General features: G+C 39.1%; 1 protein-coding gene across 4 annotated transcripts; it reads right to left on the reverse strand.

Annotated features, from left to right (window-relative positions):
* Positions 1-15063: 15063 nt before the first annotated feature.
* PCDH10 (protocadherin 10) lies at positions 15064-78344 on the reverse strand. Of its 4 annotated transcripts, XM_014072689.2 has the most exons (6): positions 75699-78344; positions 73476-73534; positions 72811-72917; positions 62406-62711; positions 22476-22551; positions 15064-16488 (listed from the first exon to the last, which is right to left on the reverse strand). In XM_014072689.2, exons 1-5 carry the CDS (start codon positions 78342-78344, stop codon positions 22517-22519), a joined length of 3153 nt encoding a protein of 1050 aa, XP_013928164.1. In that variant the 3' UTR covers positions 15064-16488; positions 22476-22516. The 4 variants fall into 4 exon arrangements, with proteins under 4 accessions (XP_013928164.1, XP_013928165.1, XP_087580506.1 ...); XM_014072690.2 differs by lacking the exon at positions 22476-22551; XM_087724380.1 differs by lacking the exons at positions 15064-16488; positions 22476-22551 and adding an exon at positions 55964-56499.
* Between the last annotated feature and the right edge of the window lie 65835 nt (positions 78345-144179).

The following is a 144179-nucleotide window of genomic DNA, read 5'->3' on the forward strand; positions in this document are numbered from 1 at the left end:
ATTCAATGTGTAAAATAGGTTCACTAATAATTTCATATGGAAAAAAAATACAAGTATAGAGACATGGTTGCATATAGGGGATACTGAATTGGAACAGAAACAGAAGAATATGTTTATTTATTTATGGACTGATTTTATTTTGGTCATTGTGACAGATGTACAAAAATATTCTGTGGTATATTTGTGCAAAAGGAAAACTAGAAAAAATTCTAATGAATAGATGAAAGCACTTGTTGATTAGGTATGAAAGAGTGAAGATTCCAAGGGAAATGACTTAAAAGAGGGAAGTGAACAAATGGGAAAGTTTTTCATTGAAGAGTGACAAGCAATTAGAGAAAGAGGAGCTTCCCAAAAGTGCTAACAGCCCCTTGCAGGTGGGAATGATCAAGCTGAAAGGAACCCAACTAGAAAAGAAAAAGAAACTAACACCTTTTCATTTATCTCTGCAAAGCTGGGAGAAACTGCTATGATTAACTTGAATAAAAAGTGTTAAGACTAAAAGGAGCAGTAGGAGGGAGAGAAAGAAGCACAAAGCTTTTCAAACTTATGAAAGACTTATATTTTTCCATTTCTGTAAATATCCTAATATTCAAGTTAGTTCTAGTATAATCTTTATTGTCATTGTACAAAATAAATACAATGAAATTGATTGTTTACCCTATACTCTTTTCATTCTATGTCCCAACTCCTTTTCCCATACATAAAGTAAAGGAATAATTAACTTACAATGCAGTCTTTTAGAAGCCTATGCAGTAAATCACCTCTCCCCATATTTTCAAATCAGACTGCTTTGGCAGGCAGCTACCATGTTTTTCAATAGATATGAATTCAGCTAAAAAAAATTAAATAGCATCTATCTGTGTAAGAAATGTGTATTCGTGTAACCCAATGTGTATATTTAAATGTGATTTTATTTTCATCTTTTCAGGTCAAACATCTTGCTTTGTTTATTTTTGAAGAAAGTTATTGCTTTCAGCAGATTTCCTGAATGCTTCCTAAAAGTCACAATGAGCAATTCCATTAATGATAATAGGATTATTAGCAATTATTCTTTTTGTAAGATTATTATCTTAATATAATTGAGTAAGAGCTTTCTTTTTAAAAAAGAGCTTTTGCTATTTAATATATTTAAATGATATTAGGAAGACAGAGACTGATTCACTAATAAGAAGTAGAATAATATCTTATGGAAAATTCAGAATTACTGTGGGAGGGTGGCATAAAATGTATTGGCAAGGGTGAAAACTATGCATGCAGTACTATATAACTTCACACACATAAATGCCACACAACATAAGATTTGCTGTTGAGTAAATATGAAAAACCATGCTGTAATTTTTTAAAGCAATTTTCATTTAACAAAGGACATTTGTAAGCAACAATCTATGGGATATACATTGAATTGAATTGAATTTATTGCATTTATATGCCACCCTTTTCCCCAAAGGGGACTCAGGGTGGCTCACAATCCAAGTCAGGGAAGGGGGTACAGATAAGGGATAAAAAAGACAAACAGAACAATACACAATTTAAAAGCACACAACAACCATACCATTCGAGGGGGGGGGCAGAAGCTCTTTAGCCCCAGGCCTGTCGGAACAGCCAGGTTTCAAGGGCTTTGCGGAAGGCCTGAAGGGTGGTGAGGGTTCGAATCTCCACGGGGAGTTTGTTCCAGAGGGTCGGAGCAGCCACAGAGAAGGCTCTCCTCCGGGTAGTCGCCAGTCGGCATTGGCCGGCGGATGGAATTCGGAGGAGGCCTAATCTGTGGGATCTAATCGGTCTATTGGAGGTAATTGGCAGCAGGCGGTCTCTCAAGTACCCAGGTCCAATATCATGAAGGGCTTTATAAGTGATGACTAGCGCCTTGAAGCGTATCCGAAGACCAATAGGCAGCCAGTGCAGCTCGCGGAGGATAGGTGTTACGTGGGTGAACTGAGGTGCACCCACAATCGCTCGCGCGGCTGCATTCTGGACAAGCTGAAGTCTCCGAATGCTCTTCAAGGCTGCCCCATGTAGAGCACGTTGCAGTAGTCCAGTCTAGAGGTCACAAGGGCACGAGTGACTGTTGTGAGGGCCTCCCGGTTCAGGTAGGGACGCAACTGGTGCACCAGGCGAACCTGGGCAAATGCCCCCCTGGTCACAGCCGACAAGTGGTGTTCGAAAGTCAGCTGTTGGTCCAGGAGGACTCCTAAATTGCGAACCCTGTCTGAGGGGCGTACTGTTTGACCCCCCCAGCCTGAGAGATGGAAAACTTGGCCAATTAGTAGGAGGGAAACACACCAGCCACTCGGTCTTATCCGGATTGAGTACAAGCTTGTTAACCCCCATCCAGACCCTAACAGCCTTGAGGCACTGGCACATCATGTCAACCGCTTCACTGAGTTGGCATGGGGCGGACAGATACAACTGTGTATCGTCCGCATACTGATGGTATTTTATCCCGTGCCGTCGAATGATCTCACCCAGCGGCTTCATGTAGATATTAAACAGGAGGGGGGACAGGACCGAACCCTGCGGCACCCCATAATTCAGGGGCCTAGGGGTCGATCTCTGCCCTCCGACCAACACCGACTGCGACCTGTCCGAGAAGTAAGAGAAGAACCACCGTAGAACAGTGCCTCCCACCCCCACCTCCCGCAGTCGTCACAGAAGGATACCATGGTCGATGGTATCGAAGGCCGCTGAGAGGTCAAGGAGCACTAGGACGGAGGCATGACCTCCATCCCTGGCTCTCCAGAGATCATCGGTCAGCACGCCCAAAGCGGTTTCTGTGCTGTAGCCAGGCCTAAATCCCAACTGGAAGGGATCTAGATAATCGGTTTCCTCCAAGGACCGCTGGAGCTGAAAGGCCACCACTTTCTCAACAACCTTCCCCATGAAGGGGAGGTTGGAGACAGAACAATAGTTGTTTAAAACGGCTGGATCCAAAGATGGCTTCTTCAGAAGGGGTCTCACCACCGCCGCCTTTAAAGCGGGGGGAAATAACCCCTCCCGAAGGGAGGCGGTAACAACCGCCTAGATCCAGTCCCGTGTCACCTCCCTGCTGTTAGCAACCAGCCAGGAGGGGCACGGGTCCAGCACACATGTGGAGGCACTTACGGCTCCCATGGCCTTGTCCACGTCCTCAGGGGTAACAGCTTGAAAATCAATCCGGTGATGTCCATCCAGATTCTCCCCTGGTGCCTCGGCTGGCTCTGCGCAATTGGAGTCCAGGTCCGTCCGAAACCGAGCAACTTTATCCGCGAGGAATTGGACGTAGTCCTCAGCTCTGCCTTGCAAAGGATCACTCGCATCCCTCCTGTTTAGGAGGGAACGGGTTATCCTGAACAAGGCAGCTGGGCGCGACTCAGCGGAAGCTATCAGAGAGGCAATGTGTGTTCTTTTTGTCGTCCTGATTGCCCGAAGGTAGACTCTGATGCTGGATGTTAAAAGCGCTCGGTCTGACTCAGACTTACTGGATCTCCATCGTTGCTCTAGGCGTCTCTTTCGGTGCTTCATCTCCCGGAGTTCTTTAGTAAACCAAGGAGCCCTCCTGGATCCACTGCCTCGGATCGGCCGTAAAGGCGCAATCCAGTTAAGAGCCTCTGCCGCTGCTGAATTCCAGGTAGCAACCAGAGTCTCCGCTGGACTGCGGGCGAGGGTATCAGGAACAACTCCAAGCTCCGTCTGAAAGCCCAAAGGGTCCATAAGGCGCCTGGGGTGGAACCACCTAATCGGTTCCTCCTCCCTACAGTGGGGGTTTGGTCTCCGAAAGTTAAGCCTCAGTAGGTAGTGGTCCAACCATGACAGGGGTAAGATCTCGCTACCCCTCAAACCAAGGGGTACATGTCCAGAATACTATCCAAAATGATTGAAAAAAGATAGATATTGTACCTTCATCTACAGTATTAGTAACCATCATCTATATCAGCATAACCTTATTCCATCTATAGAATAATAATTTACAATTAATATATTATAAAATAGCATTGTGTCTTTTCTCTTTTTCATTCTTTTTGGAATTGTTTGTTAATTTAGTTTAATTAGTTTTATTCTTCTTCTGTATTTCTTTTATAAGACTTTTTTGAGGATTCTTTCCTTTTCAATGACTGGACATACCATAGCATAGCAGCTCTGTATTACAACACTCACTTTCTACAACAATAGGCTGTTGCTCTCCAATTGCTACACTTTGTAAGGAGATGTTGCCATGTAAATATGTCCTTAATATTCAATATTTTAATGCTTAAAATATAGTCCAAACAAATTTCTGAAGCCTGTTAAGGGGGAAACAACTAGCATACCACCATTTCCTTCTTCCAAAAGTTCTTATGCTAGTTTGGATTATGTGTGATCACTGCTTTTCTGGTTGCTGTTAAACTCCTGGAAAAACCTCAGGCAGGAATTCCACCAGAATATGTTGCTCACCATAGCTTGTGGTCCTGGAAGTTGACTGATTATTATCTTGCCTGCCTGTAATAGCTGTCAACCTCCGGATGTCACCTCCCCCTCCCCATTTGCTTATTGTTTTCTTATTCTTTTTTTTCTATACACCTTGGTTTGTTTTTGTAAACTGAGGGCTTGGCTAGGGTGCAACTGCATCCTCATATCATCCTGTCCTTGGTCCGGGGTGTGATTCTATTATTAGAGGCAGCTGAAACATCAGTGTGAATGCCAAAAGTAAAGTTGTGAGTGAGTGAGTGGTGAGGGAGGGAAGGAGGGAGGGAGGGAGGGAGGGAGGGAGGGAGGGAGGGAAGGAAGGAAGGAAGGAAGGAAGGAAGGAAGGAAGGAAGGAAGGAAGGAAGGAAGGAAGGAAGGAAGGAAGGAAATGAAGACAGTAGAAAAGTGGGGTGGGAAGCAACTGATTATTTTCCAAATGAATACAGCAATCCCAACTTCATTCCCTCACAAACTTTTCACTCCATTTGAATTTAGTATTAAGAACCTAGTGTTAAAACCCTCAATTGAATCAAATATAATCTTGGGTCATTCTTGTAAAGAAAATATGAAAAACCTCTAAAAAATAATTGGTTTTTCTTCTTAAATTCTACCTTTTCTTTTTTGTGATACTAATTTCCTTTATTTACACTATCCTTTCAGGTCCAGTCTTAATTAAGGAGAAATGAGTATCAAAAATGTATATGCATCATAATCACAGAACTCCATCCAGAGAGAAGCATCCTCTTAGTATAAAACGTCCTTTGGATGAATTTGAGTCAGTCACTTTTCTCTCAACCCAGCTACCATACAAAGCTGTTGTGGATGAAAAAATGGGATGGAGTGCTACATATCATCTTTGAGTTCCTGAATAAAAGTCAGGATATAAGTGTAAAAAATAATAGCCAAGATACCTGCAAAGTGAAGAATGTCATAACTGTGAAAGAAAAAAAAGTGTTATAAACTTGTTAAAAAGTCATAAATGAGCAATTTTAAATAATTTTAACAATGAAGTAGGCAAAGAAGAGAAGAAAACTTTGAAAAAAGATTTGAATTTAGAAATAGCTTGAAATATTGTGAAAAGGTGAGGCTGTACTTTTTAAATTTTATTTCACTACACTGAAATAAAGTGTACTCTTTGTACTTCTCTAACTTTTATTTTTCTCTTATTTTTATTTTAATAAAAATAAAAAATAAAAATAAAATATTTAAAAAATATATGACACAAAATAGCAATAGCAATAGCAATAGCAGTAGACTTATATACCGCTTCATAGGCCTTTCAGGCCTCTCTAAGCGGTTTACAGAGAGTCAGCATATTGCCCCCAACAATCTGGGTCCTCATTTTACCCACCTCGGAAGGATGGAAGGCTGAGTCAACCCTGAGCCGGTGAGATTTGAACCGCTGACCTGCTGATCTAGCAGTAGCCTGCAGTGCTGCTTTTAACCACTGCGCCACCTTGGAAGAGAAAGAGAAAAAAGATTTGGATAACTGATTATTATTGGTCTTTTATAGGTCTTTTCTTTATCAAACTATTCCCAAACCTTTTCATGTCTGTTTTTTATTGTAGTGGTTCTTGATAAATATCTTTTTGTTTATTTATTTTGTAAATAACACATTTATTTTATATGTTTTGAACATACTCATCAAATAATCTGAAATGAAATGAACCAAATGCCAACTTTGTCCTTGATCTGCAAATTGATTCCATATTTTGCCTCAGGTTTCTAGTTAGAATCCAGACATTATCACCAAAGTAATCTTTATTTTTCACCAACCCTTAAGTGAACAAAAAAAAAACCCCTTGGCCATTAAGCCTTCCTTCAGATTCAGGAGTCTTCCAAATGCCAAGCTGAAAAGCATAAATTAATCATGTACAAGGAAAGATGATATCTTTATTTTTTCAATAATCAAGGTTGTCTGTTGGTTCTATTTTAGTCTCATTTTAAGGAAATGAAATGAATCTTAATAAAATATAAGAGTGGAAATTATGTCCTGAACTTGCACTGATTCAAATATATATATTTAAACAGCACACGGCACATGGTATGTTAAATATGCTGTCTACTCAGTGAAAAATTCATTAGCAAGTCTCATTTTTTAAAAAATAACTTAAAGATTCCTGGGGAGAAGCTTCAGAGTTCAGATAGTAAACACCTTCAGAGAAACAGACACCTTATTCTGCCCCTAGACACCTTAACAGACACTCACCCATTAACATCTGCAGTGAGAACAAACAGATCTTTGCAAAAGTTAAAATGGCACAATCAATCATGGCAAGAAATACACTAAAGATGACATGACCATTCAGCTGTATGCCATTTAAACAGCTACTATGACCTACTTTAGGAAATTTAACTGGTTTGTCAGAAGAAGTCAGTCAGAGTGCATAACACTGAATTTCAGCTGATTTGCAGTAGTATAGCACAATGCATAATAGCCATAGCAATAGCACTTAGACTTACAGTATATGCTGCTTCATAGTATTTTTACAGCCCTCTCTAAGCTGTTTACAGAGTCAGCATATTGCCCCCAACAATTTGGCTCCTCATTTTACCCACCTCAAAAGGATGGAAGGCTAAGTCAACCTTGAGCCTGGTGAGATTTGAACTGCTGAACTGCAGCTAGCAGTCAGCTGAAGTAGCCTGCAATTCTGCACTCTAACCACTGTACCACCTTGGCTCTTAATTTTATAGGTTTACATAAATTCTTGAGTAATAACCATAAGCATTGGTCCTAAGATCACTAAAAACAATTAACATGGAAAAATAAATATTATGGAGAAAATATTTATTTAGAAACATTAACATGGACAATCTCTGCAGTCATTCCTATCTTTAATCAATGTAGTATGTTACAACTCAGATAGTATTTATTAACTGGAATTGCAGGATTGCTCAAAAAAATAAAACCCCAACCCAAGCTTCTTGCACAACTGTTTTGATTATTTTGGTTGAAAAAACTGCTAATCTTGATATTCTGCTGAGATACAGTTATCTGATTTATATTCCACAAAACAAACACAATAGAATAGATATCAACTTCAAAATATGATGTTATAAATAGTACAGTTCAATATTACTGTTTTATCCATTATGACATGTGATCTTTATAAACTTTCCCCAACCTGTTTCATTCCAGATGTTTTGGAATTGCATTTCCCAGAACTCCCAGCCAGCAGAGACCAAAGGTTTTAGCCAAATGTCTAGAAATTCTTAAAACTGAAGTTTGTAAGGTATCAAGCTGGGAAAGGATGATTTACATGGTTATTATTCATGAATTTAAAGCAAACCCTGAGATTATTAAAAGAGACAGGGGGAAGGTGGTTATCTGTCTGAATCAAAATACATGAAAGGTGGGCTCAAAACATGCATTGGGTTATCTAAAGTCATTTTTCAATTATAGTTTTTCAGAGAAATATTTAGAAGGGTTAAAGACTTCTGCAAATGTGTTTTATGAAACAGTGGCACCCAAACCCTGAACCACAGAGCGCTTTCAGTCTGTGGTCTATTAGGAACCAAGCTGCACAGCTGGAGGTGAGCAAGTGAGTGAAGCTTCATCTGAATTTGCAGCCACTCCCCAACACTTGTATCCTTGCCTCAGCCCCACCTCAGATCATCAGAGATTAGATTCTCATAGGAGCGCAAACTCTACTGTAAATGGCACATGTGAGGGATGTGCAGTCCATGGAAAAATTGTCTTTCACAAAACCAATCTTGCGTGACAAAAAGATTGGGGAGCCATTATTACAAAGGGTCAAGAACTCCAATCAAAAACAAACATTGCTTACTTACAGGGCTCAATGGGTCTCCTATTTGAACTCATTCCATAGAATTCCTGTAAATAAACTTATATTTTGCCACCATTAAGAAAATATGTATTGTGTATAATATACCATAGGGATGCAAGGCTCAGTGGCTAAGGTGCTAAGGTTGTCAATCAGAAGGTTGGCAGTTCAGCAGTTTGAATTCTAGCACCACATAACAGGGTGAGCTCCCGTTACTTGTTCCAGCTTCTGCCAACCTAGCAGTTCGAAAGCACGTAAAAATGCAAATAGAAAAATAGGGACCACTTCGATGGGAAGGTAACAGCACTCCTTGTACCTTTGGCATTTAGTCATGCCAGCCACATGACCACAGAGACGTCTTTGGACAGTGCTGGTTCTTTGGCTTAGAAACAGAGATGAACTCCACCCCTAAAGCCGGAAACTACAAGCACGCATGTGCGGGGAAACCTTTACCTATACCTATAATATACCATAATCTACATCATGGCATTATCGTGGGGGACTGAAATGAAAGAAGATTCTCACATAACTCACCTTGAACTTTTGGAAATATAAACTAATAAAATAATAACATAGAAAAATAAAATGTCTAATGCCTTGAGATTTGTTTTCTCTGCTTCAGAATGCTTAAGACAAAATCTTGCTTAAACTAAACCCATGAGCATTCTGTTCATAATGTAGGTAGGTGGATTTTTAAAATACTAATTTGTTTTAAATGATCCTTTATTTTTCTGATTAACTTGAGAAATCAAAAACAAGTAAAGACAGTGGGGTTGGAAATGATGAATAACATAATAAATGATGAATTATTTTATATATAAAATAATTGTCCTTAATTTAAATTTCTCTCAGTTGCCATGTTTTGGATTTTTTTCCCTACTACACTTTGTGTACACTTTGCACCTTAAGAGCCAAGGTGGCGCAGTGGTTAAATGCAGCACTGCAGGCTACTGCTAGATCAGCAGTTCAGCGGTTCAAATCTCACCGGCTCAGGGTTGACTCAGCCTTCCATCCTTCCGAGGTGGGTAAAATGAGGACCCAGATTGTTGGGGGCAATATGCTGACTCTCTGTAAACCGCTTAGAGAGGGCTGAAAGCCCTATGAAGCGGTATATAAGTCCACTGCTATTGTATCTATATATTTTTTTGAACAACAGAATCCATATAATTTTATTTGGATGGATTCCCCACACTCACACACACACACACACACACACACACACACACACACACGCACGCACGCATGCATACATTTTGTATCAAGACTTATAAAATTAGAAAAGAAATGGAAGATGGAAGTGATGCTGCCATCCCTATTTCCTAACATTTCCAAGCAGCAGTATACCACACAGTAACACCCTGTGATAATCACATAAGTTTATCAGATGCCTAGAACTATGAATATGGTCAGCTGATCCTGCAGAAGCCTGTTAGACAGAGGGGAAAGTGCTGCCCATCAATTTGGAGAGGCTGTCCTCTTTTACCATGAAGTTACACAATCCATAGACAATCTCATGCAGGACTTAATTGATAAGTATGAAAAGTATTTTGCTTTATCAGGCAGCTCCCACAGCTCCATAATAAATACCACAGGCAACTAATCTGTTGGGGTAGGGATGTGGGCTACTGGGCTAAGTGTTATTGAGTAAAATTTACTGACCACACTTACTTTTGATGAACTATCCTGTCCAGCAGAAGCAAAAAGCATTAGCTCCATCCCTACAGCACTGTTCATTTCTTTTTTGAAAGTGTGTTCAGTGCCCACTCACAACAAGCCATCAGTCAGCTAAGCAATGATTGCAGGGAGGGGGGGGGGAAGCTGCTAAGTAAGATGAAAGAACCATTTCTCCCAAGAGCTATTGAAAGAGTCAGTTCTCTCCTTTAATGTGCAGTTTCCTCCTCCCACTGATCAACTGTTCAATGGCTTCATGGTGTTCTTGGTATCCTAGCAGCAGAAGTTACCATCAATTTTGTTTTGTCTTCTCTGGTGGGGATTGGGGGTAAGAGGACGGGATAAGAAAATTGTCTTAGACCTCAGAAGGTACACAGAACTAACCCAAAGAAACAAATTGTGATCTGTACTGCTATCAGCATTGCTGGAGAAGCGTGGTACATTCGCTTTCCTTATAAAGTTGTCATTTTAAGAGAAAAACACTATATTTCACATAAATTTAAAAACTGCTTTCTCGTGCATAAACTGAGGGCAAGAATAAATATGTCATAGAGAGTGTTTGTAATATGATCCGGCAAAATCTAAAGCACATCAATTTTAATAAAAACCCATTCAACTAGAATAGAGCAAAACTGATGTGATTCTCATTTGTTTTAGTGCTTTTGCACAGAAAATCTGCTGCATAATCTAGATTTTTTTTTTTTTTAAAAAAAATCTGCCTTCATTTAAAAAGACCTATTCGATGTGGTGGTTCCCTTGTTTATATTAATCACTACAATGTATGTGGCCACCTGATTGTTTTTCAAAATTAAATTGCAAATGAATAAATCCATGAGTGTAGTAAATGACACAGTGAAAAAAAATACCTTAATCAGGTAATAGAAGCATGAGCCAAACTTTTAAAATATGCCAGATGGAGTCTATAAAAAGAAACAAAGCTGCTCCGCTTTGCAATCCTATTTTGTTAGTTGAAACCACTTTCTACCAGCTGTTTCTGAAGATTGCCAATGTGACACAAATATATCATCAGAATGAGCAGAAAGGAGATTGGGCATTAATTACATCCAAACTCAAAGCACAATAAGGAAATAACCATAATACCAGCACAAAGTAGGTACATTCAAATTCTTATACTGTATGTAAACTGCTTGGAGTTATTCTTATAGAAGAAAAGAGGAAGAGGAAGAAGAGGTGAAGGAGGAAGAGGAAGAGGAAGAGGAGGAAGAAGAGGAAGAGGAGGAGGAGGAGGAAGAAGAAGAAGAAGAAGAAGAAGAAGAAGAAGAAGAAGAAGAAGAAGAAGAAGAAGAAGAAGAATAATAATAATAATCCTGGTTTGTAAGCTGGTTTATAGAAACCATAGGTCATAGATAATATTAATGGCAAGATACTGTCACTGTTTTAGAGTTCATTGGAAGCTAACTACTAATGAGTCAATTTGTTCAGTTGAATTATGAAAAAAAATGTCAGTTCAGAATACTATAGAAAAATTTCTATAAAGAGCTGTAATAATATCCCAGAGATGGATATCCCAAAATGGGTAAAGGGTCACTAACAATATATTGGAACTTCAAAATTTATTTTTAGGATAAGCATACCTCCAACCTTAATTTTAAAAAAAACCTATTAATAGATTATGTAAAAACCTGGTTTCTACATTGAAACTATATTTCTATTGCAGTTCTGTTTTTCCATGTAGTAATTAAATGTACCTTTCAAAAGACTTGCTTATGGAGATTCTCCGTCATTAAAGTCATGGTTGTCCCAAAGGTGCTTTTTCAAGAGTCAATTGAATTTTCTGGATTTTCTTTGAAGATGCTTCACTTCCCAGCTCTGGCTGGATGGTGAGGAAGGAAATGATGTATACCTCCTGGTGGCCTCAATGACTCTCTAAAAGAATGCAAATGACCAGCTGTCTGCGGGGAATATACATCCTTCCATTCTCCACTATCCAGGTAGAGCTGAAGAAGCTTCTTGGATGAGAAGCAAAATGTCTTCAAAGAAAAAAAAACCAGAAAGTCCACTTGCCTCTTGAAAAAGCACCTTTGGGACTTTCAAAAGATTGTTAAATACATATAATTTGGATGATTTAGTAAACTTCTTTATGTTTTTAGTATAGATATATTGATTTATTTTAAAGGTTGTAAGCTGCTCAGAGTTACCCTGTGATAAGATGGGCAGCCAATAAAATTTATAAATAAATACATAAATAAACTTTAACTCTAGCTTGCCAATAAACTAGTATCAATTATCTCCGTGGGTAAATAATACAATTATTTACAAATATACAAATATATGTTGACCAGATTTAAGAGAGTTTAGGATTTGGTTTATGATTTGAACTTGGGTCTCTTTTTTATAATTATTTAAAATTATAATTTTGTAAAATAATTTATAATTATTTTTATAATAGTAAAAACAGTGACTCCTTATATGATAGGAAATAATGTTGTGCAAATCTCTTTTAAAAATGTAAAAAACACTTGCCAATTTAATAACAAATAGGATTAAAGACAGGAAGGAGAGAGAATAGCCACGCTATGTTCAGAACTCCAGAATACAGATATAGAACTGGATCTCTAAGATTTGTTATTTTGTGTATACATGTGATACTGAGAAACAATTTCATATTTGTAGACATGGCTCAGGAAAGCAAGACATTACTCATATTTTTCCTTATCTTCTAAGGAAACAACCATTCATTAGCTTTAAAAATACAGAACATTTTCTTATAGATGATAGTGAGGTAGATTGTATGTGTGTGTTTGTATTCACAAATATAATTCTAATATATTATCTGTGGATGGAAGTCATTTTAAAGCATATAATAGCATATTCTTCACTTAAATCTTGAGTACAGTGAAACGTATCCCACAGAAACTGGGTATAAGACTTCAAATTAAGATGTTCATTCTTTTTCATGCTGCTGGATCACATATAGTATCTGGAAAAAATATATTTATGCTTCCTTCAAGAATCCAAAGTGGTTTCCACCGATTTTTCAGGCAACTAAAAATATTGTTTTAATAATAGGACTGCATTCACACAATCTGGGATCTATTTAGACCTGTGCAAACATTCAGCTGCTAGATAAATTCTCCTTAAGTAGATAATTATTACAGCGGACAAAATAAGTTCTTTAATTTCATCTTGAACATTTATATACTATACCATATCTACGTCTTCACGCCGCATCTAAAAGATCTAAAGCTGGGAAATTTCTCTTAAGTTTCACATGATGAGTATAAAAATGTGGAACAAATTGATTACCATCCTACTCTGCTCATGCAAGGAAATTAGATAAAAATCCCATTCCCTTTTATAAAAAAGCACCAATCCATCAGGACAACTTGATACAACATTCAAACCACATTAAGTTTTTGACAGTTATATAATTGTTGCTTGATTTTACCAAATTGGTTCTATGTACTTTCATTTAAATCATGTGCTAGTGGAGCAAACTCCAGTTTGCATTCTTTGCTTGTTCTTAATTTCATTTTTTTCCTGGGTCAGGAATCAAGTTCAGCTATTGATAAGCATAAAAATATTTAAATGAAGTATTTAGCATACAAATACCATGCCACTTTTTCATAATGTTATGTTAGCAAAGGAAAATGGTCATGATTTTATTCAACTTGTGAAAACAGAGCATCATAAGAAATTTTCTTTGAATTTTTTTTTTTAAAACTGATAACCAACCCTGGAAAACCCTTTGTGTGTGTGTGAATCTCTTTGGCTTTCAGTAGTTGTTATATCTGGATGCGAGAGTAGGAAAACCTAAAGCATGAAATGAAATGATGCATAAACATATCCATTGCAGACAGTTAATCACAAAGAGAGATGGAATTACTGCAAGTGATGTAAACATTTTCCCCAAAAAAGTTGCATGCAAAATGTGAGGGAGATTTTTGGTAAATAAAAAATACTTTAATAGTCTATTTAAAAAAAGAAAATGTGATTATTAGTCTCCACAAGACTGGAAAGAATTCTAATTAACAGAAAAACATCTCTACACTGAGAGGCTGTAAAAATAAAGCAAACCAGTTCCAAGAGGGGTTTCAATTTCTTGCCTTAAAATCAGCAACAAGTTGACAGACTGTTCAATTCTTCACACATTTCATTACTAAAATAGCCCATTTCCCCATAAAACTAACAAGGCATAAAGGTGACCAAACTTCTATTACCTAAAGCTAAAGATTTTACGACTATGTTTCTTCAAATTAAATAATTGTTTTCTGTGTGTTCTCCCATCCCCATGGTTTAAATATACTTATACATTGTTAAAAGAATTGCAATAAATTCCTGTCAATATGCAAATATTTTAGAAAGAGGCATTCAAATTTTTCAGCAGAAATATTTCTGTGAACAATTTGGAAACTGACATTAGTTATCATTCCATTGTTGAAGTGTTTTATGCACATACTTTCCATTCGTACTATAGGAATATTGCAAGAAAAAATATTGATGAACTAAAAGTTCATTCTATAGTTAATGTGGGCTTGAATGTCTTACAGATGTAGGATGCACTCATACCTGGAAGTATAGAATTTTCCATGTGAAATACTCCCCCCCCCTATTGTCATGAATGAGAACATTGACATTTAAAGAAATTCCTTTTGTGCACTGCTTCAAACACAGGATCCAGAATCAAAAGCTACCCATGGATAAGTGTCTTTTGTTTTTAATAGTTTTATTTTCCACCCTTTTTCCACCCTTACTTTTACTAAGTCATAATTTGGATAATTTTCAGATATGAATAACAAAGCAAATAGTTGCTCATAGGTGTGATCTCAAATTTCCCAAATAATAGAGGATGCTGTTCACTAATTCAGAAGCATGTTGCTTCCACTTTCAACCAAACCAGGAGTGCATTTTTTAATATGAACCAAGGGCCACACTTGGGATAAAATAAAATATAGCTAATATGATTTCTGTTCAGTCATGTTTTAATTGACTTCCTATTACATTAAAAATGTGGTAAAAAAATTCTGAGGGCTACACCAAAGCTTTCAGAGGCTGCACATAACCCTATGACCTCAAGTTCTACAATAAAACAATTGTCCATATCACAGATACTATTTTAAAATTTCCTTTGTGCATTAGTCAAGGAAGGAAGGAAGGAAGATAGGCAGGTTTTTTTTAGTTTTCAACTTAAAAATTATAAAATAAAGGTAAGCTTTGCTTTCCAAAGTTCTGAATGTTTGACAATTTATTCTTTTTCTAATTAAAATACCCTTTCTGACATATGTCAAACCATGAAACTCTTATAAAAATAACATTGATGGGATTAAACTGGTTAACAGTGAAATTAGCATCAACTAAAATTAAGTTCAAGTTGCATTAGTATTAAAAGGACCAATTCAAATTAATGTCTGATTATGACTCTGTCCTTTGCTGTTCTTTAAAAATCATTTCACGCCTTCATGAAAAGATATATTAGCACAAAATTATGACAAATGATTATGTAGGTAAGCTATGCTTCTTGGAGAATGGGAAGAGGATTTCCTTAAATTAGTTACCTTCGTTTATATCATATATTACATTTCAAAATGTACAGACACCCAATGTACTTTTTTTAACAACATATACATGTGAGTTTATAGAGCCATTATAAAAAGTTTTTGATTCTAAATTAAAAGCCATAGAAATAGAATCAAAATAATGGAGGTTGATAGTACAGTCAGTGCTTATTTTCATAATTATTGACAGCTGTATCTTTGGCATTGGAAATTCAGTACAATTTTCAGGAAAAAATGGTGTTGCTTACAGCTTTTAAAACAAGGACAAACAGGATTGACCAAAGTACAAAATTTGGGGGATTATTATTAAAGATTTATTTTTTCTATTTTTCTAGGCAAAGTTAATTTAAGGACCCTGAATTACCTTCTCATTTTAGGGTATGATGCAGACTGTATGGACTCATTTAAAAATCAACTAAATGGTACCACATTTCCCGGAAAATTATATGTAATATAATATATATTTTTATATTTATTTAGAAGCTTTGAAATAGTACAGTAAACACTTTGCAACACGGTGTATAAACTACAGAATGTCTCTGATATTTTGTGGGCTTGCAGATTAACAACATTTTCAAGACCCACAGGTGAAAAGAACATGATTCACAATTTCTTTTGTAAAGTTGGAATAGTCTGGGGAACACTTGATCACACAAAAATAATATAAAACAGTCAAGTTTAAAACAGTGATATTGCATTTATAATGCACGTTTCCTTTGTTTAAAATCTGTACGATTGGCTTCTTGTGGCGAATATAAACATCTAGAGGGCTCAGTGACATTTTGGAGAGAGAAGAGAAAGAAGGAGCTATATAGTGCTGTAAACAGGCACACACTGATCAGAGAGGCAAAATCAGTTGCCTCTTTAAGTTTCTATAGTTCCATACATTTCAACTCATTTCTCAGGCCTGCTGAGAGCAAGTAGGTCCTACTATTGGCCATAATGTCTCCAACAGCACAAAATTTCTTCAGTTAACACAGAACTGGATGGCCAAGATAATGAAGTTGAAAAGTTGATGCTTTTGTTGGTCGAATTTTGTGCAAATCATGCTGCTTCAGGTAAGTCCCGTAGAATTGACTAGCATATCCTTTTCCGTGCTGTGGGGAAAAAAGGGGGAAATCATATGTAAGTAAAGATTGACATGTTAACATACAGAAGTATTTATTAACAAAAACAACAAATGATGAGATAATTTAACATTGACAATAGTAACTTCAGACTTCTTTATTTCAGAAATAATGTAATTACCAAATTATGCCCTTCCCTCAAAAAGTATAAATTGCTTATTACAATATTTATTTCAAAATCTTTTAGATTTTTATTTAACTGGATTATAGTATTATATCCAGAAGCATACTTTGGCAGTACTCACTCTTCCCTTTCCCTTTTCCAAACTTCAATTGTCTAATTTGGTGGGATGCTGATAGGACTAACAAGGACTAGTAAGTGGAATTTTTCAATTGTGATTGTTGGATCTTACAAAATAAGGATAATTACTAACTTTGAAATAATAATATTTGTTATGATTGTTTCTGCTATTTAGCATAGAATCATAGCTATGAATTAGGTGTGGCTAATTAGATGTGCCTCAAGGATCTGATCTCCCTTATACTACTTGGAAGACCTGGAATAGGTTCAGAGCTGGAGTGCCTAAATGTAAAAATAATATGCTCAATTGGAGACTCTTTACAGATAACAATATGCTATGTGAATTTGGAGAAATGCAGAGCCCAACCCATCTGCTGGTATGTCAGCTGCTACCAGAAACAGATAATTACTCTTTTTGGCAGAGCCAAAGTGGCTTCATTCTGGCTGTTTAAAGTTTAATCTAGACATAGGAGGAGAAGAAAAAGCAATAACAATATATTTTCTATTTAAATTCATTATTATGCATATCAATAAAAATAAATTTAAGGTATACCAACTTTATAACCAAATCCTAGAAATCACTGCAAGACAAATCATACTCTAAGATCAAAATTACATGAAAAATAACAGTCAGAAGAATATTAGATCTGAAATGACTGGCTTGTCTTAATGTAATTCTCTTTAAAGAGAATAAACTGCATTGCAGTTTTAAGAACTATCTCTGTGAATGTTAAAGATTTAACACTTAACATTTAAAGATATAGCTCAATAAGTTTTACTGTATGTATCATTAAAAAAACAGACAATTTATATTCCAAGCACTATCAGTTTCCCAACGTATCTCAAAACACATCTCATTTTTGTTACTTTCTAGTATAATTAATTCCTGTTAAAAATCTTATTCCCCCTTCCAAAACATTTGTTTTCATGTAAAGTAAATAAATGAAAAGGTGATCAGCCAAATTTCCTCAAAATATCTAGAACTTATCTACTACTATAAAAAATTATAAAGCTAAAATGATCTATGCAAATCTTACAATTATTCCAATACTGATTCAATTATGAATAGCCTATCGATAGAGATGATATGGAGAGATATCAATGGTATGATATAGCTCCACTGAAGCCTCTCCAAACTCCATCTGAAAATTATTTCCAAATGGTTTAAGTGAGGATGCATTGCAAAAATACTATTGCATTGGCAGTGGCAACACAGCTATACATTCCTTATAAGGAAAAAACCCACAGTTATTTCAGTAGAATTTATTTAAGGCTGCAATTCTTCCTACATTTAGCTTCACTTAAATTCCAATTAAATAAGTAAGGTAATGTAGCTGAGACTTATGATGTAATGATTTGTGATTTTAAATAAATAGTTCTAAAGAGAATAATAAGCATTATTAGACACAATGGTAAAGTCTGTAATGCTTTGGGAAGGACAGTATCAGTATACATCAATTAACATCTATAATGAAAAGAAACAAATCTGTAATTTCAAGAATCATGATCCTCATCCTGAAAACCTGTGGTGATGGAGTTTAAAAGTTCTTTTATCTAATAACGTTGCTGAAATCAAAAGATAGCTTGTGATCCTTTTAGAACTAGTTATTCAAAGGGAAAAATATTCTGAACATTCTGATGTTTGATGTAAATGTTCAGTTTAATAGACTTCAGATCCAACTGACAGAATGTGTATATATGCATTAAAATCCCTTTCACCATTTTATATATGTTAAACTACATAAAACCCAATATAAGTTTAGTGAACATTCTCTTTTAACAAATATTCCTTCTTCCCATTAATTTCTTAAATTGAGGTTCATAGTACAGCAAATAAAGCAAGTTGATTAATCAAGAAAACTGTAGGCCGAGAGGGATGGTTCCCTTAAAAATAGAGTATTTTTCTCATCCATTGGAACAAAGACTACAAAGTTATTGAGATAAATTTTTGTCTTTAATGCAGTTTATTTAAAGATAAAAAAGGAAGAAGACTTGCTTTCTACTTGTATTTATTACAATGATCTGTTAGTCATTGACTAGATGGCAGGCCTTTTCATTAGTAGCCGTTTTTCCCTCAGGGGTACATTAAGCATCACCGTCTGTGTGTTCTGCAAAGCCTTAAAGAACAAAATGTTCTAATATGTTTTTGACCTTAGTTGACCTTTAATATGCAGTACTATATTTAGTATATTGTTATTTTTTGTTGTATTGGCATTGCCGTATGAACTGTTTACTTTTTGTTTACAAAAAGTTAACAGTAAATATTTATTAGTGATGCAAAGCTGTTTAGAGTATTTACAAAGAACCCATCTGAATGTACTGCTTTTGGTATCAAAGACCTAATCCATTAAAAATCCAGCGTAGCCTGTAGTAAAGGACCTTCTTCTGTTGTCTGAGAAAATACATTTTCTCCCAATGACAATGTCATTTTTGTATGCATTTGCATGTTCAGATCACTTTGGAAGATCACAACACTTCAACAGTTCCAACACTAGTTACGCACAGTCCTACTAGTGACCACTTTATCAGATATATCCTTTGTTGGCATGTTTATATGCACACTTTTATATGTTCTTCATGAATAGTGTAGTTAAAAGAAAAAGAAATGCAATAAGTATAGACTGTGTCAATTCCATTAAAGCTTCAAGGTAGGTGAAAATTCAGTGATTTATATTCATTATCAATGCAACAACAGTATAAAATACCTCTATTTTATTACTTATTATCACTTAGAAACTATTAAACTCTCATTACAGTTATTGCAGAATTATCCAAAGATCTGTTTACACATCTTAGGATAACAAGTTTGAACTCAGAACAAATGTCTAATGTTTGCACATGCTTATCCTTGCAGGAATAGCACTAAAACAGGGATATCATCCTTAGTTGTTGTTCCTAGTTCATATTTTAGAATTAATGTTGCATGCAAACAATAGCAGCATTATTAATACTAGGAAAGACATTACTGTAGTCAATAATGGAAGCAATTGTGAATTACTCAAATAGCCACTAATTAATTAGCTTTAACTTTGTAACAAGCATTATTTCATTACTATACAACTTTTTCTCCCTATGGGCAAGGATATAAAAACAGTATCATCCAATGTATCTAACTGTGTATCTTTTTAATGATATCAATTTCTTGCCAAAGAGGATCTTGATTCTACGCAAATAATATCAATATATAGCTGAATTCTATCCAGATAATTAGGACAGTTATTGTGCAATTCTATACTTAACTATATACTGTAGTATGAGAGTTGTTGCTCTCATGCAATTGGTGCACCATTGAAATCAATATTTCTCATGGCCACAGGTTGAGCTACTTTATTTAATGCGTGAGTTCACTCATAATGCACAAAAAGTGCTTAAAACAAGAGTTCATAATACTTATACAATTTATTATATTTACATATTCCTTATTAGTGAAAGTAATATCATTTACTACAAATACTATTATGTAGTATTTCAGCCATTTGTACTTTTATGTGTATTAAATCACATTCCAGGTCACTTTATTTTTCTGTTATGTATTTTCGGTCAGCATTCCAGAATGCATAGATTTAGATTCATTAAGTCACAAAAACAGAAATGTCATGAAGGTCCCCACAGAAATTCCACTGAAACTGATACATATTCTATTCATGTAAGTCACTTTTCCCAATCTGCAGACTCCAGAACATGCTCTAAGTCAATCTCCTCAAACAAAAATAACTAAAATCTGCAATTTGAGTCATGGTCACAATAGACTTTGCCCTATTCCCTTCCATTCCCTTCCTTTCTCTTTCTCTTTTTCCTTTCCTTTTCCCTTTCTAAGCTTAACCTGAAATTAACCTGAAAAGTAGTAAGTACAATTATATCTATATTTAGCCCTACAGCTAAAATATAGCTATACAACTCCTTCAGCTAAAAGACACATAGGAGGTCTACCCCCGTGATGGAATCAAATTAGTCTTCCATTGTTCTTGCTAGTCCTATCATTATCCCACCAAACTTCAGATAAGTTTGGAAAAGGGAAGGGGAAAAGTAAATACTGGCGAAGAATTACTCTGGATATAGTTAAATATACATTGTAAAGATTTATAAAGAAATATTATTATAAGTGATCTATAGCTTTTAGGGGAGGGGATAATTTGATAACTATATTATTTCCTAAAGCTGAAATAAATGTGAAATCCAAAATGACTATTGTTGATGTTAAATTATCTTATAATTGATTACTTTTGTTAGTAAACATTTCTGCTTTTTATTTATGTGGTACTTAATGTGGACTGTAGTATCAACACTGAATAGTAAATCTGCTTTCCCCATCTGAAAAACAAATAGAATCCTACTCATAATTATGGCATATAACAGATTTATCAGTTCTTTCTATCTGAGCTGAATTGGCTAGACTTAAGTCAACTTAATGGGAAGAAATGTGTTTAAATTAAGGACGGTTTTAATTGGATCTATATTACCTTATTTATGTAAATAAAAATACCTCTAATCACACAAGCCTCCCAAACAATAACCAATACCTCTACAGTTTCTTGGGGATGCTGGAGAAGTGAATTGTAGACTTAAGCATTTAGTCTTTGATTTCCAGCTTCAGGCACAAAAGTGTCATAATCAATCTGTGACTTTGTATGGGGATAATATTCTTCTGAATCCTCATTAAACAGTATGTGTGTACATACATACATTATCTGTATGTACATCTGTGTACACACACACACACACACACACACACACACACACACACTATCTGTATCTTTACCTACGTACTATTTAATTTGCTTTGCCATTAACAAGACTCACTGGAACATTTACCGCATATATATGTAAAACCTGTATTTAAAGACTACTATGTTACAGGTCATCCTAGACTGACAACAACTCATGTAGTGACCATTCAAAATTACAAGCACACTAAAAAAAGTGGCTTATGGCTTTTTTCACACTTATTACTATCCTGCATCCCCAAAGTCATGTGGTCAAAATTCAGATGCTTGGCAACGGACTCATATTTATGACGGTTGCAGTGACCTTGTCATATGATTATCTTTTGTGATCTTCCAACAAGCAAAGTCAATGGGGAAACCGGATTCACTAAACAACTGTGGCAAGAAAGGTTATATGTAACATGGAATAAAACTCACTTAACAACTGTCTTGCTTAGCAACAGGACTCAATTGTGGTTTTAAGTTAAGGACCACTTGAATTTCTTTCTCAGTGTTTCTATTTTTTTTTTCAAAAGCTGATTCTCTGAAACTCATTTAATTTGTTTTTATGTAACATGAAAGAATCTTTTCCTTTACTCCAAGCTCCTAAATGAATATGATTGGTCTCTATAGTAGGAGCATAATTAATCTTGCAGTTTTCTGCAAGCACTAAAATGTGCCAATATAGAAAATTTGTCTCAATCTGTATTATTATCCTTGCTTTACAGTTGGGGAAATAGTCAGAGAGGTTATGTGGAAAGAAGAATTGTTCTATAGTTAAAGGAGATAATGTGAACATATCTGAGCTACATCTGGCTTTGCCTTTTGCAAGGGGGAAAAGGAAAAAGGAAATAAAATAAAAAAGTCTAAACCACAATCCTATATTCACTTATCTGGGAGCAAATCCCATTGAACTCAATGGGGCTCACTTCTGGTAGGAATATATAGGATTGCACCTCACACCTCTCTGTCCATAATTCCCCCATCTGTAAAAGGAGAATAATAATGCTTACCTATCTCACAGAGGATCTGCAGTTCTTTAATCACTATTCTTTTATAATCCACTTTGTGATCCACAAATGGCAAGGCCTAGAGAGGTGGAAAGCATTACAATCAGTGCAAGAAAACAGAAGAACCAAGAATTCTAAGGTTTCAAGTTGTCTCTTACAAAGAGCTTTATAATCTCTTAAGTATGTAAATGAATTTTGAAAATTATAATTAGAAAATCTAAGCAAAATTGACATATTTATACATATGTGATTTGGTAATAATATTTAGTAATAAGAAACACAATTATCACACAGACAGCAAAAAATGCAAAAAATATAGGCTTAAAAACAAAGAAAAATGTGAAGGTTAGCACAAATTTTAAATGACATACTAAACTTTATACCAATCAGTCTAAAAATTCTTATATATATATAAGTGACATACATACATACATACATACACATATACATATACATACATATTATAATGCAATTTTAAATTGAATGTCGATATATAGTGTAATATACAATAAAATCTTTATTTTCATTAAGAATATGTTTATTAAATACATTTGCTGTGTTTCATCATCCTGAAACCAAGAGCAAGTGGACTAATTTCCTAGCAATACAGCCCTTATTATCTGTCTCCTTTATTTCTCTCTTTTTTCACATAGAAAGTTTTATTTTCCATTTTCATAGCATATAATCACATGTATACTATTACATAGTCAATATTATGTTGTATTATTAAGTAATTACATCAATTCATCTTACCATCAACTACCAAAGAAAAGAAAGAAAAACCCAGTTATTGGCTCTTCTGCTCTCCATACACCATATTTATACCTTATCCGACACTTTCTTCCCCCTCTTTCCTCCCGCTTTCTACATCCTGTCTTCCCTCCATCATTTTCTACTCTACTTCCCCTTCCTTTCTGCTTCTCCTCTCTCCCCTTACCACTCCTCCTTATACACTTCATCTTCCCCCTTCACCCTCTCTCCTATTCCTCTCTTCCTATCTTTCTTCTCTCCTCTGCTTTCCACTCTAATTCACTTGGTGTATTTCAGCTCCTGAGCAAACTCCCTTTTGTGTTGATGGTATTTATAATTCCATTTCAATATACACAAAAAATAAAAAATAGCAGTATACATGTACAATCATAATACCTTAAAATCCAACACCCCTCCTCCAACTTAGTAAACTCCACGCCCTCCCACCCTCCCCCCAACCCCCCCAACCTTCCCCCACCCTGACTTCCCAGAACCAATACAAGGTATAAATCTTTAACAAAAACAGTTTAAAATATACTTAAAGAGAAAGTAGAAAGTTAATAACGTCTTTGAATTGAGCTTAGCTCCTCCTTGCTAGGCTAATTATAAACAATTTGTATCATTTCTGATCTTAATCATAAGCTATCTGAAATTTCCTAGACCCATATTTATTTTGAATATAGTCAATCCATTTTTCCCAGTCTCGTTTATATCTCTCGTTTGAATTATCCTTGAGATATGCAAATATTTAGCCATCTCTGCTAAGTTTGTGATTTTCAATGTCCATTCTTGGATAGTAGACAAATCTTCCTTCTTCCAGTATTGCACCACCAACAATCTAGCTGCAGTTATCAAGTGCAAAATCAAGTTAATCTCTACTGCTGTACAATAAGTAATTATACATAACAAAAAATAGGTGGGGGGTAAACTTTATCCCCCCCTTTTTTAGAACATTTTGCATAATCCATCATATTTTTGTCCAGAATACCTTAACCTTTTTGTAAGTCTACCATGTCATTTAATTTTTATTGATGTTTTTTCCCAATCCGCAGTAAAGCACTCCTTAGAATATGACTTTTAAAATTCTTATCCACCTTTTTATCATATAGCAAATAAGTAACCATATACCAAATCATACCCTTCAATATTGAGTATTCTATCCTCTGTTAAATTGATCCAATCACTTAACATTCCAGATTAGAGACTTAGTTACCATCATTAGCCCCATGAAACTTTTTAAGAGCCATCTGAACATCTTGGAATTTAACCTTTGGCCTAGCTCCTCCCACTGCTTCTGATGTAACGCCTGTATGCTCCTGAACGGTGGCTTGTGTACGTTGCTTTTTAAATTCCTGTTCCATTCGTCTAGTAACCAGGCGGTCTTGTCTTTGTTCTTTAGCTTCTTGTACCTCTGAGAGAACAAGTTGATCCCCCCTTGTTAATACTGGGGATTGTCTGATAGTATGGTTGGGTATGTCTGAGAAGGCTGGGACCACAGCCGGGTATCTCCTGCACTGAGTGCTTTGCAGAAGTGTCAGGGGGGGCTAGGCCTAATCCCATCCTTAGGATGTCTGATTCGAAGGGCCTGCCGGGGAATGCGGTGGCCATGGGGGAGGGTGGAGGGACCATGGGCACGGGAGTGGGCCGGAACATTACGGTCATAACAGGAAGGGGCAGATATGGCGGGGACTTTAGGGCTAGCCATTACCGGGGAAGGAGGGTTCGCTACGTCACAGAGTTCCCTCCTTCTGGCCCTATTAGTTCCACTCCAAGGCCAGATGGCGTGAGTAGTCAGGGCCCTGGTCTCAGGCTGCTGCTGCTAAATGCCAGGTCTGTGGTTCACAAAGCTCCCCTTGTCTGGGACCTAATTTTAGACGAGAGGGCAGACCTGGCATGTATTACTGAAACCTGGCTGGGCCTGGAGGGAGGAGTCCCCCTCACTGAGATGTGCCCAGAGGGTTTTCAGGTGCTTCATCAGCCGCAACCTCAGAGAAGGGGTGGGGGAGTGGCCATTGTTATCCGAGAGTCTCTAGTTCCTCGTAGGATCCCTGCTCCGGAGCTTGTCGGGTGTGAGTCCTTACTGGTGAAGTTGGACCTTGTGGGTCAAGTGGGATTGTTGTTAATGTACCTGCCTCCCAACAGCGTTACAACAGCTCTCCCCTCACTCCTCGAGTCAGTAGCCGAGCTGGCAGTTGAGTTCCCCAGGCTTATGGTGCTGGGGGATTTCAATTTGCCTTCGCTCGGCGAGCACTCTGATGGAGCGCAGGAGTTAATGGCTTCCATGATGGCCATGGGCTTCACCCAAGTAATTCGGGGCCTGACTCACTCAGCGGGTCACACACTCGACCTCGTATTTCTCTCGGAGCAGTGGAGTTGTGATCTTGGTTTGAGGGGTATTGAGATTTTGCCCCTGTCATGGTCAGACCACTTCCTATTGAGGCTTGACTTTTGGGAGCCAATCCCCCACTGTAGGGAGGAGGAACCGATTAGGTGGTTCCACACCAGGTGCCTTATGGACCCACCGAGCTTTCAGACGGTGCTTGGTGTTATACCTGATACGTTCGTCTGCAGTCCGGTGGAGGACTTGGTCGCTGCTTGAAACTCAGCGGCAGCTGAGGCCCTTAACCGGATTGCGCCTTTACGGCCTCTCCGAGGTAGTGGATCCAAGAGGGCTCCTTGGTTCACTGAGGAACTCCAGGAGATGAAACACCAAAAGAGACACCTAGAGCGCTGCTGGAGATCCAGTAAGTCTGAGTCAGACCGAGCACTGTTGAAAACCTGCATTAGAGCCTATCTCCAGGCAATTTGGACATCAAAAAAACGCTTATTTTGCCACTCTGATTGTGTCCGCTGAGTTGCGCCCAGCCGCCTTGTTAAGGATAGCCCGCTCCCTCTTGAAAGGGATGCGGGTAACCCTTTACAAGCTAGAGCTGAGGAATTTGTCCAATTTCTCGCGGATAAAGTTGCCCGGCTTCGGACAGACCTGGACTCCAATTGCTCAGAGCCAGCTGAGGTACCGGGGGAGGGTCTTGAGCGGAATTTATGGATTGATTTTCAACTTGTCACACCTGAGGAAGTGGACAAGGCCATGGGAGCAGTGAGTGCCTCCACTTGTGTGCTGGACCTGTGCCTCTCCTGGTTGGTCGCGAACAGCAGGGAGGTGACACGGGGCTGGATCCAGATGATAGTTGCCGCCTCTCTTCAGGAGGGGTCCTTCCCGTCCCTTCTAAAGGAGGCGGTGGTGAGACCCCTCCTGAAGAAGTCATCTTTGGATCCAGCCATTTTAAGTAACTACCGTCCAGTCTCCAACCTCCCCTTCGTTGGGAAGGTTGTTGAGAAAGTGGTGGCCTCTCAGCTCTGGCGGTCCTTGGATGAACCGATTATCTAGACTCCTTTCAGTCTGGTTTCAGGCCTGGCTACAGCACAGAAACTGCTTTGGTCGTACTGATCAATGATCTCTGGCGAGCCAGGTACGGGGGTCGCGCCTCCATCCTAGTGCTCCTTGACCTCTCAGTGGCCTTCGATACCATCGACCATGGTATCCTTCTGCGACGGTTGCGAGAGGTGGGAGTGGGAGGCACCGTTCTTTGGTGGTTCTCCTCCTACCTCTCGGACAGGTCGCAGTCAGTGTTGGTTGGAGGGCAGAGGTCGACCCCTAGGCCCCTTAAGTATGGGGTGCCGCAGGGTTCGGTCCTGTCCCCCCTCCTGTTTAACATCTACATGAAGCCACTGGGTGAGATCATTCGGCGGCACGGGATAAAATACCATCAATATGCGGACGATACACAGTTGTATCTGTCCACCCCGTGCCAACTCAGTGAAGCGGTTGACGTGATGTGTCAGTGCTTGGAAGCTGTTAGGGTCTGGATGGGTGTAAACAAGCTTGCACTCAATCCCGACAAGACCGAGTGGCTTGTGTTTTTCCCTCCCAAAAATTGGCCTTGTATTCCATCTCTCAGGCTGGGGGGTGAAATTATACACCCCTCAAACAGGGTTCGCAATTTGGGAGTCCTCCTGGACCCACAGCTGACTTTAGAACACCATCTGTCGGCTGTGACCGGGGCACATTTGCCCAGGTCCGCCTGGTGCACCAATTGTGTCCCTACCTGAACTGGGAGGCCCTCAGAACAGTCATTCATGCCCTTGTGACCTCAAGACTGGACTACTGTAACGCGCTCTACATGGGGCAGCCCTTGAAGAGCATTCGGAGACTTCAGCTTATCCAGAATGCAGCCGCACGAGCGATTGTGGGTGAACCCAGGTACACCCACGTTACACCTATCCTCCGCGAGCTGCACTGGTTGCCTATTGGACTCCGGATGCGCTTCAAGGTGCTAGTCATTACTTTTAAAGCCCTACATGGTATCAGACCTGGGTACTTGAGAGACCGCCTCCTGCCAATTACCTCCCTGCGACCAATTAGATCCCACAGATTAGGTCTCCTCCGGGTTCCATCAGCTAGCCAATGTCGACTGTCGACCACCTGTGGCTGCTCCGGCCCTCTGGAACGATCTCCCTGTGGAGATTCGGACCCTTACCACCCTTCAGGCTTTCTGCAAAGCCGTCAAGACCTGGCTGTTCCGGCAGGCCTGGGGCTGATGAGTTCCCAACCCCACTCAAATTGTTGCGGCTGTTGTGGTGTTTTTTAATCTGTTTTGTATTTTGCTTTTTGTCCTGTTTGTCTTCTTTGTATTACCCCTATTCCCTTATAGTTTGTTAGCCGCCCTGAGTCCCCCTGGGAATAGGGTGGCATACAAGTTTAATAAACTAGAACTAGAACTAGAACGTGAGTGGTTTGCTTTCCATCATATCCTTCTTATTCTCTTTGTCTAGATCTAGAGGAAGGGGGTTGACCACCCTTCAGTACGTTGGTGTAAAAATCTTGTGCCTTCCATACTGTATTGAGGCGATGTCTTTTTCCAAGGTAGCTAAATGTGATGCCGGCTGGTGCGTCCCATCTAAACTGTATCTGGTGATTTTTAAGCTCTTCAACTAAAAAGGCATAGTCTTTCCTAGATCTCAGCATTTTAGGTGGTATCTCCTTCAGGACAGTAACCTCCCGACCCCCGATTTGAAGCTTATTTTTGTAGGATTCCTGTAATATCGTGTTTCTCCCATCTCTAGTGGCAAAATAGACCACTATATCTCTTGGTAATTGTTTTTGTTTTGCCAGCCAAGAATTAACGTGGTAAACCTTTTAGATTTACCAATCGAGATTCCCTCCTGACCTTCCAGCCATCAGGTCGAAGGCTTCAGAGAGAATCTGTTTCAGGTTCTCTTGTGTATTTTCAGGGAGGCCCCTTATCCTTAAAGCAAATTCCATTTGCCTATACTGTAGCATTATGATTTCATTTTCTGCATTGCTGACCTTTTGCTGGACCGCCTCCATCTTCATTACCAAGTTCGTATTAGAGTCACTAAGATCTTCTAACTTTTCTTCAAGTCCATATGCATAACCAGCTAGCGAGTTTAGAGCCATCAGAAAGTCCCCTCTAATCATTTGGTTACATGTCATAAGTTCTTCAGACATCTGTTTGTTAGAAGTGACTATCTCTTCCTTAAGTTTTGCTTCCATCGTATCAGCATGATTTTTTAACACATCGATTAATTCCTTCTGCAGAATTTCCCTTGTCAGGGGGTCCCCTGCAGAAGTAGAAGGGAGTAATGATTGTAATTTAGCAGAAGGCACTTGTGAATTTCCGGCACTATTCGATGCGTGGGGAGGAGGGGAAAATTTTTGCTTAGAAGCCATCTCAAATTTAATCTTCTTTAGTCAGTTAAAAAGTCCAGGCAGTCCAATTATACAGCAATTGCTATTTGGTTTGATAATAAATCACTTCTTGGTAATAAATCACTTTTAGGCTTCGCAAAAGTTGTATCCAAGTCACGGCCCTCCTACACAGCTCGGCGCCATTTTGTATAGAACTTTCAACAAGTAATCAGCAGAAGGAATTCTTTGCAAATGGAGCTAAGGATTTATACATACAATTAGATGTTCACCGATATTGATTCAGCTCGGCTTGAAGTCCATAGTAAATCATTGTGCTGAGGATGAGTGAAAAATCTTCTTTCTGCAGCAAAAGGCAGAATGAGCCTCGGCTCGGAGCAGCCATGCTACAGCTGGTGCCCTCTCCCTTCCTCCCAGCATTTAGGTTGAGAGGGTTAGATAGAGAGCTTCTGATGCATACCTTCTCACCTCTCTCTTCTAGGCCCGAAGAGAGGGTAAATAAACTGCTAGACAGCTTGATGAATTGCTGCTTAGGCAGTTTAACAACGCCAAGATTCCAGAGCTGTTAAGAATAACAACCCCCTGTCAGGCTCCGCCCACCAGAAGTCCTTTACTTCTCTTACATGTTGATTTTTACAAAGAAATTCTGCTGTGCATTGCACCAAAGTCCCCAATCATATCTGAATAATAGAATTCTGTTTTCCTGTCAGTTGAAAGCAGTGGTGGGTTTGGATCCCGTTCCAAACAGTATGCATGCATTGTACCTGCCTGCAATGCCTCCACAAGCCTCCGTGATACTTCAGCTGCTCGGCGGAGCGTCGTGCAGGCACCGTACACACCATGCGCGTGTGCGGAAGCACCAAAGGCTTAAAGAACAGGTAAGCAGCTCAAGCGGGCAGGTGGGCCCTCCGAAACACTGTACCGGAATGGTAGCCAGTGCTCCAGGCAGGCTCCAGTATGCCTGTACCGGGGCATACCGCCTGCAACCCACCACTGGTTAAAAGCCAGGGAATAAGCCATGTTCAGAACTTCAACATGCTTATTTCACAGCCTATGTTCCAAGGGGCAAATGAGCCAAACATTTACATATGTACAAAACATATCCATGACAAAAAAAACCACCAGCTTTATTTTATCAATCAGTTTATACTGTTTGATCAGCTTATCACTGATAACAATTTTGCAAATGTTGAAAAAGTAGAGATCCTAGGTAGAGCTGATAAGCATGTTGAAGAGGTGATGGTGTGGCCATTACAAGCATCTCCAGAAGAAATGGATCATTTGGAACTGTAGTAGTCAGGATTCAGATGGAGGCACTGAGCAGAAACTGCATTGGTTATTCTTATTGATGAGTTTGAGTGAAATAAGGATGGTAATCACCCTTATCCTGCTTGAATCTCATAAGGACCTTTGTTGACATCTTCTACATTATCCACATATCTTGGGACATGTTTTATTGTATTGGGTGAGTCCAGATATTGGTTGGGAGTGGAAAAATTGAGCCAGCAAGCACTTCAATATGGAGATCCCCCCAGGATTGCTTTATTTTCTCTCATATTTCATATACGCACAAAAAGGTAGGAAAAGGCCATCCATCAGTATGGGTTGAGATAGCAATTTGCTACTGATACCAATTACACATGATAAATTGGTAATTACAATGGCCAGATTTCTATTACATGGCTATGGGTTTTTCTTATGTTCCTCAAGGTTATATTCACATTAGAAAAGCCCATTAGAAAAGCTGATTTGGGGTGATGCCAAGTTTGGTTCCTAATGGGGCTCTGTTCTATTTGAAAGTACACATTCATAGTATGAAAGTATGGGTCCATGAACTCACAGTTCAGAATATGGATCTCAGAGCACATAGCTTCTGCTTGGGATCATGGCCAGAAAGGTTGTATGAAAACTGTCATCTTTCTTAGAAGAAAATTTGCTGATGACAGTCCCTCATGACCTTGTTACCTTATCTATGAATGACCACAATGTGCTGTATGTGGGGCTTCCCTTGAAGTCCAACCAGAAACTTCAGATGGTACACAATATGGCCACATGTACTTAGTGTGATACTATCATATAATATCACTGCTATCAAGCTTCACTGCTTATTCCTTTTATGAGCATAGTTCAAGATGCTGATATTACCTATAAACTCCTATATTCCTTTTATGAGCATAGTTCAAGATGCTGATATTACCTATAAACTCCTATATTGTTAATAGCTTGTTAGAGGTATTTATCTCATGTAAATTCTCATGGAGAAAAACATTCCCAATGTTCTCCTTTGGAACAGCTTATCTCCTATTCCAAGTCAAGAAAGAACCTATTCTCCTAGCCCTTAGAGAGCTACTTAAGGACTGCTTTTTGTCTCCAGAAAGTCTTTCAAGATTAAATAGCCAAAGTTAAATTTGAGCCAAACATTGCTATTGGTACTATATTATCATTATAGAACTCCACTATATTGTGACATTATTGTATTGTTATACATTTTGAATTAAATCAATTTATGAATACAGTAAATAAAAAAATAAAATGTTTTAAAAATGTATATAAAGAAAAAGATAGTTTTTATATTTGTTTACAGTCAAAATATCAGCATCAGCATCAATTGTTATTGACACAGGGATTTTGAAATCAATAGCAAGAAACTCCAAAGTCAAATACCATAAGATTTGTATTATCTTTCAGCTGACTTTACAACTATGTGTTGAAGATTGAAGTTTTATCAATGTGAAGGCAGGGAACCTTTTAGACTCATCTAAGAATATGAAGGGAAAATTAATGGGATGAGCTGATTTCTTTAGAAGGAAAAATAAACCTGGCTGAATAAGTTTAGACCAGATCTAAACTTACATATTTCTCTCCCAGCAAAAACATTCACCTTTTCCATATTATATTTGTATTATTTATTTGTATTTATTAGTTTGTCAAACCTGTACAAGATAGCAGGTATAAATATAAATATGGACAGGAACGAAAGAAATGAATACAAATTAATGGGGGCAGTAGGTCAGGGATGATAGGCACGTTGATGTGATTATGCACGCCCCCTTTTCGGACCTCTTAGGAATGGGATAAGGTCCATGGTAGAGAGTTTAAGGTTGAAATCGTGGGGGTTTGAGGATGTAACAATGGAGTCCAATAGAGCATTCCAGGCATTGACCACTCTGTTGCTGAAGTCGTATTTTCTGCAATTGAGTTTGGAACGGTTTACTTTGAGTTTGTATCGATTGTTTGCCCGTGTATTATTGGGCAACATTGTTATTATACCACTTAAACAAAGCAGCACAAGTAGCATGTCTTATTATTTTGATGCAGGAAAATGTTACAAAAAAATAGTGTAATTACAAAAAAAATCATTTGTATTACCACCAACCTAGATGAAAATGCAAACAAAACCAAGAAATAATGGAAACAATTCCATGTGATCAACCCTTGGTACTGAATACTTAAGTATAGTTTTGAGTTATTATAAAAAGTGGCTTTTCTTGAAAAGTAGAACTATAACTTCAGGCCATGCTTTTAAAAAACCCTTTTTTTAAAAAAAAATCCTTAGTTCCTCTCTGTCATCAAATATCTCCCCATATGTCTAGAGCAAATTACAATTTTTATTTCTGTAAATCTAAGTCCTACCAACTCTTCCTCAAGACAATTTGCTCCAAAATCTTCATTACAAACTGTTACTCTCTTTCAACATTAAAATTCTTGTCTTAACTCCCAACAAGAGACTAGTGCCTATCTTGAGTGATGTTTGCGGGCTACTAAATATTATCGCTATTCTGTGGTTCATTAATTGGCTGTCCCAGTGAGACTTTTCTTACAGAAGAAAAGTGTGTGGGTGTTTGTGTGTGTCCAAAAGAAAAGAAAAGAAAAGAATAGGAAAAAAGATAGGGTTGAAAATTTTGGCACATTTTTTTAAAAACTGATCAGTAATTGAACAATAAATTGAATAATGTAGAAACCAGGGAAGAACCTGGTTTAATTTCCTAGATGTGCATGATGCATGCATTAGTCATCAAAACTACATAGTAATTAGAATGCCCTATATAGGCTGGAGAATTTCAAATTCAAAAATGCACTAGAATGACTTTGACCGCAATCTACCTGCCCTTTTAGAGCCTGTTGTGAAGATTAAGTCCATCCCCTCCACTCTGCAGAGTGGACATTATGGATAATATACAAAGCTCCCTCTTCAAAAACTGATTCACTATAAAAGCAGTATAGAAAGAATATATTGGGCAGAGCTAGTGTACGTCTGCATTCTATTCCTTTAAGTGTCTGCACAGCTGACTATGTCTTAGGTTTTTTTTTAATAATACTGTACCCAGAGTTCTATGTTTCTGTCCCCAGCTACTTTTCATCTCACTTGAATACACATTGTCTGTGCAGTAGAATTAATAACTGAACAGAATATCTGGGTTAGTAGCAACATTTCTAAACTATTTCATGTTTTTCTCCCAGCCAAAACATTATCCTCTTTCACATTGGGCTGCATGCCCCCCCCCCAATCACAAAACGTATAACAAATATCTCAGTATCTGCCATAACATTTTTGCTGTTATAGAACATTTGTATCCTCCACAATATACTGTTCTACTTTTAAATCCATGAAAGACATACTGCAGCAGAAAAAAAAATCAACAAGTAAATTCATTTTGTAATGGGATGAAATGGAGAGAACTCAAGAACATTTCTCATGACATTTTTGTTTGTTTGATTGTAGGCAGAAAAGAAGAAAAATTGTCTGGTGGAATGATTGAGACTGAAATTGCATAAGAAAATCAATGCCCTTATCTGATTTCATTTTTATACAAGAAAGTGAAATATCTTTACATTTCTATGCACATTTCTATACAAGAACGTATAATATATTTATCTTTTAGTCACTGGTAGATTGATATAAACCTCTATAGATAAATAGTTCACTTAGAAAAAAGATGGCACTCTAGTAATCAAGAACATGCATTTTGTATGGAAGATCCCAGATTCACATTTCTAAATAGAGTTGGATAAGAATATTGCCTGATATTTTGGACAACCACTGCCTGTCAATGTAGACAAAACTATGTAGAATGGACCAGGAATAAAACTCAGTACAAAACAGCTTTCTAGATTTTTTTGTTCCAAGCAAACAGAAAGTGAATTCCTACACCAAACTTCAGAAATAAAGAAAATTGGGAGTACCACAATGTGGTATATGGGATAATTATTTGACTGGTTTTGTGCTAGGCAATGATCTGTGATTTTAAAAAATCATTTTTGTATTGCCTCATAAGCTTAACAGCATTAACATATGAACATCATGATATTCAAACTGGCAGCTTTAATTCAGAGAAAAAAACCCACATCAGCTCTCTCAAAAATGCAACTATTACATATTTAATTTTGTTCCTTTTTGTGATCTTTTTACTGATGCATTTGAAGGGAAGCATATACTTTTGCTAGCTCACATTTTAAAACATGCTCCATAATTTTAATTAAAAATATTAGTAAATAGCTTTGTTTTTCTGAATTCTAATGTTGCTTTTAATCCCGCCCCCCTAAACAGGCTCTCATGTTTTTGTTCTTACATGTATGGATTTTTATTGTGAATTACATTATTAGCTTTTGAGGGCATTTGAAATGTAAAGATGGGGGGAATGAAAGAAATAATATGCAATAAAGCTAACTGAATATAAATGTTCATTTGAAAATGCTTTCATATGCACATTTTATGTGTGCTTTATCATTTTAATTTTGTTATCCAAGTGTTGTTAAGTTACTTGTTTGGTTAATATCATTTATTCTATAAAGGTTAAGGTGTTAAACATGTTACTTTCTCTTCCAAATTTTCTTTGCAACACTTTATAACCCCAGCATATTAATATTATCATATTAACAAGCAATCTTTGTTCAATTATTTAGAGTTGCTAAAAAACATTTGAAATGTTCACATAATACCATTTGTAAAAGAAACATGATGCTAACATGATCATTGCACTCTATCCAACTGGCATTTCTGAAACTCCTTTAATCCAGTTATTTACAATGAAAAAAACACTTAGATTTTTGCAATATGTAATTAAATTGTATTTGTTCGTATGTACTCTCATCCAAGAACATTGAAATATTGCAGCTGACTTCAACTTGGAGAACAAAAACAATCAAATGCTTTTCTTAATTACCATACATAGCTATGCTTTATTATTGCTAATGTCCTCTTAATAACTGTCAGTAATATTATACTTAGCACTAGGTTTGGCCCATTATATTTAAACACATTCCCATAAAGTTGCTTCAAATTAAATAATTTACTTTTTGTTTATGTAAAGAAAATACATTGTTTCCACTTCCTGTAGCTCATTTATTCATACTCATTCACACCACCCATAATGATTTAGTAGTGAACATATGGATTTTCTAGCAAAATGTCTCAAATTTAAATGTGGTATACTGAACAATGCACTCCCTCCCCACCCTGCCATCTGAGGATCATAGCATGATCAGTATGATAGGAAACATTCTTCATTGAATAAGTAGAAGTTAACATTAAAAAAAATTTCCACTTATTTTATTTAAATGTAATAAAATCAGTGAAATGTGTAGTCTTAGTATAAGATACAGTTTGACAACTACAGGTAAATATCTGGAAGATATGGCCATCAGGCTTAAAATTATGCACTTCTAATGTACAGCCAGGAAATAGTCCCTGTTGAGACCTCCTACAGCCTTTACAGGACAACCCTGACATCAATGCCTAATGTGTTGTGTTCCAAATACAGTGGTATCTTGGTACTCATCGCTAATAGGTTCCATGAGGCACAATAAGTACCAAAAATGATGAGTACCAAACAAAATTTTCTCATAAGGAATAATATAGAGAGTCACAAGGCAGCCAACACTAACAAGTTCTATCTTCTGCATTGAGCACCAAACAAACGATAAGTACTGGAACAAACTTTTTCCATCAAAATGTATTGTGTGCAAATTCAATGAGTTTCAAAGCAGTTGAGCAGCAAGGTATCACTTTATAAGAACTCAATTTTTTAAAATACTCTTGCTCATTTTCCAAATTTTCCTTTTTCAGGAAGGTTGTTGACATGGTGATGGTAGATCAACCACGCATCACCTTAAATGACATGGCTTATCTGGATCCCTTTTAGGTCCAGCATCAGTTGTTTTCATTGAAGATCTCAGTGTGGACCTGGATAAAAAGTCTTTTTATATCTCCCATTGCTTTGATATGACCAGGGTATCTTATTCAGTTACCTTACACAGTTTACCACTGAAGGTAGTTCTTCTTCCTCATTGAAAAGATTTAGGCCACTGGAATGAGGAGGAGAGGTCAGCTCAATAGCCCTTCCTTTGCAGTTTCACAGGGATCAGTTCTTTCTCTATTCATCTGTAATAGCTATACAAAGCTGCTGGACAAGATCATCTGACAATTTGTATATAGTCCCATCATTATGCAGATAATACTCAACTATATAACACTATCCTAACCTGTAGGGGAAAAGCAATTGATGTTCCTTCTAGGAGCTGAGATGTCCTTAGACTCTAGATGAAAAAAAAACAGCTGAGGTTTAACCTAACGAAGACAAAAAATAAACCTCTGGTGACCGACGCAGATTCAATCTTGCATAAGGTGACCAGATTTTCAGATTGGAAAAGAGGGACGCCTTTGACCGGGGGGGGGGGGGGGGGCGGCTTGATTAAAAAAAAAATTTTTTGTCAAAAGGTCACCCCAGGACACTGAAACCAGCATAAATACGAATCTGTTGCCAAACAAAATTTTGATCACGTGACCATGAGGATGCTGCAACGGTCGCTAAGTGTGAAAAATGGTCGCAACGGTCGCTAAGTGTGAAAAATGGTCATCAGTCACTTTTTTCAATGCCATTGTAACTTTGGTCACTAAATGTTTTCCCCCTCCTCGAGACTCCTCACTTCTTCCTTCATTCCTCTTGCTTATCTACCGTCACCTTATCTGTCTTCTGCTCTTTCCCTCTCTTCCTTCCTTTCTCCTTCCATCCTCTCTTCTTTCCTCACTCACTCCGTTCCTCCTTTTCCTACCTCCTTCCATTCTTTCAGCTTCATTTCTTTTGCCTATCTACCTTCTCTGTCTTTCTGCTCTTTCCATTTCTCTCTTCCTCTTCGCTTCTGTTTCTTCCTCCTTCCCTCCTTTCCTATTTCTTCCTTCTTCCTTCCTTCTGCCTATCTACCTTCACCTTCTCTGTCTTTCTGCTCTTTCCCTGTCTTCCCCTTTCCTCCCTCCCTCCCTTCTTTCCTTTCTAGTTCGATCTTTTCTTCTTTCCTCTCTCCCTCCTTTTCTTTTTTCCTTCCTTCCTCTTTCCTCTTGCCTATCAACTTCATCCTCTTTGTCTTTCTGCTCTTTCCCTCTCTTCCCCTTTTCTTCCTACCTCCTTCCCTCTTTTCTCCCTCCCTTCTTCTTTTTCTTCTTTTTTTCTTCCATCTTCCTCCTTCTCCTCCCATTCTTTCTCCTTCCATCCATCTTTTCTCCTTCCATCTTCTCCCCCCTCCCTTCTTCTTTTCCTTCCCCCCTCCCTCCTTCCTTCCTCTCCTTCCCTTTCTCGCACACAGGAAGGGAAGGGGAGGCTTTCTAGTCGCTTTCACAGCATAATTTCTTTATCTAACTTTTAAAAAACAGTGTGCAAATCAAACTTGAGATTTTCGTAACCTGCGAAGCACCAAGTTATTATCTTCTGTTGTTGTTACAAATTCGCAGCTACTCCATTCTTTCCAATAGGGAACTGCATTTCCCAAGATGCCTCAGGTCCTCAAAGCGCTGAACGCGGTTTTGCAATTGACTCCAGCGAGGCCCGGTAGCCGCCGGCTGGGGTGGCTGTCAAGGCGCTGACAGCGGAGCAGACGCGCCGTTTGTTACTGCTTCCAGCAATCGAGACGGACGAGGGAAGCGGCAGTGGCAGACGTCAGCAGCGACTGTAACGACCGTGCGGGCGAGGTGCGGAGGAAGAACAGAAGGTCCCTCCCGCCCGCGACGACGGCTCCAGCCATGGGCGAGCAGGCTGGCCCCAGCGTCTTCTTCAACAACAACAACAACGCACTGCTCTTGCCGCCACCTCCGGGTGGGAAGCAACCACGCCTTGCAGACTCGCTTCCCACCGCAGCACAGGGGCCGCACAGGCATGGTTGCTTCCCATCCGGAGGTGGCGGCAAGAGCAGTGCGTTGTTGTTGTTGGGGCCAGCCTGCTCGTCCATGGCTGGAGCCGTCGTCGCGGGTGGGAGGGACCTTCCGTTCTTCCTCCGCACCTCGCCCGAGCAGTTGTTACAGTCGCTGCCGACGTCCACAACCGCCGCTTCTAATTAATATAATTCTCCCTCTCTTTTTCACTCTCTCTCCAGCACACAAACACAAATGCATAGGGCAGCCCACCTCACACACAGGTAACTCCGGGCAGCTTACAACATTATGATGCACGTCTCCCCATAGGAGAGGAGATGGGGAAGCCGGGGGCCCAGAGATCACCCGGGGGATGCCGAGGATGCCTTAACCAATCGAAAGCCGGCGTACCTCGTCATAATGGGGGATGGATTTCTTGCCAGGAAACGCGAGGGTTGGACAACGGCGGAGGCTCGGGTTTGTTTTTTTTCCCGGGAATAAAAGTGAACATAAGAACGGACTCCGTGGCAGGAGGAGAGGGTGGGGGGGCAGCGGCAGCCGCCCGCAGAGAACCTCCACGCGGTTCAGGGGCTTCTGCCGGGCGGTGGGAGCCCCGGAAGCGAGAGGAACTTCTCTGCGGGCGGCTGCCCCCTCCCTCTCCTGCCGCGGCGATCCCAAATTTAATTCATTCACTCAGCTGGGGCGGGCGGAAAATTCTCTGCACGAACGGACTCCGCGGCAGGAGGAGAGGGAGGGGGCAGCCGCCCGCGGTTCAGGGGCTTCTGCCAGGCGGCGGGAGCCCCGGAAGCGAGAGGAAGTTCTCTGCGGGCGGCTGCCCCCTCCCTCTCCTGCCGCGGCGATCCAAAATTTAATTCACTCAGCTGGGGCGGGCGGAAAATTCTCTGCACGAACGGACTCCGCGGCAGGAGGAGAGGGAGGGGGCAGCCGCCCGCAGAGAACTTCCACGCGCTTCAGGGGCTTCTGCCGGGCGGCGGGAGCCTCGGACGTTCTCTGCGGCCGGCTGCCGCTGCGCCCACGCTCTCGGAGGCAGCGATCCCATTCATGAAGAGGCAGGAGGAGAGGTGGGCGCAGCGGCAGCCGCCCGCAGAGAACTTCCACGCGCTTCAGGGGCTTCTGCCGGGCGGCGGGAGCCCCGGAAGCGAGAGGAACTTCTCTGCGGGCAGCTGCAGCTGCCCCCACCCTCTCCTGCCGCGGCGAGCGGAAAATTATCTGATTATTAGATAGAATAGATTAGATTACTCACCAGTGAGTAAGCGCAGCTGCAACCCCAAAAGACGAAAGGAAATGGAGACTTGCGCAGGCATGCTCAGCTAAGCGGAGTCCAGCCAATCAGTGAGCTGGTTGGGATGAAAAATTTTCAGCACGTGGCGTGCTGAAAATTTCCCATCCCAGCCAGCTCACTGATTGGCTGGAGTCCAGGCCAATCCAATCAGTGAGCGGCAGGCTGGGCTGGCTTAAATTTGTAGGTAGGTAGGATAGAGAACAGAACGATGAGCCAGCCCAGGAAGCTAGCAGCTGATGGGCGGGAGCTGCGAGCGCCAAAAAAAGTGTGCTTTTTAAAAAAGCGTGCGGGACGTGGGAAAATGCATTAAAAAGCGGGGGTGTCCCGCCAAAAGCGGGACGTCTGGTCACCTTAATCTTGCAAGACAGAAATAGTTATTCATTGAAGCTTTTCATCAATCCTAATGTATATTTGGATAGGCAGGCATTATCCTCAAACATCAGGTTTGTGATTTTGAGAGCCATTTAATATATGCTCCAGATAGTTCAACAGGTGAAAGTTATCATTAGAAGGGTCTTTCCTTTAGTTGCTGCACCCACTTGGGCTTAAGTCTGGCATAAGAATATCTCACCATGGTAACTCACAACCTTATTACCATGCAGACACCTGCATTTCCTGCTGTATGCAGAATTCATTTTAAAGACTATTTGTAAGCTACAGTTATTCCAGAATGCAATAGTCCATAGACTAATTGACACACATCATTACATGTATATTATTCTTTGCTAGCATTCTGCATTGGCCATCAGTTAGCTTCCAGGTACAATTTAAAGTGCTGGTTTTTACTTATAAATCTATTAATAGCTTAGCACTTGGGCACCTTGGAATATTAGACCAATTCTGGTTGAAGTAAATGATGTAGGAATCAAATTGCATTCTGAAATATGCTGAACAACTTTTTTTTGGAGGGCAATCTAATTACACTAATCTATCTCTCTTTTAATATTATTAGTTGTTTTATTCTTATTTTAGTATGATGCTATGCTGATTTTATAGAGAAGAGGAGTAGAATAGAGTAGGATAGGATAGGATAGGATAAAGTAGGGTAGAATAGAACAGAATTGAATAGAATATAATTCTTTATTGGCCAAGTATGATTAGACACACAAGAAATTTGTCTCCACTGCATAAGTTCTCAGTGTACATCCTATCAAGGATGTTATAAACTTTCCCCCTTATATAACATTAACTGCCAAGAGCTGACTGCAGTGGGGCATAAATGTAACAAACAAACAAACAAGAAAGGTGGGAGTATAGGTGGTCCTCACTTAGCATCAGGATGGGGAATTCCATTGCTAGAATCTGCAATTACTAAGCAGAAAATCATTTTCCTCACTTCCCATTTGGTCATTAAGTGAAGCATTGTGTGACCAAACATTAGGATTTTATTGCTGCCTTTTCTATTTGAACTGTTTGTAGCAAGCCAGTTGCAAAGTACACAAATGCTGATGCTGTGACTGCAGGACACTGCCACCATCATAAATGACAATTGTCTTACTGTGAGATATTGTGATGGTTGTCAATGCAAAGATTGATCATAAAGCTAATTGTTTTACAATATCATAACTGAATGGTCACCAAATGAGGCAGTCAGCAAGTGAAGACTACCTTTGTAGGAATCCCATTTTTGCCTATTATTACATTGGAAAAGTGTATAAAAAATCTTCATTATCAACCATTGCAACAGCATAGCTTCCAATATGGTTAAAAATAAGGCATGTATTAAATTCTGTGAAACCAGTTTCCAAGTATGACAGAGCAGAAGGCCTCCTCCTATGAGACAAGTCTAAATTTGATCCAGTTTCTGAATACAAAGGGAGTGATGCTTGTTCATTCTAGATTTTATAATATATTAAATTCACACCTCTAAATAAAAAAAAGAAAATGTATACCCAAGTGTGTAGATTTATTTAAAAGTTTGCAAAATTAAATGAGGGATGTGAGATCATATATCTAGGGAGTAAATAAAATAAGGAATATAATAATTGCTCTGTTTTCATCTTTTCTGACAACCAAATAATTAAATTTCTTTTTATTCCAATGATGGTTTTATTCCTATTTTGAGGCTGCATGAAAAATGAGCATACCTAAAGTATAAAATATGCAGTGGGCGACACACAAGCAGCCTTTCACAGAATTGCATTTAAGTGCATGTTATATAACTACTTAAATAAATTCAAATATTATTTGGTGATACTGACTCTAAGGCAACTATAGGCAGAAAAGAGCTGATGGATGTAGCAATAACTATTCTCTGTTTTCTACATTCATAATCATTCTGACACTGAAACTGTCACCATGACCATTAAAAGGGAATAGATGGCTCATCTAAATGCACATTCTCTACAAAAGCATATTTAGGATACCAGACTAACAATCAAGAAAATTCCCTTCAAAGGTTTATGAACCAAATAGCATAGACATACATACATAATGCTTCATTAGTTTTAGCACCAAACAGGAATTATGTGCCAAGCAACTCAACCTTTTCATTTTCAGAAGATCAGTATAAGATACATAGGCAATGGTTTTCTTCATGCCATTTTTTTAAAAAAAATTCTTCAACTGCAATCATGTATTCTAGATTAAGAGTATGTCTAAAGACATACAGTGAGAACAGGCAATCAATAAATTTGCATATAACTGAAATGTTCACATTTGTTTAACATGTACGATACCACTATTTGGGCTATTGTAAACTAACTGAAGAAGTTTCATGGATGAGAAGTGATACATCTCCAAGAAAAAACAAACTCCAGTTGCCTTTTGAAAAAGCACCTTTGTAACAACCATGGCTTGGATGACTGAGAATCTCTATGGACATATTCTAAACTAAATTTAATTTTTTAATATTAGGCTCTTCATATTCCAAAATCAAGAAAAGCCTAGGTGTATTTGTCACGGAGGAAAAAAAATGGATTTATTTGATATTGTATTACATAATCAAAAGCCAATGTAATGGAAAGTGCTATTTAGGACACTGAGTCAACTTGACTGCTGAATGCATGAATCCAAATTAAAATTAAAAATTCTATGACATCAGGCCAGCCATTCTTTAATGTATCTAATAAAATGGAGCTCATCATCTGCCTTGATAATGGGTTCCAATGCTTTGCTGTTTTTACTTGTTGTTATATTATAAAGTCAACTGTTCAAATATATAACATTTCCAAATATTCCTTCTTGTCATTTATTATCCTTGTTCCATGCAATCAGCATGGAGGGAGGAGAAGGATTAGACAGATGAAAGCAGCATTCCTATTTTAGTCAACACATTGCATCCATGTTCAAAAGAGACAGCTTATAGCAAAAGGGACAGAACTTGTCAAATTACTATTTTTGACATTTTGATGAGAGCAATAAGATCATATAGATGTCACTGCCCCATATTCTTGCACTATGACCAAGATATTGCTATTCTTCTGCAACATCTCTTCAAATATCTGAAAATAACTGTCACAGTCCTTCCACAATCATATTTTTTTCATGGCTAAAAATATTTATTCCCTCAGTCTATTCTCCAAACAGTTGTTTTTCTGTCTCCTGTTCATGCTTGCTACCTTTACTTGTATCTGTTCATATTCTCTGAATTTTCCTTAAATAATAGTGCCAGGAACTATTCAATGTGTCAACACATCATGGAAGACCTAGCAACTGTACTTCTATGATACAATATAAAATTATATTTCCCCTTTTAACCACCTTATAATGCTGCTGGCTAATATTCAGATGAACATCTAAAGTTCCAAGATTCTTTTCACATGTACATTTGTCAAAATTATTTATCATTTATCCTTTGTGTATTTTTTTCTCTGAAAGGAAGACAAAAGGATATGAAGTATGTTGAATTCAAAAAAAGTGCTTTGGGATACATAGGGATTCAAACATAGTACCAGTATGTAACTCTTTAAATAAGTTTATTTATTTAATTAAATTTATATGCTGTCCATCTTGCAGTCAAGCTACATATGCAGTCCTGAAAAGACACATTTTTTTTGAAATTTTCAGAAAGATACTACATGAGAAGACCTATGGACCTGCTTCAAACTATTATGCATTTGAAGATGAAGCAATCATCACCTTAATGAGTAATCTATCTCTACTAATTTACCTGTACCCTTTCAATGTCATTTTGAAATTTTATTTTATCTTCTGGGATATCAAGTTCTTTAATATCCACAAACCTGGTGAGCATTTCCTCCAGCTATTTATTCAAGTCATTCCGAATAAAGTCATTCCCAAAACTGGATTCTTGCCCAGGGTGCTGAAGTCCAATTGAACACACCGAGGTAGAGATTCACCACACAACTTTATTCCATGCAGAAGAAGGACATGGGAAGGTTTCTCTCAAATCCTGTGTAACATCTTTGTTTACAGCAAAACGTTTATAATTACAAACTACAAAACCCATCAAGTTGTTTCCCTTTTTCCTTACATGTGTTTTACTCTTTTCTCTTAAATGGCTAAAACTAGCACTTACAAATATAGATATTTGTGTTCATAGATTAACCACAGGTTTTCATAATACAACTATCACTTCAGCAGTTTTATGTTCTATATGCTTACTTTCATAATATTTTAGCAATACTTGCAAGCCTGTGGTTTCATTTCCCACTACACAACTTGTCCCAAAGTACCTCTAGGAGTTACTCAAAGCAAGCTAGGTTTCTGGCCTTGGATAGTTTGGGGGGTCACTCTTCTGCTTAGCTAGGCTATTTGTTACTTTTTTCCTATGAGAGTACTTCTATAGAGCTATCTTATTGATTATATGTGTCAGCAAAACGTATTGATTAATATCATACATTCTAGGTTGTGAATTGTTTGTCATTTCTCCTTATCAGTTCATTAAAATGTTTACTGGCAAAGAACTGAGCCCTCTGGGACTACAATTGTAACTTGAATTTTAGAGAAAGGAATTTTAAAACATATTTTATCAATTCAAGATGCACACTCAACTGTATATTAGAAGAAGATTAGAAGCTATTTTTTCTTTCAAAGTACTAAACCATTTCATAGCCTTTCCCTCCGCCCTCCCCCCCCAACTTTTGATATTAATATGTGAGCTGGTTTTTTAAGCATATCTTGTTATCTTTTCAGGAACTGACCTTTTAAAAATAGAATTGTAATTTCATAACAATAACTATTCATTTACAAGAAAGATTTCTAAAAGAATAGTCTAACTTACATTAATTAATACAAAAAACCCACTTTACTTGCTTAAAGTCCTCTAGTATCAGACCACTCTGAAATATATAATGCCTTGTTAATTACCATACCCATATCTATAAGGTGTAGGAATGAAATTATAGTACTCAGTTTGAATATCTCAATTTTCATTATGATCAGTGTATGACGCTGCAGTGTAATTTTTCCGAGCAAGGTAGGTGTTCCATCCAGAATGTACTCTTCAGGAATCTTCTGAAGTCAACATTTCAAACTCATAGAGAGAACCAAGTAAGTCTATAATTCCAGTTGCTGCCCCACCACTGAATTCTATACTATACTATATCATCACAATCTTCCAGTCCTACCTTACATCATTCTCTCACTACTGTCAAACTATTCACTAAGGCTGAATTACTGTTACTATTAGTCTTCTCATCATTCCTATCATCCATATCCTCCCACTTATGATTGCAGGACTGTACCTTTGTTGCTTGTATCCTTACAATTTATATTGTTATTGATTATTTCCTGATTGCTTATTTGTACCCTATAACTATCATTAAGTGTTGTACCTTATGATTCTTGATGAATGTATCTTGTCTTTTTATGTACACTGAGAGCATATGCCCAAAGACAAATTCCTTATGTGTTCAATCACACTTGGCCAATAAAGAATTCTATTCTATTCTATTCTATTCTATTCTATTCTATTCTATTCTATTCTATTGTTTTGCCAGCAACATGGTGGAACGGGAATCCATTTAGCCTTCACAATTATTACACTTATTGCCAACAGTATAACTCAAATTATGTATATTATGTATATTTATCACTCATTAGTCTGAAAAGCATTCATATTTATCATGGAGATAAAAAGAAAATGAAAAAAATGAATACAGGTGAAACTTGAAAAATTAGAAAATTGTGCAAAAGTTCATTTATTACAGTAATGCAACTTAAAAGGTGAAACTAATATATGAGGAAAAACTCATTACATGCAAAGCAAGATAGTTCAAGCCGTGATTTGTCATAATTGTGATGATTATGGCATACAGCTCATGAAAACCCCAAATCCACCATCTCAGAAAATTAGAATATTACATGCAATCAATAAAACAAGGAGCAGTCAGCATCCCCATAAATCTCATCTGCAAAAGGAAGCATGAAGTGATCCAAAGTCCTGTTGCTCAGTGGTCCAAAGTCCTCTTTTCTGATGAGAGCAACTTTTGCCAAAAGCACCAAAACCTGGTTCAATGACCGTGGGATTACTGTGCTTGATTGGCCTCTTCATTCTTCCTCCATACTCTGGGTCTTTGGTTTCCAAATGAGATGCAAAAGTTGCTCTCATCAGAACAGAGGACTTTGGACCACTGAGCAACAGGACTTTGGACCACTGTGCTTCATTAAGACCAAGGACAACACAGCTGTCTACCAGGAGATTTTGGAGCACTTCATGTTTCCTTCCACAGACGAGCTTTATGGGGATGCTGACTTCATTTTCCAGCTGCCCACACTGCCAAAAACTGGTTCAATGACTGTGGGATTACTGTGCTTGATCAGCCAGCAAACTCGCCTGACCTGAACTCCATAGAGAATCTATGGGGCATTGCAAAGAGAAAGATGAGAGACATGAGACCGAACAATGCAGAAGAGCTGAAGGCCGCTATTGAAGCATCCTGGTCTTCCATTACACCTCAGCAGTGCCACAGGCTTATAGTTTCCATGCCACGCTGCATTGAGGCAGCAATTGCTGCAAAAGGGGCCAAAACCAAGTACTGAGTACATATACATGCTTACTTTTCAGAGGTCCGATTTTGTTCTATGTACAATCCTTGTTTTATTGATTGCATGTAATATTCTAATTTTCTGAGATGGTGGATTTGGGATTTTCATGAGCTGTACGCCATAATCAGCACAATTATGACAAATCACAGCTCGAACTATCTTGCTTTGCATCTAATGAGTCTTATCTCATATATTAGTTTCACCTTTTAAATTGCATTACTGAAATAAATAAACTTTTGCACAATATTCTAATTTTTTGAGTTTCACCTGTAGTGATAGAGCAGATGGGGGTGGGAGGAAGGAAGAGCAGAAGGATTTAAGTCATAAAAATGCAATGATAACCAGTCTATATGTTTTTGTGTAAACATTCATTCATAAGTAGATGTGTATTTTTATATGTGAGTAATTTGCCTGATATTCCATTTCTTCCTCAGTCGTGAGTATTAATTTTCTTCTAAATGAGAACAACCATTCATACCAAAGAGATTTCAGATGATTACTTCCCTACAGTTGCTTTATTGTTTTACAGGAACCTCTAATATTCAAGATCAGTAGACAAGTGATTCCAAGATATTGATGGTATATCCACAGCTTTATCCACTAAAAGCAGGTTTTTTTAAATCAAATATTTTAACATTATTATGAATCAGGTTTTTTTTAATGTCAAATCTACATTTTAGGATGACCTGATTACAATTACAGCAATACAGCAAATGTAAATAACAAAAAGCTTTAACAAAAGATTCAGCGCAATTATAACTATTCTTGCTTATTAAAAGCTAGTATCTCAAGGGAAGAACATCCTGGTTTCCTACATATTGTAAAGATGATTCTTTTCCCCTTTTTAATGTGAAGGAAACATTACAATATGCAATGCTCTGCTGCATTTCTAAAATGCTAGATGTATGCTTTACGAAATGTAAACAATGCATGATTGCTTCAAAATACAAACATACAAAATGAAAGAAAAAAACTGCATTCTAGCTACAACTATATTTTTAATTAAGTTTTCTAGTCCATTTTGCTTCATTTATTGTAACAGAAATTATTAGATACTATGCCTTTTTAATGAAGTTTATTCATCCTCATTGTCAACAATATCCCATATTTACTTGCTTTAGTCTTTTATTTAGCATTCAAGAGCAAAGCAATTATGTCTTGATTTGAAGTGCTATCTTATCACATTTCAGCCCATCCTTCAAATTTATCAAGATTATAGAGTACTTAATTGCATTTGGCATAAAGATCTGCAATCCTTTCCAAGCTTGTATTGTTTAAATACATGATTAGCATATTCTTCACAGCAATGTCTAAAACACCGATGAGTCATGTTATATAATAAATAGGCCACTTGTTATCTTCTCCATCTCAGACACTAGGGTTTCAACAACAATTAACTTGCCTTGTTATCATAATGTTTCATCTTGGCTTTTGTTACATTTCTCCATAAAAAGAGACTGACATAATAGCTTTCATTGTGAATTGGAGACACTTGATGTTTCTCTAGTGTAGAATTGTAGGAAATGTGCCCTTAGCTTAAAATAGCAGTGTTCCATGTGGAAGTGGGAACCAGTGCCAGACTTGCCCAGATGTGAGGGGAGTTGATGGAAGAATGCCTGGATGACCCAACCTCCCACAAATACTGGTAGTCAGCTGACACAAAGCTAGTCTGCACCCTGTGGGGTACTGTGGATATGCACACACATGAACAAAATGAACTAGCAGTCTTAAGATACCAGAACTGCAGTATTTTTCGGAGTGTAAGACGCTCTGAAGTATAAGACACACCTAGCTTTGGGGGAGGAAAACAAGGGAAAAATATCTGCCTCTGCCTCCCAGCAATTTGCCTCCTTGCAACAAACATCAAACAGTACAGATGATATACATTGTTATACATTATTTATTTAAACTGAACAGCAGGGACAGAGAATTAATTGATACACAACATTTCTGTCCCCAGCAATCTAAAACTCATGGGGTTATCAGTGCATGTAACATAGATGTTTGTGTGTGTAAGATTATCACTCTTGCTGTCAAGCAAAACCAAGCATTTAATAGTGAGTGCCATACCATGTGCATGAATCATACAAGTGGCAAGAAAATAGGGGCAGTCAGGCATAACACAGGTTAAGTAGACCGTAAACACAGGGTCAATCAAAATGTACTCAAATGTCTATATACCAATGCACAGAGTATGAGGAATAAACAGGGGGAATTAGAAATTCAAGACGGCAGATACAATACAGAAACTTGGTGGGATGAAACCCAGAAATGGAACATACAGCTAGAAGGATTTAAATTATTTAAAAGAAATAGACCAAATAAAAGAGGAGGTGGAGTTACACTATATACAAGAAATAACTACATCTCTACAGAAACAGAGCACAACAATGATGAGAACTATCTTGAATGCATTTGGGTTAATATTAAAGGTTGGGGAGGAAATGACATTGCCATAGGTCTATACTACAGGCCACCCAACCAAGCAGAGGAAGTAGATGAACTTTTTGCTAGTCAGCTAACTAAGGTATGTAGGAAGCACACCACAATAGTAATGGGGGATTTTAACTACCCTGACATCAACTGGGAAACAAACTCTGCATCAAGTGGATGATCTAACAGATTCCTAACGAACCTAGCAGACAACTTTGTTTCCCAAAAGGTAGAGAAGGGAACAAGGGGATCGGCCATATTAGACTTAATTCTCACTAACAGAGAGGAAATGATAGAAGGTGTTGAAGCCATAGGAACCCTGGGGGCAAGTGACCATGCAATATTGGAATTCAACATTATGCAAACACAAGTAGTAGAACAAAGTCAAACTAGAGTCTTGGACTTTAAGATAGCTAATTTCAATAAACTTAGAGAGAGCTTGGGAAGAATTCCATGGATGAGAATCCTCAAGGGGAAAACAACTCAAGAAGCTTGGGAAATTTTGAAAAATGAGATTACAAAAGCCCAGTCTAGCACAATACCAATGAAGAAGAAAAATAACAGCTCCCCCCAAAAAACCCAGCATAGCTGCATAAAGAACTCTCTGACAAACTGAAAGACAAAAAAGGTAAGTATAAAAAGTTGAAAGAGGGGGACATAACCAAGGCAGAATATCAGCAAATAGACGAAGCCTGTAAAGATGAAGTAAGGAAAGTTAAGGCTCACAATGAAAAAAGGCTTGCCACAAAAGTAAAAAATAACAAAAAAAAGCTTCTTCCAACATGTTAAAAACAAGAAAAAAAGTTAAGGAAACAATTGGTCCATTGCTGGTAGAAAGTGGCAAGAAGGTGACAAGCAACAGGGAGAAAGCAGAACTACTTAACTCATTTTTTGCATCTGTCTTTACACAAAGGGATAAAACAGTCCAACCTATCAAAAACAGCATCACAAAAATGAGATTAGGAACACAAATTGAAATAGGGAAGAAAATGGTAAGTGAGCACCTGTCTACTCTAGACGAGTTCAAATCACCAGGACCGGACCGATTGCACCTCAGGGTTTTGAAGGAACTGGCAGATGAGATCTCAGAACCACTGAACCATATCTTTCAGAGATCCTGGAGCACTGGTGAACTGCCAGAGGACTGGAAAAGAGCTGATGTGGTTCGCATCTTCAAAAAAGGGGGGAAAAATAGATCCAGGAAACTATAGACCTATCAGCCTGGCCTCAATACCAGGAAAGATTCTGGAACAGATAATCAAGCAACAAATTAGCGAACACCTAGAAGTAAACAAAGTAATAGCCAAAAGCCAACATGGGTTTGTCAAAAACAGATCATGCCTGACTAATTTTATTGCATTCTTTGACAATGTGACAAAAATAGTGGACCAGAGAAATGCCGTCAATATAGTTTACTTGGACTTCAGTAAGGCATTTGATAAGGTAGACCAGAACCTACTACTAGATAAAGTAGAAGAATGTGGGTTGGACAGCATCACCACCAGATGGATTCGTAACTGGCTGACCAACCGCACTCAACGTATAGTCCTCAATGGAACTGCCTCTACATGGAGGGAAGTATGCAGTGGAATACCCCAAGGCTCTGTTTTAGGCCCAGTACTCTTCAACATTTTCATCAATGATTTGGTTGAGGGAATAAATGGGGAACTCATCAAATTTTCAGATAACACCAAGCTGGCAGGAATAGCCAACACTCCAGAAGACAGGCTTAAGATACAGAAGGATCTTGACAAACCTGAACATTGGGCACTATCTAATAAAATGAAATTCAATGGTGAAAAGAGTCAGGTTCTACATTTAGGCAAGAAAAATGAAATGCACAGGTACAGTATAGATGGTACCTTGCTCAATAGTAGTAACTGTGAGAGGGATCTTGGAGTCCTAGTGGACAACCATTTAAATATGACCCAGCAGTGTGCAGCAGCTGCCAAAAAAGCCAACACAGTTCTAGGCTTCATAAACAGAGGGATTGAATCAAGATCACGTGAAGAGTTAATACCACTTTATAATGCCTTGGTAAGGCCACACTTGGAATACTGCATTCAGTTTTGGTTGCCACGATGTAGAAAAAAATGTGGAGATTCTAGAAAGAGTGCAGAGAAGAGCAACAAAGATGATTAGGGGACTGGAGACTAAAACATGTGAAGAACGGTTTCAGGAACTGGGTATGTCTAGTTTAATGAAAGAAGGACTAGGGGAGACATGATAGCAGTGTTCCAATATCTCAGGGATGGCCACAAAGAAGAGGGAGTCAAACTATTCTCCAGGGCACCTGACAGCAGAACAAGAAGCAATGGGTGGAAACTAATCAAGGAGAGAAGCAACTTAGAACTGAGGAGAAATTTCCTGACAGTTAGAACAATTAATCAGTGGAACAGCTTGCCTCCAGAAGTTGTGAATGCCCCAACACTGGAAGTCTTTAAGAAAATGTTGGGAAAGCCATTTGTCTGAAACGGTATAGAGTTTCCTGCCTAGGCAGGGGGTTGGACTAAAAGACCTCCAAGTTCCCTTCCAACTCTGCTTTTGTATTGTATTGTGGTGTTACATTTCAGACTAAACTTATACAGATGCTGTTAAAATTGATGTGGCTTTCTGGAAGTATATGTTATTCTCTGCTATTTAAAAAAAGATACAATAGCACTGGGCCTCTTCAGATTAAGCATTTATTTTAAAAGGCTTGTTCATTTTGTTAAGTTGTCTAGAACAATAATAGAGCAGTCTTTAAAAAATGAGCCTAATAATTTGAACATTCTATAGACATTTATAGTTATTTACTCACTCCCTTGCAACATACAGCCTGATTAGCACTAGGAAAAAAATCTGCCTCCTAGCAATTTGCCTCCGGCAGCAAACAGCAAGTTTCACTTTCAATTTCAGCAGGGCCTCCTGATCAGCAGGGCCTCTTGATCATCAGCTGTTTCAGGCTGCAGGGATTGCCATAGCCTATTGTAGCCTCTGCAATCCCCATTTTCCCCATTTGCTGCAAGGAGGTAAATTGCTGGGAGGCAGAGTTTAAAGGGTGGGGGTCGATGGGTGGGTGGGGCTACATTGTGTATATAGGATGCATCCAAATTTTCACCTTCTTTTAGAGGGTGGGGAAATGTGCAATTTATACTCCGAAAAATACAGTACTTTGTAGTAAAAAGGGTTGTAGACTTCCCAGGCTATTTATGCCACACACTTTAAAAAGAATACTCCTGGAAAAGGTATTCCCTCCTAATTAGCTACAAAATGTATTACATAATTAAAAGTAGACTTCATCCAGATATTTTCTTAACCATGAAAAGCTAAATACTTTCTTAGATTAAGAAATGTTATTTATTTCTGCACCAAGTGTAGGATTTTTTTAATGTTATTTAATAATACCTGAAGTTGTTAAGAGTTAGCTAACATGTTACTGAAATTTATTTATTGCAATTTTAAAAATAAAATTATATTTTATTTTATTTCCTACAAATTTGTGTTATAATTGCCTGAAAAATGATAATTATATAATTTCACATAAACTATTTGATATAAACTTTTTAGGTATGAAAATGGGCAACAAGATGGATTAATTTGATAAATAGATCCAGCATTTGGTATACTTTCCAATGTAAGCCACACATTTTATGTAGACCAAAAGGTTAATGTACTTCAGCAATGAACGTAACTGAATATCAAGAAAAAAAATAATGGAAAATATGTTAATGTAAGTTTATAGAAAATGCCTACTGGAAGAAATAAATACAAAAAATATAGTATGTATGCACATATACCCGTACTGGAAACAGAGGTGGATGTAAGTCAAACTGAAATTAAGATAGAAAAAGTTAGAAGTTAGTAATTTGTACATTTGTCCCTTTTAACCAATGCCCTCTTTGTGGTTGAAAAATAAGTAGAAGTGTCAATTGGTCCAGGGTGTGATATCTACTGAAAAATCATGCAAAAGGGGATTGCAGAAATTATTGTTTCTGGTCACAATATTGGAAGATAAGTTTAAAGCCAACATTTAAAGTCATAAAAACCATAAAAATAAGAATGTCTTAATTTACCATATAAATCTATAGGAGAAGTTGTTCTATGTATACTGGGTTTTGTGTAAAATAAATTGCAGGAACTTGCAACACTGCACATCCTTAGCAGTTTCCTAAGATGTAGAACTCCCTAATTGAATAGTTATATTTTTCATGAGTTCTTAGTCCCCCTCCCCTGTCTGTGTGTGTGTCTGTTTGTCTGTCTGTCTCTCTCCATATATGTGTATGTGTACATAAGAACATTATTGGCAAATTATCAAGTTTGGAAAGGAATTAAAATTACCCACTCCAATATCCACCTTCATTTTATCCTTAACAATGAGTAAGAGATCACCATATCCCTTAACTATTTGATTCCATTGCTAGGCTGTTTTTAACTGTACAGAAAGTTCTGCCAAGACACAACATAATTTACTAGGATTGTGTAGTGCTTCATATTCTAATAGTACAGCAACTTAGGTCACATCTTGCATATTTTTTCAAGGTTGGTGGTTGCCTGCAAAACTGCAGTGTTTACCCACTGCAGCTGTTATTTACAGTAGTTTATTTGCCACCAGGTGTTATTTAGATTCATACAAATGCTTTGAAGTATGTGTTTCCTTTTGAATCTGAAGTATTGCCATTATCCACCTTCCGGTGAGTAATGAACTATGTGGTTTCAGAAATGAAAATATGTATTAATCTTGATATGAACAATTCAATAGAAAATATTTTCAAAACTCCATGCTTAAAAATGCTATAATGTCCATTTTCTCCCTCCCTTTAATAGTTTCTTTTCCTAACTAAATAAATTCAATAAAAATAATAATAAATAAATAAAATGCAGTCTCCAAAGAAACATATAAATATTGAAAGGATAGATATATCAATAGACATATAGTAACAGTAGTGGAGAAAAGATGTGCTTCGTTGTTATTGCAAGTCACAGGATGAACTTGCATTTACCCAAGGACATGCTATTGAAAACAATAGATTTGGATTGGAAAAATTGCTTTTCAATTTTTATAATTTTTTGGACATAGCAGAAAAATCTGGAACAAATCATGTTCAAGTCTTACACATTTGTTAGACAGATGGAGGTAGGATAATTATGTGAGTAATCTTTTAAGGTGCGGGCCTAAAAACCAGAAAACTGAGTTTAGTTCCACCTTAGGCATGAAAATAAATTGACAGGGTGACTTTGGACCAGGGGTGAAATTCAGTAGATTCTGACAAGTTCTGGAGAACTGGTAGTGGAAATTTTGAGTAGTTTGGAGGACTGGCAAATACCACCTCTGGCTGGCCCCAGAGTGGAGTGGGAATGGAGACTTTGCAATAACCTTCCCACCGGAGTGGGGCGGAAATGGGGATTTTGCAGTATCCTTCTCCTGCTATGCCCACCAAGCCATGCCCACAGAACCGGTAGTAAAAAAAAAATTAATTTCACCACTGCTTTCGACCACTTTCACTCAGCCCAACTCACCTCACAGAGTTGTTGTGAGGAATAGTCCTTGATTTATAATCACAATTAAGTCTAAAATTTCCATTGTTAAGCATGACAGTTGTATTGCTTATGACCATTTATGACCTTTCTTGTCACAGTTGTTAAGTGAATCACTGTAGTTGCTAAGTCAATAACACAATTTTTACGTGAATCTGGCTTCCACATTGACTCTTTTGTCAGAAGGTGGCAAAAGATGACCATATATTAAGGTGACCAGATGTCCCGCTTTTAGCGGGATAGTCACGATTTTTCAAAATTTGTCCCATGTCCCGCAGCATGTTCAAAAAGTCTCAATTTTCCAAAAGAAAGAAAAGATGCTGAATCATCAATTTTAAAAAGGACGCCGTTAAAAAAAAAGTTTTTATTTCTCTGAAGTGTCATTCCCGATGTGGCCTTTAGAGGGCAGTGGTTTCCCTCCCTCCGCTTGGCTCGCTCGAAGTGCCCGACGAGGGGTGAGGCTCCCTCCCCTCCTGCCTGTGCATGGGCCGACGCGCGATGTTTTTGCGACAGCTGTCCGGCGGCCTCGAGCAGGGGGGGCTTTCCATTGGCAGCAGCGTGGCGAGGAGGAGGCTTGGTCCTGGGCCAAGTGGCTCAGCTGTTGGAAGTTTTTTTTTTGCCCGCTTCTCTCGGGCACCGCTCTCCCTGCAGCCATGCTGTGCAAGCCGTCGTCAGCAACCTGGTCCGGGTGAGCCGAGGGGAGGCAGGTAGGGATCCGGTTGGGAGAGGCTGGCGATGGGGGTGGCTTTTGAAAGGGTTGGGGGGCGTTGGGGGAAGGCAATCGGGGGAAGGCTTTTTTTTTTTTTTACAACTCAGGTGTTCCGAGCACACACACACCCCTGTCAATGGTGTCTCACTTTACCCATCTTAAAATCTGGTCACTTTACCATATATAATCCTGGGACACTACAACCATCATAAATACATGTATCTGAATTTTAGTCACGTAATCATGAGGATGCTGCAATGATCATGAGTGTTTAAAATAGTCAGAAATCACTTTTTTCAATGCCGCTGTAACTTTGAATAATCACAAAACAAATGATTACAGGTCAAGGGCTACCTGTATAGAAGGAAGAATTTTTTTATAATTGCTTCCTTGAATATCAAAACAAAAAAATAAAAATGATAAATAATGGTAAATATTATATCTAACACCATTGATTTATTCATGTTTTATTACATAATGCCATTTTAATTTTTATTAAAAATGCTTTGGTTGCTAATTATGTTCTCTTTTCTACTTTGACACAGCTCATTTCGCTTACTTGGACATATATTTATGTCTACAAAGGTGGCAGCATTTGCCAACCATAACCAATTAAAAAAGCTAATCAGAATTACTACTTGGATGGGAATTCACCAAGAAATCAATGGAAGTTAAACTAGGAAGTTACAAAGAAAACATTCTGGGATGTTTAGTGAATAATTTTCTCACTGTTGCCAAGAAGATCAAATGGATGAGATTTTGAACTTTTCAGAAACCAAATGAGATCCGACAGGCCTTTTACCTGTGTGTGTGTGTGTGTGTGTGTGTGTGTGTTTTCATACTTTTTAAATTTTTACTTTAATACTTTTTTCATTTGTCTTAGTATCTTCTAAGGTCATCACTATCATATTATGCTTTCACAATATGCTTGTGATGTCCACGTTCACTGTTTCTAATTTCCTAGATGATAATAGGATGTATTATCCAGGATTTGAATTTGTTCATTACACAGAACTAGATGAAAAAAATCAGATTACTAATTTAGTACTGCCTACTGTTATTGGATAAATAATTCAAGCATTCCCCTTTTTTATTACTTGAACCTTTAAAAAAAGGAAATGAATGGATATGGCCTTCCTGATTTAAAGTTTGACCTCTAGCCAGAATTAAATCATTATATAGTTATACTATGTAGTATAGTTGTCAGATTTTTTTTGTATAATTATATATTTATTTTGAAAAAAAATGAAGAAAAATTCAGATTAATATTTGTTTTCAACGCACATTTTAAATTATATACCATCAATGTATTTATTCATTGCCTTTTCAAAAGATTGTATGTTTATTCATATCTAGTAGTTGATAGTCAGAAAGAAGAGCTTCTCAGAGGTCTAGTTAAATTTTCTACTCTTCATACAATTCCTTCTACTGAAGATTGAAGGTACTTGAAATGAAGTCATCTTAATTAAAAAAAGTTGTTTTGGCTCCATGGAGCTTGGGATAGTAGTGTCAAAACTGAAGCAAAAATATAAGCAAACTGAAATGTAATATCAAGATAGATATGGTTATGCAATATATTAACAAATAGAAGGAAAATAGAAAGTGAAACTGCATTTTTCATTCTTCATAAGGTTGAAAAGTCAAATAAAGTGGATGTTCACAGGAACTGGTAAAATCAATAATCAGATTTGTAGCCTAAATTGGAAGATTTTTAAAAAATCCCAAAGAAAGAAAATGGCAGTCCAAGTACATCTAGTGAAGAAAATTATATGGATGTGTCCTTGTAGTCACTGAAAGTGGAGATTTATTTGAAGGCTTATACTTCTGATAATATTCCAATAATAGTCTTAATTGGTAAAATGAAATAATACATTTCAATAGCATAAACATACATAAATCTGAAAGAGAAAATTCCTTCATGCATTAAAATAATCCTTGTATCTGGAAATAAGCATTGTTAATTTTCAGTTCCCTGTAAAACCCAAACATTGGCCTATGCTATTTGCATGTCTTTGCAAGATTTCTCTGACTGTCCTGGTTGATAAGTTAATGTTACCTATTTTTGATTTTGTCAGTTTTTACGGTGATTTGGCCTAAAAGATACTGAGTATATTCTTTTTTGTTTTATTACTGAAACATTCTGCTAAATTCTTTTCAATGACTTTGAAATACAAAGAATTAAAATTTCTCCATGTAATTATCATTTTATAAATAATATGGATATTTAAAAATACTTTTTCTTAATTATTTAATAAGGAAGACTTCTGAATGTTGTCAAGTTACATGATTGATTGTTATTAAGAAATATGTTTCAGAATTTTATTATATATTTTTGATTTCCCCCCCCCCAAAAAAAAATAGCTAAGAAAATTTTTATCTAGGAAATATGATGGTTTTGCACCTTAGATTCAGTAAATTCATTCTAAAAACAAAATTTAATTATGGGTAAATTAGTGCCATAGATCAATAAAAATACCAGTGAGAAGTGAATATAAGATAAATATGAAATGAATGATGTTACTTCTTAAAGATTTATTACTTTCCATTAAAATCATATGAAAAATATAACATGCTTATACTACATTTGTTACTTTATTTGACTAAAAAATGTTCCTTTTTTGAATATGATCTTAATATGGCCTCCTGCCTTATTTGTAAAAGTATTTGTAAAAATATGCAAATCTATTTAGTGTAAATTATCTATTTATTCTATAATCAGCTCTTCAAACAAGTCATCAAATTTATATCACAGATCAACTGCTAATGTGACTCAGAATTTCAGTATATAGATAGCCCTTGTTTAACAACTTTCTCAAACATGATGAAAAAGTAACTTTGCAACCAATCCTTGCACATATAATTTTTGTAGGTCTCTAAAGCAAAGCTAAAGTAAAGTCATAAACACTGTCAGTTTCACTTAGTACTTTGCTTAATGGTGCAGTTTGCCAGTCCCAATTGTGGTTGCTAAACAAGGACTACTGACATGTTCTTCTTTTCTGTATGCAACATTCTATTATCAAATCCCAGAACTTGGTTATAAGATTTGAGTGATTCATTTGGTTTGTGTAGCACGATAGTTTATTGAGATCAGGGAAAACATTTATACTATTAAAGCTGATACTGAGAGAATTGCCCCATTTTCACTTGTAAATATTGCCTCCTCTGTTGCACTAGTTTTTGATGACTTTTACTATTTTAATTGAACCTAGTTTGTTTTACTAATGTATGATGGGTTACTGAGGGAGGGGTGGCTTGAAGAATTCTAGAATTCTATTAGAAATGTCATGAGAGACACAAAAAAGGATTTGAATAGTTCAGAAACACCCAAACATCATCAATTTCTTTTCAGACTAAGTCAACAAGGATATAGAGCTTTTTGTCATTGTTTTCAGTCTCATCCAGAGTTGGTATTTACAAATACTTTTCAGATTTGACCCTCTGTAACTTTTTAAAAATGTTGCCACCTAGCATGGGCTAAGACAGTGATGGTTAAACTTTTTGGTGCCAAGTGCCCAAAGTGCATGCGTGAATGCACATGTACGTTCTTCAATCCCTAAAATGCAACGTGAATGCCTCCTCAGCCCCCACCTGCATCCAGTTTTGGCTTCCAGGTTGGTGCAAACGACAGAAATGGAGTAGAAAGATAGGGCGCACTGGGGGGGACCTGCGGAGATCGGGGATCTCCTGCACATGCATGGCAAAGACCCAAAGACCAGCTGGCTGGTGGGAGGTGCATGGGCATGCGTGGTGGTGCTGGGCTGAGCCAATGGCTGGTGTGCCCCCAAAGAGGGCTTTGTGTGCCACCTGTTGCATGTATGCCATAGGTTTACCATCACTGGGCTAGGATGTTATAGAATGTTTCTATTTATTCCTGACCAAAAATGCTTTGGCTAAGGAGAAACTTCCTAACAGAGGACAATTGGAACAGTTTATCTTCAGAAGTTGTAGGGGCTTCATCACTGTAGGTTTTAAAGAAAAGACTGAACAGCCACCTATCTGAAATGGTGTAGGACCCCTGCTTGAGGTTGGACTAAAGATCTCCAAGGTCCCTTCAGCTCTATTCTGATTTATTGATTGATCTGACTGACTGACTGGTTATCTCAATAGTTTATTTTGATTTCTTAAATCTTACTTCTTATGGTTTCATTATTTGGTAATGATTTATAAAAGTATTGATTTAATAATACAAAAAAAAACCCTCTTTACTTACCTCCCATAGATAGATATCTTAGAATTGAACCAGTTTTCACTGTCCAACATCAGTAGTCAGACTTCAATTATTTAGCCCTACTAAGTCATTTAATAATTTTAACAAAACAGATGTTTGTATTTCATATTTGCAAATTGTATCAACCTACTTTTAATATTGCAGTGTATATTTACTAATTAGAGTGTTTCCTTGACTAAAAAAATGCTTAGTATTCTGCAAAAAAATCCTTTTTGTGATCCTTTTTGCTTTCATTATCATTTGCTGACATCCATTTGATTTCATCAGTTATTAGGAAGATGACCCTTTATTCCTGCTCTCCATTCAGGTATTATTTAAAGCTCCTGCGTTCATGATGATGTGCAGCAGACTTTAATTTAAACAAGATACCTCCTTTCCCAATTCTCCCTCTTCATTTTCTTCTGTATTTACCATCTCTATCTCGCAAAAAAGGAGCAGGGTGAAAAAGAAAACATAAATTTAAAACATGAGCATTGCCTGGTGATTTTTATTTTTCAAGTTGCAAATTGACTCAGCTTTTTCCTAAAATGTATTTGCAACTGTTGGATGAATACCATATGGTGTAGGCAACTTATTTTTATTTACTGCATCAATCTATTCTAAAATTTTGTCACTTGACTTCTCAAATACCTGCCACAAATTATAAACTTATAAAATGTATCATTCTGTCATATTTGCTAATTTCAGTTATTTAATTATGCATTTCTTAATGCACCCTTTTCAGTATTAAAAATAACTGCAAGAAAAATGTTCAATGTATATCTCAGTGCTAATCCAAATAGCTTTTATTTATTTCATCAATTCTTTAAATAGTCTAAAAAGCTAGTGTAAACATTCATTTTTTCATAAAAAGTAGCTATGCATTTTTTACCTAGAGATAATTATGAGTCCATTTTATTTTCTCAGTTTACAGTATCTTACAAAGTTAATATTGCAATACTAAATTACTAGGTATTCTGCCTATAATCTGTAGTTTTCTAAATATCTTCCATCTACCATGATGGGGTTAAAGCCATAGCCAACTCCGGTACTTTCCATAGTAGGCCATTGAGAAGAAGACAAAGAGAGGTATTGGTGTTTGATTCCATCACTGAAGCCAGAAAAAAACAAACCACTTTTTAAAATTATCCCTGTAAACATTTAGATAGTTCTCTGTGTTTTTAACTGGAAATTCTGAGACTTCCTAGTGAAGCACAAAATAGATTTCCTAACCAGATCCAAGCCTCAACGATATACAGATCATGTACATCAAATCATTATCATTATTATTACCATCACCACCATTTTAATGAAATAAATTCAGTAGTTTAAAATCTTTTAACAATTAAATGTTTATTAAGTCAAATTAAATATATTTACCCCTCCATTTCTTCCTCCTTTTTCTTAAATAAAGAAATAACACATCAGCTGATTGATACTTCTTCAGTTTTATCAATTAAATTAATATGGTTAGTGTGCTGCATACCCAGTAGCTTCTAATCTTTGGGGGCTTTTCTTATTTAGCCTTTTTATTTAATTCAAAATGTAAATTGTAATGTTTTTTTAATCCTTTTTTTTGGTGTAATCAGACCCAGGATAATGCTAAACTTGATTATGCTATGGACATTATTAGCCATTCTGCTACAATTATCTCTTGTATAAAGTCTTGCTGCATTCTCATAAGTGAAATAAAAATAGTTTCTTTATTTATCTCTCTGTCTGCCTGCCTATCTGTTTTCAATCTATTCTCCACATTATGCTAAATATATTCTATAAAAATATCAGCTATGTATTTTTTAGGTTTAGTACTGAGTGCAAGAAACAAAACCACCTTCCACCCCAAAAATACATATTACATTAACTTGTAACACAGTTGCAAGTTAACAATTCATTAGGAAATTAAATGCTGAATTTTAATGAAAATTAAGGTTTTGCAAATTTGGATGCTTGTCATTTTTGACACATTTTATAAACTGAATAAAACAAAGAAAGAAAACATTATAGACCCGAGTTCAGGTTGTGAATATTAGCAACATGCCTCTAAAATAGTAGCTGTTGAGTGGAATATACTTGGGATGGATCTTGATGTAAACAACAACCTGTCAACTCCATCTATCCAAAATTTCAAATGTACAGTAGATGTTGTTCATGGGAATGTATGTTTTTTTAATATGAAGATCCTGTAAGTAGTATCTAAATCTTAACAGTGATATAGAAATTGTCCATTCTCTCAACTATTCAATCTAAAAGAAAAATTATATTTCAAGACTGAATCCTTATTTTATAATGGGCTAATTTCAAGACAGAAATAAGGATGACTAAAAGAGATCAAATGAAGTACTCCAGTAGCAAGTGTATTGTTTGAAATTGCTGATATCACGTCTGCTGTCTTTCAGACTTTAATTTCCTTCACAAATCTCTCTGAAATATTTGCAGTAGGTGCACTATTGCTGATGAACGGTGCCTTCTTCTGTTCCAATGATATAGATTTTAATAATCACTGAATATATTTATAATGAAAGGAAAAAAATCCAATTTTGCAATATAAAAATGAGTTGATAAACATAGTAATATATCATCTTCATTCAACATATTTTACCTAGCTCATAATGTGAAGCATATAAAGAAATAACTTTTCTAAGCTATGCAGCATCTTCTGTGTTGCCTACATAAACATTACCATATGGATGAAGATCATAAAAATTCAGAAAACATCAAAATAGAAAATTCAAATTCATTGAAGTATGATCAAGGAAACAAAAAAAAAATAGTGGAGTAGAAGGAAAGTATAACTTCCTGTAAGATGTCCTCTAAACACCGCTCCATGGTACAAACATTATGATGATGAACAAATTTCAATGAAGAGGCACCACAAACTGCTACATAATGTGCAGAAATGATGATGATGTTAATTGTTTATTTAAGACCCTGTATAATAAAGCAAAACTTCTAAAAAACAAGCTAGGCATTTTTGTTTAAAAAAAATAAATTCATCTTCAATGGTGTCCTAGAAGTAGAAAGCTTAAAATGCCACAACTGTGGGTTTTTTTTTAATCAATGTTATATGGAGAGTAATTGACGAGAGTGAAGAATTTCAGAAGAATGTTTTTTTTTCCTCCTATTGTCTTTATCTATTGCTAGCAAGCACATTGGAAATGATGTTTTACTCCTACAAAAGGAACACTTTCTAGCATCCTTTTTGAACAGTACTTACTCAAATATGGTGGTTTGTAAGGCGCTCGTGTATTAGACAGCAGTCCATCCAGTTCTTTCCTCTCCAGGGTGCTGTGAAGGGCCTTCTCTTTGCCAAAGGTGGAGAAAGATCTCTCTGCCCCTGGCTGGGCTTCTGGTGTTTCAAACACTTCGGTGTCTGGAACAGAGTCCATTCCAGGTACATGAAGATTGCTGCGGTAATCCGCAGCCTGCCGTCCATCAGAAGGGACAAAAGAGGGCATCCAACACCGATCTGAGTGACCCAATGCTTTACATTCCTCTGTACAATTAGAGAAGAGATCCATGCCTATAAGCAGGAAAGAGAAAAACTGCAGATATAACCTTTAGTGTCATCACCTGCTGAAGGCATGGTGATAAAAAAGATACTTTCTATTCTATTATAATCTTACCAGTAAAGAATGTGATTATTAAGTCTTCAAAGAAGCTTCATTATTCAAAAAAAAAAAGAAAAGAAAAGAAAAGAAAAAGAAAGAAAAAAGATAAGAAGTGCAAGAATGTTCCACAACTGGCCAAATAATCATAAGATGACAACTGGGATGACTGTTATTTAAGAAAATTATTGTCATCTGCTTTGTCAAACCATCTAGGGACAAGTCCCCACTTTCCGAAGGTAAAGGTGTCAGCTTAATGACCATTAATAGACTACCTAGGTCTAATGTATATGGAAAGGTGTGACATATAAAAAATACTGATGGTAGGGAAAAAATGTTGAGAATGTTCCTGAAAAGTTCAACAAATTAGGCCACTGTTTTTTTTTAAAAAAAGAGTACACTCCTCAGACTTTCTTTCACTTAATCCCACTGGAGTCCTAAGTCACATTAAAAGCCTATAAAAAGAAACTGCAAAAATTCACAGCGTCTAATATGACATAGATCCAGCTTGTATGACAAATGTGTGAATGCTTACTTTATACCAATATGAATCCCTGCCAACAGAAAACAGTATGCTTATAAATCCTTTTAAGTATATTCATCTCTCAAACGATAAGCAAGCTTTTCACTCGGTGTCTTATGATGGGTATTTCTTTTTCTTATGAAACAGAGTCAAATTTCTTAAAGAAATAGCAATGTACTTAAATGAAATAGTCAACGGGACTATTAATTGTGATCATACTAATACGTGCTTAATAAAAGTTAAAGAAGTAAAAAGTTATTTTTTACAGTGTTGCTCAGAAAAGAAGTGAAGAGCTGTCCATGCCTGTACAACAAACAAGGATACTCTCTTGCTGATTTGGTTCAACAATGATCAAATTATCATCATTTTCATATACATACATGTCACCCATTCCCTACACATTATAATTCATTAATATAATAATCCTGAATGTTAAACTTTATTTGGTCAGAACATTGTCAGGTAAAAGATATATAACCAATTTCTAGAATTATTGGATTCACGGGAAGTGCACCATGGAAGAATTCCAAATCTGCTGATAAGCTGTAGACCATACAAAATAGGAATTATTTTCTATAACAAATGTACCTCTACTGTGTCAGTCTCCAAGGATGACATTTGGAGCCTACAGATTATATTTTTCAATTCAGGAATGTCTGCTATTGGACAATAATATATCAACATAAATATATAAACCATATGATCAAAAGTATCTAACCCCCTAAAGATTAGTAGTAAAGCTACATTAGTATTCTCTTCTACTAATTTTCAGTTTAATTGCACCCATGTTGGTAAAAATCCCATAAACTTACCAGTAAATTTTTAGGTAGGTAGGTAAGTACTGTAGGTAGGTAGGTAGGTAAGTAGGTAGGTCGGAAGGAAGGAAGGAAGGAAGGAAGGAAGGAAGGAAGGAAGGAAGGAAGGAAGGAAGGAAGGAAGGAAGGAGTATTTGACTTAATCAATACTTTATAGTAGAAATGTTATTTTAAATTCAGGGGAAAAAAGAATTTGGCTTTGTCTGAAATCTTCTATAGATAATTGCAATCACAAGAGTTTGGAAATAAATAATTAATGAGTGAAGTTTGAGGAATGTACATGTAAACATCACCTGGAAATAAAATTTTAGATGAGGAATATGCACACTACAAAACAAATTATATATATAATATATATATTTATATATTATATATATATATATATATATTTGTGTTTTTATTTGTGCTGATAAATAAATAAATAATTGGGACTTACCAGGGGTTGTGACACACACACACACACACACACACATATATATTCTCAGCACAAAGAACTCTGTAGCTTAATGATTAACACATCTGCCTAAAATGCAATACAGCGCAGGTTCTAATCCCAGTAAGGGTATGGCTAGCTGATGAGAGCTAAATAGCTTGAAATAGATCTATAGTAGTCTCCCTTTATTTATTTATCAGCACAAATACAACATACATACATACATACATACATACATACATACATACATACATACATACATACATACATACATATATATATATATATATATATATATATATATATATATGAACATAGACATATTATATATAGTACATTCACACTAACACATTCAGATAGTCCTCAATTTATCACCACAACTGGGACTGAAATTTCTGTCATAAGTCAATCTGAGTCATCATGTGATCAGATGTGATGTTACCATTTTAATGCAGTCATTAAGCAAATCACATGGTTAGGTGAATGATTGTGGTCATTAAGCAAAATTCGTTTTCTAAATTGTCTTTGTTTCTCAGAAGCCATTTGGGAAGGTTATAAATTATGACCACATAACTATAGGACACTGCAATCATTAGAAATACAAGCCAGTTGTGAGGCACTGGAATTATGAACACATGACCGCATGACGATATCATAGTCATAATTTTGAACACATTTAAATCAGTCAATTTTTCCATGACTGTCATAATTTTGTAAAGTTGTTAAACTATTGGCTCTAAATTGAGGACTACCTGTATATTATAACGTAATATAAATATTTGCAAAATAAATGGCTAGTTTACTTACTACTGGTAAAACAGTAGATACAAACATTAACCAAAACATGAAGGTTTTTTTTCCTGAAATGCCTATTTATATTGAATACAGTTCATTAATCCAGCTTTGTTCTACATTCTGCCCTCCAGCTGTGATGGGGCCCCAATTCCAATTCTTTTGGAAGACAGATCAAGATAGTATTGTTTAGTTTTCCAGGAGATATGATCATAATAAAATCAGATGAAAATCAGAATCAAATTATCATTGTTCATGCCAACTAAAGTGATTTGAACTTAGTAAATTATATATTTAAGTATATGATGAAATATATTAATTTCCACAATTAAGGCCTTCAAATGAGAAATTACGAGGAATTCACACAATTGTTAGCCAACATAGCTACTTGTTAGAAAATACTAACACATCTAGAAGCTATCTGGAGAAGGACACAATAGCTAAAAATGTACCCTTACTGATAAGGCCAGTTGACTCACTGATACAATTATTCACAAACTTAACACTGCACTAAATAAATGTTAAAAATATACTTTCTGAATAACCATTTAATAATATTTAACAAAAGTTCCTATCAGACCATTTTCCTTTCCAGTCCAAAAACTGTAAGCCAAAACTCTGGTTTGAAATTATATTCACATATGTAAACAGATACATGTTTGTAAGTAAACACACAGACACCTACACATGTTGGTAATCTCAATATAGAAATTAAAAGCTTGTTACAGTGTTTCTAGCAGGTGGTTCTTCACAGTGTCAAGATATTTAAAAATTCTAAAAGACATGGTGTTTTCAGAAGCACAGGTGCAGACTCAATAAACTTAAATACCATTGCCTTACTGCCTGATGATTTATTTCATTCTTTTTTCCCTCAAATCTGACCATCATAAAAACTAGATTTAGGGTACAATTCTACACACTTCATGCTTACTGTAGAAGCTAAACTCAATGAACTCAGTGTATGAGTAGTGATTAAAGATAAGAATACAAAGAAGCATATAAAGAAAGAAGCTTTCATTTTCTGTTGTTTATCACTTCACTTTTTATGCAAAAGAGTGATATAATATTTTTAATATAAAAACAAAGAAGTGTTTCTAATCACTAAGTGGAAAATGTATTTATTTAAATTTGTATAATAGCACACAAAGATGTATATATGGTTTGATGTGTAAGAAGCATATTTTGGGGATGATAACAATGGTGTGTTAGGCTTGATTTCAAGTACTATTTCTTTAAATTTATGGTCTGCTTCTTCCCAAAGGATGGATACAAAAATGTATCCATTCAGCCAAGCTATTTGTTACAGATGGTAAAATATTGTTAAATATTTTGTAGGGACAAACAAATAACATTTCAATAACATTTGTACCACTGACTTCCAACAAAAATTAGAGCTTTTCACTATTTGACAAACATCCTGGTTAGAACAGATTCCTGGCATCAAGAAATATGGCAACAACTATTCATTCCATAGTTTTTTAGAAACAAAAAATCCCAATATTATATTTAAAGGAAATGTTCAACCCATTCAAAGTCTTCTATTCTCTCACGTAATCATTTCAACACTCTCAATGAATACATTTGTTATTTCAGCCAATTTACAGAAAAGCAATGGAGTCTACAAATAACATCTGAAAAGTATAAATGTTTCTCTTTTTTAATTAGCGTTTTATAAGTAGGTACGTGTGAGTTATAGATTTCCAACACTTATAGCAAAATAATTCTAATAACACAGTGTATGCTTTATGTTCATTACTCTTCTTGAGTCAACTGAAGTAAAAACAATAACAATCACTTGCTAACTATACCTTTCTCCAAAAGGCAAACATGGGAATTGATAAAACCATGCGGAACATGGATGAAGAGATCTTGCTAAGTTCATTGAGATCGACCGAGCAAAGCATAAAACTATGACTATCACAAAATATTAATGTTTACACAAAATAGTAATAATTTAATTTTCTGACTTTGTTCTGAAAAGCTGATATTTGCAATTTGTTTCTTTTCAACTAAAATAAAAAGAGAGAGATGAGAGAAATGATGCACAAAAAAAGCCCTTCCAAAGATATTAATCATTTTCAATATATTATATGCACTAAAGATCCAACTATAAGTAATTGGTCTGCCAGGTTATAATCCACTTTCTACCTGATGTTACATTTTTAATAGCAATAGTGCTTTCCACTTCTTTAATTTGAAGGCTGGTCACCTAAATCTTCCTTTGAACAATCTACATCTGTGAGTCTTCTATTCTCCCTTGTCTGACTAGGCAATTGCAAAACACCCATCCCATAGCAGAATCCAGACCATTTTGGATTAACAACCAAAAATGGGAAAAATTTCAAATATGCTCACTGTCAAAGAACTACCAAAATAGTATAATTTCGTACAAAGCAACTGAAATATCAGAATCGTCTTTAAATAGAAATGAAATAAAAGTCAGCATGGATTGGATAAGGAAAATAGCAATTTCTGTCACCTTTGTCTTATTTTTTTTTTCCACCCACAATTTGCAAAGTATTTCTTCAAGGTTCTATAACTAAAATCCTCTGATTCATTTTGCAGATGGCAAAAAACGTTTCTCAACTCTCTTAACGAAATCTATCCTCTAAAATTGTATATATTTCAAACTATTTAGTAGGAATTTTTGATGCACACTTGGAACAAAAAAGGCCCAACATAGTACTTCATTACATGCCAGACAATGCTGCATTTTTAAGTGGTGTTCGACTGAAACACAATAAGCAAGTCAATAGTACTATCTACAATCCAATCCTGTAAATGTTTGATTTTTGTACTACTGTATAAGTAAAGACTAAAGAGATACCACCTCTTTTTCCACTATTAGAAATCAAATTTCAAATCAGCATTATGTTTTAAAAAGAATGAAATGGTACCTTTGTTTCAAGTCTAGCTCACAAGGGAGATGGGTGTTTACATTATATAACAAAAATACCCAGAGAAACAGATACTTAGAACCCATGTTAATACTGGCAGAATATTATTTCTTTTTCATCCTGCCTTTATTATTTTTATAAATAGTGGTAAGTCAAGACAGAGAACATATACAATGCAACTTCTTCTTCCTATTTTCCCCATAACAATAACTCTGTGAGTGAGTTGGGTTCAGAGAGTGTGACTGGCCCGAGGTCTGCCAGTTAATTTTCAAGTGTTGGGCTGGTCTAGAACTCGCAGTCTCCCAGTTTCTTGCCTGCTGTCTTAACCACCAGACCAAACTGGCTCTCAATAATACAAGGTATAACACAAGGTAACATATTGCCCATGGATAATGTACATAAATAAGTTTAGATAATTCATCTCCAATACTGTATTTCATATGCAGAAACCATTCTGCTAAAAAAAAATACAAAGGGCTTTCTATCATCATTTATCATCTACTATTCTTCTTGGATTTTAAATTCATTTTTACTATGAAGTCATGGTCTTTTTTACAAGGCTTTGCTTTGATATATTCTAGATAATCCCTTTTCTAGACTGCAGATGTTGTTTGCATTATTTTGTTACAGACAAGATTTATTGTTTAAAATGTAATATATTATTCAAAAATACTTTTCTGGAAAAATGAATATTAATAATTTGTTTTAACTGAGCTATTATTCATGCGAAGGAATTTTTCACAGTGCTTTTTTTAATTATAGCAGAGAATGTGACATGGATTTTAGATCTCACAGTTCTCTAACTTTACAAAAATAAGTCCACCGTTTTTAGAAGTACGAGTGCTAGTCCATTTCTCAGCTCATTTATAAACACCTAGAGTCAGTTTAACTTCAATGTGCCTTTCTAAATGTATCAGATTTAAAAGGAAGTTATGCAGGTAGTTGTCTGGCTACTAAAGAAAGAAGCTTTTCAATGGGGACTCTCTGATTATGGAATCCATGCCTCGGACATGCTTGTGTTGATATTTCCATTGTGATCTTTTCCAGTCCAGCTGAAAACGTTTTATTATTCCAGGCTTTTTAGTTGGGATTTTTAAACCACATTTAGCTATTTTCAAAATACTTCCACTTCTAGTGGGTTATTTTATTGCTATTGGTCAGTCACTCTCTCACAGCCCAAGCTGAACCAGGGGTTGCTGTGGGGAAAATACGAGGCCAGAGCATGATGTCTACTGACTTAGGTTGTACAAAATAAATGGTGGGACCTAAAGCTAATAATAAAGACACTCTATAGCTGTTTTAACCTGATTTAACCTCTTTTTCTGTGCATTGAGCTGGGATGGTAAATGAGGCCACTCTGAGATGTGTACACTTGTTTTTTACTGCAAGCCTCTATTATGTGTTAATTATGCATTATGTTTTTAGTTTTGTTAGATTATTTTTATTAGATTGTTTTGTTTTTTTATTCTTTCAACATTTTTTGTCTTTTGACACCACACAACATCACAGATTGTGAGAGGGTGGCTTTGTAAATCTTTTAAATAAATGCTAGTCTAACATTTTAATGCATTTATGAATTTTAGCTTTTTAACTTTATTTTCACCATACAAAGTATCACACTGTGAAGTGATATATAAATATAACATATAATGAGTTAGGAGATGTATTTCAACAGAGCCATCTGTACCTGTTGTCCTTAACACAGAGTCCAAGCCATGACACATTAATCAACAATTTGGTCTTGCGTGACCAGATAGGAAGGAAAGAAGAGGCTGAAGATTTTTTTCTTTAAAAAAGGAGGAACACGAAAGTAAAGTCTATTCAAGTTTCATGATAGTATAACATGAGACCTAATGGATAATCACAACCTCTTCAGAAAATGTTGGCCCTTGAATACGTGCTAAATAATCAATTGTGGAATTCACTTTTGCTTTTTTTAAAGAAAAGTATTTACAAAGGAATATCAGTGTAATGCTGTTATAGAGTAATAAGAATGAGAAGCAAGTGGATGACATAAACCCAAATCATAAAAAGAAATGAAAGATGACAATAAGAGAAACAATGGGCCAAAAGAAGTTGTAAGGTCCAAATAAAAACATAAACATTCCTGGAAGTTTTGGGGTTTTCCAATAGTTAAATCAAGCAAGATGTAAACATTTTGAAAACTTTAGATTCAGTATCATATTTATCTGATGATAGTGAAGAAAATTGATGTTGATTGATAAAATGGAAATAGGTTTAAAATCATTTAGTGTATTTGGCATCTTTATCTCTCACATAATTAGACTATTGATGAAGTTGGCAACTAAAATATTTAGCTAAATTAGCTCCTTATTACTTTCTGCCTGAACCAACATTGTTTAATTAATATTCATATTATATTTATGTATTAGCATATAAACACAATGTTCTTTAACATTCTCTAAAGTAGGTAGAAAAAAAGAACTGTACATTTATTAGATACTCTAACCCCATAGCCCAGCATCAATACTTATCTATGCAATGCAAAAAAAAAACCAACCCTAAGTGCAAAATGATTGTGTATTTTGGCAAACTACGTACTAGGAATTATTAATATAAAGTAAAAATTCATATCAAACTATCAATTCTGATTAAAAAACAATTGCTGATTGCAATTGTTTTTATATTTGCAGAAACTTGAATCTAAAGTTCACAGATCAAACTACAAACCAAATATGCAGAAAGTTATGAATCTGAAGTCAGTCAATTGAAATTAAATGAAAAAAATTCAATTTACTAGTAAAGTATATAATAGCTAGATTATTGAAAGAGTTTAGTTTCAAAGCAACCTTTGATACAATCTATTTCCAGGTGAATCATCTAAAAGAAGAACAGGGAATTTATGTATAGCAACATTAGTGGATTTTTTTTTTTAAAAAAATGATTTTTGTTTGATGTGCATCCCAAATGACTGCATCTATTCATTCTGCTTTCCCATTCTGGGTCCTTGCAAAGATGTTTATTCTCTTCTCTCACACTTTGTTACCATGGTTCATTATATTGAGGGATAAACTGGCTGAAGATGAAATATTGATGAACATGAGTGCTGCAATAAAATTTATTTATTTATTTGAATTTATGAGCTGCCCAACTCCAATTTGTTTCTTTCTTTTAAAAGACAACAAGAGAACAATTAGGGATAGAATAAATAAAGCTTTAAAAAAAACTTCAAATATGAATTGTTGCCTTAGAGATGATGCCAGAAAATTGGGAGAAGATTGGGGAAAACCAAACATTTAGAAAAAATAATTTGCAAAAAAAAATAAAAAAATAGAAGCAGCTATTATGTTCCAATGTACACTTTTGGCAAGAGTTGATTTGTTATAAGGTTCCCAGACACAAAATAGATGCTGTGTTCACTAAGCACGAAGCTCTCCAAGACGCAGGGAGCTTAGAGGCTCTTGGCTTTTCTCAAGTCTCATTAGGTCTGCATATTAATGACCTGCAGCAATATAAAGCAGTCCTTGAATGGAATCCCAGGCTCCCCCTCCCCCCAGGTGCCTAAACTTCTCATAGCCAAAGGAACAGCATAGAACTTTTTTTTAAAGGCTGGAATTCCCTCCTCCCCCATCCACACAAGTGTCAATGTTTCTATGTTTCTGGGCAGTTGGTGGTTTGCTCAGTCCAGTGCCTTAGAAGATGTTTTAGGGAAGCGACAGACAGAAAGAAAGGGAGGGAGGGAGGGAGGGAGGGAGGGAGGGAATAAACACACATCAACCTGGAAGGCATTTTTGTAGCAGCAACTCTCTGGAGTTTTTACCAAACTAGAAAAGGCAGAGATTTATTACTACTAAGCCTAGATTCCAGGAACTTGGTTGATTACAATCTAGTGACAAGTGCCTCTAACACCTGCTAAACTGCAGGGATGCTGTGCAATGAAGCATATGCTGAAAGTCAGCATTCCTCCTAAGTATACAGATGCAAAGTGAGAATACTGTCAGATTTACCAAGGGAATGAGAGTCACATTCTCTTCAAAGCGAACATTACAATATTACTACTTGAAAAAGACCACATTTCCAAGAATTTTCCAGTTTCCAACTGAAGATAAATGACTGCTCTCCATGATTGATATATATTACAGTCTACTCTGTCACACACTTGCAATTCTCCCTTGTTCAAGTCCCTGTGGATCCATCACTTGGGCATAGTTCTGAATACTCTCAGTTCTGAACTGATCTGAGAATTGCTATTGAAAACCAGTTTGAAAATATCCCATTAGCTTTTCAGGATTTAAGAATCCCACCAAAATATATCAGCATTTTTGTATCTTAACATACAAAGCACGATTAATGTTTCAAAACCATGTACCTTGCAAAAATCAGCCAGCATTAAAAAAAAAACATTTTCCTGTAAGTGTATTACAACTGAAAAATCTATTTGTTACATCCAGTCAGATGTACATTAGCACAAAATTATAAACACTCTGCATCAAAATACTTATGGCCCATTATTAATTTACCTATCTATAATTGCTCCTGATGGTCCTATTAAAAGATCAAATATTTAGAGTCCTATCCCCCTATCAAACTTACCAGTGGATTGACCTCGATTAGTGGCGTCATGATCGCTGTCTCCTTGTTCACTGTCTCCATGACCACTGTCCTTAGAACTTACTATGTCTGCTTCCTGGAATGCAGAACTAGAAATATAAAAAGGGGGGAACTTAATGTTTGAATAACCAAGAAAAGAAAAATTCATAAAACATTCTTCTGCCATCATATGGCGATAGGTGGTGCTGCACTCAGCTACATGGTTTTTGCTACATTGTTCCAACTAAACAGCACTCTCCATCAAAAGCAAAACTTATATTTTCAGGGACAGTAACCAAATGTTTAGAGTGCTTGTTATTACACCATGTGTATTTGGTGTTATTATGATAAACAATTTTGTTAAATAGTGGAGGACCAATATTTGGCAGATAGTGTCCTACAATATTATCTGTTGAGTTTTTGAATTGTAATTCAAATCAGCATAACATTTCTCTCTTTTTCCCCCAAGAAATTTCAGTGTGATTCACCAAATGTCATAATTCAGAGATGTTCATTCGTTGTACATATATGGTGCCACCTGGATACATTTTTATATTGCTCAGCTACTATTTAATACCTTTTGTAAATGCATATCTGTATGTTCCTTCACTTTAAGTTGTGCATAATTCTAACTCTAATTTAGGAAATCAGAAATGCAGAGCTCCTACCTGTTTACACGCCGAGGTCTGTCAACTAGATAACTGAGCTCTGTACGTTGATGTTTTGTCTAAAAAATAATTAGAAAATAAACAAACAAATAAATAATGATTTTTTTTAGAGAACCTGTGCATTTTAGTCATAATAGCGTGCATGCACACACACACACACAGACATATATATATATATATATATATATATATGTATGTATGTGTGTGTGTGTATATGTGTGTATGTATGTATATATATATATATATATATATATATATATATATATATATATATATATATATATATATATATATATATATATATATATATATATATATATATATATATATATATATATATATATATATATATATATATAAAGTCACAACCCCTGGTATGCCCAAATATGGGAGGAAGGTCACACTTCCACTCTCTGTCTTCGGCTCGTCACAAGAGACCATCCAGTCTCCCTTTATTTATTTATCAGCATAAATATAACACACACACACACACACACACATATATATATATACATATATATATATGCTTTTAATCAATTAAATAACCAATACTTCTTGTATATCTCATCTGCTTTTTGCCATTCTCTTAACTTTTTATAAGAAAGGATTATACATTTATCTCTTAATACAATTAACAGCAACTACTCATCTAATGTAAAATCCACAACTGTTACTCTACTAGCCAACAACATGTAGTGTGGATGGGAGGAAAAAAAATCAAATGACAGTTAATCAAGGAAAACTATGATGAAAAAAATGACATGTTTAAAAAATAATGTATAGCCACCAAATTGATCTATCCCATTGATCTATCCCATTCCTGATAGTAGGCTTTACTTATGAGTAAGTATATTTAGAACTGTATTGGAAATAGGTTTTACATTTTCCCAGCAATATGTACAGAGAAAATATACCAAAGTTATTTTGTAATATATGACAGTCTAAACCCAGATTATAGGATAGACAAATATTATTTACACACTAGCTTAATACAGGTTCCATAAGTATTAACAGATGATTTCAGATGCATTTTCTCAAGGTGCCTCTTTTGATGGGGGAAAACATATAGAATAATAATCTTATGTAGCAATAATTAATGGATCTTTAACTATGAAATTATTTTAATTCTCTGCTTGCTAGTTAGATATTCATATTTCATAAGCAAATGTCTGCATATCTTCAATCACAAATAAAGGCATTTCTAAAGGGTTTGTGTTAGTTTGTTGATTAGCCTGTAGGAATTATCTTCAGACTTGGTATTTGCTCCTGGTAAAAGCAATGAAAATAACCATAGAATTAATTCTGACTAACCATTCTACACAAAAGAATTGTAAATACTGCTCAAGCTATGCTAATTTGATTCTGAAAATGGAACAAGCAAACTAAAATGCCCACAGTATGGCCTTTGTTAAACTGTAACAATATTTAAGTTGTTCATTGACACTTCTGCATCTGAAAAGAAAGTGGCTGAAAAGTGACAAAGGTGGTGCAGAAGAAAGCTGCACTGCACTGCAGATTGACTTATGTACACAACAATGTTTTCTAGACAAGAGTTTGTGTTGTTGGTGAGTTGACATAAATCAGGTACATATTCATTTGCAACTACTTGTTGTAATTATAAATCCTATTAAGGTTAAACAATAAGCTCCTAATAACAATGGGGGGAGATGAGAAATGTCAAAATACAGAATTGTAAGCATTTGTGAAAAGAAAACAATCAGAGAAAAATGTGTCAAGTTTATACAAAGTCTAGAATTGATACAATACTACCAGGATTAATGCTATTACTTAAGGCTACCATATGTTGACTGGAAAAGTCTGGACAACCATAAAGTGGCTACAAGGAATTTTTGTTTTTTCCCTCTATCTCTTTGTTGCACTTTACTGATTGTGCAAGTTTTGTAATAATAAAAATGTAGGGATGCTTGTCAATTGTAATGATATTACAGTTATTATTGTAATACTACAATAATTGTAATATTGCAATATTAGTGAACAATTACGTTGCATGAGAGGAAGTTTTCCCCAATGCAACAGGCAGCCCAAGCCAAAAGGTATAGACTAGTCCAGTTAGGATGCAATGATGTAGACCTTGTTGGCATTCCTTGTTAGTAAACTGAGGTTATATTAGGACATTAATTAACCTTAACTGGTGACATTTAGAGGGAATTGGGAGAACACTGCAATGTACTTGGCAGGGAGTGGATGGGGCTAGCGTCTTACCTCACTAGACAATATACTGCCATTCGAGATGATGTCTGGCTGCTGGTCGGTGTATCCCGTGACGATGGCTCCGCAAGGGTTGTGCTCCGCCTCTATGCTGCGGGAAGGGCTGCAAGGCTTGAGGAACATCAGATCGGTCTTGGCTGACTCAGGTGTGAGACAAACCTGATAGCAATAGTTCTGGTTGTGGTGGTGGGAACTAAAGCTTGCCGACTCTTCTACAGGCACCTGTACTGGGTTGCTGGGGACATTGGAGCTCTGGACCAGCATGATATCCGATTTGCTGAGCTTCTTCTTGCGGGCTCGCGCCTGGCGGCTGCAGCAAGAACAACAGCAACAGCAGCTCAGGCAACAGTCGCTGGCCAAACACGTGTAGATGTTGAGCTTCTTCTCCTTCTGGCAACGGACGGCCAGTACGATCATAGCCAACAGGAAGATGAAAGACACCGACCCCAAGGCAATAATGAGGATCAGAGTCAGATCCAGGGAGGTGTCGGCGCTGCTGGCCCCGCCCGAGCGGCTGGGCCGATGCTCTCCACCCGGACCTCCTGCGCCCCCAGGAACTAGCCCCCCAGCGCCCCCTCCTCCCCCGCCCCCGCCCGCCCCCGCCCCCTGGCGCTCCACTGCGCTGTCCACCAAGACCACGTGGAGGGCGGCGGTGGAAGAAAGCGGGGGCTGCCCGTGGTCGCGGACCTCGATGACCAGCTCGTAGGGTCGCTGCGGGTCACGCTTGGCGGGCACTTTGCGCGCCGTACGCAACTCGCCGGTGCGCCAGTCCATGCGGAAGAGGCTAGCCTCGTTGCCCCGAGCGATGCTGTAGGTGAGACGCGCGTTTTCGCCGTCGTCCGCATCCACCGCCGCCACGCGGGAGACCAAGTAGCCCGGCTCGGCGCCTCGGGGCAGAATCTCTCGCGCCGGCGTGCCGTTGCGGCCGGGCAGCGGGCTGACGATGGCCGGCGCGTTGTCGTTCTGGTCCACCACCACAATGTTGACGGTGGCGTTGCCGGCGAGCGCTTCCTCGCCGTTGGGTTCCTCGCCCCCGCCGGCCGCGTCGCGGGCTTCCACTTGGAAGCTGAACTCCTTGAGCTGCTCGTAGTCGAAGGAGCGCAGCGCGTAGAGGAAGCCGTTCTCGGAGTTGATGGAGACGTAGGTGAAGACCGACATGCCCTGGATCTGGCTCTCCAAGATGGAATAGGCTAACTGCGCGTTGGCGCCCTGGTCCCGGTCCGCGGCGCTGACGGCATAAATGTAGGCTCCGGGCACGTTGTTTTCGCTCACGTACACCTGGTAAACGGGTTGCGAGAAGCGGGGCGCGTTGTCGTTCACATCGCTGACCCGCACCTGGATGGACTTGCTGGTGGTCAGAGCCGGCTCCCCCATGTCCCGCGCCACCACGGTTAAAGTGTAGGCGTCGCCGCCGGGCTGCTCTCGGTCCAGGGGCCCCTCGGTGACAATGGTGTAGTAGTTCTTGAAGGAGCTTTTCAGGCGGAAAGGCGCGTCGCCTTGCAGCAGCTCACACTGTACTTGCCCGTTCTCCTCCGAATCTCGATCCGAGACGCTGAAGAGAGCCACGACTGTGCCCGAAGCCGCCGCCTCGCTCACCGCTTCTTTGACGGTGGAGAAACTGATCTCGGGAGCGTTGTCGTTCGCGTCCAGCACCCGCACCAGCACCTTACAGTGAGCAGGCACGGCGTTGGGCCCCAGATCCTTGGCTTGGACGTACACCTGGTACACGCCACTCTCCTCGTAGTCCAGTTCGCCGTTGACTTCCAACCGCCCGGTCCGTGGGGAGATGCCGAAGAGTTCTCGTGCCCGGGCAGAGATGTGACTGCTGAACGAATAGATGATCTCGCCATTCTGGCCTTCGTCCGGGTCGCTGGCGTTGAGCTGTAGCACCAGGGTACCGGGCGGCGAGTTCTCCGGCAGGGAGACAGTATAGACGGGCTGTTCAAAGGCGGGCACGTTATCGTTGGAATCCAGGACTCGAATAGTGAGCAGGGCCGTGCCGGTCCGCTGCTGCGGCTGCCCACCATCCACGGCCGTGAGCACGTAGCGGTGCACCGCCTGCTGCTCTCGGTCCAAGGACTTGGACAGCACTAGTTCGGCGAAGCGATTGCCATCAGGTTGTGTCTGGACGTCCAGGGAGAAGTAGCTGTTGGGGGTGATCTCATAGGTGCGCAACGAATTAGTCCCCACGTCTGGATCGAAGGCGCTTTCTAAGGGGAAACGGGTGCCCGGCGTGGCGCTCTCCGAGATCTCGACGGTCAGGTCGGGCTCCGGGAAAGCAGGCGGGTTGTCGTTGATGTCCAGCACTTCGATCTCGACGCGGAACAGCTCCAGCGGGTTTTCCAAGAAAACCTCTAGGTGCAACTGGCAGGACGGACTTTGCTTGCAGATTTGCTCCCGGTCGATCTTTTCACTCACATAGAGCACCCCGGTTTCCAGATTGAGATCCAGATAAGGGCTTCGCGAATTAGGCACCGTCTGGAAGCGACGAGCGGAAAGTTTTGTAATGTCCAAGCCCAAATCTTCGGCAATATTTCCCACGAAAGTGCCATGTTCTTGTTCTTCCTGCACCGTGTAGTGAAGCTGGGAAAGGGCTCCCTCCAGCATCCAGTTTAAGGCAAAGAAGAATAGCACCACCATCTCCAAAAGGGGAAAGAGATCCCCCTTCCCGACGCCAACACTTCCTCCTTCTTCCCCCCCAAAATCCCCCTCCTCCTTCGAGAAATACCGTGTTTAACGGGCCGGAGAGGAAAAGCAAAAGACTGAGGCGAGCTTCAAAAACGATTTATGCTCATTCCTTTCCCTTCCCTATGTTCTCTTGTCTTCCCCATCACCGTCTCCCTTCAGACGAAACTGGGGGGAAAAAGGGAAGGAGACGACGACGGAGGGCTGGGAAATCATGCAAGATAGACACGGGAGGCTGCCAGGCGGAGCTCCCACCACATCAGTGATCTTCGTAAGAAATGGCTAACCAGAGGCAATAGGTAGGTGGCTATATAGACAGAAGAGCCCGTGTTAATTTATTCCCAGTGTCCAGGCACTGCACCGCAGCAGCAGTAGAGGCGGTGGAGGTGGCGGCAGCAGCAAATCCGGGGAACTGGTGTATTTCAAGATTATCCTCGGGTTGGCTTCCTTGTAGGAGCAGGAGGGGGGGAAAGCTGTCAGAAGAACCGATGGACATGCCCCCTTCGGTTGAAGAAAAATAAATTTGACCCAAGAAAAGCTGCTCTTTCTCCCTCCCTCTTCCCGGGGAAGGGAGGAGGGAGACAGATGAAATTAAAAACAGCCAGAAGATATTAGAGCCATCGAAAAGATGAGACGGGTGGGAGGAAGGCAAAGAGCAGTTCGGCGACCCTAAACTTTAAATCCCTGCATTTCTCGAGGACTCCGTGGAGATTCTCTTAAACCTCTCTCGCCATCTCTTCCTTGAATGCCTTTTCCCTGCGAGCGCTTCCCCCCCCCCCCACCTCTTGCTAACAAGAGTCCGGATCAGTTTTCTTCCACCCTCTTCTTCTTCTTTTGCTATCTCTGGCTTCCCAGACTCATTCACTGACTCGGTGGCTCTCTCCTCTCCTGTCCCAGCTCGAGCGTCTGTGAATCTCTGCTGGCAGTTTCTGAGCTCCAAGCGCTCGGCTGGTCTGTTTTTGCGCAGCGATCTGCTTCTGCCAACCAATCGCCTTGTAGCTACAGGCTTAGGACGAGAGCGTATTGGTTTAGCCGCCCGTCGAGCAACCTTCGTCAGGAAAGTGGGAGGAGAGAAGACGGGAGAACCCGTCCCTCTTACTCTATGTCGGTCTCTCTGTGTGTGTGGTGTGTGGCGGAGAGAATAACCCTGACACTCCCGAAGCGTTTACTGGGGATTCTCTGCCTCGGAAAGTTACTATTCCCTTGTTGCGGTTACTGAGCAAGGAGATTACCTCTCGTCATCAGGCAATACCATGACGCTAATAAACAAGCTGGTCCTTGGAGATGGAGTTTCCACCTGCTGCGGACTTTCCCTTTCGTCTTTGACTCTTTCCACACTATCCTTGCTTTTAAAAATAAAACAAACAAGGAACATTTGAGGTAGATTTTCCTTTCGTCTGTTGCCTCATTAATTTTGTATAGTAACAAACACATTCGAGAATTTGACTTTCCAGCAAGTGTCCTGAAGTGGAGTTCTCTCTGTAGGGAGGGCGGTTGTTGCTCGTATTGGAAACATTTTGCCGCACGTCCTTTTTGGGCATTAATCGATTTGACTGTACCAGCTCTTTGGCAGAAGAAATTAAGCGAGGAAAGAAAGGAGGGACAGATAATAAGACTCTTCCAGGTCACGTGATGCTACTGAAAACTACCAGGAATAGAGTGGCAAAAAAGCTGGCAAATGTTTTAGATGGGATTTCCTGAACAAGGGTTTGCTTCATCAGATTGCCGTCTCGCCTATAAACAATATTTCCCAAAAGTGGTGTACTTCAGAAATAATGGATTTCTACAATACCTGGCCACCGCTACCAAATTATGGGCATTAAAACCCAATGCGTAAGGAGGGCACTAGTTTGGGAGAAGCAGTCGAATGTGTGGTCCTAGTTATAAACATATTGGCTTAAATGGCAATGGTGACAAGCAATGTAGCCAAAGCTGGGGGCAGGACGAAAGGGGGCTTTTTCTTGGCTTTTATGATAGCCCTTGGCTGTGCATTGTGATGGCGAGAAATTAAGATCAGTAGCTGTGCCTGTTCCCCGCTTAAGCCTATACTTAGACTTACGGATCGGCTGTTTACTACCGCTCCTGGCTCTCCTGATTTAATATGATGGCGCAGAGGAATTGTACTATAGCAACGGATCCCAGTGCTCTCTTGGTGAAACGCTGCTTCTTGACTTCTTAAACTTCCTGGAGCCGCAAAACCCCTGAGGCTAAGTTCGCCCCTGTCGGAGAGTCTTAGCGCTTGCAGGAAAGCGACGAGCGTCGCCGACTACTTGCCCCTCCTTCTTCGAATAGTGTATCACTATAGTAGATCTGAAGCATCACTGTATGGTGAATTGGAGCAGAATGGCGGAAGATGTCTCATTAACCGAATACCTCGTTTTACGTCTTGCTTGAAAGAACTCCCTAGGGCTTACTACCGAGCCGGCAAGCATAAAAACTTCAATCGCTAGGGTTCAGAGCAATTTCCACCCAACCAATTTTGGGGGAAAAAGAGTTGGAAGATCGCAGCATAAGTAGTCAGTAGGGTGGCCTTCCAAATCGCGGGTAGATTGTCTTGGAAATGGCTGTTTACGATGGGATCCTATATATGTTTACTCCAAAGTAGTTCACATGTGTATAGGGCAGTAGCCTGAAAGAGCTCTTCCAAATGACAGAATTTAAAACAGAACTACTTCGGGATTGCTTTTAAGGAAATAATTTATAAATGAGGTTATAATTATATTTTTATTGTGCTGCCAAGGTCTCCGCACAGATATAGAGGACACAGGGGAGACGCCGAGTTCGGTTGCATTCAAACATTTACAAATCTAGTTGACGAAGACAACACATCTTATTAGTAAGCGCTAAGCATGTATACATACGCCCCTTCAGCTCTGTATATTCCGTCGGTTTTTTAAAAAACAAGGAATTTAACGTCAATGCAATTTCTTCAGCGAAGCTGGTGGAAAACTCAATTTTTCTTTGAACATATTTAATCCTCCATCCCCTTCATGTTTTGGGTCTAAGCCTGACCGATAAATCGAGCGGTAGGTCCATTTGGCTCTTACGCTGTGAAGCGTCACATAGATTTCTGGGAAAGAGATGGAATTACAAGATCAAAACAGCCTAGGAGGATATCCCCGGGGCCGTCAAAACACAACTCCCTTTACTGTAATAGCATATGTCCGTTTCTTCCACCCGCTGTAAAAAAAGGGGGGCGGATTCTTAGCTTTCTGAGAAGCTATCTACCACACACATACATACTGCAAGGCACACATCGCTTAGCATCCTCCATCTCTTGGCAGATCTCGGGCCCTCCGCCTCGGCTACTTTTCACGTGAATAGGTCCTGCCTTTGAGCAGAGGAGAGCCTAAGCTGCCAGGGAGAAAGGGGGGAGCACGAAGAGAGGGCTTGTTTTTAGCTGCAGTAAATTTACGGACCGGCAGAGCAAAGCTGCCTGAAAGCCGCCACTGCAGCGTCACACGCTGGTGGAAAGGATGAGAAAAGGCGTTTGAAAGCACCAGGCGAGACCTGTGGCTTTCCAGGAGTCAAGAGGGGAACCGCTAGGCGGGTGAATATTATTCGTCGCCCCCACCCCCGCCGAACTTCCTTTCCGTAATTTATTTGTGAGGCCGAAATTTTTTTTCAAGCTGTGGGGAGGTTTCACAGCTGCGTGCAATGATTAAAACGTGCCGCTTTTAAGCTATTGCTCTAAAACGCCATCAGGATGGCTGTTGTGTCAAAAACAACAGACCAAGGTTGGGAGCTTCGGAAGGGAGATGAGAAAACGACACCGAGCCATGATGAAATTCTCCTCGAAAACGAATACTGCGCGTTTAATAGGAGAGGGAGAAAACGAATTGCAAGAGAGTCCGGATAGTAAACAAGCTCCAGTATCCATGGCACGAGGTAGTAGTAGTAGTAGTAGTAGTAGTAGTAGTAGTAGTAGTAGTAGTAGTAGTAGTAGTAGTAGTAGTAGTAGTAGTAGTAGTATAATAATAATAATAATAATAATAATAATAATAATAATAATAATAATAATAATAATAATAATAATTTATTCCTTTTCTCCAAGCCGGAAGAGGGAGAGAAACGACCTCCGTTTGGCAAATGTAAGCAGCAGGCTCCTCCTAGCGATCAAAGTGAGTCGCTGCTGGAGTTTTGATGTCGGTTAGCGGCGCAGTGTGTATAAGTACTTGGGCAGACGCTAAAACGCGGGTTTGTGCGCGTGCACGGCCATGGCCTCCCCCCCCCTCTCGCCGCTCCCGCGCGCTCTCCTGCGTACAACAGTTAAGCTTACGCCGCCGCGCGCGCCTTCTTCATGCAGAAGACAAGTGGTTGCAGATCGGCGGTTGCAACGGAAACCTAAGAACCGGTCCACTTCGTAAACACACGTGCAAGCCTCCCATTCGCTGCCGGGCTTTTCCCTGCTTTGGAAATGGTTGGCTGGCGTGCGTGCGAATTCCCGCGGTTTCCTTGTGGCTGGGCAGACTGCGAGGTTTTTTCCCATATATTGGTTCATAAAATGACCTCATTGCATTTCAGGTGAAATTCCTCTATCTCTTTATTTCGTCTCCCGAATTCCTTCTTTCATTTCTCTCGGGGAAGCCCGATTCCTTCCTCATTTCTTAAATGTCTTTTACATTAATCTCACGCAGCCCTTTTTGCCTTCTCTCACCTCCCCCTCCCTCCTCCAACCTGTCAAAACACCATATTTTTATTTTATTTTACAGAAGCTATCATGTTGCTTGTCTTCTCTAATACATCAATGAAAGCTTAGTGGTTGGCATCACTTGACTCACTTTGGCTTGTGAGTCAGACCTGATAGTGAGTGATTACCTGAAAGTCTCAGGGTCAAAGGAAACCAGAAGGTAGCTTCCTAGTTGGTATTGCTAAGAAAACTGACTGGATGAGCCATAAAATCACCAGGTGTGTGTCTGCATGAAGAATTTATTTTCCCATTTTACATACAGAGGGAGGGCAAATGTACAAAATCAGGGGCAGTCTCCATTGCACCGTTGAGGTGATTTAGCCCCTTTCCTTGTTAGTGATTTATAGGGTTATGCAGTTCTCCAATCACTGCTGTGCTGAAGTATCAGTAATGAAGATAAGGCTTTATATCTCCATGTTGATGGCTAAGTGATGTTATAAACTGCTGTAAATCACTAGTGTGGAAATTATCAAAAGCTGCTTCAGTTTTCAATCAGGGTAAAACAGATTGTTTTCATTATTGATATCTTTTGGGTATTTTGAGATTTTCTCTTGTCCTCTTCTCTTTTATATTTTACTCTGTTTAAAAATCCTTGTTTTCCTTTTAAGAATTTTCATAGAGAAGATGGAGGAGAGCAGGAGGAAAATGGACTTTCCGTGTTAGGCATTTTCCTTTGGGAAAAGGAAAGTGGGCCAGTTTGTTAACATCTGGATAAATGACTGCTTGTGGTGATTTAACATGACTTGAAAGCAATCTGTTTCTAAATCCTCTTATTATTGTGCCATGCCTAGAGCTGAGAGGCATTTTTTTTCTCCGAGTAATTGAGGAAAAACAGGAAATCCTGATGGAGTAATAAAAATGCATTCTCTGAAGGAGGGAAAAATGATGGTCCAGATAGGATAATTAACCAATAAACAATGTGGAACAAGGGGCAAACAAACATATTTCTTCATGTTGGTGAAGAAAATTTTAAACTCATCAAGTACAGAAATCTTCCCACAACCTGTTGCCTATAGATATGTAGAAATGGATGCCATACTGGCTGCATATGATGGGAATTTTGAAGCCTAACATTTGGAAGGGCAGGGTTTGGAAAACTGGAATAACATAAAACATGTTGCTTAGTGATCAAATATAGTATTCAGAAGGACAGAAACACACAGAACTCTCTCCTTTTAATTTTTGAACATTGTCTCCATTTTCTCTATTCTTTTGGTATGTGGGCCTATGGGCCAGGATATATTGCTGAGAATGAAATTGACATTAATGCTTAGATTACGGCTGCATAAAATTTATAAAGTAAGGAATGCATTTTTAAAGTGGCCAAATAAATAAGAAAAATAAGGTAGGTGTGTGAACTTTGAAATTATGCAGCTGTTTTAATGAAATGCAGACAAGTGCTATGATTGCATCCTTGATTGTTCTGTTTATGTAATTGACTCCCAAGCAGTGCCCAGCCTGTTTAAGGAAGTTCCTGTTTAATTTATCTCTTATCTATATCTTAGTACTGAAGCAAAAATACTAGAATACATATGCAACAAAAAATAATTTGGAAACAATTTATAGTTCATTACAGCTTTCTCCAATCTGGGTTGCCATCCAGATATAACAATTAGCCTCCTATATTCTCAGTAACAGCCCTGTTGCATGGAGAATTCTATTGGAGATTGTGTAGCTAAGATAAGACTTGCTCAGTTCACACACAACATAGTTCACTCAGTTCATGATCCAAGATGGCACCAACTATGGCTGCCTTGGTGAAATGCTCTCTAATGGTTTCTTTATTTTTTATTATTCTCTGTGATTCTCTACGGACAATCTGCTAAGAATTAAGTAATGTTTCTTTAGGGAGCAGCTCTTTGTAACCTTACCTCCCCCCATGTATTTACAAATGTGGAGGAGATTCTAACACAGGAGGAAGCAAATTCCCCAGAACTATGGATCACCAAAAGCAAACGCAGGAGACGCCATCAGCGAGGCAAAAGGGCAGAAATTTAAAATAGACTAAGGAATAGGGGAAATAAAAAAAAATCTGCTCCCTTCAATCTTTCTGACTAATTTACGTTCACTTGCTAATGATGGATAAAATACTTCTTTTAAACAGATACAATTCTGATTTTTACGTATCTGCCCTATGCTTTATTGAATCCTAGCAAAACGAAGAAATTGATGACAACAGCATGCATATACCAGGGTTTCAGATACTTGGAGCAAACAGGATTGCAGAATCATCAGGTAAAAAGAAGAGAGGAGGCTTATGTATATATATCAACAACAATTGGTCTCACGATATAACTATAATACATAAATTCTGTGATGAAAACTTAGAGTCTTTACTTATCAACTGCAAACCTTTTTATTCTTTATGAAAGTTTTCTTCATTTCTCCTAATGGCTGTTTATGTTCCTCCACAAGCTTCTGTAAACAAGGCATAACAAACTATAGCTGATCAGATTATGGAGGCTGAAGCAAATACCCAGATTCACTGGCCATTATTCTAGGTGATTTCAACAATGGTAACTTAGTTAAAGTTAAAGCTACAGGCTTGCTTTTACTGCACTGATTAGAATATTTTTGAAGTTACCTCTGCAAACCTGGATGAATTCACAGATAGTGTAACATCATATGTCAACTTCTGCAAAGACCTATGTGTACCGACCAGGAACTTGCAAATATACAGTAACAATTAACTTTGGTTCACAGCTAAACTTAAGCAGCTATGTCGTTCCAAAGAGGAAGCCTACAGAAAAGGTGATAGAATGCTATACAACCAGGCCAAAAAGGTATTAACAAGGGAGATCAGAGCAGCAAAAAGAAGCTACTCTGAAAAGCTAAGGAATCAGTTTTCAACAAAAGAACCAGCAAACGTGTGTAAAATGTAAAAATATCACTGGTTACAGCAGACCTCCTTCCCAGGCTGAATGAAATTAACAACTGGCAGATGACCTGAACGTGTTTTAGTGCAGGTATGGAAGGAAACTACAGCCACCTACCTCCCCAACCCCCATCCCAGATACACCAACAACAGCCAAACCTTCTACAACTGACACCCATCCCATTGGTTGTACTATACCTCAAGACCTAAAATGGACACCTAACATCAAAAACATAATAAAAAAAGCACAACAAAGAATGTTCTTTCTGCGCCAACTCAGGAAGCTCAAACCGCCCAAGGAGCTGCTGATAAGAGTTCTACCGGGGTGGATTCCTGAACCAGTTAATATTGATTCGCTGCGCGCGCGCTTTGCCAAACCAGGCCGAACCGGCAGCAACTGACCTCAGATATATATATATATAATCAGAACTGCAGAAAAAAACAATTACAGCCACCCTGCCTTCCATTGAGGACCTGTACACTGCACAAGTCAAAAGATGGTCCGTGAGAATATTTACAGACCCTTCGCATCCTGGACATAAATTGTTTCTAAATTGTTCCTACCCTCAAAATGACACTATAGAGCACTGCACACCAAGACAACTAGACCCAAGAACAGGGTTTTTTTTGAACGCCATCACTCTGATAAACAAATAATTCCCTCACCACTGTCAAACTATTCACTAAGGCTGCATTACTATTACTATTAGTCTTCTCATCATTCCTATCACCCATCTCCTCCACTTATGATTGCAGGACTGTAACTTTGTTGCTTGTATCCTTACAATTTATCTTGATATTGATTGTTCCTGATTGTTTATTTGTACCCTATGACTATCATTAAGCATTGTACCTTATGATTCTTGACAAATGTATCTTGTCTTTTTATGTACACTGAGAGCATATGTGCCAAAGAAAAAAATCCTTGTGTGTCCAATCCAGAGGTGGGTTCCTACTGGTTCGCACCAGTTCAGGCGAACCGGTAGTGGAAATGAGGCTGGGTTGCTGAACTGGTAGGGACGGCAGGCTGGCCACGCCCCTTAACCTGTTCTCGGTTGCTTGCCCCACCCAGTCATTCCTTACCTTCTGGGTGGCTTGCTTACCTAAGCTGCCTTCCCAGTTCCCACGTGGTCCCTGCTCTGAGCCCCAACTGAGCTGCCTCTTGCCTACAGGTAAATCACACTAGCCCCTCCTCCTCAGAGCTTACTGAGCCTCCCCCCCACTGTCCCCACTGGGCTCACACCCTTATTTCCCCCCGCCCCTTGTAGGAGTCTCCATGAGCCCCATTATGGCTCCCAGGGGGCTTCAGGGAGGCCTGCTAGGCCCAAAGGGCGGTGTGTGGTGGGGCGGCACCTTCCCACACCCCATTTTGGATCCTAGGAGGCTTCAGGGAGGCCTGCTAGTCCCAAAATGGTGCATGGGGACAGTGCCTCCCACACCTCGTTTTGGCTCCCAGGGGTTTTTAGGGAGGCCTGCTAGGCCCAAAACAGGGCACGGGGGGGGGGTGTTTCCTAAGAAGCCTCCTTGTAGGCCTCTGGGAGCAAAAACGGGCTGTTTGGGGATCCCCAAGTACTCAAGGGCTCAAGAGCTTATTGAAAGTGCTGCTAGCTATCCTTGCTCAAGCTAAGGTAATCAAGAAAGCTAATCTTTCAGTTTATTATGGCTTCATCACCAATCTTCCCCTTCATCACCAATCTTCCCCCTTCTCAATATTTCATCCCCAGGCCCTGACTTAAAACCCTTAAGCTGTGATTATGTACTGGTAATACAAGTAATACTGTACCCTTAAGTCTTTACCATCCTGGCAGAAGTGTATAGTATTAACTAACCTGATGTGGGCATGATCACAGTTGTTAGATGGGGACTGTTAGAAGGAGTGGGTATCCCAATCTAGTTATTAGTCAAATTCCACTGGAGTCATTTTCTTCCAGAGTTGTCCTTTGTATGAGCATTTGTTTTACTTTGGTACTCTACATGCCTCTCGCCTTCCTGTTCTCTAATTTTGACTTTTGTAGGAGGTCAGTAAGGCACTGGAGGGGGGAGCAAAACTCCATATTTTATTTTGGGAAGAAGAAGGGCCTATTATTTTAATAGACTATTTTAATAGTAGCATTGTGATGTGACCAAGCATCCACTATTCTATTGGGAGGAAAATGGAATATTTTTTATGCTTTTCCATTTTGAAAAGTATCTTTAGATGTAATTATCTTTATTTTATTGTAGTGTCCAGACAATAAAGAAAACTGTTGAACTACACATTTTTGTATTATTTGTTATTTCCCCTATATTTAACAGTATCAGTTCGACTTCTCACTTCTGCTTAAAGTAAAAATGGTGGCTCTTTAAGTAAGTTTCAACTTTTCTTACTCTACATGTCCAAACCAGCTACACCATAATGGTAGACTGCCTCATGCTTTCTGGAGCTAATTCTTTCCTAATGTCTTATGATATTCGAACAAATGGAGGAAGTCCAGAGAAGCCAGCCTAAAAAAAATTTCCAACCATCACAAAGTCAGACCTCCCCATTCCCATGGCAGTGGCTTAACTAGTGGAAGTTTTTTCCATTGGCTAATGATATGTTGAATGGGGACATGGCAGCAAATCCAGAGGTGAAAAACAGTCATCTTGTCTATAGTGAGTAATTCCCTCCCCTCCCCCCCATCTGAAGAATACCATTTGACAGTGACTTGGAACAGATAGACTACAAGCATGATAGGAAGTGGCAGTAAGAAAAGGAATGTATTGTTCATGTTGACATAAGAGTAGGTGGCTAGCATTTTAACTCAGTAATGGGAAAAAGACCTTCATGTGTAATTTTTAATAATAATTCAATTCAGGAAGACAGCACAGCTTCAGTAGCTTTTGTTATTATAGCCTCTTTCTTTTTGAATTAACTACTATCATAGCTGTGTGCCAAATTGAGAAAGAAAGTCTATCAAGTGTTTTGAACACATTTAAATTAACAGTATTTGGAATTGGGTAGTTATAAGAAATTTAAATAATTTATAAAATTTAAATAATTACAAATCTTTACTTTTTGCATTGAGAGAATCAAACTTTCCACCAGTTATAGCTCTGTTTTAGGTCCAAATCTTAAAAAAATACACCAATAGCTTTGGGAATATCTGTTTGTGGGTATTATTTTACGTGAAAGTCACGTAAAGATCTATCTATTGTTAATGCATTATGAATTTATGTGTGCTTTGTTCAATATGTCAGCATGTAAGCTTCCACGTTGAAGAATACAGTAAGCAGGTATGTAATAAAATATAAGTTTATCATCTTTCCTTAGATGTGTCAACAGAGGACCATAATTCTTTCAATATTTCCTACCTTAGAATGTCCATTCATGTTAGTAATCTAGACAGATAGATAAACAGATAGATAAAAGTTACACTTCAGTGAAATAAAAACAGACTGATCATTAATAATATTGATAGTTATGTAAAAAGAAATATTATACTTTCTTACTCAGAATATTGTTAAGCCATGTTACAGGTCATATATTTCTCCTACAGTAATTTACAGATTAAAATTATATAAAAACCTTATCAACATCAGTACAGTTTGTTCTTAGGTTACAATGGCAATTGGAGTTGCTGTTCCTAAGTGACACGGTTGTAAAGTGGGATATTACAGGATTGTATTGCTTAGTGATAACAGTCCAGGAAGTCCTGATTATTAAACAAGGAACACATGGGGTTGTTAAGCAAGGACCACATGTTACTGCACCCCATGGGAGGTGGGAGTGGGAGGCACCGACTTATGGTGGTTTTCCTCTTACCTCTCGGACAGGTCGCAGTCGGTGTTGGTTGGAGGACAGAGATCGACCCCTAGGCCCCTCAAATATGGGGTGCCGCAGGGTTCGGTCCTGTTCCCCCTCCTATTTAATATATACATGAAGCTGCTGGGTGAGATCATACGCCGGCACGGGATCAAATATCATCAATATGCGGACGATACTCAATTGTATCTGTCCGCCCCGTGCCAACTCAGCGAAGCAGTGGAAGTGATGTGCCAGTGCCTGGAGGCTGTCAGGGTCTGGATGGGAACGAACAAGCTTGCACTCAATCCAGACAAGACCGAGTGGCTATTGATGTTGCCTCCCAAGGATAGTCCAGACATTCCACCTCTTAGCCTGGGGGGGGTGAAATTATACACCCCCTCAGAGAGGGCCCGCAATTTGGGTGTCCTCCCTGACCCGCAGCTGATGTTAGAACACCATCTGTCAGCTGTGACCAGGGGGGGCTTTTGCCCAGGTTCGCCTGGTGCACCAGTTGCGCCCCTACCTGGACTGGGAGGCACTTCGAATGGTCACTCATGCCCTCGTCACGTCAAGACTGGATTACTGTAACACGCTCTACATAAGGCTGTGTGTACTATGCATAAGCAAAGCATTAGGCTAACAGCATACTATTAACTGCTGCCAGCATCTTTATCTCTTATCGAGTTTGCCCAAACTATGTGCAAGGGCACTCCATTTTCATATAGTCTCACTTGTCAGGCAGGGCTGGACAGTATTTTGTTAAACTCTAAATAGTGAATTAAAAGCACTGATGATCTGAAGTAACCCCCTAATGCAAAATGATAAATTGCACTTAGGTAATACATGAACAAGAAAATGATTTATAGATTTTCACAATGTCTGAGCAAATGAAGGCAATATGAATTATATAGCCTAATGCTCACTATATCATTTTCTAATAATACTGTTGCAGCTGCAATGCCATACACGAGTTTCTTCAATAGAAGTTATTGATTAATAAGAAATCCAAATCTAGTTTTACAGCAGACATGCTTTTTCTCCTATTATTAATTGCTTTAATGCCAACAAAATGTTTTATGTATGTATGCATGTATGTATGTATTTCTTGATTTTGGAAGTAAACAACAAGATTCAATAGAGCACCACAGTTTCTGTCTGCTACTCCATATGTCATCATTTTAAGCTGCTATTACTTCTACAAATGAAGAATAATCTTTTATAAAAACCACATTTTCCTTCATGCTGCCATTTAGAAATGCAAATAAATGGTTGTAGGCTTGTAAATCTATCTTTCATATTGAAATGGAAAATAAGCAACAGATTCCTCTCTCCATAGTGAAATGTCTGAGGTTTGATCATTGTGTGTCTACTTTGCCTATATAAACTGTTTTCATCGGATTATCTAACAATTTAGATTCAAGAGCAGGTGATTTTGAAGCCTGGTGTTATAGAAACATAGTGTATTTTCTTTTGTCTTTATCACAGGAGCATTAAGCCATTTCAGCATAACTTTTGTTAGTTTGTTGTTTTCTTCTGTGCTTCTCATTTATATCTCTGGTATATTGCAACCTAATTTTTAATCTACATATTTCTAATTTCCCTAATTGATAATTATGTGGCACTTTCCCCAAAAGAGCCACTGGCAGTCAGGCCCTTCTATCTCTTTCTCACATCACCAGCCCTACCTGACTCGGGCACACCAACATAACTTTAGAGGGAATTGCAAAAATAATAGCTGTTAATATTTAAAAAATCAAATTAAACAACACAATAATATAAAACATTAAATCTTATAGTGAGCAATGTTGCTTGAGCTAAAAATATCCCAAAGTCTGTCCCTTTTGGTCAAATAGCCTCACACCAATCTGTTGTCTCATAAATATGTCTTCTGCAGATCCAGGAAGCGACTTATGGAGGCCTCTCCGGACAACTAGGATACAGTCTCTAGGCCGAGATATTGCTTTTGTTCTTTCTTGGGGTGCCAATTTCTTCAATGGAGTCCAGTCTCTTAGTGTTTTCTTTTTGCTCTGTCTCCATTTGTTCTCAGCTGCTCGAATCTGTTATCCTACTCCAGTCTTCTGATTTAATTCTGTCTGCTAGGGACTACATTTCCCAGATATTTCTTCCAGATACCTGAATTTATGTATTTATTTAATTTATATAGTGGTCTATCTCATCAAAGGCAACCCTGAATTATGTACAATTTAGTATTCTTGCTAGGTGAGATTTAATCTGTGTGTGTGTTTGTGTAACACACACATGCACACATAGCACACACAATTTTCTAGCATTTAAGGTCAGCTATTAATACTAAGCTCTTGAACTTGACTTAGTTGATAGCAAGATTGTCATAGATTTCTTTAGCCAAATTTATTGAAAGAAATTGATAAACATACAGAAATTTCCCATAATTAATCAGTTTAACTCTAGAAACTAATTTAGTTCTAGATCAGGGGTGTCAAACTCAATGTTTTTGGGAGCCGCATCAGGATTGTGTTTGATCTTGGAGGGCCAGGGTGGATGTGGCTAGTCCGACATCACTTATGTCAAGGGCACCTGTGGTTGCCCGAACACTCTGCCACAGAAAACGAGATCCCGAGCTCTGTTTTCAGCTGCAATGGCTTCCTGAAACCCCCTGCCAGTGAAAACTGAGCTCGAGAGGACTGCCTGCAGTCCTTCAGAGCTCAGTTTCCCCCCGCAGAGGCACCGCAGGCCAGTTCTTTGCTGTTTCCAAGGTGGCCCCATTCTCCAGATCTAAGTACCCCACGGGCTGGATCCGTCTCATGGGCCTTGAGTTTGACACCCTGTTCCATAGGGCTGGGGAGCTTTTCTAATGTCAGCTATGATTGTTGTGCTCTGGTAAGCTGGCTGTCCTCTTTCCAGATGATTGAGGAATTAGTAAGTGGCTATTATTTTCCAACTATCTCTTGAATACAAAAGTGTTAACAGACCATTCCTCTTAAACAACTATTTTCATGAAATACTCCCTTTAACTTTTAGTTAAAAATCATCTTTGTTATTGATTTGGATCATAGGTATCTGTTCCTAACCACAATGATTTGAAAGTGGCAAAATGTCAACATGCTCTTATAGTAACAACTGTGCTCTTTCTTTGTGGTATTTCATACATAAAAAAGGAGTAGTATTTGTGTCATATGGTCACGTTTCATCATCATCTCTACAAACAGACCCAAATAGCTTGATTGTTCAAACTATAGCACGGGTGTCAAACTCAATTACATCACATGATGTATCATGACGTATCATGATGTTTTTTGCCTTTGTGGAGCTGTGATGGGCGTGGCCAGTGCATGACGCCTGCGAGCCGCGAGTTTGACATTCCTGATCTAGAGTGAGAACACAACCTTTGGCAAAGAGTTATTTGGTTCTTAAATGACATGAGCAAGATAAAAAATAAAATAAAATTAGATTATTTTAATTCAGTTAATATAAAATTTTTCCATATAATTTCTTCTTTTCCCTTATATCATTTAAAAAAAATTAATTTAACATCAAACTTTGAAGAGGCTTTGTGGAGCATGCCAAATATTTTCAGGTTGTATAATTCTACTTTGAAGCAAAAGAAAACAAACATACTTTATTATCTACTATATATGACAATTTTTTAAATATTCGAAAATGACTTTCATAGTGTTATATGTCTCATAACAGGTGAAACTCAAAAAATTAGAATATTGTTCATTTATTTCAGTAATGCAACTTAAAAGGTGAAACTAATATATGAGATAGACACATTACATGCAAAGCAAGATAGTTCAAGCCGTGATTTGTCATAATTGTGATGATTGTGGCTTACAGTTTATGAAAACCCCAAATCCACAATCTCAGAAAATTAGAATATTGCATGCAATCAATAAAACAAGGATTGTACATAGAACAATATCAGACCTCTGAAAAGTATAAGCATGCATATGTACTCAGTAATTGATTTGGGCCCCTTTTGCAGCAATTACTGCCTCAATGCGGCATGGCATGGAAGCTATCAGCCTGTGGCACTGCTGAGGTGTTATGGAAGAGCAGGATGTTTCAATAGCGGCTTTCAGCTCTTCTGCATTGTTCAGTCTCATGTCTCTCATCTTTCTCTTGGCAATGCCCCATAGATTCTCTATGGGGTTCAGGTCAGGCGAGTTTGCTGGCCAATCAAGCACAGTAATGCCACAGTCATTGAACCAGGTTTTGGTGCTTTTGGCAGTGTGGGCAGGTGCCAAGTCCTGCTGGAAAATGAATCAGCATCCACATAAAGCTCGTCTGCGGAAGGAAGTATGAAGTGCTCCAAAATCTCCTGGTAGACGGCTTTGTTGACCCTGGACTTAATGAAGCACATGGACCAATACCAGCAGATGACGTGGCTCCCCAAATCAACACAGACTGTGGAAACTTCACATTGGACTTCCAGCATCTTGCAGTGTGTGCCTCTCCATTCTTCCTCCATACTCTGGGTCCTTGGTTTCCAAATGAGATGCAAAAGTTGCTCTCATCAGAAAAGAGAACTTTGGACCACTGAGCAACAGACCAAGTCTGTTTTTCATTAGCCCAGGTAAGACGCTTCTGACGTCGTTTGTTGTTCAGGAGCAGCTTGACAAGAGGAACACGACATTTGAAGCCCATGTCCAGGATCTGTCTGTGTGTGGTGGCTCTTGATGCACTGACTCCAGCCTCAGTCCACTCCTTGTGAATGTCCCCAACACTTCTGAATGGCCTTTTCCTGACAATCCTCTCCAGGCTGTGGTCATCCCTGCTGCTTGTACACCTTTTTCTTCCACGCTTTCCCCTTCCACATAACTTTCTATCAATGTACTTTGATACAGCACTTTGGGAACATCCAACTTCTTTTGCAATTACCATTTGAGGCTTTCCCTCCTTATGGAGGGTGTCGGTGATGGTTTTTTGCACAACTGTCAGGTCAGCAGTCTTTCCCATGATTGTGATTCCTACTGAACCAGACTGAAAGACCATTTAAAGACTCAGGAACCCTTTGCAGGTGTTATGGCTTAATGAGCTAATTAGAGTGGGATGCTTTGAGCCTAGAATATTGCACCTTTTCACAATATTCTAATTTTCTGAGATTGTTGATTTGGGGTTTTCATGAGCTGTAAGCCATAATCATCACAATTATGACAAATCAGGGCTTGAACTATCTTGCTTTGCATGTAATGAGTACCTCATATATTAGTTTCACCTTTTAAGTTGCTGAAATAAATGAACTTTTGCATGATATTCTAATTTTTTGAGTTTCACCAGTATTTTTCTACTGACTTAAACATATTCAATGCATTTAATTTTTCCTCACAGAATTTTGTGGGACGCAGTGGCTCAGTGATTAAGATGCTGAGCTTGTCGATGAGAAAGGTCGCAGTTCAGCAGTTCAAATCCCTAGTGCCGCATAATGGAGTGAGTTCCTGTTACTTCTCCCAGCTTCTGCCCATCAAGCAGTTTGAAAGCATGTAAAAATGCAAGTAGAAAAATAGGGACCATTTTTGGTGGGAAGGTAACAGCGTTCCGTATGCCTTCAGCATTTAGTCATGCTGGCCACATGACCACAGAGATGTTTTCAGACAACGTTGGCTCTTTGACTTTGAAACGGAGATGAGCACCACCTCCTAGAGTTGGTAACGACCAGCACATATGTGCGAGGGGAATCTTTACCTCTACACAAAATTTGGTAGCCATGACTATATTTATCACTCATCTTAAACAAATAGTAGGAACGTTCCAAATAATTTTAGTGGACATTCATGTCAAAAAATTAATCCTATAGATTCAAAACAACCTATTGATGCTCCTTCAAAAGAGAAAATGGTAATGTGAAAATGGTACTTGTGTTGCATAATCTATACTGTAATTTCAATTAAGACAATTCCATTAAGAATGGTAACTGAATTGTATTAATAACAGTGTTCCTAGGAGACAATTAGATCCATGTTTAATCCATGATATGTTCAATTAGAGTGTTTGTATATACATGTGTACACACACATCCTGTTCATGGATTATTGCCTTGTCGTGGCAAAGGGGCTTGCGTAGCTCAATGAAGCCATGAGCTATGCCGTGCAGGGCCACCCAAGATGGACAGGTCATAGCAGAGTGCTCTGACAAAACGTGATTCATTGGAGAAGGAAATGGCAACCCACTCCAGTATCTTTGCCATGAAAACCCCATGGACAGTACCAAAAGGCAAAAAGATATGACACTGGAAGATGAACCTCTCAGTCAGAATGTGTCCAATATGCTACTGGGAAAGAGCAGAAGGCTAGTACTAGTAGCACCAGAAAGAATGAAGCGAATGGGCCAAAGCTGAAAAGACACTCAGCTGTGGATGTATCTAGTGGTGAAAGGAAAGTCTGATGCTGTAAAGATCTTTACTCCATTGGAACTTGGAATGTAAGATCCATGAATCAAGATAAGCTGGACATGGTCAAGCGAAATGACAAGACTGAACATCGACATCTAGGAATCAGCAAACTAAAATGGACAGGCATGGGTGAATTTAATTCAGGCGACCATCAGTTATACTACTACGGGCAAGAATCCCTCAGAAGAAATGGAGTAGCATTCATAGTCAATAAAAGTAGGAAAAGCAATACTGGAATTCAATCCCCAAAATGACAGAATGATCTCAGTTCGAATCCAATGCAAACCATTCAACATCACAGTAGTCCAAGTCTATGCCCCAACCACTGGTGCTGAAGAGGATGAAGTTGACCTGTTCTATGAAGCCCTACAGCACCTTATAGAATTAACACCAAAAAATGATGTCCTTTCCATGTCCACGTAACATAATTTTTCTGCATTCCAATTTCTACCTCATTTTTCTAACTATAGAATATATTCCATGTATTCTGTATCTCCTTTATCTTTATTTTTAGCATTAGTCTGTCCATTTCCATCCAGACTAGTATCTTCCTTATTGTCTCCTCTGAAAGGGTGTTTTCACTCTTCCGCTGCTGTGCCTACACAATTCTTCCTGAAGTCAAGATGTATAATGTTTATCATAACCATCTGATATGATGCCTAATAAAAATAATCCTGGCTTAAACTATATGTTGTCTGGCCATTTTTTTGCTGCCTTTATACAAGTCCACACACTAACAACAACACACACATATCAAAAATAGTGTTTCAATGAAGATTTTAGAGTGGGAAACAAGAAAGGGTCAACATAAATTATATTCAGATAGTTTATAGCTACCTTATGTGTTTTATTTTTGTTTTTAATCAGATACTATCTTTGTTCTTTTCCTCTTTTTCCCAGATAGGATCTTTTTATTTTATTGTTTAAAACTTACTTTTACTGTCAACCATTGTATTCTGAAAACAGTAAATCCACAAAAGCATTGCAAAGGGAATACCACCATTCAGTTATTCTTACGTTAAACACTATTCCTTTACTTTATTGAATGGAAGTGATGGTGATGATGAAGACAATGATAATGATTTGCCTAATCAGAGACATACATTAATGTTTAAAAGTTAAAAGACTAAGATGGGTTCAGATTATCATCAATATCTTAATTGTAGAATTAGGGAGAGTGGTTATGGTAATTAAAACATATATTAAAGAAATATAAAAAGGAAAAAAATATTTTAAAAAGCAGAAGAAAAAAGGATCTATGTAATGCCCATTTAATATGAATATAAAATGAACTCAATCCTTAAACTCATCATTAAATCTACACCATATAGATATTGCTTCACCTTATATCTTAAGAATGCTAAAACTGTAGGTCTCTCTGAGCTTGCTAAAGTAACCAGGCCATCCTGTTTAGTCAGTACATTTTCAGTTGCATGTATCACCAGGTAGATACAATAAGTGAATCATATTCATAGCATAACCTCTCAAAGTCTTTAAAACAACCAGTGCAGATCAACTTGTGTTCAAACTAAATACTCCAAATACTCCAGCAGGTAAACAAACACCTTTGTGGGAGAAGAAAAAAACAAGCAAAAATGAATGTGATTTTTAAAAATGTGATCTGTGTCTAGGTATAGATAATAGTGGTTGAAATATTATAAAAGCTTAAAATTATTTTATGTATTTAAATTTATATGCTGTCCATCTCACTAATAAGTGACTGAATTAATTATTTGATTGTATCAATTAATACATTAATTAACAATGTATCAATTATCTTGAATAAGAATTCTGATCTTGAGCAAAGATTCTGTTTTCTACTAACTATTTTAAACAATTTATTAATTTTTTCAAAACCAACAAAATACTATAATTGTCAAGTGACTACAAATAAAGGAAGGCAGTTTCAATGTTTGTCTTCAGTCTTTTAATGATACCATTCTTAATTGTCATTACAATTATAATCTAAAGTGTGTGAAGCTGACATGATTATTTCTTAGTTTCTGTTCATTTTAAATAATGATAAATCCATGTGGCTGGACTTATACACTATCAAGGACCACTAGAAAAAAAGAAGCTGGGGTGATTTTCATTTACATGTGCAGAATTTCATTACATTGGGAAATTCTCTGCTGGTTTTAATTTCCCCATTAACAATGGATGTGGTCTTTCTAGCAATTGTAAAAGAAATCTCTAGAGTATTGTTGGTCAGTGTAATTTTAATTATCTGGATTTGCAAAACAAACAAATACATGCCCTGGTTTTGTTTTGTGAGAATAATTGTTCTTAGTGCAGGAAAGATTACCAAAATCAATGCTATGATTAGGAATGTAAATAGGAACAACAAGCTGTTGCCATATTTGTAAAAGTTGCCTTAATGTCTAATTTTAGCTTTGAATTTTACTTATAGAGCTCAATGATAAAACTCATGAGCCAAACTTTCTACACTTAAAAAAATTAAAAATGAAATATTTTAAAAATAGTTTAGAAACTACTATAAAAATATAAATTTGACTGATGTTTACAAATCCACTAATTCTCCAGGATAGGGAGCGGGAGGTGCTACAATTGGGCTATTATCAATGCTGATGCTGATTGGTCCATAGACTGAGAAAAAGTGTTGCAGCCATGCCTCTACTCCTTTTGCCCAGTTCCTCTCAGTCTATGGTCTGATTAGGCTGATAGTTTTTTAGCTAGTGTAGGAATTGTGAAGGATTAGCTTTTGATTTGGCCATATTTTTTAAATTCCAAATTTATCAAATTGAATACAGCTGTGAGCAAGGGATGCACCATGTATCGCAGCCACCTCGCGGGGCGCCAGATCACCAGTCCAGCAATCTGATCTGGCAGCCAAGCCACACATGGAGAGCTTTTAAGGTAAGGAAGGCGGCTGGCTCTACAGATGGTCCGACTTAGGCTTGCGCGGCCATAGCCCATGGATTGGGAAACACTGCTTTTTAAACTTTAAAATACTGACAGGTTTGCAGTGAGCCATTGCAGTGAGTCAACCAGCCACTGCTCCACCAAAGCGCAGCTTGATGGCCGCCGCTAATTACTTTGCTGTCTACCTGGTGCTCAGGGCTCCCGGCCATTTTTAAACTGTAGGCGTCGGACTACCCATCGCTCAGCAAGATTGAATGTGCATCAGCCATTAAAAAAGTTGGCGGCCACTAGATGAGCCAGGCAGCCATTTTGGGCACACAAGAAGATGGCGGGCATTTTACTCAGACCATGAGGCTCGTAAAGGTTTTTTTTCTAAAACATCCTGTTGTGCAGAGCTATTTAATGCGGCTCTTTTTGGCTCTTCTTGCAGCAGAATTACTTAGGGAAAGAGAGACAATAGAGCGGTTTAACTCTACAAGGGTTCCTGTTGTGACTCAGCAGATGTCTGCTGTGAGTCTTTTCGGGATACAAGATTCATTATGCAGCTGGGGCTTGTTAGAGGCAGGTTTGGAGATAAAAGGACGGATGCTGCCACGCCCTAGTCGCAGGAGTCAACATACGTTCCTTCATACGTTCCTGGGTTCGTACAACATTACTTGATACACTTGGATAAGTGCTTTGGTGTTTCATGTAACCCTGATTCGTGGAGACTTTGGAAGAAGTGCATTGCTTGTAAGAGTTGTTTTGTATTCTGTTATCTGCTTGAAAGAGACTATTTCTGTTATTTTTGGGCTTGAAGCCAGTTTGAACTGAGAACTGATGAAGAAAGTTGCTTTTAAGTTTAATTGTCTGCCGTTTGTTAAGAGCCGTGAAGGGGGGACAGAACAGATTGACTCCTGCCTGATAAGCCTCCATTTCATTAACTATGGAGCAATTACATGCTGCACATACGCAACTCGTGCAACAAATGGCTGTCCTGACAGATCAAATGGCACAATTGCAGAGAGCTGTAAGACCCCCCCCCCAGCCAAGGAGGAAGTGCCCAGTAGCCATGCCAGATAAATATGATGGGAGTCTGGCCATGTTTGCAGCATTCTTGGGACAATGCCAGCTGTTTATTAGCCTGAGAGCGGAGGACTTTCCCACTGACTGGACGAAGGTGGGATTCATGATCAGTTTGCTCTCAGTCACAGCTGCCCGTTGGGCCACCCCCTTGTTAGTTCAGCAGAGCCCTTTGTTGGATGACTTCCAGGGCTTTTGTCAATACTTTAAATGGGTGTTTGAAGACCCTATCAAGGGGGAAACATCAGCTAGAAGTCTGAAGTCACTGCAGCAGGGGAGTGGGTCATTGCAGGACTATGTTATTGAATTCAGGCTGCGTAGCCAGGATTCCATGTGGAACAAACCAGCTCTAATGGACACGTTCCAGGGTGGATTGTCTGAGGCCTTGCAGGATGAACTGGCGAGGGTGGACAGGCCACCGACATTTGACGTGTTGGTCCACTTGTGCCTCCGGTTAGACACCTGGCTGCAGAGGCGAAGGCCTCGCCGTGTATTCCAGGAGACCACCAGCATGCCGGTTCAGCAAGGGACTGCAGTGGACTGGCAGGAGCCCATGGAGTTGGGTGCTGTCCGACCTCGAGTGTCACGGACAGAGATAGACAGACGACGTGCGGAGGGATTGTGTTTTTACTGTGGGGATCTTGGACACTTGGCAGGGAGCTGCCCCAAGAAGAACAGAAGGGTTGCGTGGACTGCAGCTGTCCCTCAGCAACACATGATCAAGTCGGAGGGATTGTGTTTTTACTGTGGGGATCTTGGACACTTGGCAGGGAGCTGCCCCAAGAAGAACAGAAGGGTTGCGTGGACTGCAGCTGTCCCTCAGCAACACATGATCAAGTCGGACAACCAGCACGTTGGTGCAGCCATGCTACCCCGTTCGCACAAGATAGCGTGCGTTCGGAGGGTGTGGAGTCCCAGGGCGGATGCCCTGCCAAGTAAAGTAAAGAACTCAGACCCTGCGAACTCGCTTCCACCTCGGACTGTTCTACCCATTGCTTCCTGCACTGCCGTTTGTCATCCCGTGAGCATGCAGGCTCTGGTATGGGATGCGCAGGGGGGTGACGACTGGGTGGAGCGACAAAAGGCGGAAGTGGGGCTGGCGTCCCCATGGACTTTGGAAGGGGATCTTTTGAAGTGTCAGGGCTGTCTCTATGTTCCCAGAGGGCACATCTGTCAACTGGTGCTCGTGCAGATTCATTGCGCGTCTGCAGCAAGACATTGGGGGTTTGTTCAGACGTTGCACCTGGCCTCCCATCAATTTTGGTGGTCCCATCTGAAAAATGACGTACGGAGGTACATGAAGTCATGTGCCCAGTGTCATTGGGCCAGGTCTACAAAGAGAACTCCGCCGAGATTCCAGCCATTGTCGATTCCAGTCCCCGCAGCACTGGACTTTGTCTCTAGGTTCCCAGTGGGGTGCCAGTGTCTTGGACCATGTTCCGGGAAGGCCGTCACCAACCCTTCTGGTACACACCTCAATCGTTGGAACCGGGGGAAGGGCTCTGCGGGAGGGAATTGTGTGGTGGCTCGGCAGGAGCCGCCAGATTCTGATGGCGAGGGGGCATATGAGTTGGCCTTGGAGGAGGTGGAGGACCCTGTACAGGGTGTTAAGGCTCGGCCGAAGCTGGTAGAGCTGCCGTCCACCTCCAAGGGTAGGAGGGCTGGTGGGTCAACCTTGCAGAGGGTGAAGGACCCTGGACAGAGTGTTAAGGCTCGGCCGAAGCTGGTAAAGCTGCCGTCAACCTCCGATGGTAGGGGGGCTGGTGGGTCGGCCTTGCAGAGGGTGAAGGACCCTGGACAGAGTGTTAAGGCTCGGCCGAAGCTGGTAAAGCTGCCATCAACCTCCGATGGTAGGGGGGCTGGTGGGCCGGCCTTGCAGAGGGTGGAGAACCCTGGACAGGGTGTTAAGGCTCGGCCGAAGCTGGTAGAGCTGCCGTCCACCTCCAACGGTAGGAGGGCTGGTGGGTCGACCTTGCAGAGGGTGAAGGACCCTGGACAGAGTGCTAAGGCTCGGCCGAAGCTGGTAGAGCTGCCATCAACCTCCGACAGTCAGGGGGCTGGTGGGTCGGCTTTGCGGAGGGTGGATGACCCTAGACGGGGTGTCGTCGTCGTGAAGGGTGGAAGGAAACATGGTGGCCACCGGATACCTAAGGAGTTCCGATTCAAGGGGGCTATGCCTCCAGGGGTTTGGGATTCATGAAAAAGGCACCAAGGGAAATGGGTGTGGGTCATCTTGTGGACACATCATTCCCACCGCATCCAGACCATCGGACCCCGGGGAAAGGGCCCTGCGGTGGGGGATAGTGTTGTGACTCAGCAGATGTCTGCTGTGAGTCTTTTCGGGATACAAGATTCATTATGCAGCTGGGGCTTGTTAGAGACAGGTTTGGAGATAAAAGGACGGATGCTGCCACGCCCTAGTCGCAGGAGTCAACATACGTTCCTTCATACGTTCCTTCATGCGTTTCTGGGTTCGTACAACATTGCTTGATACACTTGGATAAGTGCTTTGGTGTTTCATGTAACCCTGATTCGTGGAGACTTTGGAAGAAGTGCATTGCTTGTAAGAGTTGTTTTGTATTCTGTTATCTGCTTGAAAGAGACTGTATTTCTGTTATTTTTGGGCTCGAAGCCAGTTTGAACTGAGAACTGATAAAGAAAGTTACTTTTAAGTTTAATTGTCTGCCATTTGTTAAGAGCCGTGAAGGGGGGACAGAACAGGTTCCTATTGAAACCAAGCACGAGGAGCCTTATTTCTAAGATGGCGGCCAGGGCTGAGATCTCAACTGACACACAAGAGGCAGAGGAGGTTTCCTCTAGAACAACCAGAGCCAAAACCTTCACGGCCTCAGTGGCACGACTTTCCAGGGCCATGTTGCGTGATGGGTAACGCAGACAATGGGCCCTGGACAGAAATGAGTGGCCGTGGCTGTTACAGGCCCAGCAGAAGCATGAATCCAGCTCTCCTTCCAGGGCCTACAGACCTGCCTCCTCTCCAGCTTTATTCCATCAGGGGGAATAGGAGGTTCAGGATGGATATTTCCCCTTCTCCCTCAGTGTCACCTAGGGCTATCAGGGATGTAATGGATAACCCCCTTGAGGGAACCTCTAGGGATTTTATGGTTCCCAGGACAATTTTGGCTCCTCAAGCACCGGAACCATCATCACTGGTAGATCCTTATGAGGATTTTGAAGCATTGCAAAATCTCCCTCCCAGTATTCAAAAATTAATTGCCTCAGTGATCTCTCAGGGGATAGCTTCAGGGAAAGCTGAAGCACCAGGGAAAGCAAGGTCATCAGCCCAAGAAAACTCAAGTTCAACCTATTGTAGGCCCGACCATTGAGAATCAGATGGGATGATCATAGACCAGGGTCTCCGTCCTTAACCCGTGAGGGTTCAATGGTAGGTGAGGAACCCAATGTGAATTGGAGCTGTCTGAAGATGAGGATTCAGGGAAGCTGGATTCCCTGGCTTTTGCTGGCCTCTTCCCTCCCTTGCTCTTTAAGCTTATCCTAAGCAAGGCCAAGGCCACAACCAAACTGGGTGGAAGCACTTCTGCTACCACCTCAGATTCATGCAAGGACTTAACAGAGACTATGTTTGCCAAGACTGCCATGGATAAGGAGGAGGTTCCAGCTCCCCCTTTATTTCTAGAGGTGGTAAAAAATCAGTGGGCTTGTCCAGGGATGTTTCCAAACCCAGGGGGAAATGACAGATGTGTTTACAACTTAGATCAGGGGTTTTCCCAGGCGCTGCAGGTACCTTTGGTCGACACCCCAGTCACAGCCCTATCATCTTCTGCCACTGTTGTCTCAGGAGACGTAGCGAACAGGCTGAAACCTAAGGATAAAAAAGCAGAACTCATCTTATGGAAAGGGTTCCAGGCTTCAGCTTGGGCCATTAAATTGACAGCGGCTGCCTCCTTTAATGGGACCACACTTTTATGATTGCAGCAATTGCAGGAGCCCATTCCTCCTAAGGATGCTCGCATGATGAAAGATATCAGTAAAATCATTGCTGCAACCCAATTTTTAAATGCCTCCAAATTAAGCTGTGATATAGCCCCAAATTATAATTTTTAATGTGACAATAGGAAGGCTACATTAAATACATTACAATACAAATACAATACATACAGGATAATCATAATTATATTTATAGTTCATGTAATTTAAAGGTACTAAAGTTTTTGTACAGATCTGGCCAACTACTTCTGGAATTTGATCAAAAGCATGATCCTTATAATTTTTTATAACCTACTCATGGCTTAAGCTCTGTACTATCTTAGATGAGATAAGAATTCTATCAAATAGAGGCTATCAGGATGAAAAATTTTAATTTCAAGCTACAGAGGAAGTATTAATGAACACAATTGGGTTTAATAATGTATAACTTTTTCTAAACAGTAAAGCCAGTGTGTGTATGTCTGCATGCTAATGTGTAGTATAAGATGTATGCATCATTGTGAGTGACAGAACTGGGTTATATTTTTGGTATTTCAATTTATACTTTTGAATGCTTGATGACAGATGACAAAGGATTTTCACAGTGACTTATAGTTGTATGTATTTTACTATATTTTGACTTCGTATTAATCCCTTACTTTGCATAAAAATATTTGCTTTTTTTCTAATTCAAGTATTCATATTCACAAAATGTCATTAAAAGAATAAACATGTTAAAAACTGTAGTTTTCTATAAAATATCTATGTACAGTAAATATGAATTAATAATGAATTCAAACAGTAGCCCTATTGTCAGCCTCTGCTTTGCTGCTGCTTCGGCTGCCATTGAAATGGGGAGGGGGGACATGGTATTTGGGAGGGGACTACTAATTGTGCTGGAGGAAGATTCTGGAGTTTCTGCTGCCTGTCTTACTGCGCATGTGGAGGAGGTTTCCCTCCAAGGCCAACGGCACCGACATTCCATCTTGGTGATGCCTTTCGAAGTTATCTTGCACCTGACACTTGGGAGAATTATGATTGGACTGTGACTGGGATGCCAAGGGGTGGGGAATGGGTTATTCTATATATCATTTGCTTTTGCGCCTAAATAATCAGTCTTCGCTTTGCTACGCTTCTGTTCATTTATAATTAGTAAAAGTACACTTGATTTCTATCAATGGAGTCTCGTGGTTTTCTTTCCTGATTATCCAATGAAGGAGTGCTGACACCTATATTATAATATGAAACTGCACGTATCATTTGAGTATCACTTGCTCTTAATTTACATTTTTAATTTGATTCATAATTAAAATGGAATGTCTACACTTTATGTCTAAGTGATTGATGTACAGCAGATTAATCTGAAAAGGGAAAGTGGACATTATTAGCACTCATATTTTATTACTTTTTTGATATTAGTGAGAACTATCTTATTTCCAGGTATTTTTAGTATACTTTTAGTATTTCTATTGTTTTCCACTCTGTGGGTGGATGTGGGAATATTCACTTTTATAGCAGTTAAAGCTATCACTAATTAATTCACTGTTATCAAGGCAGAGGAGCCTAAATGTTGCTCAAACAATGGCCATTCCAGTAAAACAAGTTATATTATAACAGCCTGTGCAGCTGTTTACAATTTTTCTTTCTTTCTTTAGTGACTAAATAGGATGCAGGTCAAAGATGTTTAATAAGACTTTAATCAGTTCCTACCTGCCAAACCTCTACAGTTTCCAAGTAATATTTTGGAAATGTGTATTCAATTGTCAGATAAATGAATATGAGAAAAAGGCATAGCCTTAAATAAATCTATAACAGGAACCAGATCCCTAGTGACTTTGGGCTCTGGGTGCTGCTTTGGAATGCCAAGTTGATCTACAATAAATCTATGCTCATCCATGATCTTATAGATCATAGATCTATATATCTTTCGGAGTATAAGATGCACCTTTTTCCCTCACAAAAGAGGCTGAAAATCTGTGTATGTCTTATACACTGTATACAGCATTTTATGCCTCCTGAAACCCCGCCGTCTTCACTAAAATGGCCATGCATAGCCTCTAGGAGGCTTTCAGAGTGCTCCTGGGAGCTGGGGAGGACAGAAACAAGCAGAAAATGGGGTGTTTTTTACTCAATCCCCCAGCCCCCAGGAGCACACACCAATCCTCCTAAAGGCTATGCATGCCATTTTTTTTACAAGAATGGCCTGTTTTTTGCTTGTTTTGGGGGGCCCTCACCTCCCAGGAGCACTCTACAAGCCCCCTAAAGGCTATTCATGCCTCTTTTTTTTTGAAAAAAAAAACAGGCCCGTTTTCACAAAAAATGGGGCATTTTGGGAGTTCTGCAGAGTGCAAAAGCTTTTTAAATTTGCTTCTTCAAAATTTTGGTGTATCTTATACTCCTGTGCATCTTATACTCTGAAAAGTATAGTACAAGAAAAAAAAGTCTTGGCCGAGAAAGGGCTACTACCCATGGATCCTTGGTGCTCCCTGAGCTTGATGGTTTTCTTGCAGTTATTCCTTTACCAAACTAGTTTGGTGATGAAATGTCTGCAAGGAAACCACCAAGCTCAGAGAGCAGAAAAGACCCCAGTTTAACCCTGAGCTACAAATACTCTGTTCTTTTGGACTGTTACCCTTTCAGAATTGTACACAAATATGTTTTGGCTATATCAGGGATGTGCACTCACTAGAGGCAGGGGAGGCGGGGCCTCACCAGTCTCCTCAGGAAAAGGAAGGAATTTTAAAGATTTTTTCTAAAATAATTAAGGCCAAGCTAGTTGCTATCAGACTTCAACTCACAGTGATTTGGAGTGTACATAGTGTTTAAGTATAGGAGGAGGCCAGAGAACTCGGGGCCTCCTTTGCATAAGGATTTTTTTGCCTTTTAAGGGTTAACCAAGGGTTAAAAAGCAAAAAATTAGTATGCAAATGAGGCCCATAGTTCTCGGGCCTCCTCCTGCAGAGGGCACATGGTGGCTCTAGGAGCCACTATCCTAGCCTGCCTGGCCCTGAAGCCTAGCTAGACCGAATCTGGAATTTTGGCATAGCTGGAAGGTATGTTGGTCAGAGGGAGGGGGCAGGGGGGAGGAATTCAATTTATTTGTAATTTAAGTAATTGTCATTTGTTTTTATTGTCTGTGTGTGTGTGTGTGTGTGTTTCTTAACTTCACTCAAACAAACTCAATTTGAGAGAGAGTTTGCTTGAGAAGAGAAGGAAGGAGCAGACACAGGGAGGGGAGCCTTGTTTGTTTGAGAAGAGAGAGGCAGCCCTCTCCCCCCCATCCTGCTCCCCTCTTCCTTTCCTCCTCCTCCTCTCCCCTTTCTTCGCCGGCTGCCACCTCGCCCCCCCTCAGCCTCTTCTGTCCCCCCCGCTGTGTCCGCCAGGCATCTCGCATTTATGGCGGGCATAAATGCGAGATGCCTGGCAGACACAGACTTGGGGATGGAGGAGGTGGGGGGCGAGGAGGAACCGCGGAGGCGAAAGGCGAAGAGGGGTGGGAGGGGTGTTTGCAGCCCTGGTTCCGTCTCCCAGCAGCCCCAGGAGGAAATGGTGAAGAGGGGTGGGGGGGTGTTCCAACAGCCCCCCTCCCCTTTTGGCACTCCGCAAGGCCTGCCGGAGCTCTGGGAGAAAGCGGCGGGAGCGGAATGCTGTCCTCTATTGCCAGAAAGTCCAGGGAGCGGATCCGCCTGCAGCGGCAAGAGGATCCGTTCCGCTTCTATCACCCCCCCCTCCGCTCCAGAGAAGCCGGCTGCGAGCGAGTCTCCACGAGCCCCGCTTCCCTCCCCGGACTTTCCGGCAATAGAGGACAGCATGCACGCTACTTTAAGGTATTGGAAACCTAAGGCTTTTGAGGAAAATATTTTTTTTAATGTATTTTGTCTTAATGAAAGAGTGCTAGTATTTGATGCTTCTGTAAATAACAGTTTACCCTGTGAATCAGAAGTTAGTGTAAAATGGGCAGAGGATTATAAACAAATTTATCAGAAACCAATGATAAATGAGAGCTTGTCTTTTTTCACATACAAATCTTATACATTAAATATAACATCATCATCCAGACATCAGTTGTCTCTGAGTGAAAATTGCTGAACCTAGCATTAGTAGCTAGATAGAATCATGTATGTCTGCTCTTGAAGAACCAGAATCATGTTCTGAACGATGTGATAGAATACAGTTATTTGTAACTATGTCATACTGCAAAACATGATATATCTAAACCCCTGGATTATTCATCTCTTTTACTTTTATTTTTTATTCCTTCTATGATTGTTTATATATTTTGTTTAATGTTTAATGTTTAATATAAAGTACATATTTATAAAAGAATCACCATTGTAGTTGAGAGGAGGAGGAGGAGGAGCAGGAAGGGTAGGAGAAATGAAAGGCAGGGTGATTTAGTCTAAATTATATATTAAGCATGCCATTGCATGTAAAGGCAGAGACTAGAGAAGTTGGGGGATACTTAGTTGAGTGAGAGATACCACAAACAGGATGTTTATTTATTTATTTAGTTTGTCAAACATGTACGAGATAACAGGCATAGGTATAAACATGGACATGAACACAGGAAATGGGTATGAATAAATGGGACAATAGGACAGGGACGGTAGGCACGCTGGTGTGCTTTCGAAAAGGTGAGGTCCACGCTAGACAGTTTAATGTTACAGTTATGGGGGTTTGAGGATGTAACAACAGAGTTGGGTATTACATTCCAGGCATTAACCACTCTGTTGCTGAAGTCATATTTTCTGCAATTGAGTTTGGAACGGTTTACCTTGAGTTTGTATCTATTGTTTGCCTGTGTATTATTGCGGTTGAATATGAAGTAGTCATTGACAGGTAGGATGTAGCAGACAGTTTTGTGTAGTACGCTTAGGTCAGACCATAGTCAGCGTAGTTCTAGGTTGTCCAAGCTCAAAATTTCAAACCCGATTGTATAAGGTATTCTATTGTAAGCAGAGGAGTGGAGTACTCTTCTCCTGAAATACCTCTGGACTCGCTCAAGTATATTAATGTCCGATATACAGTGTGGATTCCAGGCCGACAAGCTATATTCAAGAATTGGTCTGGCAAAAGTTTTGTATACCCTTCTAAGTTCTCCTGTGCGCTGCTTGGAGAGTCCAAGCATGGGTTAAATATAGTCTATCTGCCCTAGGACTGAGTAGATTTTTCTTTGACCATGCCTCCTTTGCCTCATTGAGGGCAGTTTAAAAACTCTGTCTGCCCATTAGGACTAGTTTTGGGGAGCTCTTCAGTCCTTTGACAGATAGACTGGAACGCTCCAAGCAATTCATAGTAGATTTCAGAGGTTTTTTATATTTTTTTCTCTTAGTGTAAGTGTATTCAGTATAGATTTCAGTAGAACTGTTCAGAGGAATTTCTTTCTTTAACGGATTGCTAAGGTGACTGTCGGTAACCCAAACTGCTGCTGGTCGCATGTAGCATTGAGATAGCAGAGACCACTTGTCCGGTGGCTGCCGGTGAGTGCGGGGGCGGCAGTAGCATTTCTCCTTGTTTCCGGCCATTTGTCAGTGTTGGGAGCTTCAGAAGAGCCTAGTATTCACAGCGGCATTTCTGATAGTCTGCCAAGCGCAGTGGCCATTTTGGAAGTGATGCATTCACATGCTTTTTAATGGCCGCTAATTGAGGTGTTGGCAAATATCGGAGGACCTTTTCTCAGCAGCGCGAAGCCGTGGTGGCCATTTTGGACCAGCAAATTTTACTGCTCTTCGCCTCAGACGATTGTGGAGACCGGAGCCTCACGCTTTATCACCTCAGCGCAGATCACTGCCGGGGAGTGCCTGGTCCTGTCTGGATTTCCTGTCACAGGAAGGTGGCATTAGAGTGTCCTGGCCTCCCAGTCAGCCTCCAGCTATTAAGTGGATCTGCAGGCGCTTTTAAGCCGGCTGGCCAGCATCTGGTGCCCTTCTCTACTGCAGCTTTGTCCTTAAAGCCACGACTCAGCCACCCTCATTTGAAATTCATCAGCAGTGGGCATGGCAGATAAAGGTTTGGGAGCACAGGAGGAGCTGGCAGGGCCCTCTTCAAAGTGCAGTAGGCCAGATCCTCCAAACCAAGGGGGGAAAGGGCGTAAGGGCAGTGGGGGAAAATCAACCCATAGTTCCTCAGGGAGCAAGGGCCCCAAGAAACAGGTGGCTTTAAGGGGGAGATATGATAGGCCCTGGGCCACACCTCCCAGGAGAGTGACACTCCTGGGCTCACCTCCACCCAGATCTGAGGAAGGGGAAGTTCCCTCGAATCAAGGGGATCAGTCACCATCCCTAAGTGCTCACAAATTAAGAACATTAGGCTTTAGGGTAAATGCAGCATGATCTAAAATCAGCAAAACACAGTTCCCTAGTTTTCTAAAGCTACTACTAAAACTTTATAGTTTGAATACACATTTCAAAATGGTAGTCATTTAGTACCAAATAGCTCTTCTCACCCAATGGAGCCTTAAGAACTTTAGATAAAAAGACTTCATATACAGAATACAACTCTATTCATAGAGGTGTCTTTGAAAATAGGAATTATAGAGTAATAGACTAAAACTAGAATAGTTGTTTAGGCAAATGAGTTCTATTTCTTGTTCAAGAGTGGAATCTGAATTAAGATTTCCCAACTGAGAGTTTAAAATTGTTGCTTGCACATATCGGTGTGTGTTTCCTACTTTTACAAATACTTGCCATTTTCACAAAGGCCTCTTTTTTACTTATATTCCTTATTTGCATGGATGTCAAGGAAAAGGATAAATATAACACATTGCCATCATACTTGTATAATGCCTAAAGAGGGTTTTATTAGTTTGAGGTCTTAATTGCACAAATTTCAAACATCAATACATCTGAATAAGTAGAAAAGTATTGGGGAGAATACTTCTTTTGTACTTATTGATGTTTGAAATTATATATATATATACATATATATATGTTGTATTTGTGCTGATAAATAAATAAAGGGATTCTCTGTCACAAATGTAACAAAGGCAACAGTAAAAATATTGGGTTTCTGTCTGGATGGTCTCTTATGACAAGCCGATAGACAGAGAATGGAAGCAGTGAACTTCCACCCATATTTGGGCATACCAGGGGTTGTGACTTTAAATATATACCTTTCTCCCTGGCTCAGCTGATAAGGAGAAGAACTCTGTGGCATAATGGTTAACACATCTGCCTAAGATGCAATACAGCACAGGTTCTCATCCCAGTAAGGGTATGGCTAGCTGATGAGAGCTAAATAGCTTGAAATAGATCTATACTAGTCTCCCTTTATTTATTTATCAGCACAAATACAAAACACACACACACACACACACACACACATATATACGAACAGAAACATGTTATATATAGTACATTCACACTAACACATTCAGATAGTCCTCAATTTATCACCACAACTGGGACTGAAATTTCTGTCATAAGTCAATCTGAGTCATCATGTGATCAGATGTGATGTTACAATTTTAATGCAGTCATTAAGCAAATCACATGGTTAGGTGAATGATTGTGGTCATTAAGCAAAATTCATTTTCTAAATTGTCTTTGTTTCTCAGAAGCCATTTGGGAAGGTTATAAATTATGACCACATAACTATAGGACACTGCAATCATTAGAAATACAAGCCAGTTGTGAGGCACTGGAATTGTGAACACATGACCGCATGACGATATAGTCATAACTTTGAACACAGGTAAATCAGTCAATTTTTCTACGACTGTCATAATTTTGTAAAGTTGTTAAACTATTGGCTCTAAATTGAGGACTACCTGTATATTATAACGTAATATAAATATTTGCAAAATAAATGGCTAGTTTACTTACTACAGGTAAAACAGTAGATACAAACCTTAACCAAAACATGAAGTTTTTTTTCCTGAAATGCCTATTTATATTGAATACAGTTCATTAATCCAGCTTTGTTCTACATTCTGCCCTCCAGATGTGATGGGACCCCAATTCCAATTCTTTTGGAAGACAGATCAAGATAGTACTGTTTAGTTTTCCAGGAGATATGATCATAATAAAATCAGATGAAAATCAGAATCAAATCATCATTGTTCATGCCAACTAAAGTGATTTGAACTTAGTAAATTATATATTTAAGTATATGATGAAATATATTAATTTCCACAATTAAGGCCTTCAAATGAGAAATTATGAGGAATTCACACAATTGTTAGCCAACATAGCTACTTGTTAGAAAATACTAACACATCTAGAAGCTATCTGGAGAAGGACACAATAGCTAAAAATGTACCCTTACTGATAAGGCCAGTTGACTCACTGATACAATTATTCACAAACTTAACACTGCACTAAATAAATGTTAAAAATATACTTTCTGAATAACCATTTAATAATATTTAACAAAAGCTCCTATCCAGTCTCGTAGACTGAAGCTATCAGACCATTTTCCTTCCCAGTCCAAAAACTGTAAGCCAAAACTCTGGTTTGAAATTATATTCACATATGTAAACAGATACATGTTTGTAAGTAAACACACAGACACCTACACATGTTGGTAATCTCAATATAGAAATTAAAAGCTTGTTACAGTGTTTCTAGCTATTTAGCTCTCATCAGCTAGCCATACCCTTACTGGGATTCGAACCTGGGCTGTATTGCATATTAGGCAGATTATTAACCACTAAGCCACAGGCTGTCCTCTGTTATCAGCTGAGCCAGGGAGAAAGGTATATATTTAAAGTCACAACCCCCGGTATGCCCAAATATGGGAGGAAGGTCACTACTTCCAAATGTAACAGGTTTGAATCCCAGTAAGGGTATGGCTAGCTGATGAGAGCTAAATAGCTTGAAATAGATCTATACTAGTCTCCCTTTATTTATTTATCAGCACAAACACACACAAACACAAACACACAAACACACACACAGACACACACACACACACACACAGACACACACACACACACACACACACCACACACACACACACACACATATATATATATATATATATATATATATATATATATATATATATATATATATATATATATATATATATGTTTTCTGAGGTTTTCGCGGGTGTTAGTATGTAGGTCTCTAGTTCGGGTTTTCTCCCGCGTAGAATTGGAGATGTCTTGGCGACGTTTCGACGAAGTCTCATTCGTCATCTTCAGGCTGCTTCAGACTACTTCAGGCTTGGTGTATCTTTTTGGTACAATATAATAGCACAAGAGTTATAATCAAAGCATTCTTGTTCCAGAACTGCCGAAATTAGTAATTTGCTCATAGAATACACAAAATATCTTTTCTGGCATGTAATTTAAGAGAATTCCTTAATTAATGGTATTATAAATTGGTTAGAACAGGAGTGTCAAATTTATGTTGTCATGGCATCACGTGATGTATCAGGATTTTTTCCCCCCTTCGCTAAACCAGGTGTGGACATGTCCAGCATATGACGTCTCCGGCCCACAGGCCAGGGGTTTGACAACCCTGGCTTAGAAGATCCAACATGCTCCCTCCCCCAAACTCCTCTACTTTAGGATATCAAGGAAACAAAGGCAAAACACAGAACATTGACTGCAGATAATGGCATGAAAGACAGCAAATGACAATATTCACTCAGACATCTCCTCCTAATCTTTTTTTTTAACAGTTGAGTAACTAAGAGACATGTTGTGCTATTGATTCAGCATTAAAGCAAAAACTGATTAAATATTTGAAAAATCTTCATCTGTAAACAAAGTGACCTTTTCCCAGGAGAATCTTTGCTTTTATTACAGGAACTAGGGCGTATAGATTTCACAGGTAGTCCCAATAATTAGCAAAACCCCTGTTGTAGTATGGATCATCAATGGGACACAGAGAACTGTCACAGAATTAATCAATATTTTCATATTAGAAGGCTTAAAATTCCAAGGCTTTCCTGTTATTTCCTACATCAATAGGACTAAGATTAGAGAGGCAAGTATACTTAGAGAGTAAGTCCACTTGAACTCAATGGATTTTCTACATAATAAATTCTATATTGCTTTTCGAAGCTAGGAGAACAAAACAGGTTGATTTTGTGATATTTTTGAAGGAAGGAATAAAAAGCTTTATAGCCACCATATGCATATTTATACAAAACAACAACACAAAATCTTTCCCTCCTTCCCTCCCTCTCCCTCTCTCTCACACACGCATGCACGAACAATACATTTCAATGTACATTTTTCATTTTCTTTAATTATAAACTCATGAAGGCATATTCAATATCCTTAACACTATAGCCATATACATATGGATTAGTATTTGTCACTACAAAACAAATCAGATTAGATTTTTTTCACTCTAAAAGATATTTAAACATGACTATAACAGAAGTAGTTTAAAACAGTTCAAAATGGCTACTATTTATCCAAAATAAAGATAAACAAATATATTCACCACCAATATACTGTAGTGTTTAGTTGCTACTACCATGGAAAATTCATCACAAGGATTTGTCAGGATTTATTAATCTTACTGTTCTATTTGAGCTCTCTATATAAAGTGTGCAATTGCAGCAAACTACAGTGGCAGTTTTGAATTAACTTTCTATACAACTTGACATAATTCTGATAAATAAAATATGAACATGATTTTTGATGTTAGTCTCAGATTTGAAAATGTCAATTGCTTATGTGAGGAGAGGAGATATGACGATCCTTACATTGAATACTAATATGGGTAGGCGATTGATCTTGTCAGAGATGGCAAGTCAATCTTTTATTTATTTGTGTATCACAGGCATTTTAGGCTAACTCAATGAATCTAAGCAGTTTATAATGCAGGAATACAACATCATAAATATGCAGCAAAACATAACAAAGTTATTTATAATGTTGTTATAATATAACTGTTAATAGTAAGCAACATCATTATTCATCCACAATATTTCCTCTATTTTTTCCTCAGCAATCCTCTTCGAAAACCTCAGAATGTCCCAAACCATTTGAATATGAAAAATGAGGGCACAATTGTTACATCTCATAGCATTTAATATATTGATGGACTTCTAGTTCAGTAATCAAGAACATTTGTTTACCATAAATTGGCAGTTTAGTATGAAATAATGAATTTCTATTCAAATATTTCTTAGTAAGACTCTTATTGTAATATAGTGATGTAGAAAACTTAATGACAAGTCAGATCATTGCTCATCTGTCTTACTGTATTCTATACCAACTAGTATCCATTCTCAGACTTAAAGATGTGAGTATAGATGTGAATATATGCCCTGTCTATGCATGACAAATTTGGAGCTGGGATCTTCTCTCAAATCATGTATCAACTATTGAACAATCATCTTTCTTGAATTTGGAGAATGCACCTAAACCTGGCTTTCCTTCTTGGCTAAATTCTGTGATAATATCATTTCTTCATTAAGATTTTCACAGTCATAAATTTGCTAGGACACTTATTATTAGCAATCTGCTATGTGAAGATCTGATAAGAATGTACTTATTGTAATAATTAGCATATAACATGTACATAGATGACCATAGGACAAAGGGTACTTCTATCTATATAAATTGGGAATGGATGTACACTTTTCATTTCCAGCGAAAAGGGTAAATGATGCTATTTTACTGAATCTTTGAATATGCATAATGACTCAGATATTTGCATAGATTCAGCTTTATAAAATTAAAATGATTAATCTCTGGAGACTAATCAGCATGTATAATCAATTAATTGCAATAATTTGTTAGATTGTTCATATTTTTCTAACCAATGAAGATTTCTTCATTGGTTAGAAAAATATAGAAACACTGTTATTTGTAAATTACAGAGAGCTTCTATAATGACATATATAGGATAGTTTATCATGCATAATTCAGACATTAATATTAAAATACCAGAACTGATTAAATCTTCTAGAAAGTTTTCAGACACAAATTCTGGAATGAATAGAAGAATCAGAAATAAAAACTACCAGCACACTTTTACACAGTGTTACAGAATTTTTTAGATGTATTGGCTATACAAATAAAGTAATAACAAAAATGAAAAGAAAAAAAAAAACCTTCAGTAAATTAAGACAAATCCTATGCATGCATAGAAGGGGAAATAATAATGTCTTGCCTGTTCAAGCATCAACTACTATAACTTTGATTGTTGTTATCTCCCTCATGATTTGAATATCCATACTTCAAATATATAAAGAAAATATTGATACATAATTAAAAATAAACCTATTTCTTAATCATTTTATGCGTCATTTAAATGCAAATCTTAGGGAATATTTCACAACTTGTTTTTCCCAGTGCCTCAGGTTTTTAGGAGCAAACTAAACCAAACCCTTGGAATAAATGGAATTATTATTGTACAATTGTATCACAGCGGCCAGTTGTTTCACCGGATTTGGTATTGGTTACTAGTCGGGCCCCACCCAGGGGCCTAGGACGTCGTAACGTATTTTCTTAATATGCGTGCAGATCCAAGCAGTGCGGCTTTTTGCATTTGACTGATGGTGATTTTGTCAATTTTTAACTGTTTTAAATGTAATTCCAGTGCTTTTGGAATAGCACCCAGTGTGCCAATTACCACTGGAATTACCACTGCTGGTTTGTGCCATAGTCGTTGAATTTCGATTTTTAAGTCCTGGTATCTTGCGATTTTTTCATGTTCCTTCTCGGCGACCCTGCTATCACCTGGTATTGCGATGTCTATGATTGTGACCTTATTTTTCTCAACCAGTGTGATGTCTGGTGTATTATGCGCCAGTATTTTGTCGGTTTGTATACGGAAATCCCACAAGATCTTGACCATCTGATTTTCGGTGACTTTTTCAGGCTGATGTTCCCACCAGTTTGTTGCTGTTTTAATATTATAATTTTTGCACAAATTCCAATGGATCATTTGTGCTACTGAATTGTGCCGCAATTTATAATCAGTCTGCGCGATTTTTTTACAGCAGCTGAGTATGTGATCAACAGTTTCATCAGCTTCTTTGCAAAGTCTGCATTTGGCATCATCAGAGGATTTTTCGATTTTGGCCTTAATGGCATTTGTGCGGATAGCTTGTTCTTGCGCAGCCAGGATTAGTGACTCTGTTTCTTTCTTTAATGTACCTGTTGTTAACCATAACCAAGTTTGTTCACTGTCCACTTTATCTTTTATTTTTTCCAGAAATTGGCCATGCAGTGCTTTGTTCTGCCAACTCTCCATTCTTGATTTTATCACATCTTTTCTGTATTCTTGTTTCGTCTGTTGGGCCTTCAGTAGATTTTTGTTCTTTACTTCGATTAATAGATGTTCTTGACTTTCTTTTAAATAATCAGCCAGTGCATGTTTTTCTTCTTCAACTGTTTGCTTCACTTGTAATAATCCTCTGCCACCTGATTTTCGGGGCAGGTACAGTCTATCAGTATCACCACGTGGATGTAAACTGTAGTGCATTGTCATTAGTTTCCTGGTTTTTCGGTCCAAGAGGTCCAAATCAGCTTGTGTCCAGTTAACTATACCAGCTGTGTATCTTATAACTGGTATTGCCCAGGTATTTATGGCCTTGATTGTATTTCCACCATTCAATTTAGATTTCAAAATTTTCCTAACTCTGTTGGTGTACTCTCGTCTGACAATAGTTTTTACTTCTCCATGCTTGATGTTATCCAACTGCAGAATGCCTAAGTATTTGTAGGCTTCATTTTCTTTGCATTTAATTAGTTGGCCATTGGGCATTTCAATTCCCTCAGATGCAGTGATTTTGCCTCTTTTTATGGATACAGTGGCGCATTTTTCCATGCCAAACTGCATTGAAATATCGGTGCTGAATACTCGGACTGTATTTGTCAATGATTGGATTTCTATTTCTGACTTTCCGTAGAGTTTCAAATCATCCATATATAGTAAATGCGAATTTTTTTCGGCTTTTTTGGCTGTTTGGTAGCCTAATTTCATTTTTTTTAAGATTACTGATAGTGGGATCATTGCGATGATGAAGAGAAGAGGTGAAAGTGAATCACCCTGGAAAATTCCTCGCTTGATATTAACCATTCCGTAGCTCTCATTCCCTACTGCCAACTCAGTTCTCCATTGTTTCATTGCCTTTTCAGTAAAGGATGTAATATTTTTGCTAATGCCAGTTGTTTCTAAGCATTTTATGATCCAACTATGTGGCAGTGAGTCAAATGCCTTTTTGTAATCAATCCAGACCATATTCAAGTTCGTTTTTCTGTTCTTACAATTTTCTAATATCATTTTATCAATTAGAAGCTGATCTTTTGTGCCCCTGCTCCTTCTTTTGTTGCCTTTTTGCTCTACTGGCAAGATGTTGTTTGTTTCCAAATAATCCATCATGTTATCTGCAATAATGCCTGTGAGTAATTTGAAGGTTGTTGGCAAGCATGTTATTGGTCTGTAGTTTTCAGGTGTTGTTCCTTTAGTTGGATCTTTCTGAATCAAGTATGTTTTTCCAGTTGTCAACCATTCATCAATTTGGCCCTTTTGTAAAATTTCATTCAGTTGCCTGGCCAATATTGCATGTAAACTGGTCAGATATTTGAGCCAGAAACCATGTAATTGGTCCTTTCCAGGTGATGTCCAATTCTTTACCTTTTTAACTCGATTTTTGACCATCTCAGTTGTTATTTCTAATACTTGCATTTGTTTGTTGCCAATGCTTTTCTCAAAGTCATGTATCCACTTTGCTTCCTTGTTGTAGTCCTTTGCATTTTCCCACAATTCTTTCCAGAATTCAACTGTGGCCTGTTTTTCTGGTTTTTCACTTTTGGTGTCACCATTTACATTAAGACTTTGATAAAAACGCCGTTGGTCTGATCGAAATTGCTGATTTTGTTTATATTGGATGATTCGTGCCTCATATCTTTCAATTTTTCTAGCTGTTGCTGTTATCTGCTGTTTTACAATCTCTACAGCTTCATTGATGTTTCTTGTATCCAATCTATATCTCCTGATTAGCCGATCTATGATTTTGTTGTTTTTAAGCCGTTGCTCATGCATGTTCTTTAAGTTACTAGCATCTGCCCTTAATTTTTTGATTTTTTGTTCTAAACGGATTTTCCACTTTGGCTTTGATGCTTTTTCTGTTGTGTGACTAGGTACTTTAATTTTAATACCTAGTTCATTAGTGACTATTACAGCTGCGCTGTACATTAACTGGTTTGTTTCCAAGATGGATCCCGGTTCAATTGTTGAAAACACTGCATTAACCATTTTCATGATAGGGGCCAAAATTTTCTTCGGCACAGTTTTTAGTGATGGTAAACGTTGCCTTTCCTCATTAAGCAGAAAATGTTCCATGATCTTATCCTTCAATTCTTTTTGTTTTTGAGTTAGTTCATCAGTTGGTTCAGTGATAACTGGTTCTAGTGATGGTGGTGTTATTTCCTCCCCGAGAGCTTCTTCTGGGAGTTCTACTATAATGTCTTTAGTTGTGTCTTGAATATCAGTTATTTCCGCTTGTGATATTGTTTTTTGGGTTTTGCAATTTGCCTGAATTTCCTCATGTTCAACTTCACTAAACACTTTATTCCGTATAATAAATCGCCTTTGATCTGCTAGTCGTTGTTCACTAACATTTGAATCTGGATATTGTTGTTTCCATAATTCATGCATTCGCTTTAAATAGCCTCTTTTTTCTGGCTCTGAGTTGTAGTAACAGGCCATTATGGCACGGTTCTCATCTGCACTATATTTTTGTCGTTTTGTTGGCTGGTCCACTTGTAGCCCACTTGTCGACGGATGTCCAGGGACCCCAAGATCCGCCGTGGCCCTTGTTAACCCGCGCGACGACCGATGCGGTATGGAATTCTTATTTGTTTTTTTCACCATATTGTATGGGTTGGCAGGTTTTTTTTTTACGGGACCAGATGCCAACCTGATCCCAACCTTCCTCCTTTCTCATCCGGGCTTGGGACCGGCAATGGCGGAGTTGTTGTTGTTGTTGTTGTTGTTGTTGTTATTATTATTATTATTATTATTATTATTATTATTATTATTGTACAATTGTATCACAGCGCCAGTTGTTTCGCCGGATTTGGCATTGGTTACTAGTCGGGCCCCACCCAGGGGCCTAGGACGTCGTAATGTATTTTCGTAATATGCGTGCAGATCCAAGCAGTGCGGCTTTTTGCATTTGACTGATGGTGATTTTGTCAATTTTTAACTGTTTTAAATGTAATTCCAGTGCTTTTGGAATAGCACCCAGTGTGCCAATTACCACTGGAATTATCACTGCTGGTTTGTGCCATAGTCGTTGAATTTCAATTTTTAAGTCCTGGTATCTTGCGATTTTTTCATGTTCCTTCTCGGCGACCCTGCTATCACCTGGTATTGCAATGTCTATGATTGTGACCTTATTTTTCTCAACCAGTGTGATGTCTGGTGTATTATGTGCCAGTATTTTGTCGGTTTGTATACGGAAATCCCACAAGATCTTGACCATCTGATTTTCGGTGACTTTTTCAGGCTGATGTTCCCACCAGTTTGTTGCTGTTTTAATATTATAATTTTTGCACAAATTCCAATGGATCATTTGTGCTACTGAATTGTGCCGCAATTTATAATCAGTCTGTGCGATTTTTTTACAGCAGCTGAGTATGTGATCAACAGTTTCATCAGCTTCTTTGCAAAGTCTGCATTTGGCATCATCAGAGGATTTTTCGATTTTGGCCTTAATGGCATTTGTGCGGATAGCTTGTTCTTGCACAGCCAGGATTAGTGACTCTGTTTCTTTCTTTAATGTACCTGCTGTTAACTATAACCAACTTTTCACTGTCCACTTTATCCTTTATTTTTTCCAGAAATTGACCATGCGATGCTTTGTTCTGCCAACTCTCCATTCTTGATTTTATCACATGTTTTCTGTATTCTTGTTTCGTCTGTTGGACCTTCAATAGATTTTTGTTCTTTACTTCGATTAATAGATGTTCTTGACTTTCTTTTAAATAATCAGCCAGTGCATGTTTTTCTTCTTCAACTATTTGCTTCACTTGTAATACTCTGCCACCTGATTTTCGGGGCAGGTATAGTCTACCAGTATCACCACTTGGATGTAAACTGTAGTGCATTGTCATTAGTTTCCTGGCTTGTCGGTCCAAAATGTCCAAATCAGCTTGTGTCCAGTTAACTATACCAGCTGTGTATCTTATAACTGATATTGCCCAGGTATTTATGGTTTTGATTGTATTTCCACCATTGAATTTAGATTTCAAAATTTTCCTAACTCTGTTGGTGTACTCTCCCCTGACAGTAGTTTTTACTTCTCCATGCTTGATGTTATCCAACTGCAGAATGCCTAAGTATTTGTAGGCTTCATTTTCATTGCATTTAATTAATTGGCCCTTGGGCATTTCATTTCCCTCGCATGTAGTGATTTTGCCCCTTTTTATGGATACAGTGGCGCAATTTCCCCATGCTAAACTGCATTGAAATATCAGTGCTGAATACTCGGACTGTGTTTGTCAGTGATTGGATTTCTATTTCTGACTTTCCATAGAGTTTCAAATCATCCATGTACAATAAATGGGAAAAATTTTCAGCTACTTTGGCTGTTTGGTAGCCTAATTTCATTTTTTTTTTTTTTAAGATTACTGATAGTGGGATCATCGAGATGATGAAGAGAAGAGGTGAAAGTGAATCACTCTGGAAAATTCCTTGCTTGATATTAACCATTCCGTAGTTCTCATTCCCTACTGCCAACTCAGTTCTCCATTGTTTCATCGCCTTTTCAGTAAAGGATGTAATATTTTTGCTAATGCCAGTTGTTTCTAAGCATTTTATGATCCAACTATGTGGCAATGAATCGAATGCCTTTTTGTAATCAATCCAGACCATATTCAAGTTTGTTTTTGTGTTCTTACAATTTTCTAATATCATTTTATCAATTAGGAGCTGATCTTTTGTGCCCCTGCTCCTTCTTTGTTGCCTTTTTGGTCTACTGGCAAGATGTTGTTTGTTTCCTATTATTATTATTATTATTATTATTATTATTATTATTATTATTATTATTATTATTATTATTGTACAATTGTATCACAGCGCCAGTTGTTTCGCCGGATTTGGCATTGGTTACTAGTCGGGCCCCACCCAGGGGCCTAGGACGTCGTAATGTATTTTCGTAATATGCGTGCAGATCCAAGCAGTGCGGCTTTTTGCATTTGACTGATGGTGATTTTGTCAATTTTTAACTGTTTTAAATGTAATTCCAGTGCTTTTGGAATAGCACCCAGTGTGCCAATTACCACTGGAATTATCACTGCTGGTTTGTGCCATAGTCGTTGAATTTCAATTTTTAAGTCCTGGTATCTTGCGATTTTTTCATGTTCCTTCTCGGCGACCCTGCTATCACCTGGTATTGCAATGTCTATGATTGTGACCTTATTTTTCTCAACCAGTGTGATGTCTGGTGTATTATGTGCCAGTATTTTGTCGGTTTGTATACGGAAATCCCACAAGATCTTGACCATCTGATTTTCGGTGACTTTTTCAGGCTGATGTTCCCACCAGTTTGTTGCTGTTTTAATATTATAATTTTTGCACAAATTCCAATGGATCATTTGTGCTACTGAATTGTGCCGCAATTTATAATCAGTCTGTGCGATTTTTTTACAGCAGCTGAGTATGTGATCAACAGTTTCATCAGCTTCTTTGCAAAGTCTGCATTTGGCATCATCAGAGGATTTTTCGATTTTGGCCTTAATGGCATTTGTGCGGATAGCTTGTTCTTGCACAGCCAGGATTAGTGACTCTGTTTCTTTCTTTAATGTACCTGCTGTTAACTATAACCAACTTTTCACTGTCCACTTTATCCTTTATTTTTTCCAGAAATTGGCCATGCGATGCTTTGTTCTGCCAACTCTCCATTCTTGATTTTATCACATGTTTTCTGTATTCTTGTTTCGTCTGTTGGACCTTCAATAGATTTTTGTTCTTTACTTCGATTAATAGATGTTCTTGACTTTCTTTTAAATAATCAGCCAGTGCATGTTTTTCTTCTTCAACTATTTGCTTCACTTGTAATACTCTGCCACCTGATTTTCGGGGCAGGTATAGTCTACCAGTATCACCACTTGGATGTAAACTGTAGTGCATTGTCATTAGTTTCCTGGCTTGTCGGTCCAAAATGTCCAAATCAGCTTGTGTCCAGTTAACTATACCAGCTGTGTATCTTATAACTGATATTGCCCAGGTATTTATGGTTTTGATTGTATTTCCACCATTGAATTTAGATTTCAAAATTTTCCTAACTCTGTTGGTGTACTCTCCCCTGACAGTAGTTTTTACTTCTCCATGCTTGATGTTATCCAACTGCAGAATGCCTAAGTATTTGTAGGCTTCATTTTCATTGCATTTAATTAATTGGCCCTTGGGCATTTCATTTCCCTCGCATGTAGTGATTTTGCCCCTTTTTATGGATACAGTGGCGCAATTTCCCCATGCTAAACTGCATTGAAATATCAGTGCTGAATACTCGGACTGTGTTTGTCAGTGATTGGATTTCTATTTCTGACTTTCCATAGAGTTTCAAATCATCCATGTACAATAAATGGGAAAAATTTTCAGCTACTTTGGCTGTTTGGTAGCCTAATTTCATTTTTTTTTTTTTTAAGATTACTGATAGTGGGATCATCGAGATGATGAAGAGAAGAGGTGAAAGTGAATCACTCTGGAAAATTCCTTGCTTGATATTAACCATTCCGTAGTTCTCATTCCCTACTGCCAACTCAGTTCTCCATTGTTTCATCGCCTTTTCAGTAAAGGATGTAATATTTTTGCTAATGCCAGTTGTTTCTAAGCATTTTATGATCCAACTATGTGGCAATGAATCGAATGCCTTTTTGTAATCAATCCAGACCATATTCAAGTTTGTTTTTGTGTTCTTACAATTTTCTAATATCATTTTATCAATTAGGAGCTGATCTTTTGTGCCCCTGCTCCTTCTTTGTTGCCTTTTTGGTCTACTGGCAAGATGTTGTTTGTTTCCTATTATTATTATTATTATTATTATTATTATTATTATTATTATTATTATTATTATTATTATTATTATTATTATACAATTGTATCACAGCGGCCAGTTGTTTCGCCGGATTTGGCATTGGTTACTAGTCGGGCCCCACCCAGGGGCCTAGGACGTCGTAATGTATTTTCGTAATATGCGTGCAGATCCAAGCAGTGCGGCTTTTTGTATTTGACTGATGGTGATTTTGTCAATTTTTAATTGTTTTAAATGTAATTCCAGTGCTTTTGGAATAGCACCCAGTGTGCCAATTACCACTGGAATTACCACTGCTGGTTTGTGCCATAGTCGTTGAATTTCGATTTTTAAGTCCTGGTATCTTGAGATTTTTTCATGTTCCTTCTCGGCGACCCTGCTATCACCTGGTATTGCAATGTCTATGATTGTGACCTTATTTTTCTCAACCAGTGTGATGTCTGGTGTATTATGCGCCAGTATTTTGTCGGTTTGTATACGGAAATCCCACAAGATCTTGACCATCTGATTTTCTGTGACTTTTTCAGGCTGATGTTCCCACCAGTTTGTTGCTGTTTTAATATTATAATTTTTGCACAAATTCCAATGGATCATTTGTGCTACTGAATTGTGCCGCAATTTATAATCAGTCTGCGCGATTTCTTTACAGCAGCTGAGTATGTGATCAACAGTTTCGTCAGCTTCTTTGCAAAGTCTGCATTTGGCATCATCAGAGGATTTTTCGATTTTGGCCTTAATGGCATTTGTGTGGATAGCTTGTTCTTGCGCAGCCAGGATTAGTGACTCTGTTTCTTTCTTTAATGTACCTGTTGTTAACCATAACCAAGTTTGTTCACTGTCCACTTTATCTTTTATTTTTTCCAGAAATTGGCCATGCAGTGCTTTGTTCTGCCAACTCTCCATTCTTGATTATTATCAAATCTTTTCTGTATTCTTGTTTCGTCTGTTGGGCCTTCAGTAGATTTTTGTTGTTTACTTCGATTAATAGATGTTCTTGACTTTCTTTTAAATAATCAGCCAGTGCATGTTTTTCTTCTTCAACTGTTTGCTTCACTTGTAATAATCCTCTGCCACCTGATTTTCAGGGCAGATACAGTCTATCAGTATCACCACGTGGATGTAAACTGTAGTGCATTGTCATTAGTTTCCTGGTTTTTCGGTCCAAAAGGTCCAAATCAGCTTGTGTCCAGTTAACTATAACAGCTGTGTATCTTATAAGCATTTAAGCATTTAAGCATTTTATTAAGATTTATAGGCCGCCCTTTTCCCTGAGGGGACTCAGGGCGGCTTACAATCACAAGGGAGGGGGGTGCAGTATCAAAAGACAAAACAAAATGTGAACAAAGGAAAAATAATAAAACACAACTTTCGTTCAGCAATCAACACTCGGGCGGGTAAATTGGAAACCTATCCCCAGGCCTGCTGGGAGAGCCAGATCTTGAGGGCTGCGCGGAAGGTCTGGATGGTGGTGAGGGTACGTATCTCAACGGGGAGATCGTTATAACTGGTATTTCCCAGGTATTTATGGCCTTGATTGTATTTCCACCATTCAATTTAGATTTTAAAATTTTCCTAACTCTGTTGGTGTACTCTCGCCTGACAATAGTTTTTACTTCTCCATGCTTGATGTTATCCAACTGCAGAATGCCTAAGTATTTGTAGGCTTCATTTTCTTTCCATTTAATTAATTGGCCATTGGGCATTTCAATTCCCTCACATGCAGTGATTTTGCCCCTTTTTATGGATACAGTGGCGCATTTTTCCATGCCAAACTGCATTGAAATATCGGTGCTGAATACTCGGACTGTGTTTGTCAATGATTGGATTTCTATTTCTGACTTTCCGTAGAGTTTCAAATCATCCATATATAGTAAATGCGAATTGTTTTCGGCTTTTTTGGCTGTTTGGTAGCCTAATTTCATTTTTTTAAAGATTACTGATAGTGGGATCATTGCGATGATGAAGTGAAGAGGTGAAAGTGAATCACCCTGGAAAATTCCTCGCTTGATATTAACCATTCCGTAGATCTCATTCCCTACTGCCAACTCAGTTCTCCATTGTTTCATCACCTTTTCAGTAAAGGATGTAATATTTTTGCTGATGCCAGTTGTTTCTAAGCATTTTATGATCCAACTATGTGGCAGTGAGTCAAATGCCTTTTTGTAATCAATCCAGACCATATTCAAGTTCGTTTTTCTGTTCTTACAATTTTCTAATATCATTTTATCAATTAGAAGCTGATCTTTTGTGCCCCTGCTCCTTCTTTTGTTGCCTTTTTGCTCTACTGGCAAGATGTTTGTTTCCAAATAATCCATCATGTTATCTGCAATAATGCCTGTGAGTAATTGAAGGTTGTTGGCAAGCATGTTATTGGTCAGGTAGATTGTAGAAGTTTGTAGATTGTAGAAGTTTATTTATATGCCGCCCTTTTCCCTGGGGGGACTCAGGGCGGCTCACAACCCAAAAAGGGGGGGGGGAGACAAATTTTTAACATATAAGACAATACATAATTAAAACACAACATTCATACCATTCGGGCGGGTTACAGTCTTAGCCCCAGGCCTGACGGGATAGCCAGATTCTGAGGGCTGTGCGGAAGGTCTGGAGGGTGGTGAGGGTACAAATCTCCATGGGGAGATCGTTCCATAGGGTCGGAGCTGCCACCGAGAAGGCTCTCCTCTGCATGGTTGCCAGTCGGCATTGACCGGCAGATGGAACTCGGAGGAGGCCTAACCGATGAGATCTAATAGGTCGCGTGGAGGTAATTGGCAGTAGGCAGTCTCTCAAGTACCCAGATCCACTACCATGAAGAGCTTTATGGGTGACAAGTAGCACCTTGAAGTGTACCCAGAGATCGACAGGTAGCCAGTGCAGCTCGCGGAGGATAGGTGTTATGTGGGTGAAGCGAGGTGCACCCACAATCGCTCGCGCGGCCGCATTCTGGACTAGCTGAAGTCGCCGAATACTCTTCAAGGGCAGCCCCATGTAGAGCATATTGCAATACTCCAGCCTAGAGGTCACAAGGGCACGAGTGACTGTTGTGAGAGCCTCCCGGTTCAGGTAGGGGCGCAACTGGTGCACCAGGCGAACCTGGGCAAATGCCCCCCTGGTCACAGCTGACAAATGGTGTTCGAAGGTCAGCTGTGGATCCAGGAGGACTCCCAAGTTGCGGACCCTGTCTGCGGGGTGTAGTGTTTGACCCCCCAGCCTGAGAAATGGAATACTTGCTGAATTGGTTGGAGGGAAACACAACAGCCACTCGGTCTTATCTGGGTTGAGCACAAGTTTGTTAGCCCTCATCCAGTCCCTAACAGCTTCAAGTCCCTGCTTCATCACGTCCACCCCTTCATTGAGTTGGCACGGGGCGGACAGATACAACTGAGTATCGTCCGCATACTGGTGGTATTTTATCCCGTGCCGCCGAATGATCTCGCCCAGCGGTTTCATGTAAATGTTGAAAAGTAGGGGGGACAAGACTGAACCCTACGGCACCCCATATGTTAGGGGCCTAGGGGTCGATCTCTGCCCTCCAACTAACACCGACTGCGACCTGTCCGAGAGGTAAGAGGAGAACCACTGCAAAACAGTGCCTCCCACCCCCACCTCCCGCAGTTGTCGCAGAAGGATACCATGGCCGATGGTATCGAAAGCCGCTGAGAGGTCAAGGAGGACCAGGATGGAGGCACAGCCTCCATCCCTGGCTCTCCAGAGGTCATCAGTCAATGCGACCAAAGCGGTTTCTGTGCTGTAGCCAGGCCTGAAGCCGGACTGGAATGGATCAAGATAGCTAGTTTCCTCCAAGGACCGCTGGAGCTGAAAGGCCACCACCTTCTCAACAACCTTCCCCACAAAGGGGAGGTTGGAGACTGGACGATAATTGTTAAGAACGGCTGGATCCAAGGATGGTTTCTTCAGGAGGGGTCTCACCACCGCCACTTTGAGTGCGGGGGGAAAGACCCCCTCCCGAAGGGAGGCGGCAAAAACCACCTGGATCCGGCCACTTGTCACCTCCCTGCTGGTGTTGTTCCTTTAGTTGCATCTTTCTGAATCAAGTATGTTTTTCCAGTTGTCAACCATTCATCAATTTGGTCCTTTTGTAAAATTTCATTCAGTTGCCTGGCCAATATTACATGTAGACTGGTCAGATATTTGAGCCAGAAACCATGTAATTGGTCCTTTCCAGGTGATGTCCAATTCTTTACCTTTTTAACTCGATTTTTGACTATCTCAGTTGTTATTTCTAATACTTGCATTTGTTTGTTGCCAATGCTTTTCTCAAAGTCATGTATCCACTTTGCTTCCTTGTTGTAGTCCTTTGCATTTTCCCACAATTCTTTCCAGAATTCAACTGTGGCCTGTTTTTCTGTTTTTTCACTTTTGGTGTCACCATTCACATTAAGACTTTGATAAAAACGCCGTTGGTCTGATCGAAATTGCTGATTTTGTTTATATTGGATGAATTATTATTATTATTATTATTAATTATTATTATTATTATTATTATTATTATTATTATTATTATTATTATCTGGTTAAGATCAGGAGTACTGAAAAAAGGAAGAGAAGGCTTTATTTTGGCAGCTCAAGAACAAGCCTTAGTCACAAACTGCATGAAGGCAAAAATTCAACATGTTACCACCAACAGCAAATGTCGCCTCTGTAATGAGAAAGATGAGACAGTCGACCACTTGATCAACGGTGCAGCAAAATTTCACAAACTGACTACCTAAAACACTATGACCACATTGCTAAGATTATTCATTGGAAATTGTACCAAAAGTTTGGATTTGAGTACAGCAAAAACGACTGGGACCATCTGGTTAAGAAGGGTTTAGAGAATGAGAAAGGCAAGATCTTGTGGGACTTCAGAATCCAGACTGACAGGCACTTGGCCTACAACATACCTGACATAACAATAATTGAAAAGAAAAAAGTATGGTTCATTGACATTGCAATACCTGGTGATGCATGAATTGAAGATAAACAGCAAGAAAAAAATCACAAAATAACGGGACTTGCAAATTGAGGTTGAGCGACTGGAAAAAGAAATCATGTGTTGGCCCAATTGTAATTGGAACCCTTGGAGCAATACCTAAAGGGCTACCTTGTTATTTGAAAATTCTAAATTTACCTGACTTGAACATTCTGACTCTACAAAAAACCACCCTACTTGGAACAACTTATATCCTCCGATGTTGCCTTAATAGTTCCTCGGTCCTTGGTTAGGACTCGAGCTGTTGAGCTACCAACAAGCCCCAAAGGCTGTGAATCTCACTAAATTAACCACATAATAATAATAGAGCAATTGACTTTTTTATTTGATCATCCTCACATTATCCAGCTGTAACCAATGTCTTTTTTTATCTGATCATACCCTAGGCAGCATCTCTTTAAATTTTCATGGTCTCACATGCCATAACAACTATTCCAATTGACTGGCTCTTTTCGGATCTGTGAAGAAAACCCTACCTGTGCACAGATGCATATATTCAAGTATTCTATAAAGTGAATGGGCATTCCAAAACCTACCAAATGATCAACAATGTCTTTGCAGATATCCGATTTACAATAGTAACTGAGAATGAAAACAAACTGTCATTTCTGAACATCCTTGTAACCAGAACTACCAATAGCCAACTCCTAACATGGGTATACAAGAAAGCAACACACACAGATCAAATTCTCAACTTTCACAGCAACCACTCAAAATGCCATAAACAAAGCTATATCAGAACACTGTTCGGGAGAGCTGAATCCCATTGCAATACCACAGAAGCCAGATCAGGAGAACAAAAGCACTTATACAAATCCTTCAAGAAAATTGATACCCACAAAACTTCATCTTGAGATGCCTGCATACAAACAACACAAACACACAAAGCAATACAACAACTACCACAAAAACAATAATGACTAGACATATCATAATCCCCTACATCCAGAATATTTCAGAAATGATGGCAAGATTGCTGCACCAACACCACCTCACAGTATCCCACAAACCAACCTCAACTCTTAGATGGTCCCTGTTGAAACCAAAAGGGCAGACAGAAACAAACCAAAGATCAGATATTGTATATTGGATCCAAGGCAGCAACTGCGAGAAGCACTATGTCGGTCAAACAGGAAGAAAACTACCAACCAAACTGTACGATCACTTCCTGGCCATCAAGACACATGACCATCTATCCCCCATGTCCATCCATGAAGACTCAAAAGGACAAATTTGATCTAACCAGGACCACAGTTGTAACCCAGGCGAACTCAAGGAGGGAAAGGGAATTTCTGGAAACTTGGTTTTCCATCAATAAATCACTAAATACACATTGATATTGACCCAATCTACAAACCATTTAGAACGAAAGAACAACATCAACCATGATCCTGAAGGCAACCTTTAAACACCAATGAACAGGCAAGCTGTAAAAAAAGTTATAACTTGACAGATCACAATAAATCAGACCACATCACACACAGCCATCAAATCAACACAAAACCATGGCATCATCAGAAGTCATCAGACAACAACAACAGCACTAATTTAAATTACACAGGTGATACTTAAAAACAAGGATTATGACTAAGCAACCCTAGCCAGCCAATCACACAACCCAAAATCAGATCAGGACTCAGAAAGATATTTAAAGGCCAGTGCTCTCCCAGACAAGCACAATCCAAAGCGTATGGAAGATGTGTCCTCGAATAGGGATGAAATGTTTGCAACCAAATCGCCAAGCTTGGAGCTCAAACCAACAACATAATTTCCATTATTACCCTCTTCATGCATTCAAAAATTATAAGTTAGACCATGATGCAAATTTCAACTACGTCCGTTTGCACTGATGGGAAATATCTAAAATACATGGATGTCTGCCTATAGGCACGGGACTGGAACACAGTTTGTATAGCATTCTCTATTGAACAAACCATTGTAGATATATTCTCTACCCATACCTACATTTAAATATTTCCTGTCAAAAAGGCAATCAAGGCTGAAAGCCTGGAGAGTGTGTGCATGTCATCATTATTTAAAAAGTTTAAACCCCAGAAAAAAACTAGAATATATTGCTTCTATTGTCTCCTTTTTAGCTTTTTACTGAAAATTCTTATTTACACAGTAAATTTACATATGTATTTTTGTGACAGATTGCATTCTCCTAAGATGCATAAATTATATACATGCAGTGTTACAGTATTTGTTTTCACTTGATCTATGCATAGAAACACCTGCATGTTTTTTCTATATTATATGCAACACTTGGTCTATGTTCATGAATCATTTGCAAACAAGACAGTAAATGAAATTGGTATGGTCAGCCAGCTGTTAAGATGTGCATTTGAGATTTTATTAGAAACCTGAGCACGGTCAGCAGATGAATCCTAGCAATTACATTTATGGAGTTTAAAAAACATTGGGTTTTCATCTGAATTTCCCATGATTGGAAAACTGAACAGAAATTAATCAGATCTCAGAAACATTGGCTTTATTTCAACTCAATTGTATTTTATTTTTCATTCTGTGTACAACATTTTGATGACTCAGGAGAAATTACTGTGCTTGTGAATTGGTATATTTTGATAACAGTCTGTTTATAAAATATTGGAAAAATGAGATTTTTTAATCTTATGAAACTCTCAATGTTTTAAATTGAAGAAACTAGTATGCATAGTATACTAGCGCGCATAGTATGTGTCTGATAGACATCCTTTTTGGTTTCCCATCCAAACAGTCAATTGACAAGACCAAAAACAAAAATAAAAAATATATGTTTATGTTAAACTTAAAAATATGCAACTGGAAAGACATACACATCTCATGGACTGCATATACAAGAATCATAATGATTAAAATGTCTGCATATTGAATTGATACTAGAAGAATATGGAATTCAATCACTTTTCTTTAGAAATCTCAAAGTAAGAATAGTATTTTTTTGTCAACAATTAGATCAGGACATATCTTTTTACAATGTGGTATGAAACAGCATAAACGAAAAGTGGCTTATCTAAGAGTCAACTTGTTTGTGATACTATTTTCAGTATGCTGTATAAGAATTTGAAGGCCTAATGTAAAAGACTCAATGTTCTATTTACTAATTGCACTTTTCGGAAACTGTTTTTTGCTAGCAGTTGCTGGACTCTGCTCCAGGTTGAAATGGTTATGTTTAGATTTGTCTTTTACCTTATGGTTTGCTTATCATTTTGGTAGGGAAGGTGATCTATATAACACATTGTAATTATATTAAGAGTTTGACAAAATGATTTCTGCTACATAAACTCTAGAGGCACATTTCATAAAAACAATTGTTCCCAGACCTGTTTTTATCTCAGATCATTATTACAGGAGGGGGAACACTAGCAGGTGTAAAATTTTGTTGGTTTGATGTTTTTTTTTTCCAAGAACAAAATGCCGCACTTCATTGCACTGTATATATTTGTATGTGTGCTGCCTGCTTGCAATTCTAATAAATTTATTTTCCCCTTTATTTTTTAAATTTTCCCATTGACTCCAAGAATAATGGTAACATGCAAGGAAAGAAAGTATAAAGGAGCTTTGCAGGATAATTGGGAGGAGAAGAGAGATTTAAACTTCTCACTTGCTAATTTTTTCCTGCAAATGTTGTTCTCAAAAAGCACACATTTTGAAAATACAAATGACTAGTTCTGCACACTTTTCTATCAGGTATTGCATTCCTTTGATGCTACTTTTAGTTTTTGGATGTTGAATAAATCTAGAGAATACTGTTGTAACCTGGTTCCCTGCAGATGTGCTAGATGACAAATTGAAATGGCTCTGAGCAGCACCCTCAGAATCAAGTTGAAGAAAGTTGGCTTGAAGTTTCTTTATAGCAAAGGAGGCATACATAGCACACTATCTGGATAAATGTATCAAGCTATCCTTAAAGCACGGATGTCAAACTCACGGCGTCACATTGCCATCATGATGTTTTGTGACATTTTTTCCCTTTGCAGAGCTGAGGTGGCCGTGGCCAGCGCATGATGCATCCAGCCCGCAGGCTACCAGTTTGACACCCCTGCCTTAAAGGGTTAGCACACAGTTGGTCATATTTAGTTGGGTGATTTTTTTACATGTTTTTGTACTTACAAAATCTATTTTTCAGAGTGTAAGATGCACTTCCACCCCTAAAAGAGGGTGAAAATTTGGGTGTGTCTTATACACTGAATGTAGCCCCGCCCACCCACTAGCCCCCACCCTTTGGCCTCTGCCTCCCAGCAATTTGCCTCCTTGCAGCAAACAGCAAACAGCCTGTTTCAGTTTCAGCACAACCTGATTAGCACAAGCAGCTGTACATGCACTCAGCATGTATTACTGAGACCTGGCTGGGCCATGAGGGAGGAGTCCCCCTCACTGAAATGTGCCCAGAAGGGTTTCAGATGCTACATCAGCCGCAACACCAGAAAAGGGGTGGGGGAGTGGTAGTCATCATCCGAGAGTCCCTAGTTCCTCGTAGGATCCCTGCTCTGGAGATTGTCAGGTGTGAGTCCCTTCTGGTGAAGTTGGACCTTGGAGGTCAAATGGGTTTGTTGCTAATGTACCTACCTCCCAACAGCGTTGCAACAGCCCTGCCTGTGCTCCTCGAGTCAGTAGCCGAGCTGGCGGTTGAGTTCCCCAGGCTTGTAGTGCTGGGGGATTTCAACCTGCCGTCGCTCGGTGAATGCTCTGATGGAGCACAAGCGTTCATGGCTTCCATGACAGCCATGGACTTGACCCAAGTAATTCAGGGTCCGACTCATTCAGCGGGGCACACGCTCGACCTCGTATTTCTCTCGGAGCAGTGGAGACGTGATCTAGATTTTAAGGACATTAAGATCTTGCCCTTGTCATGGTCAGATCACTTCCTACTGAGGCTCGACTTTCGGAAACCAATCCCCCACTGTAGGGAGGGGGAACCAATTAGGTGGTTCCGCCCCAGGCGCCTGATGGACCCTATGGGATTTCAGACAGCACTTGGTGAAATACCTGACTCTCTGGCCCACAGTCCGGCGGAGTCCTTAGTCGCTGCTTGGAATATAGCGGCGGCGGAGTCTCTAAACCGGATTGCGCCTTTACGGCCTCTCCATGGCAGCGGATCCAGGAGGGCTCCTTGGTTCACCGAGGAACTCCAGGAGATGAAGCGCCAAAAGAGATGCCTGGAGCGACACTGGAGGGCTAGTAACTCCGAATCTGACCGAACACAATTAAGAGCCTTTATTAGGACTTATCTAGTGGCGATACAGGCGGCAAAATGTGCGCATTTTTCCGCTCTTATTGCATCCGCAGAATCTCGCCCAGCTGCCCTGTTTAGGATAGCCCACTCCCTCTTGAAAGGGAGTGATGTGATCGAACCCTTACAGGGTAGAGCTGAGGAATTTGTTCAGTTTCTGTCGGATAAAATCGCTCGGATCCGGATGGACCTGGACTCCACTTGGACGGTACCAGCCGAGGCACCGGGGGAAGGTCCTGATCGGATTTTATGGAGCAAGTTTCAACTAGTCGCTCCTGAGGAAGTGGACAAGGCCATGGGAGCGGTGAGTGCCTCCACCTGTTTACTGGACCCATGTCCCTCCTGGCTGGTCTCGACCAGCAGGGAGGTGACACGTGGCTGGCTCCAGAGGATTGTTAACACCTCTCTTTAACAAAAAAGGATGCGGTGGTGAGACACCTCCTTAAGAAACCATCCCTGGATCCAGCCATTTTAAACAACTATCGCCCAGTCTCCAACTTACCCTTCATAGGGAAGGTTGTTGAGAAGGTGGTGGCCTTTCAACTCCGGTGGACTTTGGATGAAGCAGATTATCTGGATCCCTTTCAGTCAGGTTTCAGGCCTGGTAACGGCACAGAAACTGCTTTGGTCGCACTGATCGATGATCTCTGGTGGGCCAGGGATAGAGGACATTCCTCTATCCTAGTGCTCCTTGACCTCTCAGCGGCCTTCGATACCATCGACCATGGTATCCTTCTGTGACGGTTACGGGAGGTGGGAGTGGGAGGCACTGTTTTAAGGTGGTTCTCCTACCTCTCGGACAGGTCGCAGTCGGTGTTGGTTGGAGGACAGGTCGACCCCTAGGCCCCTCAAATATGGGGTGCCGCAGGGGTCGGTCCTGTCCCCCCTCCTATTTAACATCTACATGAAGCCGCTGGGTGAGATCATCCAGCAGAACGGGATCAAATATCATCAATATGCGGACGATACTCAATTGTATCTGTCTGCCCCGTGCCAATTCAGCAAAGCAGTGGAAGTGATGTGCCAGTGCCTGGAGGCTGTCAGGGTCTGGATGGGAGCGAACAAGCTTGCACTCAATCTAGACAAGACTGAGTGGCTATTGATGCTGCCTCCCAAGATTAGTCCAGACATTCTACCTCTTAGCCTGGGGGGTGAAATTATACACCCCTCAGAGAGGGCCCGCAATCTGGGTGCCCTCCTGGACCCACAGCTGACGTTAGAGCACCATCTGTCGGCTGTGACTAGGGGGGCTTTCGCCCAGGTTCGCCTGGTGCACCAGTTGCGGCCCTACCTGGACTGGGAGGCACTTCGAATTGTCACTCATGACTGGATTACTGTAACGCGCTCTACATGGGGCTGCCCCTGAAGAGTGTTCGAAGACTGCAGCTGGTCCAGAACACAGCCGTGCAAGCGATATGTGGTGTATCTAGATATACCCATGTTACACCTATCCTTCGCGAGCTGCACTGGCTTTCTATTGGTCTCGGACATGCTTCAAGGTGCTAGTCATTACTTTTAAAGCCCTACATGGTTTATGACCTGGTTACCTGAGAGACCGCCTCCTGCCACCTACCTCCCAACGACCAACAAGATCGCACAGGTTGGGCCTCCTCCGGGTGCCGTCAACCGGACAGTGCCGGCTGGCAGCTCCCCAGGAGAGGGCCTTCTCTGTTGCTGCGCCGGCCCTGTGGAACGATCTACCTGCAGAGATCCGGACCCTTACCACTCTCCCGGCCTTCCGGCAAATCAGGCTGCACTGAAACTGAAACTGACTTTGCTGCAAGGAGGCAAGTCAATAACTCTAAATGCCTATAGAATGTTCAAATTATTAGACTTATTTTTTAAAGACTGATTTATTATTGTTCTAGACAAATTAACAAAATGAAGAATCTTTTTAAAATAAATGCTTGTTCTGAAGAGGCCCAGTGCTATTGTATCTTCTTTTAAATAACAGAGAATAACCTATTCTTCCAGAAAGTCACATCAATTTTAACGGCATCTGTACAAGTATAGTCTGAAATGTAACAGTGTCCTGTTGTAGTATTAAGATAAGGTAGCTGAGTTAAACCCTGACTTAGTCATGTTTGGAGTAGATCAATTAAATAATTGGGAGGAGTTAGTGTGACTACATTTACGAAAACTTCTGGCATTAATATACTGCCATAATGTACATTTCTCCAATTATTTGCTATTTCTATGGGTCATGCACACATGCACACAAATACACCACAAACAGTGTATATTGTCTGTACTGTTTGCTGTTTGCTGCAAGGAGGCAAATTGCTGGAAGGGAGATTTTTTCCACCTTATTTTCTTCCCCAAAAGTTAGGTGTGTCTTATACTTCAGAGCGTCGTATATTAATTTGTTCCAGAATTTTACATATTTTTTTTGTTGGATCCAATCTGGGTCAGTTACTGGGACCAGAGGTTTAATCTTCCCATGGACTCATACTGGAGCCTATCCTTCGGGAACTTTTCTCTAACAGAATGTCTCTCTCTCTTTTTTATGTTTCAGTAAAATACTTTTTACTACAGAAAAAATGGTTATGAAATCTGAAAGAGTTAAAATAGAGCATACATTATAGCTAGAAAAAATTAAACAACATTTAAATGTATCTTGATAAATTAGAAATATAAGATTTTGTTCATATAGTACTCATAATGGGAAAGCATTAAAACATATGCTGCTTTGCAGGACTTCCAGTGAGGGCATGGTAAACATGCTAAAGAAAAGGGTACAATGTTACAGAGCATATTGCTTATCAGATATTATTATTATACAATTGTATCACAGCGGCCAGTTGTTTCGCCGGATTTGGCATTGGTTACTAGTCGGGCCCCACCCAGGGGCCTAGGACGTCGTAACGTATTTTCGTAATATGCGTGCAGATCCAAGCAGTGCGGCTTTTTGCATTTGACTGATGGTGATTTTGTCAATTTTTAACTGTTTTAAATGTAATTCCAGTGCTTTTGGAATAGCACCCAGTGTGCCAATTACCACTGGAATTACCACTGCTGGTTTGTGCCATAGTCGTTGAATTTCGATTTTTAAGTCCTGGTATCTTGCGATTTTTTCATGTTCCTTCTCGGCGACCCTGCTATCACCTGGTATTGCGATGTCTATGATTGTGACCTTATTTTTCTCAACCAGTGTGATGTCTGGTGTATTATGTGCCAGTATTTTGTCCGTTTGTATACGGAAATCCCACAAGATCTTGACCATCTGATTTTCGGTGACTTTTTCAGGCTGATGTTCCCACCAGTTTGTTGCTGTTTTAATATGATAATTTTTGCACAAATTCCAATGGATCATTTGTGCTACTGAATTGTGCCGCAATTTATAATCAGTCTGCGCGATTTTTTTACAGCAGCTGAGTATGTGATCAACAGTTTCATCAGCTTCTTTGCAAAGTCTGCATTTGGCATCATCAGAGGATTTTTCGATTTTGGCCTTAATGGCATTTGTGCGGATAGCTTGTTCTTGCGCAGCCAGGATTAGTGACTCTGTTTCTTTCTTTAATGTACCTGTTTTTAACCATAACCAAGTTTGTTCACTGTCCACTTTATCTTTTATTTTTTCCAGAAATTGACCATGCAGTGCTTTGTTCTGCCAACTCTCCATTCTTGATTTTATCACATCTTTTCTGTATTCTTGTTTTGTCTGTTGGGCCTTCAGTAGATTTTTGTTCTTTACTTCGATTAATAGATGTTCTTGAGTGTCTTTTAAATAATCAGCCAGTGCATGTTTTTCTTCTTCAACTGTTTGCTTCACTTGTAATAATCCCCTGCCACCTGATTTTCGGGGCAGATATAGTCTATCAGTATCACCACGTGGATGTAAACTGTAGTGCATTGTCATTAGTTTCCTGGTTTTTCGGTCCAAAAGGTCCAAATCAGCTTGTGTCCAGTTAACTATGCCAGCTGTGTATCTTATAACTGGTATTGCCCAGGTATTTATGGCCTTGATTGTATTTCCACCATTCAATTTAGATTTCAAAATTTTCCTAACTCTGTTGGTGTACTCTCGCCTGACAATAGTTTTTACTTCTCCATGCTTGATGTTATCCAACTGCAGAATGCCTAAGTATTTGTAGGCTTCATTTTCTTTGCATTTAATTAGTTGGCCATTGGGCATTTCAATTCCCTCAGATGCAGTGATTTTGCCCCTTTTTATGGATACAGTGGCGCATTTTTCCATGCCAAACTGCATTGAAATATCGGTGCTGAATACTCGGACTGTATTTGTCAATGATTGGATTTCTATTTCTGACGTTCCATAGAGTTTCAAATCATCCATATATAGTAAATGCGAAATTTTTTCAGCTTTTTTGGCTGTTTGGTAGCCTAATTTCATTTTTTTTAAGATTACTGATAGTGGGATCATTGCGATGATGAAGAGAAGAGGTGAAAGTGAATCACCCTGGAAAATTCCTCGCTTGATATTAACTATTCCGTAGCTCTCATTCCCTACTGCCAACTCAGTTCTCCATTGTTTCATTGCCTTTTCAGTAAAGGATGTAATATTTTTGCTAATGCCAGTTGTTTCTAAGCATTTTATGATCCAGCTATGTGGCAGTGAGTCAAATGCCTTTTTGTAATCAATCCAGACCATATTCAAGTTCGTTTTTCTGTTCTTACAATTTTCTAATATCATTTTATCAATTAGAAGCTGATCTTTTGTGCCCCTGCTCCTTCTTTTGTTGCCTTTTTGCTCTACTGGCAAGATGTTGTTTGTTTCCAAATAATCCATCATGTTATCTGCAATAATGCCTGTGAGTAATTTGAAGGTTGTTGGCAAGCATGTTATTGGTCTGTAGTTTTCAGGTGTTGTTCCTTTATTATTATTATTATTATTATTATTATTATTATTATTATTATTATTATTATTATTATTATTATTATTATACAATGGTATCACAGCGGCCAGTTGTTTCGCCGGATTTGGCATTGGTTACTAGTTGGGCCCCACACAGGGGCCTAGGACGTCGTAACGTATTTGCGTAATATGCGTGCAGATCCAAGCGGTGCGGCTTTTTGCATTTGACTGATGGTGATTTTGTCAATTTTTAACTGTTTTAAATGTAATTCCAGTGCTTTTGGAATAGCCCCCAGTGTGCCAATTATCACTGGAATTATCACTGTTGGTTTGTGCCATAGTCGTTGAATTTCGATCTTTAAGTCTTGGTATCTTGCGATTTTTTCATGTTCCTTCTCGGCGACCCTGCTATCACCTGGTATTGCGATGTCTATGATTGTGACCTTATTTTTCTCAACCAGTGTGATGTCTGGTGTATTATGCATTATTATTATTATTATTATTATTATTATTATTTATTTATTTATTTATTTATTTATTTATTTATTTATTTGTCTTGTGTGCCTCCCACTCCTGGAGGACTCCAGGCGGCTCACAAAAGACAAGGGAAAGGGGGAAACGAGACAAAGACAACATATTAAAAACAAAACCAACATTCACAATTTCTGTGGAGGTAGATGTTTCTCAGAAACCCCCCCCCCCCCAGCCTGCTCGAACAGCCAGGACTTGGTGGCTTTGCGGAAGGCCGGGAGGGTAGTAAGGGTCCGGATCTCGACAGGGAGCTCGTTCCAGAGGGCCGGAGCTGCAACAGAGAAGGCTCTCCCCCGGAGAGTCGCCAGCCGACATTGGCTGGCAGATGAAATCCGGAGGAGACCTAACCTGTGAGATCTAATTGGTCTGAGAGAGGTAATCGGCAGGAGGCGGTCTCTTAGGTACAGGAACTGTACCACTAAAATCTCTCTGGAGAATGAGGGATTGTAATATTTCCCACATATATTTGATGATTTTTGCTATCTGCTTGTGAGGTGAGTGGCTGGGAGTTAGGGATAGGTGTAGAGAAGCCGTTTAAAGAATAAGATTTTATTAATCCTCCTTTCTTAATCACTTTGGAATATTTTTAATTGTTTTTAAATATAGATCACCTCTATAATGACGTTGCATGGTATATATATATATATATATATTTGTGCATTTTCACAGGTATAGGTATGCTGGTCTTGTTGTATTTGGGTCTTTTCCTGTGTAAGACTGAGATTGTCTTGGCAATGTTTCAGCGAGGTCTCACTCGCCATCTTCAGGCTTGGTTTTGGGATATATATCCAACATTAGAAATTATGATTGGTCTGGACATTTTCAACAAGGCTTTGATTATTCTTGAGGACAAATGTATGGCCATGACCAATAAAACATTACTATATCTCAGCCTGCCTGCACCACTGTGGTGGTCTCTCATGAGGAATAAGACACGCAGGCAAGATTCTCGGGATGAGAGCTCAGAACAGACTCTGAAACCCCCTTTTATTCTTATTACACTCATTAGCATACAATGTTATCACTTAGGGCCAGAGCTTGCCTGTGGCCAGTTACTTTTATGAGTCATTTATCCTGTTTTCCACATTCCCATGCGCTTTCATTGTTTCGTGTACACTATGGCACATCCTGTGGGAGCATTTCTCTGCAATTATTCCCACATCTCCTCCTTTTTTATATTATCAACGGAGACTTCCTCTAAGTTCAGAAGGACCTCGATTTCCATGGCCAGAGCGTCCGCCCTATTAGAGGGAAGGAGGGTTTTGCACATTTGTAGCAGGGATGGGATGCATTGGATACAACAACAAAGTAACACCAGCAATACAATGATGGTTATTACCACATAGATCTCAACCAGGAGCCATCAGGTAGCCATTACCACAGAGCCCCCCTTAAGTCGATAGTACCAGAGCCATCACTATGCAGGGGGTGGTTACGTACCAAGGATTCCATTTTTTCCACTGTGACAGAAATATTAGGTTGATTATCATGAATGTACATGCAACAATGTGAATGACTCAAAGCACAAACACCACCTTTTGCAGCCAAAATAATATCCAAAGCAAAATGATTCTGCAATGTTACACTACGTATTTCCCCCAGTTCCTGATTAATTAATTTTAGAGCAGTAATAGTTTCATTAAACATAACAACAGTCCAATTAGTTAACAAATGCAAATCTCTATAATTCATTGCAACACCTAGTGGAGGGAGAACACCTCTAGAAAATTGAGTCCAGGATGATCCTCCCAACGTCAGGGGGGATTCGGAGAAGGTGTCTCGTTTATTTCGAATTCTTCCACTAGGTAATTCTTTCATAGTATATATAGCTGGGGCCAACAATTCCAACGTACATACGCCTTGCCAATTTCGTGGAGTCTGTCGGTAAGCCCTTCTACCACATATGAGCCACATATTAGGTATGTCATAAGTTCCTTTTTTTGAGGAGTTGGCAAACTGTACCATGGCCTGCATTTGACTGCAAACCCAGTATTTATTGACTCCATCTGGCGGTGTTGTATTAATGGCATTACAACAAGTAGCCAATCCATTCCACGGAATCAGAGTCTCACAATTAGTGTAGGTGCCAAGATATGTTGCATTCCTCCATCGGCTTGTGCTGGAAAAACAGCAATGAGCAGGTTCTTGCACACGGGTGGCTACAGCATATGTGATGTCGAGCAAACTTTGCGTTCTAGGCCAGGTAGCTTGTTTCCATCCTGTTTCATTAAAGGGAATAGCGTGTAATACCATGCTACCTTTGCTATCAGCTGGGATATGTAAGCAAATCCAACAAGTAGTTAAATTAAAAAGGTGTGAAACCTTCTTCAAGTCCTGTAAATAAGAATTGGGACCCCAGGCCCCCAAGTCATGTGTACTACACCAAGGGAGCGTCAGCAGGCACCATATAAGGCTGAACACAGCAAGCAGGTATCCAGATAATTTCACCATGGTCTTCAACTGCGGCATAACCACGGCCCCAAGTAATGAGGGAGGCAGGGCCTTTCCAGGACGGGTCCGGCAGACGTCGGTAGTACACTTGTGGACATGGAGTGTCTGCAGGAGAAGAAGAAAAATGCCTGCTGGCGGTCGTGAGACCCGGGGTGCCGGTGACATTAAGAAAGTTGAGAGTGTAAAGAGTAAGATTTAAAACATTTTGTATTCCAGGTAAGCCGGGGTTATTTTCCCCTTTATTTTTGGAGTGTGCAGCAAGAGCAGTTTTCAAAGTTTGATTAGCTCATTCCACAATGGCTTGACCAGTGGAATTATAAGGAATACCAAATTTATGGATAATGGACCAGCGATGGCAAAACGCCGCAAAGGCGGAACTAGTGTAAGCCGGGCCATTATCAGTTTTTAACTCTTTTGGGTTACCCAAAATACAGAAAGTCCGAATACAATGATTAATAACATGTTTGGTGGCCTCACCCCGTTGAGGGGTGGCCATAATAAAGCCTGAATGCTGTCAATGGAAACATATAAATATTTCCAAGGGGCAAATGGCAAATATTGAGTCACATCCATTTGCCACAATTGACAACGTTGCGTCCCCCGAGGGTTGACACCTTGGGGAACTGCATGTGCTTGAAGGCTACAGGTAGGACATTGTTGAATAATAGCTGATTCCTCCTGAGCTGAAAGAGAAAATTGTTTCATAAGAGCTTTTTTATTCTGATGAAAATATGCATGACTATCCCATGGAGTAACCAGGGAAAGGACTAAAATGGAGGAGGCTGCAGAAGCAGCTCCATCCACCCGGGCATTGCCCTCTTGAAGCATGCCCGGAAAAGGCAAGTGGCTACGAATATGGGCGGGGAAGAAGGGACAAACACGACGTTGCAAAAGGAGTTGAAGGGTAAGAAAAAGGCTTAAGAGAGAGTCGTCCAAAGAGGGAGAAACATAGGAATTAGGCAAAGAAATAAGAACATGATACACATAAAGGCTATCCAAAATCAAATTAAAGGGTAGATGGGGAAAAGTCTGAAAAGCCAAAATCGTAGCGGCAAGTTCAGCACGTTGAGCAGAGGATTGAGGCGGGGTGATTTTTGTGTGCCAGGATCTATCCTGTTGCCACACACAAGAACCATATGTTTTCCCCCCATCCACAAAAAGCGTCAACGTATCCGAAAGAGGGGAGGTTACCAAGGAAGTAGACAGGGAAAGAGGAATGTTGAGGAAAAGTTGAAAACGGGGATCAGAAGGTAAATGACAAGACACAAAACCCGACCAATCGGCCAAGGAAAGTTGTAAGACATCAGATGTGGCCCAAAGGGGTTCCCAAACAGTAAGAGAAACGGGGACATACAAACCAGAAAGATCAAAACCAATAGGGCATTTAGCTCGAAAGCGAGCCTTATTTATTAAAAGAGCCATTAAATGAGGCTGGGAACTGATGGACTTACGTGGGGTATGAGGGAGGTGTAACCATTCTACAACGTAAACTTTTTTGTCATGGCATTGTATAAGCGTCCCAGTGGGTAACGGAGGAGTAGCAAAGATTGCCAATGAGAGTGGGTGATCTGGTAGAGCTCGATCCACCCAACGGGTGGTCATTGCCTCATTTATTAAACTAAACACTTGCTCCTGGGCCGGAGTAAGAATTACAATAGAAGAGGGGCCTAAAGGTCCTTTTAATGCCATAAATAATGGGGCTAATTGCGAGGTGGTAAGAGCCAAAAAGGGTCTTACAAAATTTATAATGACTAAAATTTGCTGCAAGGCAACCAAAGTCAAAGGCGAGGGTATTTTGATGGAGGGTACTACCGGAGATGAGTATGAGGCCAAAACCTTATGGCCTAAGTAGGAAAAAGGTTCATGGGTCTGAATCTTGTCTGGGGCTACTTGAAGACCAAACGTGGCCAATAATGTAACAAGCTCTGATAGCATAAGTTGTATTGTACCCTTTGGGCCAGGAGCCGCAACCAAAATGTCATCCATATAATGGTAAACCAAAAAAGTAGGAGGAGATTTAGGGAAAGGTTGTAATGCCAAATCCACAAAAGCCTGACACATAGTAGGGCTATTAAGCATTCCCTGTGGAAGAACTGTCCACTGATAGCGAGGAGTGGGATGGGACATATTAAGCTGGGGCAAGGAAAATGCAAAACGTTGTTTATCCTCGCTATGGAGGAGAATGGTAAAAAAACAATCCTTAAGATCAATTACAA

The sequence above is a fragment of the Thamnophis sirtalis genome, unplaced genomic scaffold (genome assembly GCF_051295495.1).
Source record: "Thamnophis sirtalis isolate CommonGarterSnake01/CBP01778 unplaced genomic scaffold, rThaSir2_p1.2 scaffold_10, whole genome shotgun sequence".
NCBI lineage: Eukaryota > Metazoa > Chordata > Lepidosauria > Squamata > Natricidae > Thamnophis > Thamnophis sirtalis.

What these genes read in the sequence shown, in the direction of transcription:
- PCDH10 (XM_087724379.1), bottom strand. Translation starts at nt 78,344, where the DNA reads ATGGTGGTGCTATTCTTCTTTGCCTTAAACTGGATGCTGGAGGGAGCC. An exon ending in GCAGTATATTGTCTAGTGAG is followed by an intron (nt 73,535 to 75,698) that starts GTAAGACGCTAG and finishes ATTATTTTTTAG; the next exon opens with ACAAAACATCAACGTACAGA. An exon ending in AGACCTCGGCGTGTAAACAG is followed by an intron (nt 72,918 to 73,475) that starts GTAGGAGCTCTG and finishes TTATATTTCTAG; the next exon opens with TTCTGCATTCCAGGAAGCAG.